The sequence below is a fragment of the Ovis aries genome, chromosome 8 (assembly GCF_016772045.2).
Source record: "Ovis aries strain OAR_USU_Benz2616 breed Rambouillet chromosome 8, ARS-UI_Ramb_v3.0, whole genome shotgun sequence".
Classification (NCBI taxonomy): Eukaryota; Metazoa; Chordata; class Mammalia; order Artiodactyla; family Bovidae; genus Ovis; species Ovis aries.
In genome coordinates this window covers 59,573,452-59,702,676 of record NC_056061.1, presented here as the reverse complement: position 1 = coordinate 59,702,676, position 129,225 = coordinate 59,573,452, and the positions used below count along the sequence as shown (strand labels likewise).

At 39.5% G+C, this 129,225-nt stretch overlaps 1 protein-coding gene across 4 annotated transcripts; it reads left to right on the top strand.

The window, feature by feature from the left end:
* The first annotated feature begins 16,436 nt into the window (after positions 1-16,436).
* SGK1 (serum/glucocorticoid regulated kinase 1) lies at positions 16,437-126,659 on the top strand. Of its 4 annotated transcripts, XM_042253494.2 has the most exons (14): positions 16,437-16,934; positions 60,861-61,076; positions 98,219-98,294; positions 121,350-121,425; positions 121,867-121,942; positions 122,355-122,459; positions 122,563-122,646; positions 122,748-122,879; positions 123,145-123,257; positions 123,595-123,718; positions 124,164-124,259; positions 124,721-124,876; positions 124,980-125,069; positions 125,466-126,659. In XM_042253494.2, the coding sequence occupies exons 1-14, from the start codon at positions 16,866-16,868 to the stop codon at positions 125,631-125,633; spliced, it is 1,581 nt and encodes a 526-aa protein (XP_042109428.1). In that variant the 5' UTR covers positions 16,437-16,865; the 3' UTR covers positions 125,634-126,659. The 4 variants fall into 4 exon arrangements, with proteins under 4 accessions (XP_042109428.1, XP_004011401.1, XP_004011399.2 ...); XM_004011352.6 differs by lacking the exons at positions 16,437-16,934; positions 60,861-61,076; positions 98,219-98,294 and adding an exon at positions 118,373-118,555; XM_004011350.6 differs by lacking the exons at positions 16,437-16,934; positions 60,861-61,076; positions 98,219-98,294 and adding an exon at positions 120,144-120,313.
* The last annotated feature ends 2,566 nt before the right edge of the window (positions 126,660-129,225 follow it).

The following is a 129,225-nucleotide window of genomic DNA, read 5'->3' as shown; positions in this document are numbered from 1 at the left end:
GAAATTAGGTCAATATTTATCTTAAGCATCATTTGTCAGTAGATGATTTTAAGCAAAGGGCAGGTGTAAATTTACTTTGACCAAAAAGCTCATCATGTATAATTTGCTGTTACAAATCTATTGAAATATTAAACCATTGGAATTCTGGAAACTTCAGTTTCCTGTACCACAATAGCCTTCATGTATCTTAAACTTGCTTAGGGCCTTGCCCTTTCTGGTTCCCTCGCCGGCTTGTTTCCCTTTGCCCACAGGGCTTATTCCATGGGCTCCTTTAAGCCTTCATTTGAAGTCACCTTCCCAGAAAGCTTCCCTGGTGGCTCAGAGGTTAAAGCATCTGCCTGGAATGAGGGAGACCTGGGTTCAATCCCTGGGTTGGGAAGATTTCCCTGGAGAAGCAAATGGCAACCCATTCCAGTACTCTTTCCTGGAGAATCCCATGGAGGGAGGAGCCTGGTAGGCTACAGTCCATGGGGTCACAAAGAGTCAGACACGACTGAGCGACTTCACTCCTAGAAAGGACTTCCCTGTTGTTCTTTCTATTTTACATTTCTATTTTTGGCTGTGCTGGGTCTTCATTGTGGTGCATGAGCTTTCTCTAGTTGTGGAGCACAGGCTCTACAATGCATGGGCTCAGTAGTTGGCAGCGCCTGGACTTAGATGCGCTGAAGCATATGGGCTCTTAGTTCCCCAACCAGGAATTGAATCCACATCCCCTGCACTGGAAGGCAGATTCTCAACTATTCCACCATCAGGGAAGTCTGCCTGCTGTTCTTCTTACATTTAAGCCCTCCTTCCATGAGCCCTGGCACTTCATATGGCCCTATCCCATTTTCTTTTTCTCTATGATCTGCTTCATTTATTGCTTGTCTTTCTGTCCCCACTAAATATAAGCACCAAGTACTTTTGTCTCCACTGCTAAAATTCCTTCTCTTAGATGAATTTCTAGTAAATAGTAGCCATTCAGTTGGATAGACAGATGAGTGGACAGATGGATGGATGGATGGATGGATGAATAGATTGGGTAGGTAGATGGATAATTATTGGACCCATGAATTCTTTCAGTTGACTGGCATCCAACAGAGAACACAGGTCTGTAAGTAAGAAAAGGACAAGCTGATTTCTCACTTCTTCTCTTGGTAATGTTGTTGGCAATGTTAAACTATCTGTCATATAAGTCAATTATTCAATTCTTCCCTGTCAGTCCTGAAACCCTGTATTGATTATATTGCTACATGGTAATTTTTTCACTTATCCAAGAGAGCCATGTGATAATAATCATTTGAGTCAATCCTAACAGAACAGCATTTTATTGTTTGGTTAAAAGGAGGGATTCAAGTGGTTATTGAAGATGTGTCTATGGAAGGATTTCAAGTCCTCATGTGAGTTGGATGTAGTATAACACAGACCTCATAGGCCAGACTCTGCATATAAGTTAATAGGCCACTTGTCAGTGCCAGTTTTTATGCACTTAATAATTATTCGAATTGATTTATTCTAAATGCATTGGGCTTCCCTGGTAGCTCAGCTGGTAAAGAATCCGCCTGCAATGCAGGAGATCCCACTTCGATTTATGGGTTGGGAAGATTCCCTGGAAAAGGGATAGGCTATCCATTCCAGTATTCTTGCTTGGGGAATCCCCAGGGACAGAGCAGCTTGGTGGGCTGCAGTCCATGGGCCGAAAAGAGTCAGACACAACTGAGAGAAAAAGCACAGCAAATGCATTAGATGCTAGTTCCTATACCCGTTCTTTTCTATTATATATTAGGGATCTTGCAGCCACCAATGTGCTCACTGAAAGGGGAATTTCTTATTGGCTTGGTGGGTCCTAATTTGATCTGAGAGTTCTGTCTTCCTCATAAGGTGTCTGCGCCCCTCTCATCTCTGTTGGAGGTGAAGTAGAAAATGGATTTGCAGGAGTTTAGTTAGCACCTAAAGATGGTGGATCCTCCAGTCAAGGAGCAGGAGGGGAAAGAGGAGGCCATCATTCAAAGGCCCTGAAGGGACCTCATTAGACAATAATCTGCCAGGTCTGCTTCTTCTCTGTTCCCTAGTCTTAAAGATGGAAGGTTCTTCTCTTCCTCTCCAGTTTCTGCGGCAAATTAGTCCTCTCCTCTCCCTTCTTCAGATCTAGTTTGTTTTTTTTTTTTTCAAGAGGGAGTAAAACCCTGCTCCCTGCACAATAATAAGCTCCCACTTAAAAGAGAGGTTTCTGTGAGGATTGTTTTGACTTCACTGTGGCTGGAGGTGGGGTGGGGTTAGGGGAGAACAGCCAGATGAAAGAATACACCAGAAAAATGTGCACATTCATATTTCAAGATATAATCCTTTTTTAAAAATATATATTTTAAATTCAGTTCTTGTTTTGTCTTTCTGTGTATTTAGCTTCTTAGGAGCAAAGAAAATTTTTGAAGATATTTTACAAACTGCTGTGCCTTACACACAGAAGATATTCAGTAAAAATCTGCTGATGGGTTCTTTGAAGGAGCCCCAATCTGGAAGCATCTGTGAGGAACACATGCCTAAGAGAGAACAGAAGCTAGTGAACAAGAAGTGGTATTACCCATCTTTTTCTCTTTTTTTAATACTTATTTATTTGACCATGCCAAGTCTTAGTTGTGACATCTGGGATCTAGTTCCCTGACCAGCAATCGAACCCAGGCCGCATGCATTGGGAACACAGATTCTTAGCCATTAGACCACCAGAGAAGACCCAGCGTGACGACTCTTTGATGTAAACACTCCTATCCTGATATCATGGAGGTCCTGACACAAAATGCAAGGTAAGAGTCACACAGCCCAAAGAAATAATATGACAAAAACCGTAGAGCAAAGTTTATATTAATGGTGATGATATGATGATGATAAAGATTTTACTTTTAACTATGTTCCAGGCACTGTTCTAGGTCTTTTACATATATGAACTAACTGAATCCTTATAATAAATAGTCTATGTGATCTATGTTCTTGTAGGAAACATTTGTGTATGACATAAGACAATTGACTCAATATGAAATAGCAAAATAGAAATTGAAAAAAATTAAGTTTTGGAGTCAGTGTCACTTTCCCATTAAAAGTCTTAATACTCACCCCAGGGAAGCAGCGTATTGCATGACATTATAGACATTTGCATTTTTTTGTTGTGCTCTAGAGCTCTCCATTACCACAGAAAAGGATTTCCACTCAATTAAATCATGAAGCAGAAGATTATGCAAGTTGAGTCCCAAGATGTAAAAGACTTAGAGAGATTGTGTGTAGGGAAAAACTAATTGAAGGCAAGAAGAGCTGTACTGGAATGTGTGTTCACACTGTAGTAGCGTCTGCTGTGAGCAGTCAAGTATTTATCCCTCTTCCTTTGTTCCTTCATCTGCGTACCTTGAATGGTACCACTCCAGTAGAAATGAATCATGCATCCTCAAATTGGATGTGGCTAGCTGAGTCTAGAGGGTTTCAGTCCTTGAGTCTCACCCTGTCCAATGTCAGCACTGTTTATTTAGAAGGCAAATTAAATTTCTGAGCTGGGACAAACCAGGAGAGAGACGGCCCCTGAATTTGCTGTGGTAGGAATGAGTAAAATACCCTCAAAAAATATATTAAAGATGCAAATTAGGGTAATAAAAATGTTACCATTTTTATCAGTTATTAAATGTTGTTATTTAATCTGATGTTTCAGGATATTGAAATTTATGGAGTTATAGGACTCCACGGAATAAGAAAAAGCTGAAGGAAGTAAACTAAGTTGGAGAAAGACAAATACCGCTTATATGTGGAATCTACAAAAATGGTGCAAATGACACAAATGACTTATTTACAAAGCAGAAATAGACTCAGACATAGAAAACAAACTTTTGGTAATCCAAGGGAAAGACAGGGAAATATAAATTGGTAGTATGAGATTAAAATACAGCATATACGCTGCTATATATAAAGTAGATAACCAACAAGGACCTACTGTATTGCACTAAGAACTATACTCAATATCTTGTAATAACCTGTAATAGAAAAATATACAAAAGAGAATATATATACAGACTCAGTGACTGAGCAACAAGCAACTATATATATATATATATATATATATATATATATTCGTATGTGTGTGAGACTGTGTGTTAGTCACTCAGTCGTGTCTGACTCTTTGCCACCCCATGGACTGTAGCCTGCCAGGCTCCTCTGTCCCTGGACTCCTCCAGGCAAGAATACTGGAGTGGGTAGCCATTCCCATCTCCAGGGGATCTTCCCAACCAAGGGAAGAGATCAAACTTGGGTCTCTGCATTGCAGGTAGGTTCTTTATTATCTAAGCCACTAGGGAAGCCCAGATAAATATATATATGTACTGTATTTCAATAATTTTTTTAACTGAAGGAAGTAGTATTAAGTTCTCAATCTGCTTGGTGGCTGATTTCTTTTTAAATGTAATGACCTCGTGGTGGTCATTTTATTTTCTACTTGAATGACAGTAATAAAATGATGGTCAGTTTTGGTATTTAGTTTTCTGAATGAGGTTTTGTTGATTGGATCATTTGATAAAGCCCTGAACTTGTGAGATCAAAGTTTCATGCCCTGAAATTCATCTGAGCTCATTTACATTTACTGCCCTACTCTGAACCCCAACATAATTGTACTGCTTGTCATCACAAGGAGGATCAGATGGAAGAGCGTGACTAGGGTAGAGTGTAGTTGATGCTCAAGAAATAGTTGTAGAATGAATGCTCGTTGAAATTACAGCCTCAAATGTTACATTTGGCAGCAGTTATCAATAAATGTCATCCCTTTTAGCTACATTTGGTTCTTCCATATTGTAGAGTATGTCTGAGGATGAAGCAATAGGAGTCTGGAAGATACTAAAAATAGTCATTCCATGGGTAGCCAATGAGTCATTCCCTGACACTTAAAGTGCAATAAATGTCACCATCTGTAGGACATTCAAGAGCAGCCCCCTACACACACACACACATACAGAGGGGGTCCAGGTCTAGGGGGCACCCCACCCCAGACTACGCTATGTGACATAGCTAGCCAGCCTACACCTTCCCAGCACCCAGACCTGAGAAAACCGCAGCCCTTTCGAAATTGTCTTCCTTGAACCCAGCAACCTCTTTCTTCCTCCCTCTTTTTGGTGGGGAACATGAAAGAAAATGGTTTTATATATCCACTAAGGCAATAGAGAACCTAGAAGTGGCCACAAAGGGCTAGATCCAGCCTATAGATAAATTTTTGTTTCATAGAGAGTTTTTCAAAATTAGAAAATTTTCCAAAAATATGTGGTTGTGCAACTTCTATAAAATGTCAGACAACCTGACACCACCAGACTAATGTTTCTGTGGGTGATAATTCACTGGCACTGAGTAGCAGCAACCCTTTTCACAGGGCCCCATTCATCTCAGTTCCTGACAGTTTCATTCATTTCCTAAGCCCACCTGGCCCCTAACAAGTGTTAAGTTTTTGACTTGGTCTGGAGATCCAATCAATCCATTCTGAAAGAGATCAGCCCTGGAATTTCTTTGGACGGAATGATGCTGAAGCTGAAACTCCAGTACTTTGGCCACCTGATGCGGAGAGTTGACTCATTGGAAAAGACTCTGATGCTGGGAGGGATTGGGGGCAGGGAGAAGAAGGGGCCAACAGAGGATGAGATGGCTGGATGGCATCACTGACTTCATGGAGGTGAGTCTGAGTGAACTCCGGTAGTTGGTGATGGACAGAGAGGCCTGGCGTGCTGCGACTCATGGGGTCACAAAGAGTCGGACACGACTGAGCGACTGAACTGAACTGAACTGAAACATTGGTGGCGAGGTGGGATGTCTATAACAGTGAGAGAAATTTCAAAAATATCAGTTCATTGATCAACATGATTGTAGCAACAGTTCCTTGAGTGTTTGCACACATAGCTTCCCTCTCTTTCAACTTGCCATAGCAACAAGCAAATAATTGCACAAAACTTCTCATGGGTGTGGAAATATTTCAAAATTCATATAATAACTCATTTCAATCTTCTCAGAAACTTTCTGAGGTAAGTATATTTTTAGCTCTATTTTTAGATGAGGAAACTATGGGGCGGAAGTTAAGTAACTTTCTCAATGTCATGTTGCTAGAACACAGTGCAGAGTAAAGAACAAAACCCAAGCAGTCTGACATCAGAGTCTTTGTTTTAGTCATAATCTGCTTCCATGCCCTGCATCCATTCAGTTAAAAGTTCTGTTCTTCAAAACATCTCCTCATATCTATGAAATGGGCTTTCCCAATGGGTCAGAGATGAAGCATTCACCTGCAGTGCAAGAGACCTGGTCCAATCCTGGGGTTGGAAAGATTCCTTGGAGAAGGGAATGGCAACCCACTCTAGTATTCATGCTGGAGAATCCCATGGACAGAGGAGCCTAGCGGGTCCATGGGGTCACAAACTGTTGGACACAACTGAGGGACTAACACTTCTTACTTCTCCTTATAAAGTGCCTAACCCAGTGTCTAGCAGTTAAAAAGCCTTCACAATCTAGTGTTGTAGATACTACTAGAATATTTCATTTAGCGTCCTTTTTGTAAAGGCATAACCAGGTCCAACTTAAACTCCTGCCTCCAGCCTGCATGTGACTTCTTTCTCATCTTCCCCTTGTGTTTCTCCATCTGGCAACAAGGACAGAGTGCCAGAAGTCACAGAAAAAGTAGGTCTCAGCCCCCAATAAAAGAAATTATACTTGAGGACTTGTAGTGCAAGGTGAAAGAGGCATATTACTCTTATACTAATACCTATAAGCATATATTATGTAATATAATACAAAATTGACATGTATTTTTCAAAAGATAAAATGTGACTTAAAGAAAATCTTTACTTGCAGGTGATTGCTTTGAGGTAATATCCTCAGACCCCTCTAAAAACTACGTCCATAGTCCTGTGAAAGTATTGTCCAGCTCCTGACAGAACACTCACTCCAAATGCTTTCTGCCTTCCGTGCTCTGAATGCTCCTTTATAGCCACCGGTTTCAATGACATCTTCTTCTAGGAATGTTTTCAGGTAACAACAGCAACAGCAGCCATATCTTGCAGTGTGCCAAGAACCCTGCTAAACAACTCACATATATCTCTCAATTATTCTAAGAACTCAAAGAGATAGGTACTACTGTTGTCTCATCTTGAAAAACCAGAAACAAGCTTGGAAGGCTTAAATCACGTGTTTCAAATTGCCTAGCAAAGAAATGATGAAGACATTCAAACCCTGGCATTTTTACTATTAGCCATTAGACCCCACTGACTCTAGTACAACAACCCATTGTTTCACTATTCCTCTGTGGTTGATTCAAATATTGGAAAAGACCCTGACACTGGGAAAGACTGAAGGCAGGAAGAGAAGGGGACAACAGAAGATGAGATGGTTGGATGGCATCACTGACTCAGTGCACATGAGTCTGAGCAAGCTCTGGGAGTTGGTGATGGACAGGGAAGCCTGGCGTGCTGCAGCCCATGGGGTCGCAAAGAGTTGGACACAACTCAGTGACTGAACTCAACTGAACTAATTTAAATATGCATACTGAATCAATGAGATAAAGAGGTGAAACTCACTGTCCTTTATTTAGACCATATTTCCTTCCTCACCCAATATAGTATTGATATATATCTAGTAGACTACATAAATATAGTTTAGCATATAGACACTTAAAATTAGAGAGGTCTTATTTTTCGTAAGATTGTCATTTACCTAGAACGCCTGGTAACAAAACAAATTTCTATTACATTTTAAAGCTTTTCAATGGTCCACTTTATTATAAAAATAGCACACACAGGGTAAAAATAAAAGTATTCCACTGAAAGTACACTTTAAGCCCTTTCAGAAAAATTAAATATTAGTATTTTGTTCAGCCAAAGCTGAGAAGGGAATCAAGGCAGAACTCTCCAGTGAAACCCTATATTAAAAATTAAAAATAGAAACATAAAATGATAGGCTAGATAAGGAGTTTGTATTTTTAAAATATAAATAAATAGAAGGAGAGTTTTTAAAGAATATACTGGTCTTTCCCCACTCCATTCAATAGCTTCTGTTCAAATGTCAAGCCTGTACATCAGTGACAAGATAGTGTAGAAGGAAAGGCCAAATCTAAAGAGAAACATAGTCACTAAAATGTTTAACCATTTATAATAGATGACCTTTCACAGTCCAGTCCAAGTGATTTTGATGGCACATAACTTCCCCAAATAGCTAGCTTCTCTTCAGAATGTGCTATTATATTTTGAAATAAACATTATTTTCCCCATCCTATCTAAAAAAATCTAAACCTTCCATTCAAATTCTTATAGCTCCCTTGACTTTAGGAACTTGGAGAAAGTTTCATGAAAACCTCATGACGAAAATTCAATTAAATTCTCCATCACTTACCAGAATCCCGTTTGTCTGAGCTTATCTCTTTTGATTAAGAAGGTTACTTATAGGGAGAGGTTGTTTGATTTTGTAATCAGTTAAAAAAAAAAAAAAAGAAAGAAAGAAAAAGAATAGTCAATAAAAGGAGATACCACTCTTCATGCAGATTTTATTAAAGAGGCTGTTATAAAGAATAAGGATTGGCAGCCAAAGCCTGGATCTAGGGAAAAATGAGTCGTATCCTAAAGAAATGTGACTGACATTTAGTCCTGAACCCTGTGCCTAAGAAATGATTGAATCATCAACAAATACTTGCTGTCCTATTGCTTGATGGATACATTTTACTATATTTTTTATTCTTTCTTTAAAAAAATTATTTATTTGACTGCACAAGGTCTTAGTTGCAATATATGGGATCTTTAGTCGCAGCTTGTGGTATCTAGCTCCCTGACCAGGGATCAAAGCTAGGCCTCCCTGCGTTAGGAGTATGGTGTCTTAGCCACTGGACCACCAAGGAACTCCCTCTCTTCTCTTTTGTATAGATTTCATATATTCCTGTGACTGGCTAGATTCAAATGGGAAAGGCACTAACTGTGATTAACTTTGGGCAAGTCAGTCTTTCTCTAGGCCTCCCTATTAATCTATACATGGAGGGTTTGACTGAAAGATCTCTAGGGTCCTTTGCAGCTGTATGTTACACTCTACAATTCTAGGAACTGGCTGTGATCAAATACTATTCTTTGTAAATGTCCAAACACTAAGCATTGCACCTAAAATCTATGAGGTATATAGTCAGAGATGAATATCATTTTGTTATGCTCACAAATGCTATCTCTGCTCCACAAAGCCTGAGACCTCAGCTGAAAAATCTCAAACAGCTGAGATGATTCAAACACTTCAGGGCTGGAATTATCTGAAACATTATCTCATATGTCTGGTTCCTGGGCTGGGTTGACTTGAAAGCTGGGCTTAATTGAGGCCATCAACCAGAGAACCTACTCCTGGCCTTTTCATGCAGCTTGAGGTTCCTCACAACATTGTGGTCTTTAGGCCACAAACCTCTTACACGGTAGCTCAGGACTCCAAGTAAGACAGTTGCAATGAACAAAATAAAGCAATTTGACCTTTTATGACCTAAACTCAGAAGTCACATAACAGCACTTTCACTGTGTTATATTGATTGAAGAAGACACAAGCCCAATCAGATTCAAAGCAAGGGGTCATCAACCCCTTGATCCAACTTGTCAATGAGAGCAAATTGAAGTATTAGCAACCATGTTTTAAAATTGTCATAGGCAGATATAAACACATAGATATAGAAATATGTACACATGTGTATATCTCCTTTAATGTTCACAATCAATCAATTAGGTAGTATTATGTCTATTTTTAGCTTGCCTGGAATCACATAACTAGTAAGTTTCAGAGGCAGAATTCCAGTCCATCTATACAAAGCCATGCTAATTCTACTAAACCATATTAACTGGAGGGGAGACCACATTCATTTCAATGTTTATTATTGCCACTCTAATAGTTTTGAGTTGACATTATGTATACATGGTGTCTGATTTCCCTTAAAAAGAAAATAAGCCAAATTAGATGAAATAGTGTTCAATTTAAATAAGCATAATTTACAAAACAGATAAACCCCAGTTAAACTCTGAGAGAGTTTCAAATTGAAGCCAATCCCATTCAGGGATCAATTCACCCTAAGGCACAACAATTTCTAGGATACTAAGATATGAGGCTCCTGGTTCTTTGTCTCTTCTGGGGCCACTTCCACCATTGGACCTATCTACCCAGATCACTTACCCTTTTGATTTGAATTATATGAGAAACTGATTCAATTTTTCACTGCATGGACCTCTTAGAAATAAAGCCAAAGATTGTGCCTGGAAAATGGAGAACCCATAACTCTGTTATAGGCTGCTAATTTCCCTCTAGCATCTTCTCAATCAATACCAATCCCAGTAGCCTATTGCATCATGTACAGAGCATGTCGAGATGAATGACAAGAGCATCCCTCCAAGCCAGTGTTCATTTGTGCTCTCCATAGAGAAATAGTTAATGAACATCTTTTGGACAAATCAAATTGAAAATACAACTTCTGACCTCATTTTTAGGAGTCATACTGAACTTGATAGTAAAGGTTGAATGTTGAGAGAAAAAGGACAGACATTGCTAAAAATATTCCCCCACTGCCCAAAACTGCATCTAATAATAAGGCTATAAAATCCATTACCATCTAGAGTTTCTAATTCATTTCTCAAAGTCATTCAGAAGGCAATCTAATTCACAGATGATAATGACCTTTATAGAATGCTCTCCTGACCTGCTCTATCCATTCCCACTGAGTGGGTACACGTGTGTGCACACAGGAGTCTGAATTTGTATGTTCTCCAGGTTTCCACCAATGAGACTTATACAATGGCAAAGTCTTGCTGCCTGTTGAAAGCATCCTGACTCAGGAAAAAAGAGATCACTGTAATAAGGATGGTCAAGTCTAAAGGGAGTTCAAAGGAATATAGCTTTTTTAAAATAAATAAGCTTTGTAGGCTCTAAATCCCTGGTACGATTTAAGCGAAGGAACAGAAATAGATGCATAAATGTGAAATCTGGCAGAGCTGCAAATTCACTGTTTATGTTGAATGAATTATCACTAATATTCAAATGAGCAGTTACTAACAAATTGATTTGTCCCCTTGGGCTACATGTTATCACATTGTCACAAGAAAGAGCCAATTTTTTAAATACCTTCATGTCAGAAAAGGCTATGTCATAAATATGTTTGATATCTTTATTATGTGGAAACAATGAAAGAAAAAACAAAGGAAGAGAGGTCAATGTGTGTGTGGGTTCCTGTGTGGGGGAGCAGGCCCAGGTTAAAAGCAAATAACAGAGAAATGTAGGGAGGTGTCCTGAATTTTTAATCAGTTGCTACAGGGTCTCTTGAACTAAGGAACTAAATTTTGCCATTCTATCTAAAAATCTTTCAGGTAATAGAGATAAATAAAAGTCCAGTTTATTTGGTGATCTGGCTAAAACCATACCATGAAAAAAATGTCAAGTGCCTTAAATGTGAATTAAATATTATCATTAGGTAAGATTTGCTAAGACAAATACAGGTTTTTGTATTAGATTGTTCTTTTTCTTATAATGACCAGCATATACTTGACATTCAATAGATAATCAAATCAGATAACATTGAAAATATATTTGCCAATTAGATCTTTTTGCCAATTAGAAGAATATAGTTAATAAATATTATCTCTGAGAGGAAGCTGTATATCTATGAATTGCATGACTTTTTTTTCTTTTGTAAATGTAGTTAGAATGAAAACCAACTGTAAGGCTGTAGTACTTGAGCCTTACTTAGTCTCTTATCTACAAAAAGGATGCCATAGTTACTGGCATCTTTTCTGCAAAGTTCCATGAACCCATTCTGATATGGATTCTTCTTATGTACATAATTCTTTCTCTCAAAGAAAAATATCATAAACTTATATTCAAGGCTTGATTTTTCTTTTGTAACTTATCCTTTGATACATGCATGAATTAAACAAAAACTAATTTGGTGAAACCAAAGAATTCTAATTAAAAGAAAGATTCTTTCCTACATACAAAAATAAATCCATAATTCCCAGTGGGCTCTCCTAACTCCTAACTGCATATGTACCAGACTACGGCTGGAGTTTTAAGCAAAGGATCCAGTCATCTGGGTCAAATAGGAATGTAAAACATTTCTCATCATGTGGTCTATTGGTGCCTTTTTCTCCTTAGGGACGTTTGTCACTAGACAGATCTTTTGTTGTTTATCATTTTTTATGTTTTCCAGGTTGCTTTGGGGAAAAAAAAGAATTCACATTCCATTTAGCAACTAAGCGTATGACACACAAAAAATTTGATCTATGGAAGGTGAACTTTCTAAAAAGTACTACAGCAGTATACCTGTCTTACTTCAGTAAAACCAAAAATGTAGAGTTAGGTATTATTTTACAAGGCCTTTTTATTAATACATATTATTTGATACTTTTGCTGCAACATGGATGGACCTAGAAATTAACATATTAAGTAAAGAAAGTCAGAAAGAGAAAGAGAGATGTCATATGATATCAATTATATGTGAAATCTAAACAAAAAAAGATAGAAATGCACTTATACACAAAATAGAAACAGACTCACAGACATAGAAAACAAACTTATGGTTACCAAAGGAGAAAGCAGGAGAAGGATAAATTAGGAGTTTGGGATTAGAATATACACACTTTTATATATAAAATGGATAACCAACAAAGACTTACTGTATAGCACAGGGAACTATATTCATTGTCTTGCAATAGCCTATAATGGAACAGAATATGAAAAAGTACATGTGTATATATGCATAGCTGAATCACTTTGCTGTACACCGGAAACTAACATAACATTGTAAATCAACTATCTATTAATGAAATTTACTTTTTGCATTGATACTGACAACTGCCTTATGAGTTAGACAGAATGCATTTTGTTATTATTTTACAGATGAGGAAACTGAGGTTCAGTGAATTGAAGGCACTTATTCAAGGTCATACAATTAGGGGAGGGAGATTAGTAACCAGATCTTCCAAATCAACATAGCCTCGCTCCATGTCTTTTATATATTGGTAGTCAGTCCTACCTATTTGCTTTATTTTATTCTTTGTGTTATAGTCTAAACATTATACTTGAAAGGAAAGGTAAATATATTCCAAAAAGCAAATAGAGGATTAAGAGATTCTTTTCAACGTGAGAGTTTTTTTAATAAAAGAGATGTGTCATCCCAGGGTCTCAAAGTCATTGAATCTTAAAGAACTGGGAAGAACTAAGGGTCATTGGGTCTAATTAGAGCTCAGCACATTAATAATGATGGGAGTTTACTTTATGGTTTAAGAGTTTCAGAAATATTTAACAGTTCTTACTAATAGCCTGGTGACAGAGTCACTGATGTTAGCTTTACACAGTGTTTTTGTTTTTTTCAATTCATTAAAAAAGCATTCATTGAGTGCCTAGCATGGTCCAGGCACTATACTGTATGCTGAAGCTACAGAAATGAATGAGCATGTCCAATAGAAAAAAAAAAAAAAAGTAAGAAAATAAATTAATTAAGTTGAAACAAGTTTAATATGTAAGCAGGATGTTGTGAGAGTCCAGGAGTTATTTACTGTTCTACCATAAGAGGTAGTCTATGGTCCTTTGTAGATACTAATGAGCTTGGCAAAAGAGAAATTTATAAAGAGCAGTCACTCTGAGCCTACCTGCAGGCAGTTTTATTTATGAAAAGAGAAGTAATAGATGAGAGATGCTTGCTTTTCCCTGAGAAGCCAACACAGTACAGTTAAACATATTGATCTATTATTACAGTGATCAAAATATCATCTCAAATAATGGGCTACCTGATCTGGTCAGAACCCCTGCCCTTTGCTTCTCCTTCTGACCAGGGAGAAAGAGACCAACCTCTGACCAAACTCCACTTGTTCTTTAAAGTGAGCTGAACTAACTTTGAGGAAAACTTCCCAGGCCTTCCTCTCTAAACCACTCAGCCACCCCTTCAAACCAAGGTGAAGTTAACACTTGTACATATAGAATCATATACAATATATATCATTCTTATTATATAACATATAAAGGCAGAAAGAGAAGATGGCAACAGGGGATAAAATGGTTGGATGGCATCACTGATTCAATGGACATGAACTTGGGTAAACTCTGAGAGATGGTGAGGGACAGGGAGGCCTGGTGTGCTGCAGTCCATGGGGTCACAAAGTGCCAGACACGACTTGGTGACTGAAAAACAACAGTATATATTGTATATGTTATTTCTGAAATACACAATATATCATTCTTTCAATGATATGTGTTTCTTTAGTAGGCTGTGACTTCATTAGGAACATAAACTATTGATATTTGCATTCACAGGGCCTACCACAGGATATAACATAGACTCAGTGAAGTGTAGCAGCTCCAAGGGATGGCATATAGCGGTGAGGAGGGATAGGATTTAGCTTTATCCTCACCTCCTCCTCTATGGTTTCTATTAACCTTCCCTTCTTCACTCCAAATAAATGTACAGTGCACTGAAAACCGGTATGTGTGCTATATCAGTGTGGAATCAAGGCAAAGTCCCTAGTTCCCACTTTCAATAGGATGCTTAGAGAGGCCTTCTTTTGCATATTATTCAAATTCAATTACTATCTCTTAAAATACTTTTAAGGAAGGGGCAGTATGAGAAACAGGAAAGAATTTGAATGGCCATGATTTATTTTAATCAGGTTTATTGAACTGTAATTTACATAGAGTAAAATTTTCCTCCCTCATATATAAAGTCTGATAAATTTTGACAAATGCATATAATCACATAATCCACCCCATCATCATGATAAAGGACATTTCTACCTGCCTCAATAATTCTCTTTGGGGAGTTCCCTGGTTGCTTAGCGGTTAGGATTTTGTGCTTTCACTGCCATGGCCTGGGTTTAGTCCCTGGTGGGGGAACTGAGGTCCTACAAACCGCCGAATGGGGACAAAAAACATTCTCTTCAAACTACCAGAGTTTTAATGAACTCTTTAGAAGAACCCCAAAAGCTATCATTGCTGGAGTTTAAATAACATACTCCTTGCATCTCGGACAACTTAACATATCTCTCCAAAATAAAGCATTTATTTTTCTTCAGTTATAATACCATCATGTGGTTGTGCTACATTTTCTTTTGGAAATCTCAAGGCATTTAGCTAACAAGATTTCATTGTTATTTCCCACCAAACCTGGTCCAGCTCTAAAGATGTATATTCCAATTCAATGAAATCAGTGCATCTCTTTCCCAGTTAACCTTGCCGCAGACTGTCTTATAAATATGTTAACAATGTTAGGCATATCGCTTTTAATGAGCTGGCCATTCATTTTATCAAGTGGACATTGTGCCTTTCCCTCATTTATTAACTATATTCCTTTGTGGTGACATTGCAAAGGCTCTACATCCTGGGGACACTTGCTCCGTTTGGGCATATAGATACATGGAATGACACAGCACACAAGTGAATGACTAAGTCCATAAACGAGTGAATGAAAGAGTGAGTAACTGTCTCCATTTCATGGATGAGGCACCTTCTGAGAGGCACCGTGAGGTCAGTCGACTGGCAGAAAGCCACACACTGATGTCGTAGCAGTGCCCAATTGGATGCCAAGATTGTTTTCTTTGCTGTCTCTATTTAGCTATCAACTTTGTTAAAAATCCCCATAAAATATCGACAGGAAAAAGTAAACATGGAAAAATTGGCCACACACAAACTACATGGCTCTTCAAAACGAATTTAATGTGCAAAGAATAACATGAGTAAAAAAATGAGGAAGGTTGGATTTTCACTTGATGGGGAAAAAAACGCTTTCCCCTCTTATTCATTTTGAGTCATCCTTTCTGCTAAATGGATTCAGCGACACTTTTTGGTAATGCCCTTTGTATTTTTTGCATAAGACACTTTGGATATATGCCCATTGTGTTCTTTTTTAAAACAGACTCCTTTAGTGGAAAATACACACACACACACAAATGTTCACAGTTGCCTATTATATTATGACAAGTAGGAAGAGGACACTAGCAAGGTTCTACATAATGAGAGATCATCCATTGTTACACTTTATTTGTCTCCACATTTGGACAGATCGGGAATAAATTTGATTAAATTTCCATTGAGAACCGTCCCCACCCCGCCCCCAGGAACATGTACCAACAGAATTTCAATGAGCACAAAATTAAAACATTCTGCATGTTATAAGAAAATCTGATTTAAAGGATCCTAACAACAAAAAGAAAAGGGAAAAAAGCTATTAAAGTAAACCTCCCGAAGGGAGTCAACTGCTTTTCAGTGCATCCCGCGCTGATGCCGACTCTCCATCCGCGCTGCTCGATATTCATGAACCGCTGTGTCTTCCAGCACTGCTTTCCCTCTCGCTCTGCTTTTCTGGAGCGGCTCTCCCTCCCCCCCCCCCCCCCCCCCCCCCCTTTCCTCTGGCTTCTGCTCTTTCTTACTCCTTCTCTCAGCTGCTTAACTACAGCTCCCACTGGAACTTGCACAATCAAAAACAGCTCTCCTCTCCGGCAGCCTCCACAAGCGCATCACCTGGAGCAGAGCGACTCTCCCAGTGCACACGCCGCAGAGCAGCCAGGTAGCTGGGGGCGCGCAGGGGGTGCCCTTCTCCTGCGGGGCAGCAGCCAGAGCCTCTCCTCGGAATCCGGGGCATCCTGGGGTCCTGTTGCGGTGATGCCTGCCTTTCGGAGCAGTGATGGAAAGAGAAGAGCCGCTGTCGGTGGAAACTGAGAGCGGAGAGAGGTTGCGGCAGCAGCCGGTGCTGCAGAATGTGTGAGTGAAAACCTAAGCCGCGCTGCATTCTCCATCCCGCTCGGTCTTCGTCAGCTAGTCCAGGAGGCAAGTCGGGAACCAGATGCATTGACCAGGTGGGGGCCACCCTGGATCTGTTAACCGTGAACTCCCCACTGTGGAAAATGGTAAACAAAGACATGAATGGATTCCCAGTCAAGAAATGCTCAGCCTTCCAATTTTTTAAGAAACGGGTAAGGACGGGTTTTGTTTGCTTCTTTTGTTTTCTGCTCTTGTCTGAAATGCCTTTGATTGCTTGCCGGAGGTAAGCCCGAGTTTCGGTGGCAAAGCCCCGAATGGAAGTCATGTGTGTCTGGTCGCAGTGGTCCAGCTGGGAAATAGACCTGTCTTGATGCAGATTTGAGGGTGAGGGCACCTAGGCAGAGTTGCTTTGGGAGGAGGGGGTTGGGCTGAGATGTCCTAAGGATGGTTTAGAGCTGGGAATGGGAATTTCCCAACCAAAGCCACAAGATTACAAACAGTTTCAAAGAGAATTAGCCTGGGTACAGTTATTGGCTAGTTAATTTGGTTGGGGACTAATTCCGTGGTGCGCTCTTGCTCTCTCTTATCTTTGAAGGCTTCAACTTTTCCCACACCTTTCATTCACTCAGTCTCAAGTACAGCTTTATCATCTTCCTGCCTCAGAAGCAGCAGCTTCCAGCTTCCCAGATTCATCTGGCCAATAACTTGCTGAGTCTCTATCTATGGTAAAAATAGCAAAGGACTAAAATGACCTTTCAGAGAACTGATGGAGTCCAGCATTTTAAATCCTCTATTTCAGGTTGCCTCAATTTTACTTGGTACACCGCCTTTCATGGGCAGTGTAAATTCAAGTGATAATATGGGGTTATGCTGCTGTATAATTTTATTTCTTAAATTCTTGTTCTTCTGTTCAGGACATTAATGGTACATTGCTTGTAAATGAGCAAAGAAAAGGGAGCAGGTTTTCCTTGTATTTCACAGTAAACTCAGTTCACTGTAATGGTCCCACTGATGGTCTGCGTAAATCTGCAAATTTATACATAAGTGAGAGGTAAGAAATGAATGATTTTTAAGCAACTGATGACTGACATTCTTGTGGAGCGTTTCTTAAGCAACAGCAGCTTCCTCCAGCCCCCAGCTGCGCTGGTCTATTTGATACCCCAGGGCAATTCCATCAAAATGATTCTCTTCATTCATTCTCGGTTCCTTCATTCAGGTCTTTCCTGTGCTGCTCTGGAAACACAGCCCTTCACTTAAACCACCAACAGAACACTGTGAACTACACACTGGGCTGGACTACGTCCTGCACCCAGTGGGCAAGCTGGGAAGGCAGGGCTGGGAACAGCATGTCAGTCCAGGTCAGAGGGCTAACACAGTTTCCCATACACCTGTGACTGAATTCCCATCAGTCGAGCAAGACCTTCCCTAAACTCCATGGGTCAAAACATATTCATTAAAACCAAAGCAAAACCCACGTTGTCCTGGCTTCTGCACCAGAGGCCTCAGCACTTGGCAAGGAGGTCTCCCGCTGGAGAAGACTCAGGTTGAATTGGAGCAAGGCAGTGCCACTTCTCAGAGTCCACCATGTTTCTTCATTTTTCCTGTAGCCAAGATATTTCTTTCCAAGGAAAAAGCACTTTGTAAAAAAAACAATTTCCAACACAGTAAACAAATGTTTTGATAATAAATAAAAAATGCCATAGCTGATAACTCAGTAAACTCTTTACTCTCATTTAATTAATTAATTAAATGTTACTGAGGGGACAGTGACGGTGATTTTTTTCGGTTGGTTGGCTTTTGATTTGTATTTATTTATTTATTTTAATACTTCTCAATCAGATATATTGAATCAACTGAGTAACTGTCAAGTAGATTTTAAGTTTTCTTTTATTTTCTTTGCTATCAAAATGTGCTATAATAACTGTTAATTTACTATCTAGTTTCTTTTTTGCTTAAAAGCAGAATTTAACAGTAGCCTTCAGTTGCTGCCTCTGTAGACCTTGCATTTTGCAAAGAACTAGCCAGGGTACTGATGTCTAACCTGAGTGCTTGCAGAGAGAAAGAACGTGAAACCAAGATATGTAGGAGACCTAAGAAACATGGGTTCTATCCCTCAGTCAGGAAGATCTCCTGGAGGAGATCCTGGCAACCCACTCCAGTATTCTTGCCTGGAGAATCCCATGGACAGAGGAGCCTGGTGGGCTACAGTCCATGGGGTCCCAAAGAGTCAGACACGACTGAAGCGATTTAGCATGCACACACGCATCCAGCCCCGCAGCTTCATCTGCCTTTGAATCTGGGTCTATCATTTTCTGGAGATAGTATCAGAAACCTCCCCTCTTGTTGTCCTTACTCTTCAAGGACAAAACAGCAGAATATGCCTTTGTGTCAAATCATGGAGGGCCCTAAGGGATAAAGTCTGATTCTTGTCCATACATAATCTTTTCTGAAAGTTCATTTCAGTTTGTACCATGACTTTGCTATAGGTTTTGCTTTTTTATTCCTTTCTTTGTTTGGGGTCTTTACACAGCTGATATTTAAGTAAATGTGTAAAACATTAAGATAATACCCAGGTAAATTCCTCTGCCTTTCTTATCCAGAGGTAAATGTTGACATCTATCTTTCCCAGTTCTTCTCTATGCATCTGTATGCACATTTATATACTAGAATGCCTTTGTTCTCAGCTAAGAATAATCCATTTTTCTTATATTCTATTGTTGAAGTTCCACAGATTTTTGCATATTTTATTTTTAACCTACTTAGACAGTCTTACAAAATGAACCTTTGTCCAATGCCCACATTAAACCATGAATAGATCTTGGAAAAAACCCATAGATTTTTTAGGGCTTACTAAAAACACGGAGGTTTGGACCCAAATTTTGAGGGCAGAAAGCTTAACTAGTGCTTCTTATGCCTCTGAGATATTTCACAAGAAGCCTAAGAAGGTCCCCAAAAGGGAAGGCAGAATGATCCACCCTGTGATTCATTTAGAAGAGTAAGTGTAGCACCATTTATTGAGAGCCTGCTATGTTCTAGAAGTTATGGGTCAAGTGCTTTATAGGTATTAGCTCATGAAATCCTCAGAGTCATCCTGTGAAATAAGAAAACATTAAATGTGCAAAGCACAGCTTAAGAGAGATTAAGCAACCAGCCCAATATCACTTAACTAAAAAGTAGCAGAGCCAAAATTTAAATTTTCCTTGACCCAAGGCCCATGTTCTTAATCCAGACTTTCTATTTTTGAATCACACTCCCACCCCCTTTTTTCTTCCATAACAGAATCTTTTTTCTCCCCAAGTAAAATCTTTATGCCATTATGCAATTTATAAAACCTACAAGGGGACTAGTCCTCAGCTGACTCTCGAAGCTTCTTTCCAACCCTCAGTCATGACTGAGGCAGCTCTGGGGAACCCAGCCTCAAGGAACACAATCTAAAGAAAGGCAGTCCTGGTGCTAGTTCCCCCAAATCCTTTGGATTTATGCTTGCCACCGCCATGTCTTAAAAGCTCAACTAAATCAGCTTAATTTCATTTAGTTGAGAATAGCTAAGCTAAACTCAGTAAGAATTCTACTTCCATTCTGTATGTGTTAATGATAAGTTAACATTAGATGCCTGCGGATTATTCTTTATTCTTAGAATCTCTGAAAAATTCCTTTAAGATAAATGGGAAAATGTCCTTATCAGTTTTATTGTCAAAATCTAAGAGCTTTAAAAGGTATAGGGTTTGCTAAAGATAATCCATTTTCATGGATTTAAAGATTTGTTCATGGTTCAGATTCTTGCATGGACTGTAGCCTGCCAGGCTCCTCTGTCTATAGAATTCTTCAGGTAAGAATATTGGAGTGGGTAGCCATTCCCTTCTTTAGGGAATCTTCCCAACCCAGAGATTGAACCTGGGTCTCCTGCATTGCAGGCAGATACTTCACCATCTGCACCACCAGGAAAGCCTGCGTTATGACTCAGAAAACACCAAAAATGAGATTATGTTCAACTTGATAACCCATTTTGGAAATTCCTTAGGTATGTAAATCAGTTCATTTCAGTCGCTCAGTCATGTCTGACTTCGACCCCACAGACTTCAGCAAGCCAGGATTCCTTATCCTTCACCAACTCCCAGAACTTGCTCAAACTCATGTCCATCAAGTCAGTAATGCCATCCAACCATCTCATCCTCTGTCATCCCCTTCTCCTCCTGCCTTCAATCCTTCCCAGCATCAAGGTATTTTTAAGACTTCTAAAGACAGAATCACATTATCTTTCATAACATTTCAGAGGATAACTAGGCAGGATGGAATTTTGGATTTGGAATATGCACCTTAGAAACTCTTACATTAACCTATTTTAAAGATGTAGAAACAGTGCTTGGCAGGTGAATCACTTACTCAACTAAAATGGGGCTAAGCCAGTCCTCACAGGTAGGATTTTCACTGCCAGATCAAGTGTCTTTATTATTATTATTATTATGCTCTCAAACTGGTTCAGTTCTTCAGGCCTCATTCATTCATTCTTTAAGAAATACAGTAGGGACAAAACCCAGTTCATCTTCCTAGTAATAACTGCCTTGTGACCACCAATTTTGACAAGACACTTCTTGTTGAACTTGTTTTGACTCAGTATATCATGATTTTGTGCATTTGAACAATCAATCTTTTGCACTGTTCTTTACTAATGACAATGTTTTATAATGACTATCGCCTATGCTTACCCTGGTGGCTCAGCGGTAAAGAATTCAAGTTCAGTGCCGAAGATGCAGGAGATCAGAATTTGATCCCTGGGTCAGGAAGATCCTCTGGAGTAGGAAATGGTAACCCACTTGAGTATTGTTTGAAAAATCTCATGGAAAGAGGAGCCTGGTGGGTTACAGTTCATGGGGTCACAGAGTCAGACACGACTGAGAGACTGACCACCACCATATTTACACAGCCCTAATATTTTTGATCACTGCTCTAAGAGGCTGAAGTATGTTATGCATTTAATTTCTCAAACATGAAAAGTCTATGGGAGATACTATTGTTATCCTAATATGGTAGATGAAGAAGTGTCGTGGGCCGAGGTAGAGGGAGTAATCCTGCATCATCCAGCTAGTTTGTGGGAGGGTCAGGAAGTGGATCAAAGCATATGGCTGCAAAGTCTCTGTCCTTCACCACTGCACATCCTATCTGTGATGCTAAACAATCCAGTGTGGTCAAAAAGAAACTTGAAGAGGTCTGATGGCCCTAGCTGCCTCCTTTCTCTAAAACTGATGGGGAATAAAGCAAAGGGTTTCAGGCTAGTTATGATGTTTCTTCTAGCGGAGCAGAGAAATGAGATCAACCTCCTCTGAAGTGGTTATTCTACACCACCGTTTCTAAAACTTCATCCCTTTATATTTTACTTCCCTTGACTGTTCTATTTGTTGCTGTTCAGTTGCTAAGTCGTGTCTGACTCTTTTTGACTCCATGGACTGCAGCACGCCAGGCTTCTGTGTCCTTCAACTCCTGAAAGCAGCTGAACTGGAATGATAATAAAAGTCCTTTTCTTATGGGAAGCTCTTTACGTCTTCTCAGGGGGCTAGCATTTACTGAATGTTTCCTAAGGGTCCAGCCTCGCTAGTGTAACACTTTACTGGTATAATCGTCACAATCACTCCATTATGCCCATTTCACAGCCAAAGAAGCTGAGTCAGAAGAGTAAGCAGTCCAAAGTCATGGTGCTGGAAGGAGGTATAGCCACAATCCAAATTCAGGCAGTCAGCTTTAGCACCACCAGTATTCCCATTCGAGCCACTGCAGTAAATGACAGTGAGGCAATCACCTCCGTAGGGATGTAAATTCCATCCAGAGAGCACTATGTGGGGTGGAGGGAAGTGGGGAGATCACGGTGGTCACAGCTGTGGTGAATGACGTCTCCCACTGGACTCCTGGAATGACTTCCCATTGGAAGACAGCAGGAATCAGAAGTCTGTCTTGGATTTATCCAAAATGTATTTAATCATACTTCCTGAAGCCCTGGTGGCTCAGAGGGTAAAGCGTCTGTCTGCAATGCGGGAGACCTGGGTTTGATCCCTGGGTCGGGAAGATCCCCTGGAGAAGGAAAAGGCAACCCACTCCAGTTACTCTTGCCTGGAAAATCCCATGAATGGAGAAGCCTGGTAGGCTACAGTCCATAGGGTCGCAAAGAGTCGGACATGACTGAGTGACTTCCCTTTCGCTTTCCTGAAGCCACAGTGGAGATGTCAGTGGCTTCTGCTGTACTGTCTTCAGAAGTAGCTAAAGTCTGAGCCATTTGAGTCACACTAGTGTGCACTCGAGGGCATAGAATGCAACAGCAGTCACCCTGCGCTGTAACCGCAGGACCCACCTGGAGCTCCCATAGGGCAGGAAGGTCCTTAAGGATAGAGAACCAGTTACCTTGTTCTCTATATCCCCTCCTGTGTGTGCGTGTTAGCTGCTCAGTCATGTCTGACTCCTCATGACCCAATGGACTATAGCCTGCCAGGCTCCTCTGTCCATGGACTTCTCCAGGCAAGAATAATGGAGTGGGTAGCCATTCCCTTCTACAGGGGATCTTCCCAACCCAGGAATCAAACCTGGGTCTCCTGTACTGCAGGCAGATTCTTTGCCATCTGAGCCAGTTCTATATTCCTTACTAGTCAAACCATATTTGTTAAGTGAACATATGAATCAAATAAATCAATGAATCCTTGTATTAAGTGATGCCTAAGTGGTTGCCTTGTCCTCCTGTTTCTGTCTTGAGATAGATGAATGGCTTAGGAAGGTAATGCATTTTAGTTCTGTGGTTATATGTAGATAATATAAGTGAGGACTTTGAAAAATAACTTAAATCCAACTTGAAGACATGTTGTCACTACACTTAGCAGCTGGCAGGGAACCTTGAACTCAGCTCATTTAATGATCAGTGCCCACACCACAACTTCTTTTCTGTAATGATTTTCTTGTCAGGACAAACAAGACAGACACAGTCATGATCCATGATCCACTACTCTCTTTTGATTTTATATTAATATAGATCACTGAGTTCAACACTGTACATTGTAGACTGTATATTCTCTTACCTAGAATCCTTAAAGCACCTTCCCAATTATTATGGTTTTTCCTCATTTTTCAATGTGATCTTCGGAGCCCCTTAGTGTGAAGAGAACTTTGAAGAGGTTTTTTTCTGCTTTGCACAGTGAGTCTTAGGGGGGATGGACTGGAGCAGGGACTGGTTAGGTTAGGTTGTGCTGGGGGATGATTCTTCAGTAGCACAGTACACAGGTAAGGAGTAGCAGATATTTGTCACTTTGGCAGTTCTCAAGAAAGCCCAGGATAGTTAGGCTCTCATTCTGCCACAATGCTTCGAAAATATTGTGAAAGTAAAGTGAGTTCCTTAAAAGTTCCACTTTTTGGAGAACAAGTACACATAAACTGTTGTAAGAGACATTCTGAATGCACCCATATCTTATGATCTATAAATGCTTAACAAGATAAAGTAAATCTAAAACAGAGCATGGCGAGTCATGGAAACACATGCCCTCATTTGGAGATTTCTGATTATAGAAGTGTAAGGGAAAGAACTGATAGGAACTGAATGGATAGAAAAGCTTAATCAGTAATTTAAGTGAAGCTAAAGATAGTTTTTTGTTAAAGGAAATATCATGATGTTATCTTTTTTAAAGTGTGATATATTTTTATGCACACTAGTTAATCCAAACAATTAAGCAATACTTTTTTTCCACCCCCACCCCCACCCCCCCAGCCATGCCTCAAAGCTTGTGAGATCTTAGTTACCTGACCAGGGATTGAACCCCAGGCCACAGCAGTGAAAATGCTGAGTCTTAACCGTTGGACCACCAGGGAATTCCTGAAGTCAATGTTGTTAACACTGGCAGATAAGGAGAAGCCTCCTGACTTACATGGGATGCTGTTTCCTACATGCTAACTAGAACCTTGGTTCCTAGCTTGGAGCACAGAATCTCCACCAATGATGGGGTAAGGATGTTTATCCCTTGCATGGAGTTGAAGAAGACTAAGTTCACAGGGCATACAGTTTCTCAAAGGGCTTTAACTGGAGCAGTGGCCACTACTTCTCTGGAGAGTCCCATTCTTCAGAAGTCCAATCCTTCCTAGCAGAAAAGCAGGCTGCCCAGGTCCTTAGATTCAATGCATCTGCCAGAGCTGGGAACAAGAGAGTCATCTGCCAGCCACCTCCCCAGATCCTTGGTCAAGGGCAGGTGGCCCCAGCCATTGGCCAGCTTCCTCTGGCAGCCTACACAGTGAGCTAGCAAATTTTGAAAGCTTCTGTGTAGGAGGAGGAGGAGAAGGAAGCACGAGGAGGGCGATGGAGAGAGCAGCCAGCCAGGCGGGTTAGGTGTTGCCTTGGCTTCCTTCTGCAGCGGCTCCGGCATTTGCGGACAGGATTACTATTAGTGTTTGTTTTCTCTCACACCTATTTCTTTGCAGCATTCTGAAATGATTTCATAAGTATTTACAACAAAGAGAAATGAAAATCAAGGCTGTAACTAGGACGGCAGGAGAATCTTCCCCTTGGTGATGCAAGATGGCAAAATATTACTCTAATTGCTTTCCAGAGCCTGCTGTGACATTTTTCTGGGAAGAGTCCGCTGAGCTATTTTTATAGCATGGGGGTCACCTTGGTCTCTTTTGTCCTCCTAAGTCAGGGCAGTCACCCAAAATGCCTTTGTTTGGGGGATGACTAGTCATAAGTTTCTTTCCTTTTTCTCTTCCTCTAGCCCTCCTCTTCTTTTCTCTTTTTCCTTTTCTCCCTCCACCCCTCTCCATCTCTCTCCTGTCTCTGAAAGATAGGATCACATCAAGGCCAACGAGAGGAAAGCTTGACAGAAAATACCCTTAGACTCGTGTTCCACAGGAAACAGGGAACCTGTGTTCTTCTCACGCAGTGGCTTCAGGAATATCTTGCCACCTCCGGGCCTGGTAGAGTGAAATCAGCCAGTATCAAAGATCCTGACAGCTCCAAGATATTAGTTTATAGAAACGGCAAGGTAAAAGGGGCCCCCAAATAGTTAAAACATTTTAAGACTCAAATTTTTGTGGAACCAAAAATCAAATCGTTTGATACGTAAAAATATGTATTTTCAACGTTTCCTAGTTACAAATATCTTTTCTATAGATTGCTCTTTCTGAAAATTGAATATCCTTTGAAACCTAAATCTTTCTAGACCAGTACTAATTTGGGTTATTTGTTGGGGGGGGGGTCGGGGAGTGTAAGAAAAAAAACTGAGTATGTAGCTTCTGGAGTATTTAAAAAGATTCAAGTAAAGCTAAGTAACAAACCAGTGGAGAGGTAGTATGAAAGTAAAGACATTAAAAATGAGCTCTCTTTATAGTCTCTTATAGCTTCTCTGAAACCTAGAATATAAACTCCCTGAGCCCAGAGATTTTTTCTGTTTTATTCAGAGCTTTGCCTGAATGTCTGGTACATAATAGTATAATATGTAGTAAGCACATGTCAGTAGTGTGTGTTTAATGGATCAATAAAAACAAAAGGGCTGGGGGAGGGCAGATGAAATGTAATTATAATAACAATACTCCGTTAAACAGAGAGGGCACTGATAATGAGAAAGAATTTAAAGAAAATCTTAGTGTCCATTTTTCACTGCTTTAAATAGTGCTGACATGGCAACCCATAAAAGTGAAGAAGAACTAGAACCCAAGGCATTAATGAATTAAAATACTCTAACACAGGTAGTGAAACAATGTTGTTGTTTGGTCAGGCTTGGTAGAAACTAGATTTGAGCACAGAACCTGAAACTGGATTCTATTTTGATGATTGGGTTAGTATTTTTATGCTGTGAGATGTAAATGATTTTTTAAAATATCCTTGTAATAACAAAAAAGGCTGAATGAATATACTGAAAGTGAAAGTGAAGTTGCTCAGTCGTGTCCGACTCTTTGCGACCCCATGGACTGTAGCCTACCAGGTTCCACCATCCATGGGACTTTCCAGGCAAGAATACTGGAGTGGGTTGCCATTTCCTTCTCCAGGAGATCTTCCCAATCCAGGGATTGAACCCGGGTCTCCCGCATTGTAGGCAGATGCTTTACCGTCTGAGCCACCAGGGAAGTATTAGTGTTTTACTGAAGAATATGTTTAACAGAATTGTAAGGCTTAAGGAGTTAAGAGATATCAAAGATATTAGTCAGTTCATTTAGTCGCTCAGTCGTGTCTGACTTTGCAACCCCATGGACCGCCACATACCAGGCTTCCCTGTCCATTACCAATTCCCAGAGCTTGCTCAAACTCATGTTCATCAAGTCGGTGATGCCACCCAACTCTGTCGTCCCCTTCTTCTCCTGCCTTCAATTTTTCCCAGCATCAGGGTCTTTTCCAGTGAGTCAGTTCTTCACATCAGGAGGCCAAAGAATTGAAGTTTCAGCTTCAGCATCAGTCCTTCCAGTGAATATTCAGGACTGCTTTCCTTTAGGATTGACTGGTTGGATCTCCTTGTAGTCCAAGGCACTCTCAAGAGTCTTTTCAACACCACAATTCAAAAGCATCAATTCTTCGGTACTCAGCTTTCTTTATAGTCCAACTCTCACCGCCATACACGACTACTGGAAAAACCATAGCTTTGACTAGACGGACCTTTGTTGGCAAAGTAATGTCTCTGCTTTTTAATATGCTGTCTAGGTTGGTCATAGCTGTTTTTCCAAGGAGCAAGTGTCTTTTAATCTCATGGCTGCAGTCACCATCTGCAGTGAATTTGGAGCCCAAGAAAATAAAGTTTGTCACTGTTTCCATTGTTTCCCCAACTATTTGCCATGAAGTCATGGGACTGGATGCCATGATCTTAGTTTGCCATGATTAAAGACATCTATGGCACTTAATTCATGGAGGTAGATTATAGAATTTCTAATTCATCTCTGGGTGAGAAATAAAAAAAGCTTCTAGAAACTATCTTTGATTTTCATTGAAATAGAATTTATATCCATTTCTTAGTGCTACCATAACAAACTACCACAAACTGAGTGGCTTAAGCAATCAATTTGTATTGCCTCACAGTTCCGGAAGCTAAAAATTTCAGAGGAAGGGGTCAGCAAAGTTGGTTCCTCCTGAGGGCTGCAAGGAAAGGGTCTGTTCCAGGCCTCTCTTCTGTGCTTGTGGATAACCATCTTCTCCCTATATCTTTCCTCTGTATTTACCTGTCCAAATTTTCCCTTCTTGGAAGGACACTGTGTGTGTGCTCAGTCACTCAGTTATGTCTGACTCTTTGCACCTCATGGACTGTAGCCTGCCAGGCTCCTCTGTCCATGAAATTTTCAAGGTAGGAACACTGGAGCGAGTTGCCATTTCCTTCCCCAGGGGATGCATCTCCTGCGTTGGCAAGTAGACTCTTTGCCCTATCGCCACCTGGGAAGCCCTTTATAAGGACATTAGTAAGTTGGATTAGGGCCCACCTTATTTTAACTTGGTTACCTTTGTAAAGACTCTATCTCCAAATAAGTTCACATTCTGAAGTTCTAAGGTTAGAATTTCAATATAATAATTTGGGAGCTGGACATAGTTCAACCCATGACCAAAGTTTTTCTTTATCACTGAAGTTTCAGTTATATGTGAAATGGAGAACATCCCAACAGGATGGGCTCTAAGGTATTTTTTTTTACTTTGTCAAAATCATTTGTAAATTCTAGGAAACAAAATATTGCAGGAAATCTATCACACTGGAGAGTATCAGGTTATACACAGGGGTCTGGTACATGAGAATATGTTTTTTAAAATATAGGGATGTGTTAGAAGTAAGTAGTAATTTAGAGAAAAAAAAAGCTGCTAAATGTTATTTATGTAATAAAGCTTTAGGAGCTTGATGGCTGATAAGATGTTTAATACAGCATCAAAGAGCTTACAACTAAACAATAATGATCTCTAAATGAATTTCTCTGAACAATATCAATATAATTGCTTTCTCTTCCAACCACTTAACCTGAAAGATTAAATGTTACATAGTAAGAACCAGGACTTAGCACTTCCTATATACAGGGCCTTGCTTATCAGCTTTGACAAAGCAGTCATATCTGATTTATTTGTCTATTAGTCAGTTTCTACGTAAAAGGGCCCACACCTTCTCACCTTGCCACTAATAAGATGCGGAAGCCATTGCTAATAATTAGTCTTCTAGGACAAAGGAAACACATTAAATCAGTCATTTGAGAGTAACCCTTGGACCTAATCGCAATTAGATGGAATTTTTAAATCTGATATCTTGACAGCTCTTGCATTATGTATTTTATTCTTTTCCAAAAATCAGAACAATGAAAATTTCTAGCATTGTCTTTCTTTCTAAAGTCATTATCTTTCAAATAACAGATTCAGAATTAGTGTTGAAACTACCCCCATTTTGTTTTTTGTATTATCATCGTCAACAGCCAACATGAACTGAGCACCTCTATATGTGTTAGGCATTATGGTAGGAATGCAGATATAAAAATTATATCTTCCTTTAACAAGTACCTACTATATAGCACAGGGGACTAAACTCAATTATCTTGTAATAATCTATAGGGAAAAGAATCTAAAAAATTATATATAACTGAATCACTTTACTGTACACTTAAAACTAACACAATATTGTAAACCAACTATATACTTCAATTAAAAATAAGAAAAAATGAAATTTTATTTACCTTCAGTCTCCCCATCTTACCCCATCCCCAGGAACTTGGATCACGTCTCTCTGGTATATACTCTTTATAATGCCTTGTACTTTTTATTATGGCACTTGTAAATTTGTAATCACATATTGGTATAGCTATTTAATTAACATCCTTAACATTAATTAATATCCTCCTGGACTATGGCTCAAAGGGTAAAAGCATCTGCTTGCAATGCAGGAGTTCCAGGTTCAATCCCTAGGTTGGGAAGATCCCCTGGCAAAGGAAATGGCAACCCACTCCAGTACTCTTGCCTGGAAAATTCCATAGATGGAGGAACCTCGTAGGTTACAGTCCATGGGGTCACAAAGAGTCGGACATGACTGAGCGACTTTACTTTCACTTTCACTTTCCTGAATTATGATCTCTATGAGGACAAGGACCTTCTCTCTCTTTTGCTTCCAATTATACCCTCAGGGCTTGGCACTGGGAGGGTTATCAATAAATCCTTGGGACTGGGAGGGTTATCAATAAATCCAATTTATTTATTCAAAAATAAGTTGAAACAAAAAGATAGGATATTATGAAATTCTGATAATGGAAGAGAGGAGTTAATCTTAAAACCCTTATTGAAATGAAAAGTCCCTTATATTTAATTCTGCTTTGTTTTAAATGGAGGCATATGTGAATACTCCATGTCTGAGACATATTTGTATTCTAAATGACATTTCTTTGGAAGCTAGTTTTTTGTGTTTTTTTTTTTTTTTTCCTATCATTTACTGTTCCCTGTGAAGAGATCCACATAATAAATTGCCCTTATAATTTAGCAGTAGGCGAAAGATTCTTCTTTTCTGAAACAAATCACAGTCAGCATGATATAATCCCACAGGTTTGCCTCAGTTGCCAGGAAACTCAAAGCTAAATTTAAAGGTAAATCTCAGTGAAAAAATTAGACAAATCTTCAGAAATGACTTCTCAATTGCTGAAGTTGGTTTTGAGCTTGTGTTTTTATTTTAATTTTGTTGTTTCTCACTGTAACTTGCCTCTAAATCAAGATAGATGGTATATATAATATACAGAAAAAAACAAAAAGGACCTATCAAGGATGAGTTCCAACTATTAAAAAAGTGGATAATGATTACTCAGATGCATCACTATGATAATACACAGCATACACGGAAGAAAATGTAGTTCTAAACTATGAAGTGCTTCTCTGCTGAGTTTTTCTTCTTGACAATGCTGCTTGCTTCAGACCTAATGAAATTAACCACTGGGCCACAGAGCTAATGGGTTTATCATCTTGGCTGTCCTACATAAGCCACTGGGACTCAAAACTGTAGGAATGCTTATTCTCTGTCCCACCAAAACAGAGTATACATTTTTCCCCCCAAAAGTATACTATATTTCTGTTGTCTATTGTTGCATAACAAAATAACCCCCCTCAAAAAAATACCCCAAATTGAATGCTGAAATCATCCCCCACCCCACCCCCCCATTTTTTCCTTCTCTTTTTTTGGCTTATGATCCTATGGATTAGGAATTCAGGTTGACTCATTAGAGTCATTCGTGGCTCCGTTCCATGATGTTGGCTGGGTCCTTTCCTGGGCTGCGTTCAGCTGGAGGCTAGGCTGGGCAGGAAGGTTCAAGAAAACTTCGCTCTCATATCTAGTTCCTCGTTGCTCCTCTGTTGGCTTCTCTCTCTCTTCATGTAGCTTGACTTTCCACACAGCATCATGGGCTTAACATGGTCAAACTCCTTAAAGGGCCAATGGCTTCTGAGAGGATATATTCTAAGAGAAAGGTAGAATCTGCCAATCTCATAAGGCCCAGACGTGGAGGTTCTACAGTGTGACTTTGATTCATTAAGAAAGCCACAGGGCCAGTTCAGATTGGAGACGTGAAAACATAAACTTCACCTCTCAGTGGAAAGAGTGGCAATTTACTTTTACTACTATTGAATAGTTTGATTTGTGCCATTGAGTCATAGTGTAATTTTTCCAAATCGTGTCCAATTGTATTGATTTTATCTCTAAACACTTTTTTTAAATTTATGCATTTGGCAGCATAAAGTCTTAGTTGCAGCATGTGGGATCTTCCATCTTCATTGCACATGCAGGATCTTTAGTTGCAGCATGCAGGATCTAGTTCCCTGTGACCAGGTATTGAACTCAGACCCCCTGCAATGGGAGCATGGAGTCTGAGCCACTAGACCACCAGGGAAGTCCCACTTCTAAACTTCTGAAATCAAAACATTCTGAGTTACACTAAAAAGTAGCTTAGTCTCTCAGTCATGTCTGATTCTGTGACCCCATGGACTATAGCCCACCAGGTTCCTCTGTCCATGGGGATTCCCCAGGCAAGAATCCTGGAGTGGGTTGCCATGCCATTCTCCAGGGGATCTTCCCAACCCAGGGATCAAACCCAGGTCTCCCACATTGCAGGTGGATTCTTTCCATATGAGCCACCAGGGAAGCCCAAAAAGTAGAAGAAAAACCCAAACTTTAATAGGACAAAACTATTAAGGCCTCCTCATAAGGATCAGACAAAACCAGTTAGATTCTTGGCTGCATTCTTACCAGCCTTGTAATATTGGCCAAACGATGGAAGTTCTAAGCCTATTGACTTACCGTAAAATGGGTTTTAATGACAACTCTTACCTCTTAGAACTGTTGTGAGAATTAAATGATACAGTGTGTGTAAAGCATTTGACCTCAATGCCTAGAATATACTAAGTGCTCAAAGCCTGTTAGATATTATCAAGACAGACCTCAAAATTATGACCTACCTTTCTAGCCTACCTTTCTACACTTTCTATTATGGCGTAAGTTGTGATTTCACTTATAAGTCTACTTGTAAGCATGCTGCTCACAGACTACTTTGCTTTTGGATTTTATTGCTTAAAGGTCATTTCTCAAAAGACTTCTGCATGGTCAGTAGGCTCACGCTTTTACTGAGTTATTTAGGTGCTTCCAGAGGCTCAAGAACTAGTGAGCACAATTAATCTATCTTCTATGGATACTTCTCCCTAGAACAACGGCAGTGGTCCAGCTTCATTGCTGAAACGATATTTCATTTGCCCAAGATCTCATTAAATCAAATGACACCAAATTACTCTGCTTCCTTAGCTAAATGTGCACAAAGCACTGAGGAAAGAACAGGTGCCTAACCCCATAGGTCCAATGTGTAATCAGTTATTAATGCCATTCGATCTGAATGTAATGCCAGGTTTTCCTTTCTAATCTCTTGCATTGCCAAGTCAAGACTTGATATGAGTTTGAAATTCTAAATCAGAATGCACATTGAGATGACTCTTAAAATTCTTTTCCAACTCCCCTTCATGAAAATATTTCTTATTAAAGGCCCAGAAACTTGGATTGCAATAAATTTTCATCCCTCTGTTTGAATTCTAAGATCAAGCTCTTTGTTACTTCTCTTGTCATGTGGACATTTATCCATCATCTCAATTTCCTCTTTCTTGGCATGCCGCCCAGTGGACCACTCTTGCATGAAAAGCTCGTGGCCCAGGGCTGACCAGGCTGTCCTCCTACCTCTGGGCTATTTCTTAGTTCCATTTCAGGCTCCTCCTCTCCATTCTATGGGATTCTGGGGGAATATGAGAGTGGTTCAGGTTGCATGGTTGGCTAACTTGCCTGTCTCTCTCTCTCACCATCTCTTTCTCTTTTCTCTCTCCCTCTCATTCTCCATCTTTCTTGCTTTCCCATACACTCTCCTTTCTCTCCCCTTCCTCCCTCTCTTGCAACACACCAATTTATTCATTCCTGTGCTTTAAGTTCAATCCATATGTCTTTCTTAAATTGATCAGTTCTCTAAATGCCTGATTCCTATTCCCAGTTGCCTACTTAATATTCTTGTTCAAATGTCTCACAGATAACTTGAATTAATCATGTCCAAAAATTGAACTCTTGATTTTTCTTCCCATCTCATTTTATTCCTTCTCCAATTTCCCCCAGCTCAGTAGCTGAAATTGCCAAAGACTAATTTGTTACAGCCAGAAACCTAAACATATTCCTCTTTCTTTTCTTCCAACATCAATGCAATAAATTAATTAGTACATACTATTGAGTTTACCTCTAAAATGACTTTTTTTTTAATCCCCTTCTCTTTATTTCCAGGGCTTTGGTGCAAGCCACTCCCATCACCTTATCTTTTGGACTCTTGAATAAAAAGTCTTTTTCACTCTTATCTCTAAATCCACTCCTCCTTGCCTTTCACTTCCTTGACTATCCCATTAAGAAATCTCTGCACTTTAGTCAGGTTATAGTGGAGAGTTTCTTGAGGAAAAAAGGCAATGAAAGAGGACAGAACTTCTCCAGAGTCTTGTAGAGACGTAGCAAACTTGGCCCTAGAAGCTGAGTTCCTTCTTTGTGGCAATAAATTCTTTCAGATATCTACTGTTATACCTTGGTTTTCTCTTGTTTCTTGATGTACTTTTTTTTTTTAATTCAAAGAAGTATTTCATTTTGTGAAGAACTGAGGTATTTGGGCCCTCTTGAGAATAGCTGATGCTAATATGCTTTAGTTTAAATTACATTATTCATCCCCACCTACCACAAGGCAAAAATAAAGTCATAGTTTTGCTAATCACAAGGCTACCAGAGGCTTCAAAACCCTGTCAGAAGGAAATGGCCTAATTCTTTCTCTGAAACTAGAATAAACAGACATATCCAGACACTATTTCCAAACTGGAAATTTTTCCAGATTGGAAATCTTTGTTATTTGTCTTATGAAGCAGAAGCATAAAATAATATTAGGAACCATATTTTTGTATAGGTTTTACTATAATGTCAGCTGACCGCTTTGGGTGGTTTAAGTCCTCCACATTTGGGACACATTCAGCATCCCTAATACCTTATACCCTTTACTCCTTGGCATAACTCATCACCTCTGTTATCTCAGGAAGACACAGACTAGGCCTCCATCTTGTCAGTCTTACCAGTCTTCTATCTAAGAAGTCTTACTGTTGCCCATCCCTCACCCTTACCCACACTCAGCTAAATTCTACACTTTTTTCCTAGTCAGCTATAGTTTCATGAGATCCATAACACTTAACCAGATGTTAGAAACTGCATGGCTTACTTTCTTCAAATACCTCTTCAACTCTTAGTAAATTCTGACTTATAATAATTACCCTTTAGTGATTGATTATATTTACTAGCACAGGTAGCATTTTTATAGCACTTAATTTAGAAAATGTTCAATGATTTCTTTCTCCCTGTGTCTAATAATTCAGCAATGCAGGTAGGTGTCCTTAGCCTTTCTTTACCAACAAGGATTCTGGGCATCAGAAAGATTAAGTAACTTTCCCATGGTCTCGCAGATAAGAAGGTCCACATCAATTGGTGACATTTGAGATTCTCTTTCCATTACATCACATCACTTCTCTAGCAACTGCTGTGGTTTTTCACCAGACATTTTATACTCATCATCTATTATTGCAGGAACTTCAGAAAATGGAAATGGAGTTCTTTATTTTCATGCTAATATTTGTCAGATTCTTTGGTCTGGGATTTTTTTTTTTTTTTTTTTGTCAATTCTATCTTCTAAATAGCTCTGGCTCCCGCTTGCTTTCCTTACTTCCTGAGCGCCTACACTGCCTCTTCCCTAACTCAGGCCTCCTCCATTCTTCCCTGAAGAATTGCTACCACTGTTAAACTGGCTTCCTATAGCTAGTTTTACCCCCACAGAATCCTCCAAACTGCAGTCTGGAAGAACTTTTTAGAACACATGTTGGAGCTTGATGTAAACGCACTTTTAACACTTCAATGTTTCATCATAGCTCTCAAAATAAATTCCTAACTTCTTAGTATTGCATGTAAAGCTTACCAACACCTGGCCCTTGCTTATTTCTCTCACCCCTCCTGTCTTTCTCTTTTTGCTTCTCCTTCCTCATCCACAAATTTCATTCTCTAAGCATGTTGAGTAACTTAATTTTTTCCATCTATATATCTCACCATCAATCCTGGGGCTCATCATCTGGGGTTCACAGAGAGAGTTGTCTCTGATTGGAATCCAGAAACTTGGATGGACAAACTTACCTTTATTTTCACCAAACTAATTCAACTTTAGTATTTCCTCCAATTATGAATGTAACCAATAAATGGCAGTAGTATTATTGAAGTGAAGTGAAGTCGCTCAGTCGTGTCCGACTCTTCGTGACCCCTTGGACTGTAGCCTATCAGGCTCCTCCGTCCATGGGATTTTCCAGGCAAGAGTGCTGGAGTGGGTTGCCATTTCCTTCTCCAGGGGATCTTCCCGACTCAGGAATCGAACCCGGGTCTCCCGCATTGCAGGCAGACGCTTTACCATCTGAGCCACCATTAGGACCTGTAATTTTATCACTAATAGAAATCACAGGTATTTTCATATCACATGGCAACTGTTGAAAGTACTACAATATATTATGTATGATCATCATTACAGAGAAATTTATAGTTGTTATTATCTCTCATCTAAACCTTGGTACCTAATATAGCAAGAAAGAATCACATATAGTGCTGAGTATATAGAACTGAAATATTTAAAAAATTTTGCTACCTGCAGTTTAATATAATCAATTGCCTTTGTAATCCTATGTATTTTACTTTATTCATTAAAAACTTATTCTAGGAAGGGACCCCTAGGTTTCACCAGATTGTCAGAAGGGTTCAAGGCTCAGAAAAGGAAGATTCCCTGTCGTCATGGTTCCCTTTCCTTAGAATGTTCTTTTCAACTTCATACTCTTCACGTGGCCAACTCTCACTCATTTCCTTGGATGTAATTTATACCTCTTTTTTTTTTTCCTTTCAGTTTGGCTATACAGCAGGTACACAAAATCTTAGTTCCCCAGCCAGGGATTGAACCTGTGCCCCCTGCAGTGGAGTGCAGAGACCTAGCTACTAGACCACCAGGGAAGTCCCAAGGGTAGCCCTTGAAGGTCTTTTCCATGATCCTCCAAGATTGGGAGAACTTCCCGTCTGTTTTTTTGGCAGTGAACTTTGCTCAATTATGGACTGATTTTACTATGGTATTGATTATCTTTCAATCAACTGACTAACACACATTCTAGCTCTTTGAGGCCAGCCCAGTGGCTTTATCTCTGTTATATCCACCATGTCCAACACGTAGAGGTGCTCAGTGGTCCTCTGTTCAACTGATTCTCACCCCCTTTTAGCAGTATGCCATCAGTGCCATTCATTGATACAAACATTTATTCTGAATCTCCTAGGTCCCAGGTACTTTCTAGGCACTGGAAATAAAGCAGAGAATAATACAGAAAGAAATTCCTCACCTAGATGCTTACATGCTCACCAAGTGAGCTAGTCAATAAACAAAATTTATGAAGCAAAACATTTCAGTCACAAAAGAACAACTATGTGATTCCTCTGTTACAAGGTACCTAGAGTAGTCAAAGTCATAGAGACCAAGAATAGAATGGTGGTTGCCAGGAGCGAGGAGAGGAAAGAGGGATGCTGCTGCTGCTAAGTCACTTCAGTCGCGTCTGACTCTGTGCGATCCCATAGACGGCAGCCCACCAGGCTCCCCCGTCCCTGGGATTCTCCAGGCAAGAACACTGGAGTGGGTTGCCATTTCCTTCTCCAATGCATGAAAGTGAAAAGTGAAAGTGAAGTTGCTCAGTCATGTCCAACTCTTAGTGACCCCATGGACTGCAGCCTACCAGGCTCCTCCATCCATGGGATTTTCCAGGCAAGAGTACTGGAGTGGGGTGCCATTGCCTTCTCCGAAGAGGGATGAGGAGTTACTCTTTAACAGGTACAGCCTTTCAGTTTAGGAAGACTGGTCTGAAGATGGATGGTGGTGGTCGCACCACAATGTAAATGAACTGCACACTTTGAAATAGTTAATATGGTTAAGGTTAAGTATATTTCATCACAATTTTTCAAAAGTAAAACACACTATATTAGATTGGAAATGTGCTGGAGAAAACTAAAGATGGGAAGTGGGGAGAAGGAAGCTTTGAGAGAAAAGAGGCTAGGAGAGGCCTCAGAGGTACGGATTTCTTGCTGGTTTTTGCTCAGGGTCTGAGCTTCAGGCACAGATCACCTCTTTGGAATAAGATTCAGAAAGACCTGACTCTTCTATATGATCATCAGCAGTGGATACGAAAGTAGAGGGTTTTTTTTAACATGTGTTGCTAAGTTCCCAAGAACTGGTTGGTTGCCTTGCGTTCCCCTAATGCCTTCTGGGAAAAGCATACGTTCTGTGAGTGAAATCTTTAGGAAGAATATTGGCTTCTCTAATTGTTACTTGGACCTACCATTCATCTTTCCCCTCCACTTTTCAGTTTGACATAAGCACTTCTCTACCGTGCATCATCAAAGAATTATGAGACCATTTGAGGAGGTGAATAGGATTCATTTTTGAAAAATCAGATAATTATATCTGATTTATGTCTCTTGTATCCTCATAAATCACCTTAATATCCATGCTTCTGTAAGTTTGGTTTTATACTATTTATTTTTCTAACTCACAAAGATAATCAATGGGGAGTCCAAGTCTAATTGTAGTCTTTCGGTGAGTAGTTTGACTTCTGGTTCTTTTTTTATTAAAATACAGGCTTTTATTCAAGTGAATACTATCAAACTTTGAGGTTTAAAGGTTTGATTTCAAAGTTTGATCTACAAAATATCAAAACAACTGGCTATGAAGTGAAACTTCTTTCCAGTCAAGGTTGTGTATGCTTTGCAATATCAACCACAGAGCCTAGTTGATTTTTTTTTTTTTTTTTAGAATATTTTGACAAATAAATAAACAGACTTCCTAATACTCTTGTTTGCCTCTAATCTAAAATTTCTGCCATGCAGGGACACTGTGACCAGAAAGGTCTCATGAAATATTCTATCTACAACTCCTTTGTAATGTTTTCTTATTTAGTTAAAAAAACTGTTTAGAAGTTTAAAAAATTACAAATCATTCTCAATTAAATAGTGAGACTTTCATATCTTACTGGAAACTGGCAAATGATGAGTCATCTTATCTTGCCTAGATCCTAAAGTACAGATTACCAGAGCTGAATTCTTTAAATATTAAAAAATATTCCTTTCCTCCTCTTACCATCTTCTGAGACATTCAGACAAAAAACATGGAGTTGAACTGAGAACATAACCTAGAAACAAGCAAGTTATCTAATTATAAAAATGACATGTGACTTAGAGAATAAGCTTCTGTGATCATGGTGCTACCATTAATTTCCCACTTTGGATCATTTTTAATTCTTTCAAATAAGAACCCTTTGACATTTCAATCATTGTGAAGATGTATTAGTACCACTTCTAACATTCTTAGCAAATGGAAATATTTAAGTGACTGCTAAAATCAGAATCTTTTACTGAATGTGTTATCAGCTTCAGGGTTTTAAGGCCAGCAACGTCTAGGGTCAAAAACTTTTAAAAGTCATTTTTTTCATAATTTAGATGAATTTTGAATCCTTTTCATTCTTTTTTCCACTTTCTATATCTATTTAATTTGACATAAAATAATCCCTTCTCTTACAACATCTAATCTATTCCTGGGCTTTATTTTCATAATGAAATTCATTTGTGCACAGTAATGAACCCCATGGTTTCATTAAAGGAAAGGAATTTAACTTATCTGAATCTTGCTTTCCTCATCTGTAAAATGGCAAAAGCTCTTATCGCCTCTAAGAGCATGATTTATGGAATGATTTGCTCTCTTGGTGTAATCTGTAACCAGTGCACACACCCACCACTCTCCTTCAGCACAGAGCCCGATGAATTCTCATCTGAGCTCTTTCCAAAGGCTCCTCACAGGGCTCTCTCCTGCCTAGCTCTCTTCACTCCACAAACTATCCCACACACGGTTGAGCTGCAGAGAAACATTTCACATGCAAGAAGCAAGTGTGAAACTGGCTTGCTCCAGAATTCATTACAAACCTTTAAACCCAAGGTCCTCAGCAGCATTTCACCCCATGAACCTGCCAGGCTCCTTTGTCTGTGGGATTCTCCAAGCAAGAATACTGGAGTGGGTTGTCATTCCCTTCTCCAGGGATCAAACCTGAGTTGCAACGGCAGGCAGTTCCTTACTACTAGCGCCACCTTAACTCTCTTTCCCACTTGCCTTTCTTCTAATCCTCCTCCTCCTCCTCCCTCTCCCCTTCCTCTGCCCTTCTTCCCCTTCCTCCTCCTCCTCTTTCTTCTTCTTCAAGTTCCCTGCAATTGTTCCATTTGCTCATTCAAATATATTTGCTGAGGACTGATTCTCTGAGCAATTTGTAAGGTGCTAGAAGCAGTGATGAGCCAAACCAAAGAAGTTCCAGGGAGGGCACTACTTATATAAAGACATAGGTGGGAAGAAGTGCGGAATCTATGAGGAGAGTTGTATAGGCTGAGCAGCTGGAGTAGAGAGTCTGAAAGTAAGGGCAAGTTTGTGGAATAAAGTGCAATAAACAAAAAAGCAATAGAACCTCACAGACTTCCTTAACATGTTGTGTAGCTGTGTCATTATTCTGAGCACAACGAGAAACTCCATTGGTTGAACAGAGCTGCAATTCCCTGCAATTTTCCTTCCCCCAAGTTCGTGCTTCTGGAGTTTCTGAAGTGTGAACTACACTCTTCATCTCTCCAATTCATAAGCATTATCTCGAGGACCAATTTCAATAGCCATTTCTTCCATGGAAAAGTTCCTCCTCTCCCTAAACCAGATGAACTTGTATTGAAGCCACTTAGGTCCTTATCTCTTTCAAGCACAACACTTCTATGGTCTGATATGATAGCTACTAGCTCCATGGGGTTATCAAACACCTGAAATGTAACTAGTCTGAATTGAGAGTAAGTTGACGTACATACCAGAGGTTAAAGACTTTTATGAAAAAAAAAAAAAAAAGAAGAACATAAAATACTCCATTGATAAGTTCATATTGACTACATTTTGAAATGATAATATTTGATTATGTTGGGTTAAATAATTATATGTTCATGCTCAGTCGCTTCAGTCATGCCTGACTCTTTGTGACCCCATGAGCTGTAACCTGCCAGGCTCCTCTCTCAGTGGGATTCTCCAGGCAAGAATACTGGAGTGGGTTGCTATGCCTTCCTCCAGGGATTCTTCCTGACCCACGGATCAAACCCTCTTCTCTTCTTTACCACCAGTGCCACCTGGGAAGCCAAATAATCATATGATTGAAATTAATTTCCTCTTTCATTTTCCTTTATTTAATGCAGTTAGTGGAACATTTTAGATTATTGATACTTATGTGGTTCACATTATATTTCTAGTAAACAACACTCCTCTAAACTGTATAATTCCTGAATAGTGAATGTTTATTCAATTATGTATTTGTTTATTCCCCTAAGGAACACACTAGCTTGTCCATAGTAAAGACTCAGTAAATACTGTTTAAACTCATTGCCATTCTCTAAAGTATTTTTTTTTTAAGTACTTTGCGATTTTAATACACTTGTCATTTTTAGAGATGTGTAGCCAAAACTCCCCAGTGAAAATAATGGGTGGGGAAGGGGAACAGGTTTTTTCCCCCTGGGCCCCGAGAAGGGTGATGTACACAACATGTGGTTTGACCATGGCAGACACAATGGGTCATGACGGGTGATTCAGAAGGTTGCTCTGTTTCCAAAACAAGAATTTTTATTGCAGTATGTGGAAGGAGCATTAAGACAAGAGGATCCTTGTGGTTTCTCGCTGTATCTGTGGAAAAAATCTGCGGTTAAGGTTTAAATTAAACTGACATTAAAAGAGCCTTTGTAGTTACAATGCACATTTTAACATCTGTTGCTATAGCTATACTAACACTGAATATTGTGAGTGATGGTTTAGGAGTGGTGGAATAAAAATGTGGTTTCCTGCCTATGATTTCCTAGGGTTGGCTTGGTCTTTTTTAATGATGAGACATCGACTAAGGAAAATTATTAAGCGCGTAGAAAAGAAAACAGAAAGCAAAAATTACTAAGATTCCAGGCACTTCTAGTATGAGGGGAAAAGTATTTAGGACTTCCCAGCGCCACATCTGTAATTTTATGGATTCTTTTGTTTTGGCCAGTTTCAGGTTTAGAGCAGTTTTCCTTATGGTTCATGGAGGCTCTCCCATGGCAACCCTGCACACACATTCTCCTCTTTGTTAAGGGACCTTTGAGGATGAACCAAAAACTATTTTTCATTATAAAATAGTCGGGAACACCTCTTAACCAATTTGTAAAACTGACTGCAAAGATATTTTGTTTTACGCCCTGGATAAGATGTTTCATTTTAGACTAGTTTTCGTTCAATTGATTATGGCCAATGGAGAAAAAAATCACATTATTGGATTTTCCTCTGAAGAAGCAGAGGGGGAGCTGCATCCAGAATTAATAAACACCTCTCTAATATACCATCATCATATATACTTATGGTAATGTTGTTTCTGTTTGTTTCTCAATAAATTTGAGTAAGCTCAAGGAACTTTTGCTGAAAATAATTATGCCAAACGTACTATATATGAAAAATACTAGGATAAAAAGGTGTTTGTATATTTGTTGTGGTGGTGTAGTACATTCTGAGGCAAGGCAGCAAAAACGAGTAGATAGGATTCTGAAAAACACTGGACCTGATTCTGCATCTTACTTGTTCTGTGACTTTAGGCAAGTCAAGTGGCCTCTCTGAGGCTTAGTATTATATATATATATATAAAATAGGGATGATGTTGGCTCTGTGGGGCGTTATGCATAAGAGGTGATAACTGCACAGTGCCTGGGACACAGTAGTTCTTCAGTAATAGAAAACTGGTTTTAGTGTATTGAGACATTATTGATGGAATCATTGGTAGAAATTTGACATCATTTTTACTGAAATAGAGTTTTTACTTGAATGAATGCTGAACATTTATGAGTCTAGAATGGGGAAGAAACATCAAATGCAGGTTCTGTAACCTCAGATATTACCTCACTCACAAATCATGACATTCTACATACTCACTGTTAATATATGGCACCAAAAATTCAATGAAAACAAACAAAAACAAGATCTCAAATAATCATTTGAATTTTAGTGTATTTGATAGCATTTTTTTCCCCTACGAAATCTAGTCTCTGAGAGGAAAGCAAGAAATTCTATGAAAACTGACTTTAGAAAGAACAGTTAATATTTTTCTTCTTGTTCATTTATATGCAGTAACCAAAATTAGGCATTTAATCACTGTTCTGAGATGATGTTTTCTTTACCAGGCTAGTATATGTAGAATTCTGAAATAAGGTCTGAAAACCCAGGTTAACTAGAAAATTAATGTCAATTATACTTAAGTTTTAGAGTAACTTCAAATTCCAAATGAATAAACTTTTCTTCTAGTCAAGGACTAAAAGTATTTTTTTCACCACATGTAAAATCTGGAAATTTTTAAGTATGTCTGTTAGTAACATCTTCATTTCCAGGAAAATGAGAGAAAATAATTAAGAGCAACATGGAGATTTTAAAAGGTGAAAAATAGTAGTGAAAAGTATATTCAATTCTAAGATTTATGATTTCTCTTCAGATCAATATAAAATAATACCCTTTTAGAAATTCCTTTTTAAAATATTTCAAAGTCTACATTCCTTTGAATTAATATAATTGTATTTAATTTAATGAAATAAATGAGAACAGAAACAAGATTATGTTAACCACTATCAGAATACATACAATATCCTTCAAGATAGCTAGACAGGGACTTTAAACAGGCATAATTTCTGTCTAAGAACTAATGATTAGAGTTAAAAGGTGTCTCATTTTAAATGAGAAAATCCATTATATTCATCTCCAGTGGTAAGCGATGATTATTATGTTGTAATTATATTCTATACTGGCTCCATATCTCAGCCAAAGTTGCTGAAGAGTAGGAAAAATAATTATAGCAAGAAATTCTATGAAGTATACATCAAGGAATGTAAAACTCGAGGAAGAAGTCTTTCATGAGAACGGGCTTGCATGATGGCATCAGGGTTGGGTACACAGGGCACACATTAAATACGTATTTTGCAGGCTGATTTTTAAGTCACCTCCTAGCTTTGAAGTTATTTTCACAAGATTCCATCAATAGTATTGAGAGATGCAGACAGTTGCATTAGGCATTACAACATTATAATGCCGTTTGTGCATTTCAAAAATAGCCTTTTAAAAAATTCTGTATTCTATGCTTATCTATATAGAATAGAATTTGTTTTTCTGGATACACTCTCATAGAAAAATTTGTGGAAATTGTACATTGCTAAAGCCATTTGGCTGAAAGAGATGTTACCTAGTTTGGTAAGAAAAACTCTGCTACTTAAGTTTATAAGTTTCCTAACTTTCTCCAAGTCCTGATCTGTTACAGAATGATTGGATGACTTCTGAAAAGCATCAGCTTTATATTTTGCAAAATTAGAACCATGTGAGAAGCTTTACTCAGAGGAAGAATATGCAGCTAGGAGATTTAAGCTTAATACAATGGTCCACAAATTAGAAATATTATTTAATGAGCCACAGCGAAGTCCAGAAAGAACAGTTGTAAGAGCAAATAAAATTTCAAAGAATAATAAAAGAGCTGTTAAGGAAGAGATTCATTTAATGCCTAGAACCAAAGGAAAAAGCATCATTTGGGCACTTCACAGAATGAAAGATGCTCTCCAGAAATCTTGGAGAGCAAAGTCAAGTGGGCCTTAAGAAACATTACTACAAACAAAGCTAGTGGAGGTGATAGAATTCCAGTTGGACTATTTCAAATCCTCAAAGATGATGCTGTGAAAGTGCTGTACTCAATATGCCAGCAAATTTGGAAAACTCAACAGTGGCCACAGGACTGAAAAAGGTCAGTTTTCATTTCAATCTCAAAGAAAGGCAGTGCCAAAGAATGTTCAAACTACTGCAAAATTGCACTCATCTCACATGATAGCAAAGTAATGCTCAAAATTCTCCAAGCTAGGCTTCAACAGTATGTGAACCGAGAGCTTCCAGATGTTCAAACTGAATTTAGAAAAGGCAGAGGAACCAGAGATCAAATTGCCAACATCTGCTGGATCGTAGGAAAAAGCAACAGAATTCCAGAAAAACATCTACTTCTGCTTCATTGACTACACCAAAGCTTTTGACTGTATGGATCATACAAACTGTGGAAAATTCCTAAAGAGATGGGAATATCAGACTACCTTATCTGCCACCTGAGAAATCTGTATGCAGGTCAGGAACAACTGACATGGAACAACAGACTGGTTCCAAATAGGGAAAGGAATACATCAGGCTGTATACTGTCACTGTGCTTATTTAACTTATATGCGGAGTACATCATGCAAAATGCCAGACTGGATGAAGCACAAGCTGGAATTAAGACTGCAGGGAGAAATATCAATAACCTCAGATATGCAGATAACATCACCTTTATGGCAGAAAGTGAAGAGGAACTAAAGAGCTTCTTGATGAAAGTGAAAGAGAAGAGTGAAAAAGCTGGCTTAAAGCTCAACATTCAAAAACCAAAGATCATGGCATCTGGTCCCATCACTTCATGGCAAATAGATGGGAAAACAATGGAAACAGTGAGAGATTTTTGGGGTCTCCAAAATCACTGCAGATGGTGACTGTAGCCATGAAATTCAAAGACGCTTGCTCCTTGGAAGAAAAGCTATGATCAACCTAAAAAAAAGTGAAAGTGAAGTCGCTCAGTTGTGTCCAGCTCTTTGTGACCCCATGGACTGTAGCCTACCAGGCTTCTCCATCCATGGGATTTTCCAGGCAAGAGTACCAGATTGGGTTGCCATTTCCTTCTCCAGGGGATCTTCCCGACCCAGGGATCGAACCTGGGTCTCCTGCATTGCAGGCAGATGCTTTACCCTCTGAGTCACCAAGGAAGCCCAAACAGCATATTAAAAAGCATAGACATTACTTTACCAACAAAGATCCATCTCGTCAAAGCTCTGGTTTTTCCAGTAGTCATGTATGGATGTGAGAGGTGGATCATAAAGAAAGCTGAGTGCCGAAAAACAGATGCTTTTGAACTGTGGTGTTGGAGAAAACTCTTGAGAGTCCCTTGGACAGCAAGAATATCAAACCAGTCAATCCTAAAAGAAATCAACCCTGAATATTCATTGGAAGGGCCGATGCTGAAGCTAAAGCTCCAATACTTTGGCCACCTGATGCAAAGAACTAAGTTATTGGAAAAGACCCTGATGCTGGGAAAGATTGAGGGCAGGAGGAGAAGGGGACAACAGAGGATGAGATGGTTGGATGGCATCACTGTCTCAGTGGACATGAGTTTGAGCAAACTCTGGGAGTAGATGATGGACAGGGATGCCTGGTGTGCTGTGGTTCATGGAGTTGCAAAGAGTCAGACATGACTGAGTAACTGAACTGAACTGAACTGATACTAGTATACTCATTTCACATACTTAGAGGGCTCACATGCCTTCCTGTTACTATCAATTGTTGTCTTCTAATTCTTACCACTTTTTAGATAAGTAAGATCATTACCTCTTAATGGACGGGAAAATACTCAAAAGTATATTAGCTGCTCAAAATCACACTTATTAAGTCCAAGAAACAACACTTGAAATCAGATCTTCTAACAGTACTAAGATAGTGAGAAAAAACATCAAAATTGACAAAAGTTAAAGCTGTGAATGGATACATGGATGAAAAAGTTGGATCAAGATCATAAAAGTATGATTATGGCCTCAATTCAAGGAAGCTGGAACAGAAAATGAGACTGTGAAATTTCCAAAAACTGAATCCACTATTTCATTCAGACCCCACAGGGTAACAGACAGCTACTTAGCAACTAATACAGCAAATATTTGCTGAACTTGATCCACGAAAGACTCTGCTTGGGGTGACAAGTGAAACAAAGATCTCTAAAGTGAAATCTTTAGATCACCAACCCCACACCTTTTCATGCTGGCTCTTATATGTTTCTGGAGGAAAATGACTAGGCAGGCAACAGCTATAATGAGAAGACAGTGATAAGTAAAAATATAAAAGCCTATGAATAAAAAGCACTTGGTGATAAAATTATAAGTAAATCATTGATCAATCCCTAAGTCAAATAAATGTCAAAATCAAATAAATGTTGTGGAAATCACTGGTCTAAGGACCTGTTAGAAATTTTAGAGTAGTTCTCAAGGTCTCCTGCAGTCTCTTAGAAAAAGGAATGGCAGCTGGCAAAGAATCAGTCTTAGAGTCTGAACCCTCAGGGGAATTCTGAGTATAAATGAAGTCCTCCTAGTTCATATACCCATGACAAGTTATTCTCTCCTAACCCTTCTTGTGTGATATTATGGTGAAAAATTCTGTATTTCTCATAATCCCAAGAGAGGAATATACCTCATGGTCATCATCCATGAAAATAAATACTAGCTGGAATCTTTAAAGAGTGCATGAATCATGGTGCCATACAGTATACTGACTCACATGAGAAGTTTGACGTAAAAATGTGAGGTTCAAGGAGGAAGATACTTCATGGAGTTGTAATGAGCCTTCATGAAGATGGTTTTAAAGCCAGATTTTAAAGGTTGGGTAAGATTTGACCCTGCAAAACTGAGAAGAGATGAAGAATAAAAGTCACTCCTATTGACAAGAACATATGAGAATCCAGAAGCTCAATGGTCAAAAAATGAAGGATCTGAAGATCAAATCATCTGTTTTGGTTGGTACATGGCAGAAAGGTAGGCGAATCGAATAAGACAGCAAACATTACTTGGGCCAGAGCATGGAGAGATTCCAGGTAATAGCTAAACAAAGTGACTTGGCCCTTATTCAGTAGAAAATAAAAAGTCATTGAAGGTACTAAGTAAGGAAGTAATATAATCAACACTATGTTTTAGGAAGAAGACACCAGCAGGAAAGTGTAAGGTAAGTTGGAAGGGGGCGAAAGAGAAAGGGAAAGGGAAATGAGTAGCCTACTGCAATAGTGTTTAATCACCACTTAACCTATGACTCCTGGGTTCCTAAAGAACATTCCCTATGGGACTGAGGAGAGAAAATGTTCTATTGAGCTCACTGTCTGCTGACCACAGTTCTTATTTCACTGAACAGTGTTTCCTTAATACTCAATTCACTAGAGACAAGCCTAGAATTCAAATTCCTTGTTTTCATATACTCTGACTTTCTGTTTTGTTTTGTTTTGTTTTGGTGAATTTATTACCCAAAGTACCCACCAAAATCCATTTAAAAACTTTTATTTCATGTTTTTGAAAAATTATTTCCTATTTTTTGATTAATTAGGATTAATTTCTTTTATATCAGAATGTGTGCTTAGTTGCTCAGTCATGTCCGACTCTTTTCGACCCCATGGACTGTAGCCCACCAGGCTCCTCTGTCCATGGGAATTCTCCAGGCAAGAATGCTGGAGTGGGTTGCCATGCCCTTCTCCAGGAGATCTTCCCAACCCAGGGATCGAACCCAGGTCTCCCACATTGCAGGCAGATTCTTTACCATCTGAGCTACCAGACCAAGTATTTGCCCTATATTTCCTTATGAAATGAAAGTACTTACCTTATTTAATCCTGGACATGGCCAGTCAAATGATTTAACACTTTTTATTATCTTCTGGCACTTGGTGGAGGGTTGAGAGATAGCTGGATTATGGAAAGAAATGAAATTTTGGTCATTATTGATTTCGGATATAAATAAAGACCATAAAATCCAAACTGTAAGAATAATTGGAGTTCAAGCAATTGGACAGTTTTTATGCTATATGCAATCTTTTTCACACAGTCTGCTCTGTCATTTGCGCAGAGAATAACCCGAATTCCATCTTCTCTTTCCCCAAACAAGGGCTGATGTCCAGTTGACATTCATTGGCAAGACATACTGATTCTGAAGTACTGAAATATTTCTATAAGGGTTAGTATAGCCACTATCCAGAGCCTTCTGAGTGTCTTCTCACTCCAACCAACCCAGCTGTTTCTGCCTGCCCCAAAGGACTCTTCAAGAACTCTCTACAATCTAAAAGCAAAGAAGTGAAATTGGAACAGTAGGATCTCCAGACAAACCTGCCTGGGTCCTACAGACAATGTCTTGTGCTCTGTGTCCCTGCTGTTCAACTGGTGAAATAATTCGAATTATATCTATCTAAAAGCAACTTTCTTTTCCCAGGGAATTATATTCCTTGCATCTAATTACAATAAAAGTAAACAAATTTTTTTTTTTAAACTGCTTACTTTATCTGGAATCTGGGTGTGATCTGTCTCTGCCTCTCACTAGGTGGATTATTATCTCAGGCTTTTTCATGTGATAAGAGATAGGCTGCTGGTATTTCCTCAGGACGCTTCCCTAGCATCTGCTATCCAAAAAGAAGAAAATTCTACCTCCCAGTTTCTGTATGAAAAGATTGCAGAGAAGGATTCTGATTGGTGCTGATTAGGTCACGTGCCAACTCTTGGACCAATCACTGTGGCCAGAGGCATGAGATTTTAAACAGTTGTCTTTGCCTGAAAGTTATATATGATGCTCTCCCCATGAGGCTGAAAAGTTTGCTATTTCCTTTTGAGTTTAATGCGTACCATATTACTATAATGCATTAATATGTATTTCTGGATTATGTACTCCTTTCTCAATTACTTATTTTTCCTTCAACAACACATCAGCTGATGATGCAAAGTATTGCTATCCATTGGCAGATTACAGCATTTCTGGAAAGGGTGGGATCACTAGGGATAATGTTGTTCGCTGGACTCTCTCTAATTCTTTGTTTTAATATTATTATTAGTTTTTTTTACATTCCCAGAATACATCTGTCCTGAAAAAAATATGTCTTTTTCTCCTTCTCCACTTACACAGATTCATCGTAATGATTATTTTCCTCTGTCTCAATTGTCCTGAGGTCGCAGTGAGTTTTCAGATTTCAGCAGTTTTCTTAGGACTTTCAAACATCTGCAATTCATTCTGAATCCCTTCTCCCATCTCCCACGGTTTCAGTACCTCACAGAATTCTTGAACATAGTAAGAGACTTACTAAATATCTATTTATTAGCTTTGACTCTCTTCTTGTTTTCAGGGAACAGTTAAATCTTAGCATTTTCTTTATAAAACATGAAGTGAGGGAAAAAATAGAATACTGAAATAGAAACCATTACCAATGCAGCACAAGCATCATTTGGAGGAAAACTGTTTCTGCATAAAATTGAAACTGACTGTACTGTGCAATTTCTTTTATAAGAAGATTCGAGGAAGAAGCAGGAACATCAGGGAGTAGTAATAAGCCCCCATTTTGGATGTTAATCATCCTCCCTTTCATTCAGCACTTGCAATTTAATTAAGGAATGTACACTGTTCAAATAATGAGACTTTCATTCAGTCTGTATCACTGCAATTTAAATGGATTCTCTAACAACTGCCCTTAAGACCATAAGATTATTTTAAGAGCCCTGTGAGGTTTTTTGGGTTTGGTTTTTTTTTTTTCCCCCAGTTTATCTAATGGAGGTAATATACAGTTGTGGATGAATGTGACTGGATTGGCAAGCAGAGAGAAAATGTAGCGGGTAAAAACAAATGTCACTTGATCATGTGTTCATTCAACAGGCTAAGCACAGCACACTGTAGAAGTAGGAGTTCCAGACTGTCATAGCAGAACCCAATGAAGAAATAGCCTTGAATCTGTGATGTGGCTGAAAGGCATTGTGGGGCTTACCCGCTCCAAGCTCTTCATTTCACAGATAAGGGCAGTGAAATTAAGTGACTTGCTTACATGATTGCAGAGCTAGAATGAGAATCCTGTTCTCCTAAATCAGTTCATTCATTTTTGTAGAAAATCATTTTTATATTTTAAATGTTTTTTCTGTTCAGTAAATTGTGAGAAAACCCAAATAACTTGTAAACTGACTGTTTCACTCCAGAATAACAGGTGACTCAGCAGTGAAGAATAAATCTGCCAGTGCAGGAGACGTGGGCTAAATCCCTGGGTCAGGAAGATACCCTGGAGAAATAAATGGCAACCCACTCCAGTATTCTTGCCCGGGAAATCCCATGGACAGAGGAGCCTGGTGGGCTACTACTGTCCACGGGGTAGCAAGAATCAGACACGACTTAGGGACTAAACCACCACCGTACCTAGATTATTAAGGAATTTAACTGTTGTATGAAATAATAAACCTCTGACACTATATTATATTTGGGGTAGGGAAAGAGTTGGATCTGAAGGATGATAAGGTAGCATTCCCACAGCAGATGCAGATGGCACTTCCACTCTACGTTATCCTCAAGGATAACCCCTTCCAGTGCCTCCTCCTGGGTCTGCCCCACCCCCGTCACCTCCTGCCCTCCTATCCGACACCCCCAGACCACTAAGGCCCCATTCTTTTCATGCTTCATTCAGTTTTCCCTGACCTTCACCCGGACACAGAGAGCTTGAAAATACAATATTAAATTGTTAACAATCACTGGTGAACCTAAATTTTTTAAAAAGCTCCCCTGGGTTTAGAAATGCACGAAGAAGATGTGCCTCCCCAGATACCCTCTGTACACAGTGCTCATTCCTCTAATCGAGGCTGCCTTTCCCCAGGATGTATTCTAACCCATCCAGTTCAGTCATTCAGTCGTGTCCAAATCTTGCGACCCCATGGACTGCAGCACGCCAAGCCTCCCTGTCCATCACCAACTCCTGGAGTTTATTCAAACTCATGTCCATTGAGTTCTCTGTGTGCATTTGTGGTCAATTGTGTCCTAGTTGTCCCTAATGGTGACAGCTAGCTTTAGCTCTGTTTTACAGCTGTTGATTTCCCTGTTAATTCTTAAAGACAATTGCTTCTTATTTTTTCTTCACTGTGCCTTAAATGGTATCAGGCTTTAAGCCAACAAAGAAATATTTCTTTATAACTTACTATATGTTGGGATCGGTTCTCTGGGGCATAATAGTGAGCCTCTTTCCTTGGAAGCTTCAGCTCAAAGTCAAGGCCGACAGGAAATGGGGAGGGGGTGGGCTTAGGAAGAGGGAACACACAAAAGAAACTTTGTAAATGTTACATTAATGAATAAAGGAGAAAACAGTGTCTTTCTCCTTGTGAAACTCACATTCTAGTAGGAGAAACAGACAAGTAAACCAGAGGGAATGGGTGTTTCCATTTGAACAAATAAATACCCTAGTGGATCAACGGGTGGTGAGAAGTCAGACAATAGCCAACTGTCCCAAGTGTGTGATACTTAGCAAGGCTGAACCAGATGGACAAGGTGGGTTGGAGGAACGAGTTTGTATACAGTTAATGACTTAAGAAACCAGTCTTTAAGGCATCTGCAAATTGAATGACATGGCGGATGAACTGGATGCACTGGGGGCATGATGAGAAAGGAGAATCCAGATCTTAGGGGAATTGGCATCCCAGGCCATGGAGTTTAGACTTTACCATTTAGATGAGTGTTCATCAATTTGTGTCACCTGTTAGTGGGTCATGAATTGTCAGTGGGTTGCATCATTTACTATGTATTTTAAATGAATATATTAGAGTAGAAAAAGGGCATTTCATCTAAAAAGAGTAAGTTTGGAGGTAGATCAATTGTTTCAGTTTTATCTCTCTACATTATTATATATGTGTATGTGCACAGGATTTTCTTCTTTCCTTTTTTCTCTCTCGGCTGCACCTGCAGCTTGTGGGACCTCAGTTCCCCAACCAGGGGTTGAACCCAGGTCATGGCAGTGAAAGTGTGGAGTCCTAACCACTAGACCACCAGGGACTCTACAGCATTTTCTTACAGCACTTTCATCCTTACCAAACAGGTTTGAAAGCCACTGCTGCCATAGTGGGGAAACCACTGAAGAGTTTAAAGCTGGGACAAGATTAGCTTTTGCATTTGGAAAAATGCCTGGTTTCAGTAAGAATGGATTAAAGGGTCAAGGCTATTTAGGGCTTGGCTTGAAGAAATCAGATAAAAGACAATAAAATCATGTTTCTCAGATGGAGAAAAGGCTGTAGACTTGAGAGCTGCCTGATAGAGTGATTTGCTGACTCATTCCCCCTTTTCACCTGCATTGCTACTCTTCTTTTTTGGCCCTTATTATTTCTTTTCTAATCAACGACTCCTGACTCATCCAGATACTTGTGTCCTGCTGCTGCTGCTGCTGCTGCTAAGTCACATCAGTCGTGTCCGACTCTGTGCGACCCCATAGACGGCAGCCCACCAGGCTCTCCCGTCCCTGGGATTTTCCAGGCAAGAACACTGGAGTGGGTTGCCATTTCGTTCTCCAACTTGTGTTCTAGACTGGCTCAAATCATCCTTCGTACTGCACTGAAAGATACACTGGACCATGCCACTGTCCTGCTTAAGTACTTCAGTGACCACTCATCACCTCACGACCCAGCCTTTCTATTAAGCTTCAGTTCCTGCCTCTCCTTTTGGCCTTATTTTCAATACATCCTGTGCAGATTCTTATCTCTGTGTTTTGGCTTCTGTCATCCTCTCCTGGAAGTATCCTTATTTCAATTCACCTGGCTTCCTTTAACTCAGCCTTTAAGACTCATTTTAACCATCACTTCCTCCAGGAAGCCTTCCTTGTTTTCTCCCAATGGGAGAAATGGGCCAAATACCTCCCCCCCCCCTTTTTTTTTTTTTCTGTCATGGCACTTTATATAAAACTCTCTCAGGGCTTGGAACCATAATTATAATAGTTAATATAGTAATCATGTGTTCACCCAGTGCCAAGTACTGAGTTTACTTGCATTATCTCATTTAGTCCTCACAAAACCCTGATGAGATTGGTATTACTATTATCTTCATTTTACAGATGTAGAAACTGAGCTTTGAGAAGGCTCAACCAGTTGCCTAAGCAGTGATGCTAGGCTTTGCAGCTAGGAAGTGTGGCTCTAGAGCTCATGTTTTTTAACTATTTGCTACATTAACACATCTTATGATGTGATAAGCCACAGGCTCCTGGGGCGGTACCCTCTGAAATGCAAGCAACCACACTCAAAGGTCACTCAAGCAATTATATTTCTTTGTGTCTTCACTACCTAGCATAATGCCAGGCGGAAGAGTTGAACTTTTGTTAAAACCATTAAATGCTACAGTTTGCCAACCAGGTTAACTACTGAGAAGGATCCATTGTATCTGGGAATGAAGTTTGTTGGCATCTCAGTAAAAACTTGTTTTAATGGAATAAGACTCTTTGTCACATTCTTCCCTTTAGTCCCAGAAAATATAAAGTGATCTATAACACTTGTTTAATGGATAAATTGCAATGGGTTGAGGATTAAATGAAAGGTAAAGAGATGGAGATGGTGTTTTCATGCAGCTTAGCTAAGAAGGAAAAGGGCTGCAGTGGTGGTGAAAGAGTTTTTAGGACCAGGAGGTTGGTGGGTGAAAAGGTGGTCTTATGTGTTTAGTTAGTTTGATGGCTTTTTAGAGATATTGCAAGAACAATATGCTAGGAGACAGTAGCCAAGAGAGAAGTAAAAAATCCTGGAACGGGGGACTATCAGAGGAGCCAAAGCATGTGTGGGTGGGTTAGCTGTGGCCAGGCTAGCCAGGTTCTTTCCGGGGGATCAGCCCAGCCTTGCCATTTTTGCTGAGTCTTATTTTTTCAATTCAAAAAGCACATGGCAAATACTGTTCTTTACAGATATTACCTGAAATAATTCTCTTCTACTTCCTCTTGTTTTTGTCTTTTTTCTTTTAATTTTCTCAATCCAAGAAAGACTAATTCAAAACTAAAATCTCAGTCCCAGAATTTAAAGGACTGAAAAAAACTTCACCCCCATTTCCAAAGAATGACTTAGGTCAGTGAATTCTGAGCTGTTTCTATTTCTATTTAAAGCTTGGTGGGTGGGATGGGATGGGGTGGGGTCCTCAATAGGGAGCAGGAGGAAGGAGATTTACAGAGCTGAAGTGTAAGGACTGTGTTTGGTGTTGAATCCTCACAACCTCATGCTGGTAGAAAGGGCAGCTGGCAGCTGTAGCAGTAGACAGATCTGAGGGTGTTGGTAACAGTGTAGAACAGAATGGAGAGATGTGGGCGTTCTCATTGCTGCCTCTCCCCCTTCATCCTCCCCACCACACCACCCCTAGCCTAGGTCTGGGGAAACACAGGGGGAGACCCTGAGAACCTAGAACAGGATGCAGTTACCTTGGTCAGTGCTGAGAAGAAAGGACTGGGAAGTCCCAAGGGTGATGGCATGAAAGGATGGGGAATTCCAGAAGCCAGTCTGTCTTCTCATGGAGTCTGCTCTACGGAGCTGTTGCCTTGTAAGGGAAATAGTTATGCAGAGCATAAGTGATTGAGGACGGTAGCAAAGTAGTGTTAAGATGTATAAAGGAATAAATATAGTTACGGCCCAAAAATAATCAAACAATTCCTGTTTCTATTGCCTACTATTTGTAAATCCTAAGACTGGCCTCTGTGGAATCAAAAAGAAGCCTGAGATGTTGTCCTCCCCCTTATGCTCCAGTGAGACAGATGACACAGGATAACAACCAGTGAGCATCAAAGTCCCATTTTTTTTTAAATTAAAAAGTTATTTATTTATTAGGATGTGCTGGATCTTCTTCATTACCGCCTGGGCTTTTCTCTAGTTCCAGCGAGTAGAGGTTATTCTCTAGTTGTGATGCACAAGCTTCTCATTACCGTGGCTTCTCTTGGTGAAGAGCACAGGCTCTAGATTGCTCGGGCTTCAGCAGTTGTGGCTCCCAGGCTCCAGAGTGCAGGCTCAAGAGTTGTGACGCACGTGGGATCTTCTCAGACCTGGGATTGAACCTATGTCTTCCTCACTGGCAAGCAGATTCGTTACCACTGAGTCACCAGGGAAGCACCAGAATACCATAGTTTTATATAAGAAATAAACACTACAGATGTTCAAAGAAATAAAAGCTAGATGATGACCACAGACAGCTGAAGTGAAGAAATCAGATTAATATCACTGACCTTGTCTCACAGCCCTGTTATATTTTAGAACTCATGCTGTGAAGCAGCCCCAGGCACCAAAGTGAGAGGAATTTGCCTTCCAGGATCCTTCTCCTGAATTACATTAATGTCATAACCAGCCTGTTGGCAGGCACCCCTCTGGAAAAGGAATTGGTGCTGAGATCTCTTTTCATGATCAGCTGAATTATTCAAATAATTTTACTGGAAAATTTGCTTGAATAGATCTGAATTGAAGGTTATGGTGGCATCATACAAACAGTCCGTTTTCTGTAATAAAAAACACCCCTCCGGAAATTGCCAAAATCTGTGTCCAACATCAAAGTTCTCTTAGATTTAAAGGAACAAACAAAAGGAATGATGCTGCCTTGTGAATTCATAGATAAGTACCTGAACACTCTATAATGGTTCTGCATCAGTTGACATCATTATCGGCTAAACATGGTAAATTAGGAATAATATCTGTTTACTACTTTGTAATGGGAAAAAAGTACTAGTGGAAAATCCATCAAAGCTGGCCAATCTCTTTAATCCCATCTGGTGATTTTCTAGTCAGGGATTATTGCTTGTAGAGGTGTTTTTTTGTTTTTTGTTTTTTGTTTTTTTTAATAAATTAACAAAACCAGGACAGACCGATTTAGCTAAGAAATTGGCTTAATATTTTGCATACACACTGTTCAGCAAGAGTAGCTGGGAGGTTAAAAGGCTTTACTCTTTGACCCTGCTGTCTGGAGAGGTAATTGCTGCTTTAAAAAATCTCGCGCAGTTTGGAGAACAGGCTTCCAGAAACCCCAAGTGAGGGAGTTCCCGATTCGTCCAGGGTCAGAAGGATGTCTCACCCTCAGTGTGTGTTTGTTTACAAGGCTAGCCACAAACGGGTGTGTGACTCTGAATAAAACCAGGACCAGGTGGCCTAGAAGCCGGGACGGCAGCCTGTATCCGGGCATTGATTTTTCTCACACACGCAGCTGCTCCAGTTTTCCGAGAGCCATTGTGACAGGTCTCTGAGGGGCTCCCCAAGCCACTCGCTGTCAGCGACTCCCTCCAGCAGTGCAATTCATCGCCTGAAGGAACACAATAGGCCGCTTGTAGCTGGAAGTCCCTCGGGGCCCGGGGAGAGGTTCTGCACTCAGCAGTTTTGGAGGGCACCTTGCTGCGTCCACGGCCGGAGGGAGGGCCCGTGTACTCACCCCCGGTCCAGCCGTTCTCTCAGGTTCAAGCACACATCGTCAACCGCATCAGGGATCAGGCCAAGAAGACCGCTGGGGAAGCCCCAGAGCAATGAAATGTGTAAAGGAATAGTGTGGAGGGACAGGCGGAAGCCAGGATGAGGGCTTAGCCAGAGGAGATAAACCATTTCTAGACAAAGCAGGCGATTGCTGTCAGTCACCGTCCTGTTACAAAATGTATCACTTTGTCTATTTTTAAAACACCTTTTCGCCTAACGGCTCTGGAGAAAGGCAATAGTTATAAACGTTCCTCTCCACATTCTCTGTGGAAAGAGAGGGAGGGTCCTAGTCCCGTGTCTGTGAGACTCCAGGGGGTTAATTTGTTGTAGGTCATTTGGAATCGGAGACCTTTCTAATGAAATGTCACTCACTCACTCCCTGTCCCCAGGGCGAGGTGTTAAGTCTCAAAACACTCCCTCTGAGAAGACTTGAGGAAATCATACATTCAGTTAGTTTACTTGAAATATTGGAGAAGGAAATGACAACCCACTCCAGTATTCTTGCCTGGAGAATTGGTGGGCTACAGTCCGCGGTGGCAAAGAGTCGGACATGACTGAGCGGCTTCACTTCACTTTCACTTTACTTGAAATATAATAGATTCTAATAACCAAAGCCCCAGGAATATGACACATGCATCGCAAGTAGATCCTGGCAAGTCACTGGGCTTTTTCCCTGGAAGACTTCAGCAGAATATGGTTATTGGTTTCAAGTTTCCAACTCATTCAGCTTTACAGCTTGAATCTTTCCCCAGAAATCCCATATCCTCCCATCCCCTATGAGCCTGATCATTCTTCCCTGCTTTACTTCCCCCCTTATTATTTATTTAAATAATTTATTCCCTTAATAAATAAATTTATTCTTTTAGTCATAAGTCGAGCTCCATGAGGGTAAGTTTTGGGGGATCTGACTTGTAAATTTTCAATGACTAGATTATGCCTGACTCATAGCTGGTCTCCAACAGTGAGTGAGAAACCCTTGAGTGGAAGTTACTGGATTCTTTTTAAGTTAGAAGATACCAAATCATTTTATTTCTACTTCATAGCATTTTATCCAAACATACTCTAGTTGAAAGAATAACTTCGAGGGTCAAGCAGTGATCCTTGAAGGTGTAGGGTATATTTGACTAGGGCTTTATTTGGGCACCATTGTTTGCTTGGGGGTTTTATTTGTTTATTTGTTCATTTTTAAAATTTAAGTTTAAGAACCCTTAGCAAGCATGCGCTCCTAGTTTGCCACAATCTCCAACACTCCCTATTTTTATACCCTAGTCTTAAGACTTTACAGGTTTCCTGTTCTTGCCAGCCTCTGAAGGCACTGAGTTTGCTGGCTTATATCCTAGTAGAAGCTAGTAGAAACTGACTTGCTTAAGCTAAGATGTGTCATTTTTCCCACCTAATAATTTATATTGTGACTTTGGACAAATTGCTAACATCTTTGGGTCTCTTTCGACTCTCAAATTATCAACCCTGAATATTTGTTGAACTGATGCTGAAGCTGAAGCTCCAATACTTTGGCTGCCTGATGCAAAGAGTCAGCTTATTGGAAAAGGCCCTAATGCTGGGAAAGATTCTAGGCAAGAGAAGAAGGGGGCGACAGAGGATCACATGATTGGATGGCATCACTGACTCAATGGACATGAGTTTGAGCAAACTCTGGGAAATGGTAAAAGACAGGGAAGTGTGGAACGCTGCAGGGGTCGCAAAGAATGAGACTTGATTGAGCAACTGAAAAACAACAACGAATGGGTTGTTTGACAGCCTATGCTCAGTCATCTAAACCATTTTGGAAATTCTTAGCTGCTATCAAACAAAATGACAGTCCTTTATGTGACTCTTAATCCCTATGATTTCTAACATACAGAAGTTCACAGATCATTTGTATTCTCTGAAGTGAGATGTCTCTAAATTCTTGTCCCTTTATAAACCACCCTCCTTTTTTTTTCTGTAACTTAATGAAAAGTTAGATTCCGTCATATGGAAATTCTTCCACTATACATCGAGCAACTGTAAGACCATATTGCATAAGGCTTAGTCTAGATATCATGGTCCATAAACATGAAGCTTATATTTCAATACACCTAGATTCTTAGTAAGGTCATACAAATTTATATGACGATAAATCTGTTTAAAATTCTATTCATAGTAACCCCTAAGTTAAATCTACTTGGCAAAAGAGACATTGAAAGTCAGCCAGAACAGACTGATATTAAAACACAGGGTTGGCAACTAATCAGGAACCCTTACCAAACTTCAAGCTCAAATCTCTCTGAAGAAGAATAAAAAATAGTTTCCATCTCTAATGAAATTTAGTACTTTTTAGATTGATCAAAAACACATTTGGTGCTATCATCAGGAAGAAAGTTTCTACTGTGGTCTTTAACTTTGAGAGTTTCATTTAGACTTTCACTAGTGAATCAAACAAACACTTTGAATGCACCTACTAACATGCTTATGGGGCCCCAGAGTGCAAGAAATACTGATGGAAATCTTCCCAATGTTAACATTAGGATAGTAAATGTAAAAAGATTATTTTAAATGGCATTTGAAAGACTACCTATACATAAAACAATTAAAAGATACATATGTAACCAAAGAAAGAAATACGGTGACTTTATTTGCTTGAGATTCTTATATACTTTAAAAGAAATTATTCTTTAAAAAAAAGTTAAAGAACAGGACCCTGTAAAAAGAAGGAGAACTAAGGCATCCATGATCCTAACAGGAAACATATCAGTTTCTATTTTGCCTGTTACTTTCTTGCTTTGTCTATAGCTTTGGCTATAGATAGTACATGTATTTTTACATTTGCAATTATAGTGATTGAACAATTCTGTATTTGGCTTTTTTCGTATAATTGCATTCTAAACATTTTTCATGTTGCCCCAGGGTCTTTACAATATTTATTTTTAGTGATGGCATAATAGTCCATCAAATTGCTTAAACATTCTTATGCTATTACAATTTTAGTTTATTCTCAGTACTTTTTAAAAAAAATTTAAAAATCTAGTTGTCAGCATTACTGACTAAAATTGAGTACTATGATTTTATTTTTTTCATCCTTTTAGTATACACTATTTTCACCAATTGTTTAACTATAAAAGAATCCTCTGGAGTTTCAAAGAACATGAAAAAGACATATTAAATCAGGATAAATTTCAAGCACTTGATGACAAGTCATAAAGTACTCCAGTACTTGTTAAAACTGCATGCTTGTAAAGCAGTAAACTCTGGATTCAAGATGCTGGGTCCTGCCTTTGCTTAACACCAGTATTGTGTGTTGGAGAAACTTGCTTCATTTCTCTGTGCCTCTGTCTTCTCATCTGCAAAATGGGATTAGTAATAATACCTGTCATGTAAGACTATTCTGAGGATTAAACAAAACTTTGCCTGTTAAATACAAGAACAGTGTCTTTCATATTTAAGAGAGAGAAGTCACTCAGTCGTGTCCGACTCTTTGTGGCCCCATGGACTGTAGCCCACCAGGCTCCTCCATCCATGGATTTCTCCAGGCAAGAATACTAGAGTGGGTTGCCATTTCCTTCTCCAAGGGATCTTCCCGACCCAGGGATCGAACGTGGGTCTCCTGCATTGTAGGCAGACACTTTACCGTCTGAGCAACCAGGGAAGTCCTTTCGTATTTAAAGTGCTATATAAATGTTATCCTTTAAAATTTTTTTTTAAATTTTGACTGCACTGGGTCTTTGTTGCAGTGCACAGGCGTTCTCTAGTTGTGTGTGGCCTTAGTTACCCCTTGGGATGTAGGACCTTATTTCTTCAACCAGGGATTGAATCCTCATCCCCTTCACTGGGAAGGAGATTCTTAACCATTGGACCATCAGGGAAATCCCATAAATTTTATCCTTTTGATGTTAGAATAGCTTTACTTTTTTTTTTCTCTCTCTCTACAAGAATTCTACATGAAAGTAAGGGAAGTGGTGAGTTTTAAAACTTTAAGAAAAAAAAAGTGAGATAATTTCCTAGCCAGGAGCAACTTTGTTTATAATCGGGTTTTTACAGTAGTGAAATATGTATTAATTCATTTAGCAGCAGTTAGATCCTAAGCTCTGGCATTAGTGTTTTCTCTGGTTGGTTACAATACCTAGCAATTCACCTTAGACATTTGTGACTATCATTCTGTCAACATAAACATACTAGTAAGAGTCAACGTAAAATTGGCACCTACTCAACACTGTGTGCCAGGCAAAACACTTGGACATTTTCAAATATTTTAACATCTGGCTCAACAACCTCAGAGGAAATATTATTCCCCGAATCTTACAGATGGGGAGACAGTCTCAGTAAGTTGAAATGATCAGCCAAAAACCACACACTCTGGGTAAGTGACTAGCCAGCACTAATGGATTCGGATTAAGATCCAATAGAGAAGTGGAGAGACTCCTTTCAAGAGTGTCCATCCCACCAAATTTCCCACCATTGCCCCATTAGACATCAAAGTAGGTAAAACACATTTTTTCTTTCCTTTGCACATTGTAGGTACGAAGATGGATCAAGAGCCCAATGGTCAGTGTGGACAAGCATCAGAGTCCCAGCCTGAAGTACACAGGCCCCTCGGTGGTGCACATGCCACCAGGGGAACCAGACTTTGAGCCTTCCTTGTGTCAGACGTGCCTGGGAGACCATGCTTTCCAAAGAGGGGTTCTCTCTCAAGAGAAGGAGTCATGTTCGTGGGAAACTCAATCCGGGTGTGAAGTAAGTTTGCTGTGGATCCATTCTCCTGAAAGGATTCTAGGTCTTTGTGTGTTTTTTTGTATCTGTTCCAGAGTATGCTTTGAAATTTATTATTTTTTTAATGCACATTTGTAAAGCTTCTGAGGAGAATGTAGAATTGTGGCCTGTGTTAGCTCATTGTACTAGCTATTTTTTCAAAAGACTTTACTTTTTAGAGCAATTTTCTGTTCACAGCAATACCAAGAGGAAGGTATAAAGATTTCCCAAACCTTCCCTAACCCCAGACATACAGTCTCTCCCACTAGCTGCTTCCCCACCAGAGTGGAATATTTGTTACAACTGATGAACCTACACGGACACATCATCACCGGAAGTTCGTAGCTTACACAAGGGTTCACTCTTGATGTTGCACATTGTATGGGTTTGAACAAATGTATAATGACATGTATCCATCATTACAGTATCATACAGAATAGCTTCACTGCCCTTAAAACCCTCTGTTCTCCACTTAAGCATCCCTCTCTTCTCCCAACTCCTGGTCAACCATGGATATTTTTGCTCTCTCCATTGTTTTGTCTTTCCCAGATACCATCCATTGGAATCATCCAATAGGTAGTCTTCATTTTTTATGCTATTCCAAGATTGATACAGCAGTGTTTTGGTCAACTAGAAGTTGCTCCTAAGTTGTTTGATCACACAGAGATCAATTCTTGTACGATGCAGGAGATATAACAGTCTTCTAAAGTTTGTAACCACCACTGAAATATTTTTTGCTCAACATGATTTGACCCATAACAGAGAACTTTATCAATAAGTTTTCATATATACTTATATTTTAACTTTTCTATACCACTCCATGAGGTTTTTTTCAGGGGTGGGGGTGGGGGGTGGTATAATAATCTCTCTTATTCAAGAAAGCCAAATAACTGATTTATTTAATAGTTCTAAGATTTCAAAGATTTAATATTGTATTTTTAACTTAAAACTCAATTAGTCTTATCTATTTTGAGTTTTTAAACCATCAGATTATATATTTATATTATTACTAACTTACTGACATAAAAACCTAACAGTAAGAAAACAGGACATGTTAATACAAAGTACAATTAATTGCAGATAATCTTCCACTATATTATTTCAAGTTAGTGCATCATAAAATGATAAATGTTAATAACTCCTCCTTCCTTTTTTTTTTAAGTCAGAAATTTGCAGAGATAAATAAATCAATTTAGCTGCTAAAAAATAAAGATAAAAAGGCTTGAATCTGAATTCCTTTTAACCCTGAGAAAGACAATATCTTTGAAACTGTTACCTTATGAAAAAGTAAGACCTTTCTTTTTAGGGTTATTGGAAATATCAGATGAGATATATGTATAATATTTCACATTCTATGAAGTGCCATGCAAATAGAAATCATTATTGTTTATGTTTGCTGATGTACATGTTAGCTAAGCCTGTAAATCTGTAACACTGAATTAGACTTCTATGCGTAGGTTCGAAGTTTGCTGATCTACTAACATTTATCACAAGGCATTTATTGTTTCCCCTCATAAAGGAAATGGCAACCCACTCTAGTATTCTTGCATAAGAAATCCTATGGACAGAGGAGCCTGGTGGGCTATAGTCCATGGGGTGGCAAAAGAATTGGACAGGACTTACCAACTAAAATAGCAACAACAAATTTGTTTTTTAGTTAGTCACTGGTTCAACTCCATGTTAATCATAAAAGGCAATAAATAGATTTTAAATGCAAGGATTGGCAAACTTTTTCTGTAAAGATTCAGAGAGCAAATATTTTAGGCTTTGTAAGCCATACAGTCTCTGTCACTCTGCTTTAAGCTCTGCCCTTGTAGGAAAAGCAGCCATAGATAACACACAAATGAATGGGCCTGACTGTGTTCGAATAAAACTTTTATTTACAAAAATATGTGGCTGGTCCACCAGTCATACTTTGCAGACTCTTGGACTCTTAGTGTCTAAAAAGAGTTTGCCAACTCCTTAGAGTCTAAAGAACTATTCATGACTCAAAGGCAGAGAGAGAGCTCTGCAAATCCTATACAGAGCCCAAATGGCTAGTCCTAAATGTTTACTGGAGGGCCTACTAAAATGCCCAGCTGTTGGGAGTAGAGCTAAGTTAATGAATAAATGAAATTCTACTCAAGAAGAAAAAAGAACTGAAAGGAATTTTTATTTTACTTCATCCAGGATTATAGGTGACTCAGTCTCCAATCTGCAATAGATTACCTGGGTTTGACTCGGGCTTCCCTGGAGGCTCAGTGGTAAAGAATCTGCTTGCCAATGCAGGAGACAACAGTGGGTTCAACCCCTGAGAAGATCACCTGGAGAAAGAAATAGCAACTTACTCCAGTATTCTTGCCTGGGAAATCCCATGGGACAAAGGAGTCTGGGGGGCTATATTATCCATGGGGGTCACAAAAAGAGTCAAACATAACTTAGAGACTAAAGAACAACAACCTGGTTCTGACTAGGTGGGTTTTTTTCTTAAGGTCATCACAAATCAAAGAGACACTTATATTTTGACAGTCTAAAAATAAATCTAGGTACTTTCCTGGCATTCTAGTGGCTAAGACCACGCTTCCACTCCCAGGTCCATGGGTTCAATCCCTCGTTGGGGAACTAAGATTCTACAAAAAAATTAAAAAGGTAAAGCTATACTTTGTGTTCTTTAGGAATTAAACCATGAAATAGTTCCTTGAGAAGTCACCTCTGTCCTTTTAGGAAGTGGAGATGTGTGCTGAGGAGACAGAGAGGCTGTTAGACATGGTGGCCTGGTAGTGACTATCTCCAGTTGTCCCCAACAACTCCTGATGTGGATTATTTTAAGCAAGTCATCAATTCATCCTTCCTGCTCAATGTCCCCTCCTATGAAAACTAAGATTATTCATGCTTGCCATCAAGATTCTTCCTAAGAGTTTTTTGGTACTTTGCAGATGAGATGGGGTTTAAAAAGTCTTCTGTAAACATAAATTTACATATAGTGTTCTGGAGTCAAGCAACCCACATTCTGCTATAGCTCGGCCCCAAGGTCAATATATGAACTTGAACATGTCACAAAAGTTCTTAAACACTGTATGATTGGCCTAACCTAATTAACTCTAAAGCCCTTTTTAGTCTGAAATCTTGTGGTTGGAATTTGATGACCTATAAATGAGAAAAAAACAATATTTGATGTATAAAGATAAAGCATAGAAAATGAGGTGAGAAGATTTCAAATAAATAAGAAAGCTAACAAAGCACAAGTCTTTTATGAATAATTGTGAGGGGTTTTTTTTTTTTTCCTGACTTTAAAAATAGTACAGTCTAAGTGTTACCTTTAATGGCCAAAATATCAGTAAAATATATACTGCTGTTAGTTTGTGCCAGGTCTTGCCAACTGTCTAGTTAGTGGCCTTTAAATGTGTCTTTTCCATGGAAGAAACTGGGATATATGTACTGCCAGTAAATCACTCAGAAAAACAATATCGTGATGTTATTAGCAGTGCTGTCTAAAAAGGGACTGTTTATTCAACAGACCTTTCTGGGAATGAGATGGAAAAAGGACCTTAAACATAGAGCTGTGTATGCTGTTACTGAATATGCATGCCAGGGGAACTAAAGTTGAAGTCATCTTTTAGTTCTTAAAGAGTGGAAACCATACTAGGTTTTCAACGGGTGCATGCTGACTAAGCATATTCATAAATTCTATTCTGCACCTTCTCTCTCACAGCACCTCCAATATCCAGATCTTCCTAGCTGGAAAACAAGAAAGGAGTGTTTTGGTTTAGTTTTTCTTTTAAATTTATTTTTATTTATTTATTTCTTTGACTATGATGTATCTTAAGTTGTGGCATGTGGGATCTTCAATCTTCACTGCAGCATGTGGGATCTAGTTCCCCAACCAATGATTGAACCTGGACTCCCTGCATTGTAAGCTTAGAGTCCTAGCCACTGGGCAACGAGGAAGTCCCAAAAAAGGAGTGTTTGGGAGTGGCAGAGGGGAAGGAAATCTGGTGTGAGGGAAAGCATAGGATTGGATCAAGATGGCAGCCTGAACATTTAATGTCATCTCTTCTTCCCTTAAACAACAGAAAACACACACACACACACACACACACATACATTTTAAATTATAATAGTGCTAGAAAACAAGGTATGCCATTCTATGGATAAGAATCTCTGAAAAACAGAAGGCAGGTAGGATTGATGAGAAAGAGGCTGATGAGAAACTACAGTCCAGAAGGATCACATCAAAGACATACCTAACCGATTGGAGTGTTGTAAGCTTTTGTATTCAAAAGAATACAGTATGTTGAAAAAAGATGGTGATCCACACAAGACATAATAAAAGGAAAGCAGGGTTTCCCTCATAGCTCTGTCAGTAAAGAATCTGCCTGCAACGCAGGAGAGCTGGGTTCAATTCCTGAGTCGGGAAGATCCCCTAGAGAAGGAATTGGCAATCCACTCCAGTATTCTTGCCTGGAGAATCCCATAGTCAGAGAAGCCTCGCAGGCTACAGTCCATGGGGTCGCAAGAGTCAGACACAACTTAGCGACTATACCACCATCACAGTGTTAACAATATTAATATTAGAAAAAAATACAATGTAAGGCAAAAAAATTTTGAAAGGAACAAAGAGGAATATTTCACACTGATGGAAGATACATATTAAGAAAAGAAAACATTCACCAACCTTTATGCACTTAGTAACATAACATGGAAATATTTAAAGCTACATATAAAAGAAAAATTCATGTCATAGAAGAATATTTTTGTCATACTTCTCCCAGGAATTGCCAGTTCAAGAAGACTGATAATATGTGAGGATAGAGGACTTTAACACAACAATTAACCATATCTGATTTATGCTGAGATTAGTACCCAGTAAAGAATATACTTTATTTTAAGCACATATGAAACAGTTACAAAAACTGACCAAGAATCAGATCACCAAGCGTATCTCATCAAATTACAAAAAGCAGAAATCACACAGGCCCTACTGGCTAATTACAATTTGATAAAATTAGAAACTGAAAACAATATGAGAGTCGCACTGCCATTCTCAGCCAACCACCCACCTGGAATTCACAAACATTCTTCCTATAACTCTGGGCTTACAGTGGAAATAAAACAAGAAAACTAAAACTAAACACTATTTTAAGCGCCTACAGTTCCACCAGGGAAATGCAAATTGAAACAATGAAATCCATTTGTTTTTAATCCATCAGATTGTCAAAGGCTGAAAAATTGATAATGTCACGGTAAAAGTATAGGCCAAAACACTAGTAGTGGGAGGATTTTTTAGCAATGCTCATCTATTAAAATTTTTTAAATCTTGTGCCTTTTAACTTAGCAAATCTATATCTCTACCATTACCTTAGATATGTACTTATTTGTGCTGAGAATGGGGACAGACATAGAGATATTCAGTTAGAAAAGCAAATTAAAGATGAATATGTTTATAGCATCATCACATTTTTAAAAATTTATCATTTCTTTCTTCATGTCTATGTATGTGTACGTGAATCTATGAGTGTATGAGTATGTCTATGTAAATGCAAACAAAATGATCTGGACGTGTATATATTAAATTGAAATGGTGATTACAACTCTCCTGGGATTCAAATGGAGAGATGAGATGAGGGAGAGTAATCAAGGAGTTTAGCTTTGTCAATATTGGTTGAACCTCTCAAGATTATATTAGTGTATTACCTGTGAGTTTGGAGAACATTATGCTCACTAGAAAACTCATTTGTAGAGAGGAGGTTGCGTTGGTTGAAAGTCAGGCACCATCACAAAGATGGTTTCACACTATGAGATCACTCCATTACTATACCACAAAGAAAGGCATTGGAGGAAAATGAAAACATAAAATGTTTGTGCTCCCACAATGGCTTGCTTATCCTTCTGTCTGTCAGTCATTTCCCCCTGCCCTTTGTGATGTTTGTTAGTGTGCACATCCATTCATTCTCTCAGCTCCCCACACTTTTTAAATCTCACTTGTTCGTTTTCCTGTGTTCTCCCTGGGTCTTGCCTTCATACTCAGAGTTAATGTGCTCTTTTTTTTCCCCCCTCTTTGCCTTTATTAGCTGAAATGGAAATTTTGTTCATGGAATTTTTTTAACATGAAAAGGAGAGACTAAGAAACTGTAGTCCATGCTGGTTATAAATCACTTACGTTCCAGAGACGCTGCATGCCAAGGGCTCATGACTGATTCTCATTAACTTCGCCCTCTCATATGGGATAGATTTGGCTGAGTGAGGACTTTGTTAGACTTCTCTGTCTGTCTTTCGATTGAAGATCGCTCTAAAGATGCTTAGTCAGCGGCCAACAACTAAATCCAGGGCACTGTGCACAGGTTTTCAGACCCAGTGAAGTCAGTTCCCTGGAAAGAGCTGCCAACTTGGAGAAATTATTAACCACATTACTAACCCAAGAATTAACGTTGAGCTTTTGACATGATTAAATATAAAGTCGCTGCCTCTTCTTCTTCCTCAGCAAATCATCACAGACAATAATAGAAGGCACTTTTAATTAAGCCAACTTGACACAGTTCTGGGAGGGCTTCTGCCTCATGTGGCTTTTTCAGCATCTGGGATGCCTTCTCTCCATCTGTTAGGCTATTGTGGCTCAGGGAGTTATACCATTACCTTTATATTTCTTCTCAAAACTGTTGAGCTGTTCCTTTGAAGCTCAGGAAGCTTGGTAGTAAAATGATCAGCTGAGGAATAGTTTCCATACTGATTTACTTTCACATGGTCTTGAGTTTTTCTGATCTTTCTTAAGAAAGGGCTATAAATGATAGACTTGAGTCAGCCAGATAGCTTTATAGATTTCTGGTTTCTTTCAAGTTAAATAATAAAAATGGATTTTTGTGAAGGCTTATAGGCAATAAAGTAATAGTCCTTCCAATGGCCCTCTTCCCCATTTTTCTGCTCTTAGCATGACCGATCATGGTCTCTGGGGTTGGGAGGGTGGGTGGGGTGTCTGGCGATTTCTAAGCTTATCACACACAGTAGTCTTTTTCTGCACCAAATTTTAAGCCATGTCATCTTTGAGAAGATATTTATCACAAATAGCAAAAGATTAGACTAAGGCAGGGACAAGAAAATGCCCTAGGATGTGATGGAGTGGATGGCATTCTATCTAGAACCAAAGAAGCTGGATTCTTCATGCAGCTCTACCACTGACAGGTCACATGACCATTCACGTGCAACTTGATCTCCAGACTCACCTACAAACCCTGAAGAATAAAACAATGCTGCCCACTTCACCTAGCTGATGAGAGCATGGCAGAAACTCCTAAGAAAAAAACAACCCTCCATAAATAGCACTTGGAACGTTGTTGTTGTTTAGTCGCTTAGCTGTGTCTGACTATTTGCGACTCCAGGGACTATAGCCCTCCAGGCTCCTCTATCCATGGGATTTCCTGGGCAAGAATACTGGAATGGGTTGCCATTTTTTTTCTCCAGAGGATCTTCCTGATGCAGAGATCCAACCCATGTCTCCTGCATTGGCAGGCAGGTTCTTTACCACTGAGTCACCTAGGAAGCCCCAGTTGAAATATTGATATTATTAGATGACAAATACACTTAAGGATAATAAAAGTTAAAAAGACTTTAAAACAAGTATATCAGTCTTTTTCTTTTTTTTTAGATATTTATTTATTTGGCTGTGCTGGGCCTTAGTTGTGGTGCTCAGGATCTTTAGTTGCTGCATGTGGGATCTACTTTCTGACCAGGGATAGAATCTGCACTGGGAGCTCAGAGTCTTAGCCACTGGACCTCCAGGGAAGTCCCAAAATCAGTGTTAAGCAAAATGTTCACACATTTCCAAACTTTCCTAATAATAATAATAATAATCATAACAACAACAACAACAAAGACTGCTACCTGGAAAATAATGTCAGGAAACACTGAAAATGACTTAGTTACCTTCTTGGGCGACTCCTATGATCACTAGGAGTGAAAACTCCTATGATCACTATTGTCAACATTCATCTGAATATTATTGTTCTAAGACTGAGGCAGAATGGAAAAAATAATTAGTTTTAGTTCCCCCCAAAATTGGAGTTTGTTTTTTCCTAGAAAAGCAACTTAAAAAAAAAAAAAAAGACCTATTTCAGGCAGCAGTACATAAAATAGGAGAAACTCTGCTGGTTTCTTTTGACAGTTTTTTTGGGTTTTTTTTCCCCTTTGTTCTACAGTACTTTGGAGTGGAGTGTCCCAAGTAACTTACAATTCAAGCATTTCTCTTTGGCTAAAAAAAGATTGCCTTGCTATCCTTGCTAAGAGTCACTACTGAGCTGAAATTTCCATTTTTAGATTTTAAATGTCTTTTACTATAAATCTATCTCTTTTCTGACTTTTCCCTGCGATTTTCAAAAGTTAGTTAAGAATAATCATAGTAACAATATTGAAATGTTTAAACATAATTCTAATTACTTTACATGTGCCAACTCTTTTTTATTATTTTTCTGTCTTCTCTTTCAGTTTTCCTCCTTGGGTACCTGGTTTACCCATGATTGTTATCATAGTGTGTATATAATAGTAAAGCTGACTTTATTCTACTTAACCTTTATTGAAAACATTTTTATGTTGTAACATAAATTTAATAATTATTATGGTTAATATTGCATCAAATTGATATCATTTAATGTAACCATAGACCTACCCTTGGCTTTTCATTCTCTTTTTTTTTTTCCTGTTTTTGATAAGCCTGCAAATGTTTTTTCCCCCCGTCAATCTGAATGACGTTAGAATAAATTGGACCTTAGTATAAATCCAAAGCAGTGGAGAAGAGTTTAAAGATGATTGTGGTTCTTGGCAAAATACTTTCATGACCAATTTAGAAAAAGTCAAATAAATAAAAATGCCACCAGCATTATATGAATAAACCTGCTCGACAAGGGCTTTACTTCTGAAGGTAGTGACATGTTTTAATTTTTGTTCATTTAATGAAATGACACTTCAGTGATGTGATATGCATTTCTTTCATTACCAAAACATTTAAGGACTTTTTCTAATTTTTTAATTCATTACTTGTAAGTCTTCATGGGAACTGTTTTGTTCTATCTTTGCCTCTTTATCTGTCAGAATTCTGCATTTATTTTTGTTAATTTAAATGAATTATTTCTATGTAGTGTGACATTCTCCTTCAACTTCTTCCAAGTCTATCTGTGGCAGATTTTTTTCCCCCATTCTAAGAATTGGTTATTATAACCACAAAAATGAGACAGGCTTGGTTTTTGTACTATTAGAGAGGAGGTATCTACATTTTGTTGTTGTTTAGTCATCATACAGACTCTTTTGTGACCCCATAGAATATAGCTTACCAGGCTCTTCTGTCCATGGGATTTCCCAGGCAAGAATACTGGAGTGGTTAGCTTCCCTCTCTAAGGGATCTTCCTGATCCAGGAATCGAACTCACATCTCTGGTATTGGCAGGCAGATTCTTTATCTCTGAGCCACCAGGGAAGCCCAATATCTACGTTAGCCTAAAGCTAAAATAAGCACACTCTCCTCCATCCAAAAAGGTACAGATCAAGGCCCTGTTGCCAGCGGAAGGGCAGCGCATGAAAGACTGCCAGGTCCTAGGTGATTGTGGCTTCCCGTCTGTGCCATGTGCACCTTTCATGTCTGGCTAGACAGCCTGATAACCAGGACACCGGTTTCTCCTCTTCCAGGAATACTTCTGTGTTTCCAGTTTATGTTTCCAGGGCTCTCAGAGCCAGGAGGCCACCTTCATCCAACTCAGTGATTCCAGAGGCGAGGGCCGGGAATCTGTGTGGGTGGGGATCGGGGGGAGCTGTGCCGGGGGGTGGGGAGGAACGTTCTGCCAGGATTGGAATACAAGAGGAGGCAGCATGGCATCCGGGTCACCAGCTTTCCCCTCTAGGCACTGACCAAAGGATTGCTTTCTCCACAGCCTGGCACACACTTCTGCTGTATTTAAAGACATGATTTAAGTCACAAAAATTATATTTGAGAGTCAGACTTTGGAATAAAACAAGTTTATGCCTGCATTCAGAGCTCACTTCATTTTGATTACCTAAGCTCTCCTATGAGGTACATCCCACCAGTATGCCTACTTCCCAGGAGATTAGTCTGGAAAGGAATAAGGGAATCTATCCAGGCTCTTTAGGACATAAAATATTCCAGGAAAGTTACTCCCTGTCTTCTCTAGAAATCTCTAGCCAGTGTTACACATACCCTTGGGTTGGAGCATATTTCATTGGCTCTTGCTGTAGGTAACCAAATCTATCCTGCTTCTAATTAAACTTATTCCTTTTAGTATAATCCTTTCCCAGAAACCATATGGCTGTTTTCCACTATAATAATATCCCTCCTTAGTAGTTTTGAGACTTTAAAATTTTTAAAAGAAGGCTTTTTACAAACTACTAAAAATCTACAAGCAAGAACAGAATTTAAGGGAAAGCAAGTTTAACTATGCCATTTGATTTTTGTGTGTGTCATTATTTCTTGTTCCTCAAAATTTACACCTATATTTTTTCTTGGATTATTTATTGAAATGATAGAATTTAATTTATCAAGATGTATCCCTTTAGTGTAAACTACCCTATAAAGAACAGGCTAAACAAAAATGTGAAGAATTTTATGAACGACTTACTGATAAGTTTCTTATAATGATATACCTTAACTCTAAATGTTACCTTTGGGGACCTGAAAAGACTCTTCCTAAAAACCTTCTAAAGACAAAGGAAATGAAAATGATTAATATCATCTTGATATTTCCTATTCACACAAAGTAAATTGCTTCTCATTCATTCTGTTTACACAGAGATACTTGGGTCAACACCTAAATGTGCCAAGACACATTTGTCCATGTTGTTCACAATAAATAAGTCATTCTATTTTCACTTGTCTTTGTGAGCCTGTAAATAAATCAATCTATTTCTAGGCAAGATTCTAGCAAAGCTCAATTTGGTGACATCATCTCTTTAGAGAATCATGATAACCAATAGAAGTACACTGATATTATGTAAGTGACTCAGCTGTGTTCCATAAGAAGATTAAACTTTTTGTATCGACCTTGAGTAGCAGACATTGGCTTAAAAACGTGTTAAAAACCCCTCTGAAGTCAAGCCAAACTTTACAGCTTGCTATCGATAATTTTAGTGTACTTTTCCAATGTCCATCAGCCTTGATAATTATAAATAAACAATTCTGTCCTCAATTCACTTTTCTTGTGCTGATAGGTGGTTTTCTTTGTGAATAGATTTAATTTTATTTTTTAAACTTTTTTTTTTTTTTGTATTGGGGGTATTTTTTGTACTGGGGTTTAACAATGCTGTGACAGTTTCAGGTGAACAGTGAAGGGACTCAGTCATGCATATACATGTATCCGTTTCCCCCCAAACCAAACCCTCTCTCATCCAAGGTGGCAAATAATATTGAGCAGAGTTCCCTGTGCTATACAGTTGGTTATCCATTTTAAATATGGCATTGTGTATGTGTCCATCCCAAATGCCCTAACTATCCCTTCCCCTCATTCTTCTTCCTGGCAACCATAAGTTCGTTCTCTAAGTCTGTGAGTCTCTTTCTGTTTTGTAAGTAAGCTCACTGTACCATTTCTTTTTAGATTCCACGTATAAGGGATGTCATACAATATTTCTCCTTCTCTGTCCGAGTTGAGTTTAAAATGCCCTTTCAAGAGATTCATCTAGATTTCTTCATGGGGGAAAACACCTCTGGCTGGGTGGCTCCCTAGTTAAGTAACACAGGGAACAGAAGTTTTAAACCTTTGTAGAGTAGAAAATGCTAAATGCATTAACTTGGTAGAAGAAAAAAAAATAAGAAAAGAGACATATGAATGACTACTTGGCTTAGTACTGCTGTATCAACAGCACGCCAATCAGTTATTTTTAAAAAAAAGCAGTTTGATATTAGCATGCAGGCAGACTTTTCAGGCAGTGACTGCCTAAGAAGGATTCTAAAATGTGGAATCTCCTCTCAGCCCATGACACAGTCTTTGTTTTTTTCTCTCAACTAGTGTTTATTGAGAACTTCTATTATAGGTCAGGCAATAAGTAGTATTTCACAGAATACCTTCCAGGAGAGGGGAAAATACTGATAATTAACCAGGCAGTTATAGTACAGTGATACATGGTACCAAAGGAGAAGGTACAGATTGTACTTAAGAGGGTCTCACAGTCCATTGTTGATGGTCAATGAAGGCTTCAGCAGATTAGAAATGTAAACAAAAAATTGAAAGACGGTGCTCATAGCAACACTATCCACAACAGCCAAGACATGGAAGTAACCTAAGTGTCCATTGATAGAGAATTGGATAAAGAAGACATGATATATATGCATGTATGTGTGTGTGTGTGCATGCGTGTGTGTGTGTGTATATATATATATACATACATAATGGATATCTCTCAGTCATAAAAAAATGAAATCGTGCCGCTAGCAGCAACATGGATGGACCTAGAAATTATTAAGTCAGACAGAGAATGACAAATATCACATGATACCGCTTATATGTGGAATTTAAATAAACGATGCAAACGAACTTATTTACAAAATAGAAATAGACTCACAGATATAGAAGACAAATGTGGTTACCAAAGGGGGAAAGTGAGGGAGGGGGACAAATTAGGAATTTGGCATTAATAGTTACACGTTATATATAAAAGAGATAAAGAAGGACCTACTACATAACACTGGAAAGTATATTTAGTATATTTGAATAATCTAGAATGGAAAAGAATCTGAAAAAGAATATATATGTTTTGGCTTCCCTGATAGCTCAGTTGGTAAAGAATCTACCTACCATGCAGGAGACCCAGATTCGATCGCTGGGTCGGGAAGATCCCCTGGAAATGGAAATGGCAACCCACTCCAGTCATCTTGCTTGGGACATCCCACTAGCAGAGACGCCTGGCAGGCTACAGTCCATGGAGTCACAAGAGTCAGATATGACTTTGTGACTAAACCGCCATATATATATATATATGTATACACATAAAGTGATTCCGTTTATACATAAGCTATACACCTGAAACTAACACATTGTAAATCATCTATGCTTCAATTAAAAAAAGAAACCCAGGCAGATGGGACAAGTTACCAAAAGCCTGGAAAACTCAAGTGGCATAGTAAATTTGGAGCAAGGAAAATGAAGCTGAACTGGGACACAAAGAGTTCATATCATTATGGCTTTTCACAAGTCATTTTAAATAATTTATGACTATCCTCAGGAAACAAAGGTCCACTGAAATATTTCCATCACAACAGTGTTATCATAAAGCATAAAGAATGGATAGGAGAGAGTCAAATTCCAGAAATTCTTCCATTGGAGATTTATGGCTTTGGATGAAGGTTTATGGCTTTGACCCTGTTGTGGATAAATATGCTTGAGAATTAATACAATAAGCTTGATTCTTGTTTTGCAAAGAAAAACAAGGATTCTAGATTTGGAAAAAGGGTGCCAAGCTGCCAAGTCACTTCAGTCGTGTCCGACTCTGTGCGACCCCATAGACTGCAGCGCACCAGGCTCTGCTGTCCCTGACATTAACCAAATTACTAAAAATTTTCTCATTATTAAAATAGGGAGGAGGATAAAAAAGAAGAGTCTGAAACCATGAATGAACTTTGTCATTTGCCGAGTTTGTCGTTATTTAATGACTGAAAAGGAAAGATAAAATGAAGATGTGGAAGAATTGAAAGTTTCAAAGTTTGGTAGCTGGAGGGAGTAGGAGACAGAAAACATGAGAGGGAATACATAATGATCACAAGCTCTAACCCATTTTGTGTTTGACTTGAGGAACCTAACTGTGTCTTGCAGAGGCAGAGATTACGTGGACCAGATTTAGGGAGTTCTCTCTGTTGGGAGTGATTATAAGTAAAAAGCTCTAAAAGGCCAAGGAAAGTGGATGTTTTTAAAATGGCTCTGCACCAGCGTCATCAGTCTTTGTATGGGAAGATGACACCGTTGACCTTGTATCAATGGTGAGCATGGTTCCTAGCATAAAAGACTGGATTTGTCTTGATCTGTTCATACTCTCTTGCCTAATCTCACAGAAGACTAATAGAACAAATTTTCAGTAGACTTGGAGGGTTAATCTGACTGACCTTCCCTAGGCTTTAAACAAGGGCCATGGTCTTATAACACAATGCTCTAATCAGCTACACTAATCAGATCCATGGTTTGCAATACACACGAGGAGAAAGAAAATAATAGCATTTGAAGAAGTGGGGGGGTGTTTATAGTGATTTTTTAGCCACTGAAGAATGCAAAAGTTCCAATTTTCTTCATAATGGAAATCATAACAGCTGTGGGAACTTGGCTATTTATCAAAGATGCAAGGAGGAGTCATAAGGCTTTATTTCATGGATTAAGCCTAAAAGCTGTATGTACTTTCATGAAGTCTCATAATGGATTGGTAATGGTTATTATGAAGGATAATATTTATTTTGACAAGTCAGAAATACCAAGTACAAAAGATGTTTAAAGCACAAACAGCATAGACTGCTTCACAAATGCACAGGCTGAAATTATCTATAATTTCAGTGAATGGCATAAATTGTATGACATACAGTTGGCTCTGGCTTTCATTTCATGGTAAGGACAGCTTGTAAATCAGTGGCATGACTCATGGGTCTCGGGGATGGTGCATCAACCCAGCACCTGCTTTCCCAATCAGTCAAGTTACACTCATATCAAAACACAAATAACCATAGTCTTATTAACCTTAGCCACCAAAATTAATCTTTCAGGTTGAGAGGATGTGCAAGTTTAAGCTCAGAGGGTTCGTTTCCTCCTGGTGGCATATACCATACACTTAATTCATTAAAAAAAAAAAAAAGTGCTATTTTTTTTCTGTAGAGCACCACAGGGGTGACTGCCATTCTGGATTCTGTGTTTGTGGATTTGTGTGGGCCATATATAGATACATTTTACAAAATGCCACAGCACATGTGACTTTGAACTGAGGCCATGTGACAAGCAGCAGCATGCCACCATCACCCCACTTTGGGGAAGTCCAAGCTTCACAATTACCACACAGGATGTCTCATCAAAGATGGATTTTCCCCCTCTCTCTGGAGGGAACACATTGCTTTCTTCCTCTTCTTCAATTCTACAGTACAAAAACGTTCTCAAAACAGTTAGTGATTTTCCGTCATGAGTGACAGGGAAGGGGTGGGGTCAGGCGGTGAGGGTAGGAAATGAGGGGTTACTGTGTAGAAAAGACAGTGAGAACAAGACCTCCTAAGCACTCTGTTAAGCCCACCATGTCTCTGGGCATCCTACTTGATAGTGACAGGTATTTTAAAAAGAAAAAAAAAAATTATCACCAGCTCACGTTTGTATCCAGCATGGTTTTATTGTCAGATCTCAGTTCAAAGCCCAGTGCTGACACTTAACAGCTGTATTCTTGAGCTTCCTCATCTATAATATGGATAATAATACAAACTGAGCAGGGTTGCTATACAGTTTCAACAAGAGAATGTATAGACGTGGATTCTGTTTCTCTGTTTCCGTTTTCCCTCAAACCCCTTCCCAGTTTCCCAAGTCTAAAAGAAATTCAACAGGTCTAATAGAGAATACCATATGGTGATTTTGAATTATGTGTCATGAGCCCAGTGTGCTGTCTCTTCACTTTGTAATTTGTGTGCATAGGCTACTGCACTTATTAATCAAAGGCTATGACTTACGTTTTTTTGTTCAGTAAAAAGAGAATTAAAAGAGGAAGTAAAGGCTGCAGAACAGCTACATTATTAAACAATCTTGTGTCCATGTTACTTTTCTAAAACAAGTGATCTTTTGACTAGTCGAGGTATTCTGTCAACTTATTTCTAGTCTCATTTCCAAATTTCTTGAATGGAACTGGTGGGAAAACTGGAGGAAAGATCATCAAGGTTGCTTTTCTTTAGGGCAAAATTTTTAGTATTCCCACCCCCGATTCTGAAGCCTGTGCACCATGCTTAGTCGTGTCCAAGTCTTTGCAACCCCATGGACTGTAGCCACCAGGCTCCTCTGTCCATGGGGATTCTCCAGGCAAGAATACTGGAGTGGGTTGCCATGCCCTCTTCCAGGGGATTTTCCCAACCCAGGGATAGAACCCAGCCCTCCCCCATTGCAGACAGATGCTTTACCATCTGAGCAACCAGGGAAGCCCATAAATACTGGAGTGGGTAACATATCCCCTTTCCAGGCAATCTTCCCAACCCAGGAATCGAATCAGGGTCTCCTGTATTGCAGGCAGTTCTTTACCAGTTGAGCTACCTAGCCCGATTCTGAAGGCTAGGTCTTTCCTGAATACCTATGATGGACAAAGCTACACAGATTATTTGCTCAACCCGCAATGTGACCTGAAATATTCTCACAGAAAAATAATTTCACTGACAGTTTTTTCCCATTGAATTGCAGCTCCTTCCAGAAAGTTGGATTTTCTACATAATCTCAAAATCATCTCAAGCAGGTGTGTCTTTAATTCTAGGAAATAATTACTGCCTGGAAGACTAAACTATTAGGATCTAAAATATGAATAAAACCACAGCTCCCAGAGTTTTTAGATTGTTCTTTAGAGTTTTCTCACATTCAGTTTTAACCTTATCAAGACAATTTTTCCTTGCACATAAAGGCACAAATGCAATAGAATGTTTAAAACATAAATAATAATTATCTATAAATTAATAAGCAACATCGTAAGCTTTCTGAGAACAAGCCAGACAGTAGAATCCCTTTGTGCCAGGTTAATGAATAGCATAGATTAGAAAACCACTAGCAATTTAATTTCTTCAGGTTAAAACTATAAATTAGAATGAAAATAACAAGACCATAACTTGGTATATAATGAATTGCCCCAATTATACTTTTGTAATGTACTTTTAATTTGCCTCCCTTCAGGCAATTTAGAACTAAAACTTAATCATTAGTATGTTAAAGATGGCATATATTCTTTATTATTCTCATAGTCATCCATTATTACTGATTCTACATTTCTTATACCAGAAGGCAAAAGCTAAATAGGAAAATGTATCAATAACAACACTGAAGTATTTTTTTATTTGGAAGATTTGAGAATCTTTTTAAGGATTTTTATCACTAGTTGGAATTCAGACTGTCACTATATAATCTAGTTTATACTCAAGGACAGGTTACTATTTTGAAAACAAAAAATTCTAAATGTTGGAAGAGCTATAAAGCTACACTGGATAAATTTCACATATTCAAAATAGCTCCACCACTGGCCCAGGCCACATATGTGCCTCACTTTTACCCCTGATTTCAAAGTTCCATTTCAACACTGAGTCGAAGAGACATCTGTTAATAGATCAGCAATCCATCTGCCTGCCCTCACATTCCTCTCACTGCTCTCCTCCTTCAGCTCAGTGATGCCTGAGTCCCAGCATCACAGCAAACGCTCCAGCCCTCTCAATCCCTGTCTCAGTTTTCATCCCACTCATCTCTGGTCTGTTGTTTTTCTCACTCAGCAACACCATCAACCTCCATCACGTTCCTTTTCTTCAGCATCCTCTGGGACTGTTGTCAGTAAAGGCCATCATATCATCAATCCACTTTTCCTCAAAACCCTCGCTCCACGTTCTCACCTTGTTATGCAACATGGCAATATGTGCAATGTACTAAAGAGGGTTTGTTGCCAATCGTGCTTTGAAAAAGCCAAGTTAGATTTCTCATCACCTCCGTTTGGACAGTGTGCTCTGTGAATCCCCAAGATAGAATAGCCTGAGTATTATCTGGATTCACTGGACCCAAAAATCTCCTATAAGGAAATATCCTTAGGAGAGTGCTGCCTTAGTTGTGGCTTGGCTTTTTACTGGAGATGACACAGCTTCTCCTGCACTCTTGAGCAGAAATGGCCTCTTGTACAGCTTTTTCTGCCCAGAGGCCAAGAACTGGGCAGGTGCTCTCTAACGAAACCTCTGAGAAACTTCACCACCTTTACTCAACTATAGCCTTATGGTCATCATCTACTAACCTCTAGGACAGTTCTTCCTATTCCTTAATCACTTTGGTGGCTGATTAAAAATTTTCTTCTCTACTCTTTCACAAGCAATCATTCTGTGCCGATTCAATATTTGCTCTATGAGTCAGCTAATACTAACAATTCAGATCAATTCCCTTCCTCCCATCCCCACTATTGCTCAGTCATGCCTGATTTTTACAACCCCATGGACTGTAGCCTGCCAGGCTCCTCTGTCCATGGAATTCTCCAGGTAAGAATACTGGAGTGGGTTGCCATTCCCTTCTCCAAAAATAACAACGGTAGTAGTTATAATCACTGATATATTATTTTTGAATGTCTTCTGGTCACCAATGAGAATCTTTAACACCTGACATGTATTATCTTATTTAATGTCCACAAGCATTGTGAGAAAAAGACATGCCATTGCTTCCAGCTTACTGATGAAGATAACAACAGTATTGAACAAGTCCAAGTTTACACAAACATTAAGGAGCAGAACCAGGATTCAGAGCCATATTTAGCGGATCCACAAGGTTCTCCCTGCTTTATAGCTATTCAAATTCTTTCATCAGAACTCTGTACCTCCACTTCACATCACCAACAGGCATGGACATTTGCTGCATCTTATGATTATCCTATGCTGTTTCTTCTCCAAATTTTATATTCTGTAGTTCTGTCTTGACTAAGACTTTCTGTACCCTCCCCTATCTCCTCTCTCTCTCTCTCTCTCTTTTTTTAAGCCATTCTGGGTCTACACTGTGGCACACAGGCTTTCTCTAGTTTGGTGCATAGGTCCAGTAGTTGGTGCCATGTGGGCTTAGTTTCTCCACCTCATATGGGATCTTAGTTCCCCGACCAGGGATCGAACCCATGTATGCTGCATTGGGAGGCAGATTCTTAACCACTGGACCGCCAAGGAAGCCCTTCCTCCCTCAGTTTCACTGGCTGTCCTTCTCATCATGCCCTCCAGTCATTTCTACCCTCACTCTTCATCACAGAGATCTCATTTTTATCTGCTGAAATGGCAGGTCCTCTCTCTAACTACCAGATATTCCTACAGTGTGTTTGATGTGAGGTGGACCCAGCAAGCAAGGCATGATTTGTAGACAGTTTAGAGCAAAGATAACATGGCAAGATTATAAAACACATTTATCATCATCTGAGAGGTCATCTTCGAGTTTCACCTTCTCCCCCAGTGATCTGGTGCCACTAGGGACCAAGCTCTCCCAGAACCAGCTTCACATGCTTGCTGTCATCCCTTACTCCTCCATAGCCCCTTCTCTCTGCGCCCAGAGTATAGCCTCTACAATCGCAAACTTTGGGGATGTTGAAATTAGACGGGACCATAAAATTCATGTAGCCCAAACCCTTCATTTTACAGATAAAGAATGGAGGCCTGAAGAAGCCCACAAACTGATATTATCGAAAAGAAATTGCAGAAAGATTAGATAAAGGTAACAGAATGTGCTGATGTCCTTTAAAAAAAGAGATTTGCTTCCCCATTACATCCCTATTTTTTATCTGTCGTGCTGTGTGGTTTTAGATCTAAGTCTGTCATGAACCCCCAGTGCACACATATTTCTCTTGCTCACTCACTGGTTGAGAAGCTCATATGTAATCAGAGGAAGAAGGGCCCACTGCTTTTTACAGCAGCACAATGAGGCTCTTTTTGTTGGGTGGGTGGGACACCCAGTCTAGATTTCCTTTGCACCAGATGGCCGTCCCCCAGAGGCTCCAGAGCTCCTGGGATCATTAGGATTCCAGATGTGCTTGCTACTGCTGATCTGGGGTAATGTAATGCCAGTTCTGTTCTTGCCAAGTATCTTTTCAGCTGTTAGGCTATATTCAGATATATTGTTTGGCATTCTCTTAATGCATATGATAATTTTCAATTTGTTTTGATCCTCAAAAATAGGCATTATTTAGTATTTAAATATATTTAGAGTTTAAGTAGTTAACAAACACTGCTGTATGAATAGCGTGTTCTAGAAATGTATTAATGAATATCTGAGACAATCTGATTCCCAGAGTTCCAAGATGTCTCCTTTCTTAACACATCAAACTTGTTCTGAATTCAATTATACTCTTTCCAATTTGCAAAGTAACTCATTTTGCATGTTCATCAGTAGGATGTACTTCTATATTAGGGGGAAAAAGTTTTTACTTTAATGTGCTGCAGATTGAAAACCCTTATTAAGGCTGGTCTGCCTTATTTCCCAGTTGTACTAATTAAAAGTACTAATTATTTCCATGCTAGCATCGCAAGACTGTCTTGTGATGCATGAAAGTTTTGAGAGTATTAAAAAAAAAACAAACTGACTGACTTTGGGAATCATATGAGAGAACTGATATTCTTTAGTCTCAATTAAAAAAATGTTTTATGTCAGTCCATTTGACTTTCGTTCTTACTTCCTTGGTTTCAGGTCTGTTCTGGATTTCTGCTATGTGCCATGTGGGAAGTAGTTGCCAGAACCCTTTTTCTTTATATAGCAGTTAGTGTAATTAATGCTGAAAGGAGACTCACCTCCCTCCTGAAGCTAATAGGTTTCTGAAAAGCAGTTTTCATACCGAATTCTTTTCATTTCTGAAGGAGTTGAACCAGATTTTCAGGATCCTTCTTACATCTAAAGTCAATGATTCTCTTAGACCTTAGGGTCATTTTTCTAATTCTTAAATCAACCCATTTGTTACTCTCATGAGAAATAATCCAGGTGTGCTTAGGCAGGAAGTCAGTTATTTACTTTTCTATGCAAAAGGTGGGAGAATGGAAGAAAGATTATCTTTCCAGCTGGAAGGCAATCCTTTCCCAGAGATATATATAATCTATTAAAAAAAATTTTTTTTAGATTCCAGAACAATTATACTTTAGATAATTATTAAGTCACATAAACTGAGGGAGCCTTCATATTGGGGGTAAGGTTTCTATTTACACATTGACAGGTACCAAATTTTGTGTTATATGAATTCTCTATAGTATGTGCTATGTATGTGCTAAGTCACTCAGTCATGTCCAGCTCTTTGTGACCCTATGGACTGTAACCCGCCAAGCTCCTCTGTCCATGGGATTCTCCAGACAAGAATACTGGAGTGGGTTGTCATGCCTTCCTTCAGGGAATCTTCCTGACTCAGGGATCAAACCCGTGTTTTCTGTGTCTCCTGCATTGGCAGGAGGGTTCTTTACCACCAAGGCCACATGAAAAGCCCTTTATCTACAGTATACTATTCTCAACGGCAAGTTTATTCTATTTTAAATTCTCTGGGTTTGCAAACATGTCAACTTATTTGCTCCCTTCAGTCTACTTTTGCTTGAGAAAAGAGAATATTTGGGGGCAAGCTGTTTCAGTAGATTCAGACCAGACAAGCAGACATAAAATAAAGTAAAACCTTCCTAAGAAGTGAGTGCATGGATAACTGGAATTGAGTTTATTTTATAAAAATAAGGCCAATGAAAATGAATCTCACGAGTGGAATGTATTCACTCAACAATGATTTTATTTATAAATAATACAGCAGCATTAGAGATGCTTGCTGTGGGTGCTTTGTTGATCAACTGCAATGATGTAGGAGGTACAGGGAAAAAAACAGTAGCAGTGGCTTCTACCTAAATCCCATTAGCATTTGGGAGTTAATATCCTCCTAATTTTTAAGGAGAAAACTGGAACTCGAAAGGTAGCAGACCATTCCATTCTGCAGTTAGTATAATTAATCTCAAAAACCTTTAACATTCACTAGTTACAATATAGCTATTTCGGATATTTGAGTTGCTGGCAAGCTACTGCAGAATAGTCATTTCTTAATGATTTTTTAAAAATGACTTATCTAAGGCTATTGATAGAAACAGCTAACTCTGGGGATGAAGCATAGAAGCTATTATAGGAAGAGAAAATACCCAATCGTATGTAAAATATGTTGGAACTGAGTCATATGTAAAATTTTTTTTTAACTTCTTTCACTCTTAAATTCTAGTTCCTGGAATCCTCTCTTCACAACTGACTCGCAATTTATTTTGGGACAAAATTGCCAGTACTACAACCCTTTCACTATACATTAGAATTCACACAGAGAAGTCAGAGACTAATGGGATAATCGGCTAAGACTAAGGAGCCTTTCATATATGTGGCCCTGTGTTACCATGGAACATCTGACCTCCAAGTCCAGGCTGACCTAAACTTTCTGTGTTTTTGTTTTTAATTTTACATTTTTAAAATTTTCTTTATTTATTAAGTGGCCATGCACTGTGGCATGTGGGATCCAATTTCTTCCTCCTGCAGTGGAAACACGGAGTCTTAATCACTGGACTACCAGAGAAGTCCAACTCTGTTTTGAAATTAAGTTTCATCATGGTTTGTTTGGAAAAATGAGTTGATTAGAAGTACTGAGCTCATAATTTAGGTGAAACACTTGATCTTTTACTTTATTTACAATAGTTATTGTTTTCTACTTCCTTCCTGTCAAAATCTTTCTAAACTTTTTGATAATGAATTTCATGATTTTTAAGTAATCCCTTTTCTTTTTTCTAAAAGGAGTTTGAAGCTACGTTTTCATCTTTACCTTAATTGTTTTCTTTCTTCTCCTTGGTTTACCGTGTTCAGCTAATTTGGCCTCAGAGTGTACAATAACTCCCTGGCTTGAAGAAGATTCTCTTCAGGGACTAGAATCTTTGTCCTAGAAGGGATGTGAGTATGGCCCTTACCTCCAGAAAGAGCCAACCAAAGAAGATACCACACAATAATTATTTTTATGGCTCTACAGAAGATTGCCCAACCTCAATCTGTGTCTCACTTTAACACAGAAATACTCTTACTCTGCTTCAGTTCAGTTCAGTTGCTCAGTCATATCAGACTCTTTGCGACCCCGTGACTGCAGCGCAACAGGCTTCCCTGTCCATCACCAACTCCCAGAGCTTGCTCAAGCTCATGTCCATCCTGTCAGTGATACTATCCAACCATCTCATTCTCTGTCATCCCCTTCTCCTCCTGCCTTCAATATTTCCCAGCATCAGGGTCTTTTCCAGTGAGTCATCTCTTCACATCAAGCAGCAAAAGCACTGGAACTTCAGCTTCAGCATCAGTCCTTCCAATGAATAGTCAGGACTGATTTCCTTTAAGATGGACTGGTTGGATCTCCTTGCAGTCCAAGGGACTCTCAAGAGTCTTCTCCAACACCACAGTTCAAAAGCATCAATTCTTTGGCGCTCAGTTTTCTTTATAGTCCGACTCTCACATCCATATATGACTACTGGAAAAACCATAGCTTTGACTAGATGGATCTTTGTCTTTCCAACCAAGGAATCGAACCCAGATCTCCCACATTGCAGGCAGATTTTTTACCATCTGAGCCATCAGGGAAGGCCTTATTCTGTTTAACCAAAGCCTTTATACTTCAAACCCTGCCTGTTTACTCTTGGTTCTATGCATAATGCAGATAGCCCACCATCTCCTAATAAAAAAGCTCTCCATACACCAAAAAATGTGTTCAATTACCATCTGGACTTCTCTTCAAGAAAATGAATAACAGTCCTGTTTACTTGAATCATCTTGCTTTCTTCCTGGTTATCTTTTACATAATTTCTGTCTCCAAACATGCGTTCCAGGAGTTCATGCTTTCAGGGTTGTATTAAGATCGTCCATGACTCCTTCACTTCATCTCTCATTTTACATTTATTTACTTTTATATTGGTCTTTTAAAATATCTTATTATAAAAAAACATGATTTTTGAATCTAGATTCAGATTTGCTTTGAATGCAACTGATTGGTTTCAAGTATGGGTGTCTAATGCAACATAACATTCATAAAATTTATCCAGGAAACGTCTATAGAAATTATAACTAGAGCTAAAATATCTTTATGGTTTCTCTATTTAATTTTTGTTCCCAATATTTCTCTCCATTTAATGTTGGATGAATTTTCCAGTTCTATGTTTTTCCAGTAAGTTTCTAGCCAAAAAAAAAAATAAAACCCAGAAACTAGCTGCATAATACCAGGACAATAACTAGGCCAATTTAATTTGGCATCAGTGTGATTATGAACAAATTTAGAGCCTTTTGAAATGTTTTGAGCTATTTCTGCATAAATTATATTTGAATCTCAGGTTTATTGTCCCCCGCCCCTTTTTTTTGGAAATCAAGCTGAAAATGATTAGAGTAGATGCAAGTATACAATTTGTAGTCCATTAATTTTGTTAATCCCTCTGAAGTTTCAGACCTTCATAACTGGTAACCTTGACTGACACTGGCATTATTCAGTGTGGGTCTTTGGGAAGTTCAATAAAATGCTGCCCTGGCATGTGTATTTTCATTTACCTTGGAAGAGAATCAGGTCCATGGGGAAAAGTAGGCAATGGAAAAAATTATTTCCATGGGGAAAGTAGGCAATGGAAATAATGGAAATAAAGTCCGAGAGCTTAAAGGAAAATCTTCAGAGGGGAACTTTGACACCCCCCATCCCCTTTTTCTCCATGACATAAAACAAACCTGTCGTGAATTTGTGCTAGAGGGCCTTGTCTTTGCACAGGCCCAGAAAAATTTGAGAACACCAAACTAGAAGAGAAACCTAGAGGTGAGGTACACACATATTCACGTTTATCAATAACTCTGTGCTGAAGGAAGCATGAGATTATAGCTCAAAAGGCGTATCATTTGTTCATTTATTGTTTTTATAGTAACAATTTTTATCAGGGCCTTTCTTGATCATTAAGACATTCATTCCTATACTACACTTCCTAGATATGGACAAAGTAGTTCTATTTACGTTAAGATAAGCAGATAGATAGGTAGACATTTATAGATGTAGATGCCAGATAATTTTTAAATTATGAAGACAATATACTATTACAAAAAATCAAAGAAGAAATAAAAGAAAGCATCTATAATCCCACTACAGTAAAACAACAAACATTGCTTCATGCACTGACCTGGTACAAATACAATGTTACATTGTGCTTTCTTTTATTTAACATAATATAGGTAACATTTCTCCATATCATCAGAAACATTTCAGAGGCACCATGTGACTAGTGGCTATGTCTTTCTTTACTCAGTCATTTCCCCATTAAAAATTAGGTTGCTTCCAGTGTTCTGTAATCGTGAACAATGTTAAAACAGCTTTGTGCATATAGTCATATGAATTATTTATTAAGGACAAATTACCTAAAATGAAGCAAATAAAAGTATCAAGGATCTTAAAATTCTTAAATTATAATAGCTTTCAGAAAGTGTTATGAAAATTAAAATGAACAGCCTATGAGAATACTAGTCTTTCTAAACCCTTGCCAGCATTAAATATTGCCATTAGAAATTAATCTGAATATTATTATGAAAACAATTATCTTTTGAAACATGAATATTCTAACCAAATACCATCATTGCTAAACTTGTCTTCTTACATGGGAAAGACTCAAATAAGTTTTATCGAAAATATTTGAGCAGGCATTTTCCACTAAGCTTTCCAATGAATAGCTTGAATTATCTGAGGAGTGTGGTGATAAACCAGTGCATGGTCTTCAATTATAATCTACTTGAGTAATCCTTGAGGCAGATTTTCCATAACTTCAAAAGCTAAAGTCTAATTCATCTCAAGGAGAGTTACATAAACCAATGTGTTCTGAATGACTTTCTTCCAGCCTTACTCAGCAGTTTTAATGCAAGGTCAGATTCTGTTAATTATCACACCATACTCTTATGCCCTGAACTAAATGCCTTTTTGTGTACAGACTTCTTAGTGGCTTAAGCTAGGAAACAAAATACTGGTGAAAGAAGTGTCGAGTCTGGAAAGAATTGCAAAGGTTCTAAGCAAACCTTTTCCTTTTTATTTGATTTCCCCATTTCTGACCCTAAGGCCCCATTCTTGCTCTTTTCGACAGGGAGCAAAATTTAGAGATGTATGTGTAAGCATGCAGGTACACACACATGCACTCACACACAGAAGCCATCATTGCAAATATATATTTGTGTCCATATGCCCAGACCTTTTCTGGAAGACCCATGAGAAACAGTTCGTGGTGTAGGATTTGGGACAGATAATCAGGAGTAATCCTTCCCCTTAATAATCAACTTAGTTAAGAAATGGATCACTTTTGTGAATATCCAGACAGACTATTTTTCTATTGCTTTTAAAAAACTAAGCATATGTGATCAATATAAATGGTCATAGAGTAAATGTAAGAAAGTGGAGTGACTTTAGCAGATTTTGATGTAGCAGACCGTTCCAATTCATTTTTCTTTATGCACTTGAATGCTATAGGTTTCCTCTTCTTTGTTTCTTAATATTTTTAAAATATTTTTTGGCCACACCACACAGCATGTGGGACATTAGTTCCCCAAACAGGACTGAACATTGAACCCACACTCCCTGTTTAGTAGAAGCATGGAATCAAAACCACGGCTCCTCCAGGGAAGTCCAGCTACAGGTTTACTCTTGTTAGGTTAGAATACTCAACAGAAAACATAAGAGAGAGTTTAGGGACCAAGTCAAGGTAACTGACAACCACAGTATACATGAAACCAAGGCTTGTCATAAATCTACCCCTCAGTCTCTCTCTTCCGTGACTCCAGTGATTTGTAGCAACCAACCACAGCAGGTATAAGTGCTGAATTTTCCTTCTGTTTGTAAAGAGTGTTTGGAATTTACCATGGGAAACCTTGGGATACACAGAAAATAAAGTAACATGAGCAATTACTTGTATCTATTTGCCTAGGACACAATTCTGTTTTGAGCAAAACTGAGTAATAAGATCTATTTAAAAGTAAAACCACAGTTTACCATTCCTTTATATATGAAGTTATCAATTGATTGCCTACTAAGTTTGATGCTAGTATGCAATTCTATAGCCCTGGAAACTCGTGAATAATTCAGAACAGTCTTTTTTCTACAGAGCTTATAACCTAGTAAAATCTAAATTATAAGTAACAGCAACAGAAAAACTCCTTTTTATTCAGGAAGTATACTTTTTGTGCTTTGTTTTGCTTCCTCTCTCTCCCTTTTTGTTTCTATTTTCTATAAATAGAGACTTATCCTTGCTTAATTTTTTAGGATTACTTTGTGAACAGGTATCAGCTTTTTTGTTGTTCAGTCACTAAGTCATGTCCAGTCTTCATACCCTCGTGGACTGCAGCACAGCAGGCTCCTCTGTCCTCCACTGTCTCCTGGAGTTTGCTCAGATTCATGTCCGTTGAGTCAGTGATGTTATCTAATCATCTAATCCTCTGCTGCCCCCTTCTCCTTTGGCCTTCAATCTTTCCCAGCATCAGGGTCTTTTCCAGTGAGTCAGCTTTTTGCATCAGGTGGCCAAAGTATTGGAGCTTCAGCTTCAGCATCAGTCCTTTCAATGACTATTCAATATTGATTTTTTTTAGGGTAAAACAAATGTCATCTTTATCTCTCCACAACAAACTAATGATTGAAACCATAATATATTTTATATCATCTTTGAAGAAAGTGAACACTGATGCTACTGAGAATGAATTTCATTTGTTCTTCTCTTTCAAACAGCTTAAAAAGGGAGATATAAAGCCCTAATTAAAAAAAATGCAAATTTTCGAATAAGATTTTATTAATATACTCATGTGTAATAGTTATAAGTCATTTGACTTCAACTACCTATATATTTGGAGGCAGTGTGGTATAACAGTTAAAATGGGCTTGATAAATTTAAAATGGGCTTGAAAATTTTACCTTTTCCAAGGTACCTCAGTTTCCTCATCTGTAAAGTGAGGGTAGTGATAATAATACCTTTCTCATAAGGATGCTGTAAGCATAAAGCAAGTTAGTGTATGTGAAACACATTGAACACAATGCGTTTCCTCCTTTGGTTTAACTGTAGTCTTTTGTCCTGGAAAGCTACAGCTTATTTATCTCCTTACAAGGTTTTCCAGCAATATCTGCCATTTTTCTGAACTGGATGGGTAATTATCGCTTTGCTTCAGCCCTTACATAACTCCCAGACAAGTTCCAAGGGATATACACTCAGCAACCAACATACCACCTGAGAATAAGGACTAAGAATGTGGGTTGTGGGGGTGGGGGAGTTCCAGCTCTTCAAGATTGTCACTAAACTGGGGTGGGGGTGGAGTACAGGCAGCTGAAAACATTACAAAGCTTTTTTAAAATTTTTAACTTGCTCCCTCTCCCTTTTTTATTGTTTTTGATTATAAACCTTTGACTGTTTTCCAGAGTTTTAACAAATTTAGTTGATAATTTTTGTTTACTTTTTGATGTTTCTGTCAGGATCAGGAGCTTAGAGGTACATGCTCTACCATTTGGCTGATGACACCTTCCTAGATAAAGTTTTGAAGTTTAGCTTGGCCATACTATGTTCTTTCCTGCAAAAAAGACAAGAATACCCAGAGGTTGTTCTGAGGCTAAACTGAGTAATGAGGTAATTCATGTGCCTGGTCCATTGTAAACAGTCCATATTTTTTATTTTTTTAGTAATTATTATACTGAAATAAACTGACTTGAAATGCTTGATATTCTAAGTTAAGGAAAATTTCAATACCAGATTGTAGTAACCTTTACTTCCCTTTTAAGATAGCTAAGGGTAGCACTATTGCTTCTTCAATAGTAGTCTCTTGCCTTTAAAAATCTGGAATGTCTTTTTGACCCTTGGCCAAACTCTGGATCCACAATTATATTTCATAAATATTATAGGATCTCTATAAGGAATGATAAAATATGAACTCAATTCATGTAAGGATTTCCTAGAGCCCACTGAAGAATAAATGGAAAAGAAAACATAGACAGAAAGAAAAGGTAAAAGTAAAGCTGCCTGTGGAATGCCTGCAAAGGGAAACAACTCATGCAGGATCTCCTTGGAATACTCAGACGCACACTGTTATTCTGCTTACTTCCCAGAAGTTAGAGCTCAAGTGATCTGGCTGGGATCAGAACTTTGCATCTCTTAAAGTTGAAATTCAGTACTCAGTAAAACTATCCACTTCTCCACATGTTATATAGATGTTTTTCATTCCCTGGACATTCTCCTACTTATTTCTCCATAGGCCTAATGACCTACCCACTGAATACCAAAGAGATGTGGGATAAAGAATCATTGTCAAGATGTATGATTAACTTGGCTAAACGTTAACACAGTTTTGCAATGAAAACCTTCTATCTCTGCCATTCAAAACTTTGTAAAAGATGTATTTATGGTGGTTTTGCTTATGCAAAAACTGTATTTCATAATTGTCAGGTATTGTTTTTAACATGTGTTTCATATCAGATACAAGAAAGGTCAAATGAGAGCTGAAAAAAAAAAATAATGTTGGCCGGATCTGCTGTGAGTGAGTCTTCCAGCACATCTGGGAACCTCTGTAAAAAATTAACATTCTGGACTCATGGGAGGGCAAGATTATTAACTGTTTTTGCAGAAGCAGTGTATGTAAGCCAAAGCATATAAGAAATATTTTTAGACCTGTGGACCATTAAATACTGTACAGTTAGTCCACTGCATGAGAAAAACAGTGGGCACTTAAATGAAGGTGTCTAGTTCCGTTCACAGAGGAAAAAAAAATAAACTGTGCATTTGTTGGCAATTGCATTTGACAATTTAGATTCTATGGTTAAAGTGTTACTAGAGAATTGAATATCAGACTTTTTTATTAAAAGAAAATTAAACATTAAGAGTTATAGCACAGAGCAAATTATAATCATATTGGCCTTGAATTTGACATAGCTTCTGTATAGAGAAGCAGTAGAAATATTTCTCCTAGAACCTTACACAAAGTCTAGATCCAAATTTCTATTTTTTCTTCCCCTCCTGTCAAGTACCTTTTCGGAGGTAAGCTCAAGGAGAAAATTACTAAGAAATATATTTTCATTTGCAATGAGATATTCAAAACATTTGTTTTCCCCAGAAAGCCTAGGTGTGGATGTTTGTTCATCGTTTAACTTCAGTCTGGGGGTCATCCTTTATGTTACCTTTAGAATGTACAATGACCTTGAAATAATCATATTTAGTTTCTTCCCTATACCCAGTAGATAAATACACTTAATCCATGTTATTTCTGTTTGGTTGAAGTTGGTTTAAGCATGTTAGAGATCCCTGGGGAGCTTAAAATTATACTGACACTTTAGTCTCCTCTCTTCTTGGCCTGCGGCCCTGACACTGGTGTTTATTTTTTAAGTTCCTCCATGACTGAAACCACTGGAAAGCATGTGCTTAGATGGAGGAAAGAAATCTAATCAAGGACTAGACATGGATCAGTCATGGACAAATCCAGATGATTTATCAGATGGAGTCTGAATCTATACAGACAGTTTTGAAGATTACTCTTTCCAAGCCACATAGTGTGTTATTATCACAGACAATAATCTGAAAGATGAAAGCCATTCATTAATAATTTTTCCAACAAATATATTCAGTAATGGAGTATAGCCTACACAATTTTCTGCATTTTTATGAAAAAAAAAAAAAAAGGTTTGGATGACAGTGTCAAAAACTAAATATCAGATCAGCCTGGGCTGGTGAACAGTTTCTTTTACTCCTAATTATTTATGGGAACATCAGCTACTCTGAGTTGACCCTACTCTAAATCATTTCATTCCCCCAACACTAAGAATTCAGAAGGGAGGCTGTATATTGTTACCCTGCTTATTTAACTTCTATGCAGAGTACATCATGAGAAATGCTGGACTGGAAGAAACACAAGCTGGAATCAAGATTGCCAGGAGAAATATCAATAACCTCAGATATGCAGATGACACCACCCTTATGGCAGAAAGTGAAGAGGAACTAAAAAGCCTCTTGATGAAAGTGAAAGTGGAGAGTGAAAAAGTTGGCTTAAAGCTCAACATTCAGAAAACAAAGATCATGGCATCCGGTCCCATCACTTCATGGGAAATAGATGGGGAAACAGTGGAAACAGTGTCAGACTTTATTTTGGGGGGCTCCAAAATCACTGCAGGTGGTGACTGCTGCTATGAAATTAAAAGATGCTTACTTCTTGGAAGAAAAGTTATGACCAACCTAGATAGTATATTCAAAAGCAGAGACATTACTTTGCCAACAAACGTCCGTCTAGTCAAGGCTATGGTTTTCCCAGTAGTCATGTATGGATGTGAGAACTGGACTATAGAGAAAGCTGAGCGCCGAAGAATTGATGCTTTTGAACTGTGGTGTTGGAGAAGACTCTTGAGAGTTCCTTGGACTGCAAGGAGATCCAACCAGTTCATCCTAAAGGAAATCAGTCCTGAATATTCATTGGAAAGACTGATGCTGAAGCTGAAACTCCAGTACTTTAGCCACCTGATGCGAAGAACTGACTCATTTGAAAGACCCTGATGCTGGGAAAAATTGAAGGTGGGACGAGAAGGGGACAACAGAGGATGAGATGGTTGAATGGCATCACCAACTCAATGGACATGAGTTTGAGTAAACTCCAGGAGTTGGTGACGGACAGGAAGGCCTGACCTGCTACAGTCCATGGGGTCACAAAGAGTCGGACACAACTGAACGACTGAACTGAACTGAACTGAAATCAATGGCACAGTCAATAAACATGTATTGATTGCCTTTTCAGAGCTAGGCACAATCTACAAACACCATGACCCCAAATAATTTTTACTTATGAATTTAATTATTTGCTTTGGTATAGAATTTATAAAGGTTTGACCTGGATTCCAGTCAAACCAACTCAGTGTGCCTATTTTCCTTTGTGTTTTAACTCATAATTGCAGATGTGTTACTGTTTATTCTGGCAATATTATTAAAAAAATATGTAAGAAAATGGACTACCCTAAAGCACCCCAAATGATCATATATTGCTGTACTCCCTACTGGTTTCATCTTGTTTGTTACCTCCATCATGCTCATCTCAATCACCAGCGTTAGAAAATAAGTTCCATGAGGACAGGAACACATCCATTACCCATCTGTGCTTGTGGCTCATATTATTGTACCTACTATCCAATTGGTTATCCACAAATATTTATTGAATGAAGTGGATAATTAAATTAATTTCAAAAGTTAGATCTAAGTTTTAAGAAACCTGTATCAGTTCTCCACTGAAATGTGACAGTGGAGGCGTGGACTCCAGCCCTCAATCTGTCACTAACTTAAGCTATGCAGCACAACTATTGATCTCATGCCCTACAGCCTGAATGCTACAACTGTACAGAAGCCCACATGCCCTAGAGCCCATGTTTTGCAACAAAAGAAGCAACTGCAATGAGAAGCCTGCACACCACAAGTAGAGAGAAGCCCCCACTCGCAGGAATTAGAGAAAACCTGAGCACAGCAATGAAGACCCAGAGAAGCCAAAAATAAATAATTAAATAATTAAATAGAAAAAAGAAACTGTGATGAGATTCCTCGACCAAGCTCTTGATCAGACTTCTACTGTCCTTGTCCAGACTGTCATCTTTATGAGGGTGGAGGTTAGTAATACCAGATCTGCTGGACTGTGGGATGTTTGCTGTAGTGAAACAGTGTGAGTGGATTCTAATCCTGCCCTGTGTGAGGTGGAGGATTGTAGCCCAGGGGTGGAAGCCAGAGAACCTACCTGCCCATGACTATGTAAGTTGAAACCTTACCACTAGACACCCAAAGGGGGTGTAGTCTGAGCAAATTAGAGACAGAGCAAGTGCTCCTAGGAGGACTGAAGACCCAGCACATACACAGGGGACCACCGGGGCTTGGCAAACCTGCCATGCATGCTAGCTTAAACCCAGTGCAAACGGTCCCTTTAGCTGCCAGCGACTGTGGACAGCTGAGACCACATTTGACCATCCTCCTGGTCACCAAGTTCCGAAGTTCTGGAATGTTTTGGGCTCCTCCTTCCCTCATGTTTAGCCTCTTATCGAGCCTTCCCAAATGATCCCAGTCCCCCTTCACAACCATCCCTTCCTTTCCATACCCACAGTCCCTATTCCTAACTTGCTGCCACCCACTACCCTCTGATGGTACAGCAGCCCCCTAATCTCCTCAGTTTGGGTCTTTTCTAACTCTGGCCTCTCACACAAACTGCCAAGGCTCTTGAATTTCCTCAGGGTGAAGGACTCATTGACATTCAAAGCCTTCCACTATCTGGCTTCCACTTAGTCTCCAATCATTTCTCCCAGGAGCCTTCTACTCCCATGAAATTGTTCAACCAACAGTTGCTAAGACACACCTTGTTAAATCGTGCTTCCACGCCTTTGTATGGTTCTGCCAATTTGTACACTTTCCTACTGCCTCCCCACCAATCCAAATATTTTCAGTAATTTTTTTTTTTTTTTTTGGTCATGCCACATGGCTCACAGAATCTTAGTTCCCCAACCAGGAATCAAATATATGCCTCCTGCAGTGGAAACACAGAGTCTTAACCATTGGATCACCAGGGAAGTCTTGTCACTAGTTTGAAAGCATGTCAAATCTTCATCATTGAAGCCTTGTTTGACAGCTTTGCCCACACTGTTGCTTCCTCCTTTAAACTGACCAGTTTTAATAACTATGCCACATTCTTCACATTGGGTTTGGAGGTACTTAATATCAGGCTGCATATGATTTTGTGGTTATCTATATGCTGTTCCCAAATCAGAACATAAAATCCAAATGGTCAAGTTTCCTTTGTGTCCTTATAAACATCAGGGTTGCATCTGGGATTTAAATAAATGATTAATAAATATGCTTTGAATGTAATAAACCCATCCAAGAGAAAAGATCAAGGAAGGGTTTTCTTCCTCCCAGATACACAGAACTGAATTCAAAATTAATGTTTGCAGGATGGTTTTACATCCTGTGGTAGTGTCCAAGGGACATTTCCAAAGCCTTACAACAGCAATTTGAGAAGAAAAATTTCATTTCTCTGGATATAAAGTTTTCTTGCTTACTTTTGAACGTCATATAACCTAAGATGGGAAAGAAGGAAAAAAACCAAAGAGCCTACTGTAGATTTATCACTACTTCAGCCACTTATGAAAGGTCTTGTGAAGAATCAGCAGGACTGACTTCTGATATAGACTTTTCTCATTCTGTGAAGTATCTAAAACTATGGGAATCAGTTTCAGAGCATAACTTACAAACAATTGCAGTTTATATAATTATGAATGAATTTGTGTAAACTTGTGCTAAAAATATACTCCATGAACTCTATAGATACCTTGCTGTGGGCACTTTGGTGCTTGGGAATCATGAAAAATAGCATGTTCTTCTTACACAAAGAGCAAGGAGGCATTCTTGATAACTCTGAGTTTAACAGAAGCAACTTCAATAATATAGAAGATTTTTCCAACAAAAAGTGATAAAGAATTATTCATAAGTAAATGAGATTTCAAGGAATGATGTCTGATACATACACCACAATTAGAGCCGAATGCAGAAAGAATGGTCGTTCATGGCAGTTTTCCCTAATGGGTCCATAGTTATAAAATCAACTAGAACCTTTCAAGTAAAGAAGTATCATTCTTTACTTTCACAGTACTTTCAATCTACAGGTTCTTGGGAAAAATTTTAATTACTCACATTCGGAAATAATGCTTGTAGTCCTTCCCAAGTTGTTCCTCAAAACCAGTTCCTTGATTCTGGGGCTATTATCTGGCCCTGGCCTGAGAGCTCCTAAGGAATTAGCTCACAGACCCGAGAGGATTTATTCTGGAGTAGAGTGATCTCAAAAAAGAGACTTAAAACCATTCCATGTGGAACATTGGAAGGAAAGAGCATCAGCTAACCTGAGAAGGGAAGGTTAACGTGAAAAATATTATCCATTTTCCAATATTCTAGGTATTATATTATCAAAGAGAGAGTAGATCTCTTCTATGTAACTCAGGAGTGAGCTAGAACCAGTGAAAAAATTTTCAGGTATCCAGATTTCAGTTCAACTTGTAAAGAATTTTCTAACAAAGGGAGAAATAATTCAGTGGAAGGTGTAATTCCTTTGAAGGAATTTAGACTGGAGCTGTTTAGTGAAGTTTGAGGAGGGTTTTTGCTTTGCTGCTCAAAATGTTATCCATGGAATGCTGCTGATCTGCATATTCTTTTCTTCCCCCTTAAGATTTAAATTTTAAAGATAATTTTCACCACAATTTGACTTCTAAAATTATCGTTCCTATCAATTAAAAATGTACTACATTACCAGAGACGTTACTTTGCCGACCAAGGTCCATCTAGTCAAAGTTATGGTTTTTCCAGTAGCCATGTATGGATGTGAGAGTTGGACCATAAAGAAGGCTGAGCACTAAAGAAATGATGCTTTCAAACTGTGGTTTTGGAGAAGACTATTGAGAATCCCTTGCACAGCAAGGAGATCAAACCAGTCAACCCTAGAGGAAATCAACTCTGAATATTCATTGGAAGGACGGATGCTAAATCTGCAACTCCAGTACTTTGGCCACCTGACTCATTGGAAAAGACCCTGATGCTGAGAAAGATTGAAGACGGGAGGAGAAGGGGACGACAGAGGATGAGATGCCTGGATAGCATCACTGACTTGATGGACATGAGTTTGAGCAAGCTGTGGGAGATAGTGAATGACAGGGAAGACTGGTGTGCTGCAGTTCATGGGGTCGCAAAGAGTCAGACACACAGGAGCCACTGAACAGCAACAACATTACCAGAAAATTCCATTAATAAAATGTAGACCACTTACGTACTTATGTATGAAATATTTTGTGTGTATACCTGATACACTAACAGACATAGGATGATGATTTTATTAGTAGATGTTTTTGTTGTGGGTGGGGGTAAGAACACAATATGAAGTCTACCCTCTTAACAAATTTTTGTGTGAAATACAGTAACGTTAACCATAGTCACAATGTTGTTAGGCAGATCTCTAAAACTTAATCTTCTTATATAACTGCAACTTTATACACGTGATAGGGCAGCTCCCTATTTCCCCTTCCCCCGGACCCTGGCAACCAACATTCTACTTTCTGCTTTTACATGTTTCACTACTGATGCCTCTAGTAAGTGGTATCATGCATTATTTGTTCTGTGTCGGGCTTATCTCACATAGCATGGTGTCTTGAAGTTTCATTCATGTCACTGCATATGGCAGGATTTCCTTCTAAGTCAGAATAATATTCCATTGTATGTATATACTACATTTTCTTTATCCATTCATCTGTCTATAAGCATTTAGATTGTTTCTACCTCTTGGCTATTGTGAGTCATTCTGCAGTGAATGTGGCAGATGCAAAGAAGCCTTTGAGATCCTGATTTCTACACATCCCCTGATGGCAATTCAGAACAGGAGAAAGAGTTTGTGCCAAGTTGTAAATGAACACACCGCTTCCTTCTTCAATAAAGACTTGCTCTGGAAAGAAAATGCCAACAGAACCAAACAATATAGTTAGTGACAGTCTTGCTGCAATAGAAGGTGTATTTTGAGTATCTTGAGAGTACTTTGACTATTGCTGGAATGGAAGAAATTTATCCTTTAAATAATAAATACTAGGGAATTTTCACAGGAATCAAAGCATCACATTGCAACATATATATATATAAATGTAACTTCCACTTTAACACTAAGATTTGTATTTCCCCAATTGAAAATATGTTTGAAAGCTAAACATCACAATCATAAAATCATGCATACACACACACAAAAAGTAAATAAAATGATTATTGCAGGTCTGCAGTTCTCTGGTGTTTATTGTAAAAATTTATTAGTTGAATGTGCATTAGGCAGTCTTTAGGTTAAATAAATAATATATGTTGCATATATGCATGTGCTACTATTTTAAAATACAGATTCTGTTATAATGATAAAATAAGAATTCATTTTAAAGTGCAACTGGATTAAAAGTAGCTCTTCCTTATTATGTGTTTTCCCAAGCATATATACTGAAAGTACCATCTCTATTATATAGAAGTCCAAAATGTTTTTTATGTAATATAAGAATATACATTACATAGATAAGCTTGCTAATCATGGTGGGGAGGGACTTTTGCATCCAGGCGTGCAGTTTGCATATCACAAAAGGCACAGGAAGAGGGAGAAAGTGGGAGAGGAACTCCAGTTCCCATGCACTTTGGCAGTGAAACCGCATCAGGTCTGGGGTCACCATCCATTCCCGTTTGTCCAGGACTGAAGGGTTTGCCAGCATTTGAGGCTTTCAGTGCTACAAGGAGCATAGTCCTGGCCGAACCAGGAGGGTAGGTCACCTTAATAAGGGCAGAGATGTGCTGTATGTGCAAAGTTCAACCTTGGAATCTTGCCCATTGTTCTATAGGCCTGAAACAGTGAAGCCAGTTTTTCACATCACTTCTTTCCTCCTTATGTTTTCAAGGTGAAAGAGCCAAGTAATCACACCAACATCCTGACCAAGCCTGACCCAAGAACCTTCTGGACTAATGATGACTCAGGTATTTTTGGAAAAATACATTCTGGCCCTATGCTTTACAGGAAGCATGCTCTAGTAATAACTCTACACAAAGACAAGGTTTGAGGAAAAATTTTGGCTTTGCTTGCTTTTTTCATTATACCTAGTGCAACACTAGAATGTACTTCACAATGTACGTTTTTATAAGTCCCTTTGTAAATCTCTTCTTTTTCAATATCTAAAGCATGTATACCATTAAATACAGCTTATGAATTATGTGAATCCAAGTGTTGAGGGAACAAAGCAGTGAGTCTATTTCATGGAGTAGAGGACAGAGAAATAGGATAAGGTGGGCAAATACACAGGTTCCAGTGTCTCTTCCAGGGTGAAGAAAGGTTTTAAAAACCCTAAGTGAAAGTGAAAGTTGCTCAGTCATGTCCAACTCTCTGTGATCCCATGGACTATACAGTCGATGGAATTCTCTAGGCCAGAATACTGGAGTGGGTAGCCCTTCCCTTCTCCAGGGGATCTTCCCAACCCAGGGATCGAACCCAGGTCTCCCTCATTACAATCATATTCTTTACCAGCTGAGCCACAAGGGAAGCCCATTAAAAACCCTAAGGCAAGTCATATACTCAGTGGAGGGCAGATATGACTTGTGCTATCAATCCTTAAGTATAAATCTAATCAGAATCAGAGGACTGCCACTTTCTGAGTTTGGGGAATATGCTTCTGTTGTATAATTAAAAACTGCACTCCGACCAAAGGTAGAGTGTGCTTTTACTGGAAATTGAAAACGCTTTTTCATTCTTTTTCACAAACACGTTGAGCCGTGAGGCCTAATGACATGAAGTAATGACACTAGAAATGAGAAAGAAGCAAAATAATTAAGACAGTGATGCTAGAGCTTTCACCTTCTCTATTTAAATAGGGTCTAATTAAATGGAGAACAGTGGAGACACCGACTACTTGTATTAGGTCTCCTGGTTTTACAAAGTATGCGTGCAAAAATCCAATTCACGGTTTGGGCCAACCCTGTGAAATAGGAGGGGCAGCCTGTCCTTACACCCCATTGTGTGAGAGATGAGATCAGGTGCTGAAAGAGAGTAGCTGACATCCAAAGCTGATGAGCAGAGAACGCCGGGGCTGGTGGTAGGATGGAGAGCCTGCATGCTCAGTTCTGTATTACTCTCCCTAGGAAGAAGTAGCTCTCCTTTGAGAAGCAGCATGAGCTAAATTGGTGCTTTAATCTTTTATTTATAAAAGATTGTCAAAGACCATGCCTATTTGCAAAAGCGGGAGGGGTTGAAGAGGAGAGCGAAAAACACTGTGCCGCCTTTTTTTTTTCCCCCAAAGACCAGGCTTATAGTCTAAACTTGTTATCAGTTTAATCTGTCAAAAAAGATGTTCTGTCTTTTTTTATGTCTTTTGAAGAATGATGAAAAAGCATGAAAGTGAATTGGCCTGTTTATGCCATCATTGCAGTCCATTAGTGGTAGTACAGCCACAAAATAAACAAACCGTCCACTGGCTAATACTGCTGTTAAGATCTACAGCACTTACGTTGTAAAGAAGCTATATAGAGCAAAACATTACAATTAAAATGTAAATGATTCTTAAGTAAAGAGAATGAGATGAGAAGAGAATCTTTACAGGCCAGATCCAGAAAATGATGCTCAGGCACTTTTTGGAGATGAAGAAATTATGTTACAAGAAAAATGAATGCAGGACATGTACAGAAATGGTGATAGGAATCATTCAGAACTAATCACCTTAGAAACTCTGAAAATTGTTAGCAGCAGGGTTACAAAGAGAGTATCCCTTCTGTAGTAGCAGGTCATCTAATAAAGATCCTTTCCAATAATCAATTCTGAGACTGAGGTCTATGTCTGGTGCTTTGGTGGGGGGAGGTAGTTATCAAGTTACTGAGACATGGATATTAAAATCTCTACTTGTAGTGGTAGAATGATCTTTTCCTTCTCAAAATTCAGTCAATTTTTGCTTTACCTATTTTGAAGTGCTAACATTAAGCACATACACTTTTATAATTGTTATAATTTCCTGATGAATTGTTTTCTTCTTTACCTCTGGTAAATCTTCATTTGAAGTTTTTTGCTTTTTTTTTTCCTGACATTAATATAACCAAGTCAGCCTTCTGATGCCTATTTTTCACATGGTATATATCTTTTCTATCCATTTACTTTCAACCTATCTGTGTCTTATAAAGTTCTTCTATTACAGACCTCATATAGTTAGGTTTTCCTTTTAAAGATTATCTGACAATCTCTTCTTTTTACTTGGAAAGTTTGGACCACTTCAGTTCAGTTCAGTTCAGTCTCGACTCTTTGCGACCCCATGAATCGCAGCACACCAGGCCTCTCTGTCCATCACTAACTCCCAGAGTTTACTCAGACTCACATCCATCGAGTCAGTGATGCCATCCAGCCATCTCATCCTCGGTCATCCCCTTCTCCTCCTGCCCCCAGTCCCTCCCAGCATCAGAGCCTTTTCCAATGAGTCACCTCTTCACATAAGATGACCAAAGTACTGGAGTTTCAGCTTCAGCATCAGTCCTTCCAATGAACACCCAGGACTGATCTCCTTTAGAATGGACTGGTTGGATCTCCTTGCAGTCCAAGGGACTCTAAAGAGTCTTCTCCAACACCACAGTTCAAAAGCATCAATTCTTCGGCGCTCAGCTTTCTTCACAATCCAACTCTCACATCCATACATGACCGCAGGAAAAACCATAGCCTTGACTAGACAGACCATTGTTGGCAAAGTAATGTCTCTGCTTTTGAATATGCTATCTAGGTTGGTCATAACTTTCCTTCCAAGGAGTAAGCTGGATCATTTAACTTAGTGTAATTGTTAGATATAACTATACCGTCTTAGTATTTATTTTCCTCATGTTCCTTCTTTTTTTCATTTGCTGTTCTTCCTTCTATGTGTTCTCTAAAATCATTTGAGTATTTTTAGAATTCAATATTAACTCATCTACTGACTTAGCGGTGGCTCTGAGGATTAATTAATAAGTTTTCAAAACCATTATAGAAAACTTGCTATCCCACTCATCGTTCCATCCTTTACATTATGGTTCACATATATATTACTTCTACATATGAAATTAAATCTACAGTATAATAGATTTAAAGGAAAACAAGAGGAAAACTATTTTTCGTATTTTCCAAGATGTTTACTATTTCTGATGTTCTTTATTTTTTCTTGAAGATCCAGTTTTCCTTGTAAATAATTTCTTTTTATCGTGGAAAAACTTCTTTTAGCATTTCTTATGATACAGTGATTCTCTAGCAATATCTCACAGTTTTCTTTTATCTTTATGATATGCCTTTATAAATGAAAATATTTTAATTTAATTCTTAAAGGATTTTTTTTTCTAGGTATAAAATTCTGAGTAGATGACTTTTTTTTTTTTCCTTTTATCATTTTGAAGATTTGGTCCATGGCCTCTGGTCTCTATAGTTTCTGATGAGAAGTCAGTGATGATTTAAATTATTGCTATCCTGATTATAGTACGCTGTCTTTCACAGGCTGCTTTAATTTGCTTTTAATCTTCGGCTTTTTATCAGTTTGTCTATGATATATCTAGACTAGAATCAATGTTCTTTAAGATGTAGATCTCTGAGTTTTAGAAAGTTAAACATTCTTCTAGTCTATTAGTAGTTTTGTTAGAGTTTGAATGTGAGGGATGCGATTGTTTCAGTTGTAGCTTCTACACCATAGTATGCCCTTTCTTTATCAGGACACCAGTACCCCAGCTAAAACTTCTCCTAGATGCCTTCAATTCTGTGAAGTGTAAGCACAACCCAAAGCAACTCTGCAGCTGTCCTGCTGCAACATGCAAATTTATGAGCCTGCAAATGAGTTCTTTACAAAGACAATATTCTAATTCCGGTATGAATTTTATTAGGGTGTATGTGTCTGTTAGTTGCTCAGTTGTGTCCAGCTCTTTGCAACTCTATGGACTGTAGCTCACCTAGGCTCCTCCATCCATGGAATTCTCCAGGCAAGAATACTGGAGAGGGTTACCATTCTTTTTCCAGGGGATCACCCCAACCCAGGGATCAAACCCTGGTCTCCCTCATTGCAGGCAGATTTTTTACCATCTGAGCCACCAAGGAAACCCTTTATTAGGGTAACTTTTACCAGTTCCTAAAATAATGGTGATGAAATGATTTCATCATTTCCTCCAGAAAATATATATCAGTGAAGGGAATATTTCCATTCAAAGCCACCCATAATCAGAGAGTATTTTGTTTTCATTTAATCTAATGTACAGTCTCTTGATGTACTGCTTCAAGTAGAGTTCAGTGTTGAAGATAACTAATCAAGATGGTTTGATAGAAATAGAAGTTAAATTTAAAAATCTTTTGTTTTGAAGTAGGGAATTACTGAGGGTTAGCTTGCCTTGAAATCTGGTGAAATGGCCTTAATTTTCATACTCAATATCTTTTTGCATGATTGCCAGAGGATGGGGCTGGTATGCTCAGTTGCCATATACATATATGGTGATGGGAGAAACAAAAGTAATTTTTTAAAAGCTTTTTTTAAAAAAAATACATAATATAAAAGTAGTAGCATATGTTCATTATAGGAAAGAAATGGAAAATTCACCAGCCATAATCTTCCCACCACACTTCTTTCATCCTCTCTCTCATTCATTCCTAGCATTTGTTCTGACAAAAAACAAACAGGCTGTACAAGTTTAGGCTCCTTCCTATTATCTTTGTTTTTAGGCTTTGAAACCTGATTTGTTTGTTTTTGCACACCTTTGTTTTTCAATCGCTGGACCTGCAGTATCCTGTAACAGCCTCTTAAATGAGAATTTCAAAGTAGGATGAGTTTCCCGACACTTTTGGAATGTGTGTTTTTCCAGGTATTATTATTAGCAACACAGATAATGGTCTTTATTTAGAGGAAGTCAGATAATGAAGTGGTTAAACAATAAAGTTTCTTTTGCCAGGGCCATGATTTTAATGGGCACCTCTTTTGCCAGGTAGGAAAATGTAGCTTCTTCATGTTCTCCCTGGGTTCTTCCTTGAAGTCACCTTTTAACAAAATGCAGTTCTACCTTTAGGATGTTCAAAATGTCTAGATTTCATTCAAGCAAAAGTTAAAGAGCAAGTTTCATTATTGTATAAATTTCTCCCAGACGGAAAATTAAATTTTCCCTTTTATTTTCAGGATTATCATTATCTCTTTCTATTTTATAGTGATTCATCACATTTTAAAACTAAGTGCAAATTTGGGGGGATGTACAAATCAATATAAAGAGGAATATTCATATTTATTAGGGAGCAGTAATATTTTCTGCACCAAATGTAGAAATGAAATGATTCATAGTTTAGAAACATATGGTCTACAGAAATATTTCAGTGTTTCAGAGAATACATAAAATTAGATCATTGAATTAATATAAGGAGAGGGAAAACTTCATTCCACAGATCTTTTAGAATGAAGAAAACATAATTTCTAGATTTTTTTTCTTAAAAAGCATAACACTCTCATATTTAATATCTAGGAAAGAGTTGCTTCATCCCTCAAATATGGCATTATCTTATGAGAATGTTAAATACATTCTCAAATATGAGAAAATATAAGAAAATTTAAACACACTCTGCTACAATGGAAACCTTCTATCTGATACTTTTTGGCCAGTGTAGACTTTGCCTCTTGCTATTAGAGATAAACCATTTAATAAAAATCTGTGGATACATGAAGATCTCGGGTAGACTGACCTCATTTACTCAGTTCCTAACTGAAAAAGGTAGCTATCTCAGTGAAAGTCACCCTACCCACAGCAAGAAATTCCAAATAACACATGATGTCACAGATGGGAAGGGCTTTCCTGGTGGCTCAGTGGGTAAAGAATCTGCCTGGAATGCAGGAGACATAGGAGATGCAGGTTTGATTCCTGGAAGATCCCCTAGAGGAGGAAATGGCAACCCATTGCAGTATCCCTAACTGAAAAATCCCATGGACAAAGGAGACTGGTGGGCTACAGTCCATAGAGCCTTAAAGAATCAGACACGATTGAGTAACCATGCACGTGCTCACTGGTGGGAGCAAGACGGTGCTAGGCTTTGGAAAGGACAGGGGCATAATCATAAGAACTCTGCATTCCGGGATGCTTTTGACTTCCCCTACCTCTGTAACTCAAACTTTTCAAAATCACACTTGGTATTTATTCCCCCCATCTTTGATCAGGAAGCCACAATCATCCTCAGTTTCCTGAACCACATCTCTTTCAGTCAACTGGACTCACATCAGAGCTGACCGGCAAACCATCTGGTCATGCCTCCCAGTGAGCCATGCATGGATCAGCAGAAAACAGCTCAACACTTGACCTTCTGCTGTGGTTAGTGCTGTGAGCTCTTGAGGAAGGCCTCCTGAGTTTGCCACTAAGTTCAATGCTTATTACCTGTGTGACTTTGCACAAATGATTTCACATGCAAAAATAGGATATTATAATAGATCATAATTTTTGTGAAGGTTAAAGGAGATAATTCAGGTAAAGGTATTAATAATTTACAGCTCTGTCAAGCATATGGTTAGTGGTCAATTTATGATGACTCTTCTTATTTGGAGAAAGAATTATGTCATTTCTACAAACCTGAACACTCATCCCTCTGCCATATATAAGGTCTGCAAACTATGGGTTGAAAGAAGAGTACATTTTATTTTGTCATTACTCAATATTTCATACTGTAATCAACCCATTGCTTGTTTATTATTTTATTTTCTTCTCCCTAAACTAAGAAGCTCATCATCCATGTTATCTGGGTACCCACACATAGCACTGAGAAGCTTTCTGAAAATAAATATATGGTTGGACTGGAAAGAACCCTCAAACTGGAAATAACCTTAGACATTGCTTTGTCATTTAGATAAAATATCACCTTTGTCAGCAAGGATCCGTATATAGCAAAAAAGCAAAAATGCTTAGTTTTGCATGACTTTACCCATTTACACTGATTTAGAGGGTTCAAACTGATTTAAAGGGTTCCAAGTTCAAGGACAGGTTGTTTATTCCAGAAAGTAAGTGAGTAACAAAATGTCATTTCAAAAGTTTTCTGTTTAAGGATACTTAGAGTCATGGGCATCTAGCATTTAAGTTTGACAGCAAAATGTTATCAAAATCTGATGTCATGACAGTCCTGCTTCCTGGTGTGGGAATGAATAAGGGTGTGGCTACAGACTCAGCCGGTTCAGTCCAGAGAAACCCCCTCTCTCTCCCTTGAATTGTGTCAATGAAGCTTTACAGTTAGAGCAAAGTCTGTTTCTCTCCTTCTTAAACTCACGATTTTCTCTTCCTCTTGATTATGGCCAAAATACTTGATATTTCTGCTGTTTGACTCAAGGCTGTGCATGCTCGGCTCAGTCGTGTCTGACTCTTTGCAGTCCTTTGGACTGTAGTCTGCCAGACTCCTCTGTCCATGAAATTTTCCAGGCAAGAATACTGGAGTGGGTTGCCATTTCCTACTCCAGGGGATCATTCCAACTCAGAGATTGAACCTGTGTCTCCTGTCTCTTGCTTTGGCAGGTGGGTTCTTTACCACTGTGCCATGTGAGAAACTCAAGGCTACACTAGCAATTTTTTCACAATGGCTTATTTTTCTGATTCCTTAACATTCTTTTAAAATATTTCCACATCATAGTATTTCCTTGTGCCCATTTTATCCAAATCATTCTTTTCATGTCTAAGATCTTTGATTTCCATAGTATTAAAGGACATTATATTGTGGTCAACAAGTGAAATGGTACCAGGAAATCCCCTCACTTAAAATAAATAAACAAAATAGATTAAATGCAATAATAATTTTAGCGAAGTTATTTTTCTCATATTTTAGTAAGTCTTTTCTCATTTTGTAAGTTTATACCAGACTGATGTGATAGCAGATTTTTAAAAAATCTAGTGGACTTTAGTTACAGCTAATGTTAAAATCCCCTCATGGATTGTATTATTTTAAACATGCTGAAATATTCAGCTTTTGACAGCTTTTTTTTTTTTGCCCAAGAAAGTGTCCTACAATACATGATGCATAGACATAAGACAGTCCAGGAGGTAATATGTATATCATAGGAAAAATAAAGGAAAAAAAAAAGTTTTTTAATTTTATTTTTTTATTGAAGTATAATTGATTTACTGTTTTGTGTTAGTTTCATGTGTACAACAGTATGATTCAGATATGTACATATGTATTCTTTTCCAGATTCTTTGCCCTTATAAACTATTACAAAATATTGAGTGTAGTTTCCTGTGCTATACAGTAAGCTTTTGTTGGTCATATATTTCTGTCTTACTGGTATATGTGTTAATCTCAAACTCTTAATTTACCCCTCTCTCCGCATTCCCCTTTAGTAACTTTGTTTTCTGTGTCTTTGAGTCTACTTCTATAAGTTCATCTATATGATTTGAATAAAGGGTTTTGGACTGTTTTACCATAATAAAAGAAATATTTTAGCCCCATCAAATATAAACATAGCTTACAAAATTTGAAGGAAAATGATTTTACAACTTAAAAATTGTATGTAAGAAGAATAGGCCAATGACAATAATGAAAACAGGTTTCCCCTGGGATGAAATGGCCCACAGAGAGGGGTGGGTGCAGGATTAGGAGTGAGGGTACAGGAAGGAAGGGGTAGGATGGATCCAGTTGAAACTAGGGAGAGGGAGGTTTATGTAAATTGGGATACTCAGAAATGAAAATAGAATTAAAATTTAGGGCAGGGAGACCCAAGCAAACTCATTTGTAAAATGAGAGTTTATTGAAGTAAATCAATTCTAAGATTCTTTCTTACTTTGAAGTTCCTTTATTCTATGAAGGTGTGAATTTGAAAATAAAAAGAAAATGCAAGAGGATTTAGGGGAAAAAATGGTTTAGACAGGGCTGGGGCCTTTGGAATAGACTTCAATGAATGTAGCACTGAGAACTCTGACCCTTTCTCCTCAGAAACATATGGCAATCAGTTCTTTATTAACATTTTGTCTCTTAAAGGAAAATTTTATATTAATATTTCAGCTACACTGTTCTCATAGGCATTAAATTACATAACATACTTGAGTTATCAAATTGTTCTCCCATACCTAATCTTATCTTTCCAATCGCCCTGAGGGATTAACTATAATGAATGGGTGTTAACCCTGAGGACATTTAAAAGAAGTTAAGTGCTCTGCCTAAAGCTAAATATTAAGTCATACATTCTAAAACACTGAGCTGGAAACTCAGATCTCCTGGAAACTCCTCCAATTCTCTTTGTACTGCTTCAAAAAGGTAAGTGGGGAGCTTTGTAATGAAAGTAGTTTGAATGTGAACACAAGTGTTTGAGGAAACAGCAGTCAAGGAGGAGATTCTAACTGACCTGTGAGTTTGCCATTGGGTGGGGCACTTGTGAAAAGGAGAAAATTAAGGCCAAGAGGGGGTTTGTTTTACAGAAATTAAATATACTGTATCTCTTTCTGCCTGGCACTCTGCTAGGACAAGGAAGAGCGCCTGTCACTCTATGGACAAGGAAGCAAGAGTTTTCTGCCTTGAAAGCTTAGGTAGACAAACTAGACAGTCACTGGTAGGCTATGAATAACATAGTGTAAATACAAGTTAAAATCATGATAGTTGCCTGCAGATGAAGGATTGGTTTTTAAAACAGAGAGGCAGATTGTTTTACTGGTTAAAAGTAGAGCTTTTGGTATCAGAACCTACACTTGCATTCTGGGTTGTTTTTTTTTAATATATTTTTGGCTGTGCTGGGTCTTCAAAGCTGTGCGTGGGCTTTCTCTTCATTGCTATGCTCAAGCTTCTCACTGCGGTGGCTTCTCTTGGTATGCCAGAGCACAGGCTCTAGGTATGTGGGCTTATAGCTGTGGTGCAGGAGTTTAGTTGCCCATGGCATGCAGGATCCTCCCTGTGAAGTGAAGTGAAAGTCGTTCAGTCGTGTCCGACTCTGCGACTCCACGGACTGTCGGCTACCAGGCTTCCCAGCAGACAGTCCGTGGAGGTTTTCAGGCAAGAGTACTGGGGTGGGTTGCCATTTCCTTCTCCAGGGGATCTTCCCGACCCAGGGATCGAACCCGGGTCTCTCGAATTGCGGGCAGACACTTTACATCTGAGCCACCAGGGATCAAATATATGTCCCTATACTGGCAGGCAGATTCTTAACCACTGAACTGCCAGGGAAGTCCCCTGGTTGTTTTGTTTTGTTGTTTTTTAAATTTTTTATTCAACTAGGGCTGATTTTATAATATCATGTAAGTTTCAGGTATACAACACAGTGATTCATTTATACGTATATGTGTATATATATATATTCTTCTTCAGATTCTGTTCATTTATAGGTTATTATATAATATTGAGTATAGTTCTTTGTATTATACAGTAGGTCCTTGTGCAATCTGGTTTTGCCAATACTAGCTACTGTTGTTTATCTCTCTAAGCCTCAGATCTTAAGAATGAATAAGGGGTTTATAACAGTTTTTCATAAGGTCATTATGAGGATTAAATGAGAAATTGTATAGAAAGCACTAAAGCATAATATCTGCCACTTAGTATAATCATTCAATGTTAGCTATTATAATAAATGCCCTAAACTGTGGAAGTTACAGGGAAGAACATGTTCATTTCTGCTTATTAGTATGTTAGCATCATCTGGCTAAGTGCCTGGCTTTAGAACATGCAGGAGAACTATTCCTTAAAATAATTTCATAAGGTTATTTGAACATAGTCTAAGAAAAAAACTCTACCAACTGATGCTAGTTGACAATGGTAGAGATAGCCTTGGAAGTAGAGGTAAGTCTAGTGAAAAAGAGAAAACCGAATAAATGGTTATCAGGAATATCACAGGGAGGTTCATAGTCCCTAGGATCCTTTTAACACCAATGGCATCTGTTCACAATTCTATGAATAGCATGAGATGAGGCTGGAGGTGCTGTTCAAATAAAAGCTCCAACTTTCATATATATACACAGTAGTTTCAAACTTTAAAACAAAGAGAAAAGGAGCATTTAATGTGCTGGCTATGAACTCTCCTATCCTTCATACACATGGCCTATGAATACAGTAGATCTAAGGTGAGTAGTGGTGGGGTTATTTTTGGAAATGGCAATGGGTCTATAATGGTCCAGACACATGCCGTCACCCAATCTCTTTGTGAGATAAATGATCAGAAAGCAGACTGTGAATATCAGAAAAAATTACTCTGTGAAGAAAAATAATTGGCTCATCTGGGGAAGGCAATATGTTAGACCATGTTCTAACATGACTACCTGTGTTAGAAACTTTTACTATTATTCCTGGAAGTACTCTACCTATATCTGATATATTTGTTCCTTTTGGACCTCTTTCTGGAAATGTACTTTCTAGTGTTTTTTAAATTCTAAAATTTTAACATTTAAATAATATTAATGTGCCATATACTGTATATTACATATAATATATATACATGTACATAATAATCTATAACTGTTTTAAGAAAAGAGATGGAAAAAGAATAGTCATCTTGGAGTATCTTATAAGGTTCCTGTTAACCTTATAGAAACTGATTAAGACTTATTAAACAGAACTTGCCAAACTGGATTTATGTTGGTACATAAAAACAACATGATTTAAAGAATGAATTTCAAATAGGTTTCTCATGATGATCTATGTTTGTGTTCTAAGGCTTTAGATTTTTAAGGAATAGTTTATGAATTGTAAAGTAGAATCATTGTAGATATTAATGATAGTAATAGTCTGATATCTTTAAAATCTTCTATAAATAAGGATAGAATATAAGGCAATTTTAAGCATAAAATTCTATAAACAAATAATACCATAGTAACTTCTTCAGTGACCATATTTATTTAGTGTGGAAAGGGAAGTATTATTCATGATTCCTATCTTTTGCTCACATCTGTTTAATTTCTTCTCTGTAATTTTCTTGTGATCTTAAAATAAAGCTTATTTTTATTCCTTTAGATGTTACTTATACCTTTTGTGAAGTAGTGATTATGAAACAACATGGAAAAATAAATAACAGAAGTAGTTAATATACCTGAAACATCTGGCCAAACCATCAGTTTCCTTTTTTTTTTTTCTTTTAATATTTGTTTATTTGGTTGTGGGTCTTTGTTGGGATATGTAGGATCTTCCCTTGCAGTGGTTGCTCAGTTGATGCTGCTTAGGGGTTTAGTTGCTCCACAGCATGTGGGATCTTAGTCCCCAGAAAAGGAGTCAAACCCACGTGCCTCATGCTACAAGGCAGATTCGTAACCACTGGACCATGAGGGAAGTCCCAAACAGTTGTGTGTGTGAAAGAGAGGCAGAGACAGAAAAATAACTAATCTTGTTAAACAACATTCAATAATTCCAACTCCGAAACAAACAAGTGCTATCAAAATCATCTGATGGGATGACCATATGCTCTTAGAAAATTAGGCTCCAATGGTTACCTGGAGAAGGGCATGGCAACCCATTCAGTATTCTTGCCTGGAAAATTCCACGGACAGAGGAGTCTGGCAGATTACAGTCCATGAGGTGGCAAAGAGTTGGTCACAACTGAGCAACTAACACTTGTACTAATGGCTAATTGTGGAAGTTCTGATCCAGGAAATAAAAATAAAAATAAATTTATTCTTATTATACATTTCTCACTGAAATGTATAATTTAAGCAAACAACTAATCTTTTAATGTCCATTTTAGGATTATAATCTGAGAAATAAAGATAAGTAGGAGAAATTATGTTGGGTCCAGCAAAGAGATTTATCCATCAAATATACCCAATATTTATTGAACACTGATTGTAAGCAAGGCATATTTTTGGAAGGAACAAAAGACAATTATACAAAATAATTCTGCTCTTCAGTGCCTCAAGTTACTAGAAAAATATAAACATGTACACAAATTCCTAAAATTCCCGCTCAGCTGAGGGAGCCATTGCTAGTGGTGACAAGATCAATGAGAGTATTGGTCTCACAGTTGGGGGTGAGCTTTAAAACTTTAAGAAAAGCTGTAGGGAAATAGGGTTCCTGCCATAACTTCTGCAATTCTAAGAACAGCCAATTATAGAGATATAATGGGTACCTCCCAAAGTAGCAGATCAAGAAGTCAGGGCTTTTTAGGCATCAAGGTCTAAAGATGTCATAACCTGACATCTGGGGTATTTGCCTACTTCTCATTACCAAGTTGTACCGCCATTGAGTAAAATGTAACATGTGCTTTAGGTGACCTTTTGAATGTCCCACAAAAATTGTGTAGTGTCAAGACAATGCCTTCCATACATTTACTCAATATTTTCAAATTATAATAAGTAGATGTCAGGTAGTATAATTAGCGCAGCACAGTGATCTTTCTTGGAATTTTTGCTTGATGAACTGTTGCAGCGTCCAATTTTCATAGGGTTACAAAAGAATATTGTAAATTATTAGCTAAAAAGAGAGTGGGAGGACTACAAAACAACAGAACCCAAATAGTAAAGTCAGCCAGGAATGTTTTAAAAATAATGAAATGTACCCTAATCTACCAAGTGCTAAGAAAAAGCAAATGGAAATGTAGAAACCTCAGAAATAAAAATCCAGGTGCTTAGTATCGAGTCTGTGGGTTCTTGCATTTTCGTATCGCGGTGTGAGATGAAGTTGTGTCCTACTCTCATGTGATAGAGGACACCACAAAGTTACTGGCAGAATCAGCGAGTCCTCAGCTTTGATCACAGAAGTGGATAGCTCCAGTATGATACCCCCTTCCTGGGACATAGCTGGGGGCCAGTAGTGAGGGAGAATTCTTTCCGTGTGCAGAACTTAAGAGCAGTGCAGCTGGTTCCTCGTTTTGTTTGGAAGGAGACATGGGACTATAAGACCAATCGGTGCTCAAGAAAAACAGTCAACAACCTACAAGGACTTTGCGTCCTCTTCTAAGGGAAAGGATTAGTAGGATTTGGGTTGTATGCAGGATAGTTGCATCACGTCAGATAGAAACATGACCTTGTCACTGTCCTTTTATAGAGATTAAGTGAGATTTAAGGAGATGAATATGGGTCCAAGTTGACAAGGGCTGGGTTGTTGGTAGTTAATTTTATGTATCAATTTCACTGGGTCGTAGTTTCCAGGTATGTGGTCAAACACTTCTAGATGTTTCTATGAGACTATTTCTTGTGTAGGATTAACATTTAAATCAGTGATAATCTGCAGAAGAGACAGGTACTATCCGTGGCTCACAGATAGCCACGGATATCTTTAGTTGGGGGAGACATATAACAAATGCTCAAAAAGTCAGGTAATAAAACTAATATGCAGATAACTGAAATAGGATGAGTGACGCTGTGTAAGCGGTGTTGACTCTGAGAGACAAATGTCAAGAAGGATCCAGTCACGTGAGCATCCAGGGAGGGAAGCATTCCAGGTGAAGGACACAGCACAAGGTTCTCTGAGCCAGATACAAGCTTGGTCTGCAGGAACAGCTAGCCTAGACAGCGCAAATCTGGAAGGGAAAGGGGAAGAAGGATCTAACCAGTAATAGCTAGGCAGAGGAGCAGCATGAATTGTTTGTGTTGCCTGGTCTTCAAGGAACTCAAAGCCCAGAGACACCTGAGAGTTAAATAAGACCCTTGAGGTTTAAATAACTAACAGCCCCAAATCCTTGACAATGGAGGGAGGGAAGAGGCATGGAAAGAATTAGCTGACTATGGAGCATTATTAAAATAAGTCACATGACGTGGGCCTTCAGAAGCTCCTTTTTAGATTTATCTTTTCCTGGATATCACAGGATTGTACAGTATGAGAGTTGCAAGAAAGCTTCCTGTTCCTTCACTTGAGAAAGTAGATAATCAAAAGGGTTCAACATGCCCAAGCCTGTATTGTAATGGCCTTAAGGCATAGCAGGGCCTTAGGAAAAGTAGAACTATATGTAAGCATACTTGTGCTTTTGGGAAAGTGCTGCTCAATTTAACAATTTAAATACAGACTTTGCCTTCCCTGAGTATAGCAACACTGCTCATCTTGGGCATCCTTGTTAGATACAGGACTTAGCACAGTGCCTGGCACAAAAGAGGCGCTCCATGAAGGCCTGAAAGATTAAAGAACAGGCCACCATCGGTTGGAGTTTATACCTCTCTCTATAACTGAAGGGTAAGCGAAACAACTAGAAGATGTATCTTTTGTGCTGCTTGTCTTCTCTGACCTGATTTGATTCATTCTCCCTTCTCAATGGACCCATATTTACATTCTATTATCTCCCATCCACCTTGAGCAAGCAAAAACTCCCTTGGTTTAGCTTTTGGCTTACTCTCTGCTTTTTCCATCTTAAAATTTAGCTTTTACTTCAAACACTTGGTAGTAAGAATTTATCATGGCATTTAATTTTTTTATTGCCTACTCGGGAAAATTGTGTGCATGGAGACCAAGGGAGGATGAAGGACTTTGAAAAACAAAGAGGGTAACCTTGTCAAGCCTTTGAAGGAATTCCCATCCAGCCGCTCTGACCTTGACCGAGCAGATTAAGTGGCCCATACCAGGTGATGCTAGTGGTAAAGAGCTGCCAATGCAGGAGACATAAGAGACTCAGGTTACATCCCTGGGTTGGGAAGATGCCCTGGAGGAGGGCATGGCAACCCACTCCAATATTCTTTCCTGGAGAATCCTATGTACAGAAGAGCCTGGCAGGCTACTGTCCATAGGGTCACAGAGTCAGACGTGACTAAAGTGACTTAGCATGTCACTATGCCTGCTAGATTATAACTATGCTTGTCTAAACTTTCACTCATCCATCTTCCTACTACATAAATTTCCCCACTCCAACTTCCAACACTTCTTTATATATGCTTGTGTATGCAAATTTGTTCATTTTCAATGAGATGGGGTAGAAAAAAAGGCAAGTATCCTTTTAAGGAGTGAGTGATAGTTGAGTGATCAATCACATTTTGGTTTGAATTAACTTTTCAAAACACATTGTAATGTTTTGCTACTTATAAAAGGGATTTTCCTCTGTGGCTTTTAGATCTATTCACAATAGGACTCAATCTACCTTTGAAGGTAATTCTGCACCTGCCCCCTACCAGGTGAGATCATATTTACTACTGTATCTCCTGCATCTAGCACAATGTCTGATGCATAGTTCTAGAAGAATCTGTGGATGAATGAATCAATGAGTTCCACCATGCCTAGAGCTGTATCAGATAGAAAAGTTCCTCTGCAGGCCAATAATCAGCACTCCTTCAAATGAACATGTTTTCTAAGACATTATTAATTCCATATTATTGGAGGGGGGTGCAGTGAGAGGAAGAGGGGAGAGGCAGCTAAGATATTTTTTATTTCACCTGAAAGTGCTGTTTTCACACTTCAGCAGTAGCAGCAAGAGGGCCATATTCATTTGCTTGTGTATAAAGTTTGACTAAGGACCATATTTCCAAATTATGCAGAGATGCTGCACAGCACCTTAAAGTTTGGTACTCACGCTATGTCCTCTGCCTAGATTGACTTCTCTCTTTTGTACCTAGTTGGTCTTTCCAGTGTCAACCCAAATATCACTTCTTTGTGGAGACCTTCCTCAACAATTCGGAGTCCACTGCCCTCCCCAGTAGAAAATTCCTCTTTGTTCTATGGCAGAGTTCTCAAACTCTTTTGTCTTAACAGTCATCGTGTCATATCATAATTTATGTGTGTGTCTCCCCACTTAGAATGAGTGCTTAGAAGTTAGATAACCGTATTACTCATATTTATGTTCCTTGATCTTAATATTGGGTTAGCCAAAAGTTCATTTGGATTTTTCCATAAGATGGTATGGAAAAATCTGAAGGAACTTTTTGGCCAAACCAGTATTTTTACTTACTTGATACATGCTTGCTAAATGCTTGCAGGCATGAATAAATGGCAAGGAAGGAGGCAGTGGGGGAGGAAGGAAGGAAGGAAGAGATGAAGGATGGATCAGTTCAACATCTCCTGTGATAATTAGCTGAGAGCAGGGCTTTACAGCAATTGGCATTGACAAGAAGGAGATAGGAGGCAATATTTCAGAGTTTGGGGGACCACAGGGTGTGCCACTGCCATGGGTAGCAGGTGAAAGAGGCATAGAAGTCTACTTCAGTGACAAAGGAAGGCTACTGGAAGGAGATAAATCTGCCCTTCAAAGCAAGTATTGTTACTTCACAATTTTGCCTGTCATCTGTTCAACTCAGAAGTAAGAGGACTTGCTTAATCGTTAATAAAGTACAAATGCTATTAGAAGAAACAAAGTAAGGCCTGCAGACTAGACAGCTACATTATTTAACACAACTCTATTCCAAGGATCTTACAGTGCATAGTCTTGTTTATTCAAAACCACTGTCTAAGGGGAAAAAATAAGCCCTGCGTAAATAAAGCCTGTAGTTTTGTGGGTTTTAATAACTCAACAGTATTATTCTAGATAATGTGTTCTCTTAGTTATCTGCTGTATCACATTCCTAACTCCTTTATGCATGTCAATTTCGGCAATTACGAACAGGGAAGGTAATAATCTCTATAGAACCTGTGTTCTATAAATAGACTTTGATTTAACCACCATTGCTAGTACTCTTGCCTGGAAAATCCCATGGACGGAGGAGCCTGGTGCTGCAGTCCCTGGGGTCGCTGCGAATTGGACACGACTGAGCAGCTTCGCTTTCACTTTCACTATCATCATTGGAGAAGGGCAAGGCAACCTACTCCAGTACTCTTGTCTGGAGAATCCCAGGGACGGGGGAGCCTGGTGGGCTGCCATTTATGGGGTCACAGAGTCAGACACGACTGAAGTGACTTAGCAGCAGCAGCAGCAGCTAGTAATTCAGTTCAGTTCAGTTCAGTCGCTCAGTCGTGTCCGACTCTTTGCCACCCCATGAACCACAGCAGGCCAGGCTTCCCTGTCCATCACCAACTCCCAGAGTCCACCCAAACCCATGTCCATTGAGTTGGTGATGCCATCCAACCATTATTACCATTACTATTATTGCTAGTAACAGCTATCTTGAATAAGCTCATTTGTCATCATCATTTTCTATTTGATGAATACGGTAAAAAAGACATGCACTAGGTGACTACCTTCAACAAAAACTAATGCATTTTGTTGCTCTCTAGAGTAATAATTATGTATTCCGGATGTACTTTCTTTTGTGATGTTCCAAGGAAAAGATTTTCTATGCACTAACCAATAAACCAATAAATATGGGAACCTAAACTGTGCACAGGATTGTTCTAGAATTTATGACACTTTGAGCAATATGAAATAGTTATATTGCTCTATTATCAATGGAAGATATTGATTGTATCTAGGAATGAAGGATTGAAGACTAACATAGCCAATACATTAAAGAAGTAACTCAAGAGGGGAACTTATTAATTATTTTTCATGTTTGTAAATTGCAGTTGTATTAAAATGGGGAAAAAATACCATATCTTTTTAAATCCCTAAGATTTGTATGTTTTCATATTTAAGCTTCTGAGAGGAAGATAAATCATTTTAGAAATCAATGTCTGTGTTCTGAAATTTGCTAGTGAAACCATGATTTTATTTTATATTGACATTAGCACACTTTAACAGTAAAAAAAAAAGTTAAGTCCTTTTATGTTTCAAAATACTTTCTCTAATATGTTGAGAAATACGAAGAATTTGTTTTCTGGGCCTTTAAATTAAATGGAAACAGTCGTATCTCAGTAAAGCTCTCAGGTTGCAGTATTTGCAATTCATCAATCAGGAAAAATTTTATTTAATCACTAAGAAGAAAAGCTAAAATAATTTTCGTATTAAGATACATGCTGCTGCTATTGCTAAGTCACTTCAGTCGTGTCCGACCCTGTGCGACCCCATAAACGGCAGCCCACCAGGCTCTGCTGTCCCTGGGATTCTCCAGGCAAGAACATTGGAGTGGGTTGCCATTTCCTTCTCTAATGCATGAAAGTGAAAAGTCAAAGTTAAGTCACTGAGTCGTGTCTAACTCTCAGCGACCCCATGGACTGCAGCCTACCAGGCTCCTCCGTCCATGGGATTTTCCAGGCAAGAGTACTGGAGTGGGGTGCCATTGCCTTCTCCATTAAGATACATATATATTGGGAAACGTTTTGTTTCAGTGCAAACGTTATGTCTTGGTGAATAATTCCCGTCTGGGGGTTTTGATTGCAGTTTTCCCAGTATGAAGAATAAATCAGACGATTGGCATGGACGAGTGAGGAGGTGATTAGCGTATCTCATATCTAGCCGTCTATATATTTTCTTTGCGTGAGGTGTAGAGGAATTACCTGGAACTGATTAAGCCCCAGGAGAGAGGTGGGGGAAACGCGCCTTCGGGAGTTTTTCTCCCGGAGAACGCGAGCGCCCTCTAGACTGTATTTACGTACAGATTCTGGTGACGCAACTCCGGCCACTTCACCTTCACAGAGTGGGAGGGAAGGGGTCGGATTCCTCCCGGTGGGAGCACTATCTGAACCAAAGAAAGAGGCTGGCGACGGGAAGGAAGAACAGATCAAGCGTCGGAACAGGGGCCACAAGACAACCTAAAGCCTGTGCAGAGTTAGGCGCTCGTCTCACACAGTTTCCCCGCCTACCTCCCCCCTACCCCATCCACCCGCCGTCGTGTGTCACCTTCCTGTTCGGAAGTCTTACTAGGTTGCTGGGACAGAACAGGGGGCGCCTGCTCCACCCATCAGGTATCCGGTTGGAAGAAAAGCCAGTCTCAACAACTTGATTCTCCCCGTTAAATGATAAGTTTAGCAGACCGTCTGTCTCCAAAGGCTGTACATTAGGGGAGGGGGAGGGATGAGCACATCAGAGGAGGCCTTTCGGTTCCAACCACAAATCATATGGTTGTGCCTCTTCTCTATTCCACTTAGAGCCCTCTGACTTAAATTCCTCGTTCCTCCTGGAATGCGGGAAAGAGCGTCTTTGACAGAAAATGAACCCTGCGCATGTGTTTTGAATTTTTTCTGCACTGATTTGTGATGATAATCAGTCAGGTTACATTTCTTGTGTGTCTTGCTGGGGGTGTAATAAACCCAGGACACTGATGACTATAATTTTCTGGGTGATGTTGCAATGAAGGGAATAAAGTGGCCCAGTGGTGAACTTTGCAGCTTGTTCCCTTCCTGTATGGAAATTGCCTTTATATATAGTGGGGTTCATAACAAAGCTGGGACAGTTGCCTCTGAGTCATGCTCCCTTGTCATCCCAGCTTCCAGTCTTAAGGCACATAGCAGGGAGGCTACTCTAGCCATAATTAAGCTCTCCCTCCAGCCTCCAGAAAGGAATCCCCAGCCTTCATATCCTAAGCAACCTGAAGAATGAAAGAGGAGGCTATAAAATCCCCTTTGAAAGGTTTGTCTGCTTTTATTACTATCATTTGGATGGAATGGGTAGAACAAAGATGTTGCAGAGGATTTGGGGTTACTTGGCATGGGGAGGGCACAGGAAGTGAGTCTCTGGAAGTTTCTCAATGTTTAAAAAACAAACTGGCAGAAACTTTGGTGCAGCTTGGTGTTTCTGGGCATTCTTCAAAATTTTGACTTTCTCAAAAAGGGGAAGAAACCTCGTGGGAGCAGGCCCCAGGCTAGACTTGTTGAGGTGGAGCATGGGCTGTGGGGGCATGGGCAATCATGGAGTCATGTTACATGATGAATCCATGGAAGAGGAAGCAGAAATGGGCCAGTTTCTGCGATTTGGAGTTTCCTAAAAACCTTGCTTCGGGTTGGAAGTGTCCCTTTCAGGCAGTAGTTAAGTGCTTTTTAAAGAGTGGGTGCTGAGCAAAATCTCCCAGCCAGTCTCCAGGATGTGTTGTTCTCTTCTGCCAGTTTCAGGCTGTTGTAACTGAACAAACCAAAAAGTAGTTGAGGCTACAGATCACATTCGGGCAAATTGAGGTGGTTGTGCCTGCAAAACAAATTCCTACCCAAGACTAAAGAAAACCCCCTTCACAGGCTATTCTTGGTGTGACAGCTGGTATTTCGGAGTGTGTCAGATCCAGTAGGCAACTTTAAAATGGCAAGGCCGTTGGCAAATAAGGGGTCATGGCAGGGCAGCCGCCGCAGACATCACTGACCAGCGCCAGGCGCTGGACCCTGCGAACTTAGTAGCTTTCAGCCCCCTCCCGGCTCCTGGCCCAGTCGCTATGCTCCTGGCTTCCTTGCCGGCGCTGGCGCGAGTCCTCGCACCGGCGGTCAAGCTGCAGCTCCCAGGCATCTCCGAGCGGCGGGGTTACTGAAAGGCACCGCACGGCGGTTCTGCAGCGCTCCTCTCCCTCCTTTGCTTTCTGGAGTGGAGGAGGCGCCCGGCTAATCTTTCGGGAGTCACAGTTACCAGGGACTCGAGAGAAAGAGCAAGGTGGTAAAACTCCAGGGTCTGCCCTGAATTAAACCGGAGGAGGGCTAGGGAAGACGAGTACAAACTAAGACCATGGGGTGCGACCTGGCGGAGTTTTCAGTTCGGGTAGCGGGAGAGGGAACCTCGGGAGTCGATGGTGCCCGCGGTGCCGGCTCCCCACCAATCCGGGGTCACGCCAGGTCGGTCCCCTAAATTGCCACCTCCTCACGTGTTCTTAGCATGGCGGGGATTAAAAATGCAAGGGGAAAAATTACATGCGGAAAGGACAGAATGTTCCCAAAGATTACATTAGGGGGAAAAAAAAGTGAAATGCATATTTTTTTTCCCCTTAGTGCAGAGACGAATTTTATTTCCGCCCCCTCCCCTCCACATTCCTGACCTCTCTCCCTCCCCCTTCCCTCTTTCTTTCCTTCCTTCCTCCTCTTCCAAGTTCTGGGATTTTTCAGCCTTGCTTGGCTTGGGCCAAAAGCACAAAAAAGGCGTTTTCGGAAGCGGCTCGGCCGTGCACAAGGGCCATTTGTTTGTTTTGGGACGCGGGGCAGGAAATCTTGCCCGGCCTGAGTCACGGCGGCTCCTTCAAGGAAACGTCAGTGTTCTCCTGTCGCCCCAGCCCGCTGCGCGCCCGGCCGCCGCTGCCCATGGGGGAGATGCAGGGCGCGCTGACCAGGGCCCGGCTCGAGTCCCTGCTTCGGCCCCGCCACAAAAAGAGGGCCGAGGCGCAGAAAAGGAGCGAGTCCTTCCTGCTGACCGGACTGGGTAAGCGCCGCTGCCGCCACGCGGAGACTTGCCTTGCGCAGTCTTCCACTAGTTGCTCAGATCGGGAGAGGGGCTGGGTATCTGGGGCTGCACTGAGGATGGGACCGGGGAAGGAGGGCGGCCGGAGCCGGGGGACCACGCTGACTCCGAAGATAAGAGCGTGAGGGGCCGCCCTCCCCGGCGCTGCCGCTCTGCGCCTGAGATAACTGTTGATGGTGCGCTGCACGCCCGGCGAGGGCTTGGGAGACTGCCTTGTGAATTACGGGAGAGGATCAGAGTCGGCGCCGGGGCAGGGGGTGAATCCGAACTGAGGGTCTGAGAAACCAGAGCGGGCACAGAGCCACCCCGATCGCCGCGCACCGGGCAGAAACCGCTCTGATTTCCTGATCTGCCGCGACTCTGATTTCCTCGCAAGGCGGAATAAATGAGAAAGGTGGAAAATTACCCCGGCTGCTCCCTCCCACCCCCTCCGCCTGCGGTTTTCCCAATCTCCGGCCCGGGAGCCGAGGGAGGCGGATAACAGTCCCCGGCCGGGCCCTCCCGGGGCGGTCCCCGAGCCCCCCAACCCCTGCTCCCGGCTGGCCCTCTCGTCGGGGGCGGAACCGCCCGCAGCCGACCGCTTTGCCGCCAGTCGAGCCGCGCGGCATCTGGGGGCGGGGCCGAGGGCGGGGCCGGACAGCGCTGCTTACTCGTTGTCGCGTGGGTCCCGCCCCCGCGGCGCCACAACGCTTATAAAGCAGGAGACGGGGACTGAGCGCAGTGTTGGCTGAGCCGGTCTCCCTTCTGTAACGACTCCCCGTGCTCACTCTCTGGCGATGACGGTGAAAACCGAGGCTGCTAGAGACACCCTCACTTACTCCAGAATGAGAGGCATGGTAGCAATTCTCATCGGTGAGTGTAGGGATACGGCTGGACTTCTAGGTTATTTCTAGGTTACGCGGAGTGGAAGTTTTTGAATGCCCCGGATCAGATTAATGTGCGTGGCGTTGGATGTTACAAAGCCGTTGTCTAAACGTTTCTCCTCTCTAATTCGCAGCTTTTATGAAACAGAGAAGGATGGGCCTGAATGACTTTATTCAGAAGATTGCCAATAACTCCTATGCATGCAAACAGTAAGTTTCCGGGGGGAATTGGGGTAAATGAAAATAAGTAGTGAAGTTTCCATTTACCAGCAGTAAAGATGTACTTCCCATTAACATATTGATCAGGAAGCCAAAGACTTCCCACGGGTGAGGATCCCTTTTCTCTTAAAATTCTAATTATTGAAGTCATTTAAAACATTAAAATTAATTTGCTGATTTGGCTTGCACTAGAGACGCAAGATAAACTTTTCATGTTTTCCCCATTCACCTCTTCTCTCCTTGAAGAACAACTCCTATCTCTATGTTTAACTGGGTTTATTATTTTAGCTATTTTCTTTAACGGTAATTGATTCGGGTGTTTTTAGTTTAAACGCTGAATCCTCCGGAGTTGAGCCAGAAATTCACTGTTGGTGTTGTCTGCCCCCTTGTGGCGAGTTAGGATGTCCTAAGTTGTTCCTTTCCTCTCTGCAGCCCTGAAGTTCAGTCCATTTTGAAAATCTCCCCACCTCAGGAGCCTGAGCTTATGAATGCCAACCCTTCTCCTCCGGTAAGTGTTCTCTATTCGTGATACATCAATGGAGGGAGCTTAAAGATGAGTCAGTTTCTCTATGTGGATGAATTTAAATAGCATGTTAGTTAGTATCAAGGCAGGAATGCCTTGTTAGTTCATAGCAAACAACTGACATAAGCAGTTAAGTATGAATCAGTGGAGCATTTTGAAAGGCATATTTCATAAAAGTGTTACCTGCTTAAGAACAGCCCGATTGTGTACAGTTTCCATACTCTGTTTTGCAATATGTACATGTATGGACAAAAGGTATTTTGAAATGTGTCTATAGATGTGTGGGGACCTGCCTAGACATTTGCAGATATCCCATCTCTTACATTGCCTGTACTTTACTATCGCAATCTTCCTTTGAAGCAAGGAAAAGATTAAAGGAAAATCTTTTATTTTCCAGCCAAGTCCTTCTCAGCAAATCAACCTGGGCCCATCATCCAATCCTCATGCTAAACCATCTGACTTTCACTTCTTGAAAGTAATTGGAAAAGGCAGTTTTGGAAAGGTAATTTCACGTCTGAAGCTCTCATTGTTTATAGTCTTTCATACGCTAATTTTACATTCTCCCTGGATGTGAACAGGAAAATGATTTTTAATTTAAATTTCAGGTTCTCCTGGCAAGACACAAAGCAGAAGAAGCATTCTATGCAGTTAAAGTTTTACAAAAGAAGGCAATCCTGAAAAAGAAGGAGGTATGAGCTGGGCTTGGAGATAAGACATTCACTAAACATTACACTGGAATCTTGGCGCCAAGTTGAAATTTGCCACTAAATCTTCATTGTCCTTTTTCTAGGAAAAGCATATTATGTCGGAGCGGAATGTTCTCCTGAAGAACGTGAAACACCCTTTCCTGGTGGGCCTTCACTTCTCTTTCCAGACGGCCGACAAACTGTACTTCGTCCTAGACTATATTAACGGTGGAGAGGTGAGTGGAGGGGATGGGAACTGACCCCTGGGAGTCTGTGCATAGCCCACTTCATTTAATTTGAGAGGAAAGTTTGTAAAAGACAGTTAGGAGAAAAGTTAACAGAATTAGCATTTCCCTTAGCCTGCCAGCATTCAGATAGTTAATAGACTATTTAGGGCTGCTTCCTGCCATTGTCCTGTTTAGTTATATATATGTCAAGACTGATTCAATGCATTGTCCTCTGGCTTGGCAACCCAGGCTAACTCGGTTCTGTCTTCTACAGTTGTTCTACCATCTCCAGAGGGAGCGATGCTTTCTGGAACCACGGGCTCGATTCTATGCTGCTGAAATAGCCAGTGCCTTGGGTTACCTGCACTCTCTGAACATTGTTTATAGGTGAGTTGAAGAGCTCTTAAGGTGCCCTTCTGGTGTAAAAGAGACCATAGCCCAAGCTTTGACAGCACCTTAAAATAATTTGTGTTTAGGCATAACTTGTTCATCTAAAATCAGATCTCCAGCATGTGACTGGTCTTGACTCCCTTCCACTAGGCAACTAGCCAATACGGATTGTGCCTAATTCAGAATAGATTAACAGAACAAGGACTCCCTTTTAGATTTACTAACACAACTACAGTGAATATAAAGTGCTTCTAACATCCCTAGCAATGATCTTTACAGAGAATTACTCATACAGTGAAATTAATTTATGTGACTACTTTTTTTTTTTTAACAGAGACTTAAAACCAGAGAATATTTTGCTAGATTCACAAGGACACATTGTCCTTACTGACTTTGGACTCTGCAAGGAGAACATTGAACACAATGGCACGACGTCCACCTTCTGTGGCACGCCCGAGGTAGGCACACTCTTGATTTGGTGCCTGGTCTGCCCACTCCTCCAGGAAGAGATCATTGCACTAGTGCCCTTAACTACTGAAAGAGTATTCTTAAAAGTGTTCTAGTCCAGTTCAGTGCAAGTAAAATGCATTTACTCTTGGAGGCATGAGAAATCCAAAGCCTCATGTTGCTTTAGTTAAAATGAGCCTGTTGATAAGATCCATGGTCATAGAAGGTTTCTAAATTCTCAAGATAGCTGAGGGGTACCCACTAGCTTTCTAAACATCAGGACTGTAAGTATAAGTGGACAGTCAGCCTCAAAGGCATCGATTTTATCAGGAAGTAGTCTAGAGAAATATATCCTCCAAGTAGACCCAGCGTGTCTCAGCCCTTTGAAAGCGCACCCCTGGTCTTGGCAGTGCCTGGTTTCACGGGCTCTGAACTCTTCTTTTCCTGGTCTTTCAGTATCTGGCGCCTGAGGTGCTTCATAAGCAGCCCTATGATAGAACCGTGGACTGGTGGTGCCTGGGGGCCGTCTTATATGAGATGCTGTATGGCCTGGTGAGTAGCCCATTGAGAATCGGGGAATATTGCCCTGGGTTGATACATTTCTCCCTCTAGATTCATCTGGGCACACAAACCCCTTTGCAGACTTGATCATCATGTCTCTCTCTTTATCAGTAAGCTTAACAAATGTTAACGTGACAGGCATATTGGTTAAATTATAGGTGCCTTAAGATAAACCCTTACCTAGTAGATTTTTCTTTTCTAAGTTCACACTTTACTAGGTTTGACCACACTTAACATATGTGAGAGTGAAAAACATGGCTTATTAGCATCTACCCCCGCCTCCCATCAGGGTGGCGAAATATAGTCACTGAAAAATCCAAGGCAAAGAAAACCTATCAAGTGATAGACTTTGTCAAATCCAGCTTCATGCATTACAGTCTGAGTCTTGATTGGTAATGAGTGCTCTCCAGAACTTCCAGTTGACTAGTAAGTAATCCTCCCCCTTCTTTCAGCCTCCCTTTTATAGCCGAAACACAGCTGAGATGTACGACAACATTCTGAACAAGCCCCTCCAGCTGAAGCCAAATATTACAAACTCTGCAAGACACGTCCTGGAAGGCCTCCTGCAGAAGGACAGGACAAAGAGGCTGGGTGCCAAGGATGACTTTGTGAGTCACGTTTCCTGTCGTCCTGGGCTGTCTGGGTAGAGCACTAGACCCCACTGCCCATCCTGAATTTCAGGCATCTAAATTCATGTTTCTTTCTCAACAGATGGAGATTAAGAATCATGTCTTCTTCTCCCTAATTAACTGGGAAGATCTCATTAATAAGAAGATTACTCCCCCTTTTAACCCAAATGTGGTGAGTAGCTCTCTTGGGCATGTATGGAAACCCATGGGCTTCTCTTTTAAGTCAGAGTTGATGGCACTGGTGAGGGTGGGGGGCCCCCCCCCCCAAGGAATAAATTGGCATATATTTTATTCATAAACCATTATTTTACCCACAGAAAAAGTAGAACTCCTATCTCAATGAAGCTCACATAATTTTTCAACACATTTATAAATTAAAGTAGCGAAAGACAGAAAACATGACCTTCATAGTTTAAACTTTACGTGCCCTGTGGGTTTTGTGCTTGAAATGGTTTGTGATGGTCCCTATATAGCACCTAAAGCTTGCACAAGAATTTCCCTGCCTTGTCTTCCCTGTGAATTCTTGACATGGAGCATGTTTTGTTTTGTTTTCCTCTTCCTGCAACAGAGCGGACCCAGCGACCTGCGGCACTTTGATCCTGAATTCACCGAAGAGCCGGTCCCAAACTCCATCGGCCGGTCCCCGGACAGCCTCCTCCTCACAGCCAGCGTCAAGGAAGCGGCTGAGGCCTTCCTGGGCTTTTCCTATGCACCTCCCATGGACTCTTTCCTCTGAACGGTCTTAGGGTTGGTTGCAAAGGATTTTTTTAGTTAACCTTTTGGCAGAGCTGCCAGCTGACAGGACATCGTAAAAGAGAATTTGCACATCCCTGGAAGCTTGCACATCTTGGCAGTCTTATTGCACAGTTTGCTGGAAGCTTTTCGAAGAGCACATCCTCCTCAGTGAGCTTGTGAGATTTTCCTCTTTATTCTTCCTTCCAATGTGGTGCTATCTCTGAAATGAGCAGCAGAGGGCCGCCCGAGACAGATGCAGTGGTCTCATTGGCAGGCGGCCGCTGGTCTGAGAAGGAGCTTCTGGAGGTCTGTCCGGGCCACGATAACGAATCTTATGAAATGTGCCTTTTCTGATGAGATCGTGTTAGCTCCAAAGCTTTTCCTGTTGCTGAGTGTTCTCGTTCTCTGTTTCTCCCTGTGGACTCCCTGTGTGATCCGCCGTGTGAGTGTGGTATGCTTGCTCACAGAAGGACTCAGTTATATGCATCAATGTGACGCTTGCAGGACACTACAATGTGGGACATTGTTTGTTTCTTCCATATTTGGAAGATAAATTTATGTGTAGACTGTTTTTTTGTAAGATATAGTTAATAACTAAAATTTATTGAAAATGGTCTTGCAATGACTTGTATCCAGATGCTTAAAGAAAGCATTGCTGCTACAAATATTTCTATTTTTAGAAAGGGTTTTTATGGACCAATGCCCCAGTTGTCAGTCAGAGCCTGGTGTTTTCATTGTTTAAAATGTCACCTATAAAATGGGCATTATTTATGTTGTGGTTTTTTTTTTTTTTTTGCATTCCTGATAATTGTATGTATTGTATAAAGAAAGTCTGTACATTGGGTTATAACACTAGTATATTTAAACTTACAGGCTTATTTGTAATGTAAACCACCATTTTAATGTACTGTAATTAACATGGTTATAATATGTACAATTCTTTCTCCCCTCCCTACCACACACCTTTTTGTGTGTGTGATAAACCAACTTTGGTTTGCAATAAAACCTTGAAAAATATTTACAGAAATTGTGTCATGTGCGTTATTTTATATACTTCAGTTAAGGGAACAATAGTAGATCCACTTAAAATCAAAAACCATGGTAATGCTGCTGTGATTGACAGTGGCTTGCTCCTCCAGAAGCATCAATCTCTGACTCCAGAAGAGAATCAGTCAAGTCACTTCAGTCGTGTTCAACTCTGTGCGACCCCATAGATGGCAGCCCACCAGGCTCCCCTGTCCCTGGGATTCTCCAGGCAAGAACACGAGTGGGTTGCCATTTCCTTCTCCAATGCATGAAAGTGAAAAGTGAAAGTGAAGTCGCTCAGTCTTGTCCGACTCTTAGCGACCCCACGGACTGCAGCCTACCAGGCTCCTCCGTCCATGGGATTTTCAATAGGGCAGTCTTAAAGTCTTTTTTTTTTTTTTTCAGGCCACACTGTGCGGTTTGCAGAATCTTAGTTCCCTAACTAGGGATTAAACCTGTGCCCCTGGCAGTAGAAGCTCTTGAGTCCTAACCACCGGACCACCAGAGAATTCCCTAAAGCCAATTTCTATCTGAGGGCTTTACCAGCATTCTGTGATGTCAGTCATTATCCACAAATCCATCCGAACAAATCCTTGTCCATTTAACTGCCTCAAGGACAGTCATGAAGTAATGTTCCCTATGTTTATTGCCTGCCCTGTGAAGTTGGCTGTTTGTCTCGACCTTTGTCTTGTCTGAAGTAACAGGTAATTCTTTAACAAATACTTGAGTGCCTTCACTGGGCCAACTATTCCAAGTACTGAAGATAAAGCAAGAGCAAAGCTGACGCATCTCTGCCCTTACAGAGCTTGCTGGGAAGGGCAGACTTGGTCAATAAAGCAGTTTGTTGAAATGGAAATCAAGATAATAGTCTGCAAGTCTAGGAGAATGCCACTAAAGAGGATGAGGATAAGTGGTTCTGTTCCCAAAATGCTGAGCCGGCAGGACTCCTGGTTCCTGAGAGTAACCAGAGCCGAACTGAGTCCAGTGTCAGCTCCGAGAAGGAGCCTGAAGGGACACATCCCTGACTTGGATCAGAAGCCTCTGGAGCTGGTATGCACCCGGCACTGCCTGGGCCCACCTGTATTCAGCCCACTGGAACAGTTCCTGTGGGAGAAGGGAGAAGAGCACTGCAGGAGAGCATCATCTTGTACACAAGCTGTTTGGACTTTTTCTCTTTTCTAGGCCTTCCAGAAATTCCTCGCATACACGGGATCCTCCAATAGTTGGTCTTGCGGCTGTAGGCCTACTGCACACGCTTTATCTTGACCTCTCAGTTTGCACAGGGATTTCTCTGGGGACAGTTGTTTTCCCTTTTATCATGGCTCTTCTATCTTGCTAAAGGGTAGCCCCTGATCAAGCTCTGCATCTGAGTTACGGCTCTTCCGTCCAGACACTAGCTGCATTTTAAACCCCTTACCTACCGCAAATGCCAAAGTCAACCACATGCTTGCTAAGTCACTTCAGTTATGTCCAACTCTGTGACCCCATGGACTGTAGCCCATCAGGCTCCTCTGTCCATGGGGATGCTCCAGGCAAGAACACTGGAGTGGATTGCCCTCCTCCAGGAGATCTTCCTCATCCAGGAATCAAACTTGTGACTCCTGTCTCCTGCATTGACAGGTGGATTCTTTATTACTAGCGCCACCTGGGAAGCTCAAAAGTCAACTATAATGATAAAGAAAATCTAAAAAGTCCTAGTAAAGATTGATCCTAGGCCTGACAGAAAGGCTTTCTGTGTATCTTCCCCTCATTCTCTTGATGAATAACAGTTAAGAGCGCCTCGATGAAAAATAAGTACTTAAAACATTTTTATCTTAACATGAGTCTTTCAGCTGGCATTCTCCCATCTAATTAGACATAACTCAGAGGAGCTCATCATGGATTACAAAGCTTTTTAATCTTTTGAGGGTAGAAATGTGGCTTCTGGCTTCAGTCAGTTGCTATGTAAGATCTGATATACATGGCTGGAGAGCAGATAAAGCCAGATGAGACCCGAGTGTTGTCACACAAACAGGAGGAGATTAGATCAAACACAACTGGGTGGGAAGGGAACAGGGCCAGAACAGGGAAGTCCAGAAAGAACAAAGGATCAATATATTAAAAAAAAAAAAGGCAAATATTTACTAAACACTATGATGTCAAGCAGTACATGTGCAGAAGTATCTTTTATCTAGGGGTGTGGGATACACCTTTGTCAGCATTTGAAACTACATTTGAGCACGATGGTGGATAAAAGGAACAATTCACTTCTCCATAGGTTTTCAGCTGTGTAGCCGCTCAAATATGGATTTAGGGGGAATGTATTCAGCTAAGATTCCTGCAAATTGAAGTGGGATTTTGAAACCACTGCTACCGTGAAGATAACTCAAGTACCATGCTTAGGAAATTTGCCATCTACTTGGGGCACCCACCCATGGTATAAGGCCAGTGGAGAATGAGGGCTAAAGAGAACCTCAGAAGTTTAGAAGTTCTCTGTGGGGTTGGCTGCTAGGGGTTGGCTGCCTAGAGCAGGCTTCTAAACTCTCTAGGTTACTAGAATCTCCCTAGAGATTCTGTTTCTAGGGAGT

What these genes read in the sequence shown, in the direction of transcription:
- SGK1 (XM_042253494.2), top strand. Translation starts at nt 16,866, where the DNA reads ATGGTAAACAAAGACATGAATGGATTCCCAGTCAAGAAATGCTCAGCC. An exon ending in CAATCCTGAAAAAGAAGGAG is followed by an intron (nt 122,647 to 122,747) that starts GTATGAGCTGGG and finishes TCCTTTTTCTAG; the next exon opens with GAAAAGCATATTATGTCGGA. An exon ending in ATGAGATGCTGTATGGCCTG is followed by an intron (nt 124,260 to 124,720) that starts GTGAGTAGCCCA and finishes CCCTTCTTTCAG; the next exon opens with CCTCCCTTTTATAGCCGAAA.